This window comes from Ylistrum balloti, unplaced genomic scaffold (assembly GCF_031769215.1).
Source record: "Ylistrum balloti isolate Yb309-2 unplaced genomic scaffold, AGI_CSIRO_Ybal_v1 Utg371016, whole genome shotgun sequence".
Classification (NCBI taxonomy): domain Eukaryota; kingdom Metazoa; phylum Mollusca; class Bivalvia; order Pectinida; family Pectinidae; genus Ylistrum; species Ylistrum balloti.
In genome coordinates, this window is record NW_026782565.1 from 113,719 (window position 1) to 236,843 (window position 123,125).

The 123,125-nt window shown below is 35.8% G+C and overlaps 5 protein-coding genes across 5 annotated transcripts; 1 reads left to right on the top strand and 4 right to left on the bottom strand.

The window, feature by feature from the left end:
- Positions 1 to 27,081: 27,081 nt before the first annotated feature.
- LOC132560111 (probable endochitinase) lies at positions 27,082 to 48,424 on the bottom strand. The gene is made up of 16 exons (XM_060224755.1): positions 48,373 to 48,424; positions 47,888 to 48,082; positions 44,839 to 45,095; positions 44,574 to 44,698; positions 44,137 to 44,260; positions 40,518 to 40,703; positions 39,681 to 39,803; positions 38,361 to 38,862; positions 38,024 to 38,179; positions 31,860 to 32,054; positions 31,342 to 31,598; positions 30,062 to 30,186; positions 29,472 to 29,595; positions 28,415 to 28,606; positions 27,943 to 28,065; positions 27,082 to 27,474 (listed from the first exon to the last, which is right to left on the bottom strand). Exons 1-16 carry the CDS (start codon positions 48,422 to 48,424, stop codon positions 27,082 to 27,084), a joined length of 3,129 nt encoding a protein of 1,042 aa, XP_060080738.1.
- Positions 48,425 to 53,866: 5,442 nt separating this feature from the next.
- LOC132560112 (probable chitinase 10) lies at positions 53,867 to 66,065 on the top strand. Its single transcript, XM_060224756.1, has 19 exons — positions 53,867 to 53,912; positions 54,615 to 54,791; positions 55,001 to 55,257; positions 55,971 to 56,095; positions 56,526 to 56,649; positions 56,764 to 56,943; positions 57,227 to 57,346; positions 57,512 to 57,707; positions 57,947 to 58,117; positions 58,902 to 59,158; positions 60,476 to 60,600; positions 61,040 to 61,142; positions 61,425 to 61,610; positions 63,293 to 63,412; positions 64,046 to 64,349; positions 64,804 to 65,027; positions 65,232 to 65,375; positions 65,430 to 65,490; positions 65,905 to 66,065. Exons 1-19 carry the CDS (start codon positions 53,867 to 53,869, stop codon positions 66,063 to 66,065), a joined length of 3,081 nt encoding a protein of 1,026 aa, XP_060080739.1.
- Positions 66,066 to 67,070: 1,005 nt separating this feature from the next.
- On the bottom strand, positions 67,071 to 80,241 carry LOC132560113 (chitinase-3-like protein 1). Its single transcript, XM_060224758.1, has 10 exons — positions 80,115 to 80,241; positions 79,537 to 79,710; positions 79,093 to 79,343; positions 73,189 to 73,313; positions 72,558 to 72,681; positions 71,956 to 72,141; positions 70,321 to 70,431; positions 68,366 to 68,699; positions 67,421 to 67,748; positions 67,071 to 67,122 (listed from the first exon to the last, which is right to left on the bottom strand). The coding sequence occupies exons 1-10, from the start codon at positions 80,239 to 80,241 to the stop codon at positions 67,071 to 67,073; spliced, it is 1,812 nt and encodes a 603-aa protein (XP_060080741.1).
- A 95-nt stretch (positions 80,242 to 80,336) lies between these two features.
- LOC132560114 (chitotriosidase-1-like) lies at positions 80,337 to 87,576 on the bottom strand. Its single transcript, XM_060224759.1, has 8 exons — positions 87,525 to 87,576; positions 87,158 to 87,334; positions 85,277 to 85,533; positions 83,574 to 83,698; positions 83,055 to 83,172; positions 82,493 to 82,672; positions 81,864 to 81,983; positions 80,337 to 80,600 (listed from the first exon to the last, which is right to left on the bottom strand). The coding sequence occupies exons 1-8, from the start codon at positions 87,574 to 87,576 to the stop codon at positions 80,337 to 80,339; spliced, it is 1,293 nt and encodes a 430-aa protein (XP_060080742.1).
- A 9,880-nt stretch (positions 87,577 to 97,456) lies between these two features.
- Positions 97,457 to 105,576, bottom strand: LOC132560115 (uncharacterized). The gene is made up of 4 exons (XM_060224760.1): positions 105,147 to 105,576; positions 99,754 to 99,970; positions 98,504 to 98,662; positions 97,457 to 97,897 (listed from the first exon to the last, which is right to left on the bottom strand). The coding sequence occupies exons 1-4, from the start codon at positions 105,574 to 105,576 to the stop codon at positions 97,738 to 97,740; spliced, it is 966 nt and encodes a 321-aa protein (XP_060080743.1). The 3' UTR covers positions 97,457 to 97,737.
- Between the last annotated feature and the right edge of the window lie 17,549 nt (positions 105,577 to 123,125).

Genomic DNA, 123,125 nt, shown 5'->3' on the forward strand with positions numbered 1-123,125 from the left:
GTTTATCAATACCAGAACTCGGTTACATGAGAATGTATCAATACAAGAACTCGGTTACATGAGAATGTATCAATACAAGAACTCGGCTACATGAGAATGTATCAATACAGGAAATCTGCTTCATGAGAATGTATCGATACAGGGACTCGGCTTCATGAGAATGTATCGATACAAGAACTCGGCTTCATTAGAATGTATCAATTTAGGGACTCGGCTACATGAGAATGTATCAATTGATGAATTCTGCTTCTTAACAACTTATCTCATTACGGGGACTAAACCTCATATTTAATAATATATCAATACAGGGAGTCGGCTTCATGAGAATGTATCAATACAGGGACTCGGCTTCATTAGAATGTATCAATACAGGGATTCGGCTTCATGAGAATATATTAATACCAGATCTCGGCTATATCAAAATGTATCACTACAGTGACTCGGCTACATGAGAATGTATCAATACAAGAACTCGGCTACATGCGAATGTATCAATAAAGGGACTCGGCTTCATGAGAATGTATCAATTCAGGAACTCGAGTACATGAGAATGTATCAATAAAGGGACTCGGCTACATGAGAATGTATCAATACAGAGACTCTGCTTCATGAGAATGTATCGATACAGGACACGTCTTCATTAGAATGGAACAATTTAGGGACTCGGCTTTATAATGTATTAAAACAGGGACTCGGCTACATGAGAAGGTATCAATGCAGGGACTCGGCTACATGAGAATGTATCAATACAGGGACTCGGTCTCATGAGAATGTATCAATACAGGGACTCGGCTACATGAGAATGTATCATTACAGGGACTCGGCTTTATGAGAATGTATCAATACCGGAACTTGGCTACATGAGAATGTATCAATACCAGAACTCGGTTACATGAGAATGTATCAATACAGGGACTCGGCTACATGAAAATGTATCAATACAAGAACTCTGCTACATGAGAATGTATCAATACAGGGACTCGGCTACATGAGAGTGTATCAATACAAGAACTCGGCTACATGAGAATATATCAATACAGGGACTCGGCTACATGAGAATGTATCGATACAGGACTCGGCTTCATGAGAATGTATCAATTTAGGGACTCGGCTTCATGAGAATGTATCAATACTGGGACTCGACTACATGAGTATGTATCAATACAGGACTCGGCTTCATGAGAATGTATCAATTTAGGGACTCGGCATCATGAGTATGTATCAATACAGGACTCGGCTTTATGAGAATGTATCAATACAGGAAATCTGCTTCATGAGAATGTATCAATACAGGAACTCGGCTTGAGGAGAATGCATCAATACAGGGACTCGGCTTCATGAGAATGTATTGATACAGGGACTCGGCTACATGAGAATTTATCAATTGATGAATTCGGCTTCTTAAAAACTTATCTCATTACGGGGACTAAACCTCATATTTAATAATATATTAATACAGGGAGTCGGCTTTATGAGAATGTATCAATACAGGGACTCGGCTACATGAGAATTTATCAATTGATGAATTCGGCTTCTTAAAAACTTATCTCATTACGGGGACTAAACCTCATATTTAATAATATATTAATACAGGGACTCTGCTTTATGAGAATGTATCAATACCGGGACTCGGTTACATGAGAATGTATCAATACAGGGACTCGGCTTCATTAGAATGTATCAATACAGGGACTCGGCTACATGAGAATGTATCAATACAATGACTCGGCTACATGAGAATGTATCAATACAGGGACTCGGCTTCATGAGAATGTATCGATACAGGGACTCAGCTTCATTAGAATGTATCTATTTAGGGACTCGGCTTTATAATGTATTAATACAGGAACTCGGCTACATGAGAATGTTTCAATACAGGGACTCGGTCTCATGAGAATGTATCAATATCGGGACTCGGTCTCATGAGAATGTATCAATTTATGAATTCGGCCTCTTAAAAACTTATCTCAGTGCAGTCACTGAGAATATATATCATTACAGGGACTAAACCTCATATTTAATAATATATCAATACAGGGAGTCGGCTTCATGAGAATATATCAATACCAGAACTCGGCTACATGAGAATGTATCAATACAGGGACGCGGCTACACGAGAATGTATCAATACAGGGACTCGGCTACATGAGAGGGACTCGGCTACATGAGAATGTATCAATACAAGAACTCGGCTTCATAAGAATGTATCATTTTAGAGACTCAGTTTCGTACAGCCGAACAGAGACTCGCCCATAGAAAATGTATAAAAGACTCAATATTATGTATCAGTACAGTGACTCAGCTTATGGATATGTATATGCATAGGTACTATGCCTCATATTAATGTATATATAGACACGACATCATGATTATGTATCAGAAAAGAGACTAAACCTCATAAAAACGTATTTGTACGGATACTAAGCCTGATGAATATTCATTTGTATAGAAAGAATATGTCAATACAGAGATAGCTTAGCCTCACGAGAATGCATCATCACAGAAGCTGGAAGCAATACACAGTTAGTCCCCTTGTGCATACAAACGCATTGTGGTTCTGTATTTTCCTTACCCTAGAGAACAATCACCAAAATTGTCTGCGGTAGTGGTTTTTTCTTAATATCAACTCAGATGAATTAAGATTAAAACAGTTAATAATTCTGGCGACAGCAAATTAAATTTTGCAAAAGCTTTGTTTATCAATAAAGAATACCCATAGCTCATAATGATCATCGAGACTTTTTAAGCTGAAAAGCTGTTCTTGAAGTACATTATAGTGTGAGAAAAACAATACATTTCCTCAATGTGGTGTTTTAGTGTATTTCTGGATTCCCTGTTGAGAACATGAACTACAATTGATAAATTTCAATTGATCACACAACATTCAAATTAAAATGGCTAGTAGGTTCTGTTTTTGTCAATGAGAGCCACAGTGATTTGGGTTACTGCAATATTGACTACAACGAAGATATTATTTAACATTTACACACTATTGGTGTTTATCAATATGTAACATATTTTAGTTAAAGCAGAAAAATGTTTTCTTAAATGCCTTTGTCGTTTTTGTCAGAATTTAACTTACTTTTTTTAAATAAGGTACACGAGACGATTGTTTTCCTTTTTGATACATTGTTCTCGCCACTGTATTTAGCTTCGATGTTTTTGCTTTATGTTTCTCTTTTCATTTGCTTTCATAGCGAAAACAAGGCATTTACGAAAGAACGTCCAGTGCTAAAATGTGCCTCACATCATGATTCAATATTCTTTTTCTCAATGTTTATCGTACTCGTTAATGCCTTTTTTCAATATTGTTTGCTCCCTGAATACCCAATACTCCGTTAAAGCTTTATCAATTCACGCTAAAACTGAAACATGTACTGTGAAATCATTTTCAAGCTTTATTTCAAATTCCGTCGATTTTTCTTTTCATTAATATATGAGATAGCCTACAAAACAGTTGAAAATCTTACTCATGTGTTGAATCAGGAGAAAGTATTTTGACAATAATTTTGTGTCCCCCAAGGATGATTAATGACGCTTTTGACAGCTTCTTAGTGTGTGTAGTAGATTTTAGGCTTTGACTATGGAACGATAAAATGTCATTGGTTTTACCCTTTCAAATATACAAGTCAATAGATAGGTGTCAGGAACAGACTTTTTATTTGTGTTTTCACATACAATTGATATTCAGAGCTTTATGGAAATTCTATGACGTAGTAAGTGAAAAATGTAAAACTGTACATAACTTGCCTAACTGAATAAAAATATGTTGTAAAAACAATTTGCTGTAAGTAGTAATGACATTGCATGCTGACCTATATCAATACGTTGCCAATGATATCCATCTGCTGTAATGATTGGCTCATATTAACTCATTGGCAAGTTCTCTCCTCCAGATGTAGACTTGGATAATAGAGCATGTGTACATGTCGACATTTTGAATTGTCTAGCACGTCATTGATTACGTCGTTTTCCTTTTCATTGAATCAGTCGGTCAACAGATGCCACGTGCGATTAATTAAATAACTATTTAACCATTAATGAAAACGATACGTTCAAAAAGATTGTGGTAAACCTGGTCCATATAAAAGTTTTCATTTAAAAGACAATATTTTTTTTTTTTTATGTGAAATATTAAAGATTTTTTTAACAAGACAGATACCTACATACTAGTCGTCTCTGTTTTAAAGAAGTTAGATAATGTCAGCAGGCTATGTGAAAATGTGAATACTATGAATAATCACAGGTGCTCAAATATCTTTATGTTTCGTATTTTGTAAGAAGAGGCCTAAGTTCAAACCAATGTATGTAATGAATATCATAACATACTGTAGATGATGTTGAACAGAGAGAAACACGACTAGACCAGAAATATAAGCCATCACATAAAACTTGAATATTCGCATGTTAGAGACAATTACAATAACAGCATGATGCAATATCTTAATCAAACTCGAAAACTTGATGGGAAAAACGTGCTCCATTTATGATACACCTTTGTAATATAAAAGGACAACGTTATCGAGCCTTGTCAGAATGAGTGTTACCACTGCTAGTGTTTGTTGTTTGGTTGGAGGAACACCTGACTGTTTTTTATTGACTTTCCAAGAGACACAATGTCCCTGCTTTTTTCCATTCTTTTTATAAATTCCAATTCATGTTAGCAAACGTTGATGAACATGTGATTTAACTACCAGTACATATGTCCTAAGTTGATTTCGAACCATCAGGAACTTTAGGTAAAAGGATATGGTAGGTGAGACTGAGGGCATACTCGTGCTATTTTTGCAGTTATACGGTTGATCTTATAACAGTGTTCAAGTACACAGGAAAATAAACAACTGCTCGTGATCCGTTTGTATTAAGAGATTTCGACTTAAAAAACTTTCAACAGTTTTCTGTAGTCTGTAGTAATCGATAGACCCTCCAAAGCCAGGAGCTAACACATTCCCAATCAAGCAAACAGTCGGTGACAGGTGATTAATTATTGCTAGTCACAATGATAAAAGCATGTTTTGATTTAAATGATTCAATTCAAATATGTTTACTTTCCTGTACCTTTGATAAAACAAAATATTAAAGCCACCACAGAGCGTTAAGTTGGATTTATTGACGAAACCTTACCGCTGAATGAAAGGAGAACAAGTGTTTTGTAGTGTTGTACTGTAGGTGTGGAAGTCACGCCGGCGAGAACGTGTGAATTACAATCACATTATACGATACGACCTATTCTATAGGCTCACGTTGGTATAAAAAAAATACATCGGAAGTAAAAAGGTTGTGAAATATCTAATATCATTGTTTCTTACTATTTTTATGCTCATGGTGTTTATATCAACAATATTTATATATATTTCACCATATTTTGTGTCTTTTCTATACTGGATATACAATGTAATTCTTCATTGATAGCTTAATGAAATTATCATCATAGAATATGATATCGCTAACAGAAGGTAATCAACACTAAATAAACTAAGTGGTATGATTATCAGCAAAAGTAGGGTAATCAACATTGAAGTCACCTTCAAAAGAACATCAACAGCAATACCCTTAACAGTCATTATAGTTAGCATCATTAACGTTCGTGTCAAAACAGCAGTTTTCAAAAACGCTGTATAAGAAGTGTGATGATTTCCAGTGCCCTATTGTAAATTTTCTCTTCCTAGATAGTTATAGTCCTGCTTCCCCGACCTTACTATTGGAGAAGTGTTCTACTTGTTTCCATGATCTCGTTGGAAAATTCTATTTCCTTGTGTGAAATGAAATCAGATGTGTTCGACGTTCTGTACTAGCATGTCTTGACATGGCTGATTATAAAACCGTATTCTCATTCGATATTTCTTACATGTACCTAGATTGACCTCATGTTTACATGACTGGTGTCGTCAAGCAGATGACGATTACAGTTCCGGAACATCTCTATCCTTGTATTTTAAGGTTTATCTTTTGTTCGTGATAAAGGTGTTGTTAACTTGGGGTGATATTTCAGATTTTATTCCCTATTTTTCGACAGCAGTGGGCATGTATGACATAAAACTATTGCAATTTTGTTTCGAAATTCCATGTGTTGTATAATCATCGTATCAATACAAAGTTAGAAATAGGTACACTTTATCAAAATTGTGAACTAAACTGCATCATACAACTGTTTCGTTCTTAAAGCAACTCGTCAGTGGAGCAGCATTATACAACTGTTTCGTTCTTATACGTACTCGTCAGTGTTGCCACATCATACATCTGTTTCACTCTTATTGGAACTCGTCAGTGAAGCAACATCACACAGCTGTTTCGTCCTTATAAGACTCGTCAGTAATGCTACATCTTACAGCTGTTTTGTCCTTCTAGGACTCGTCAGTGAAGCAACATCACAAATCTGTTTCGTCCTTCTAGGACTCGTCAGTAATGCTACATCTTACAGCTGTTTCGTCCTTCTAGGACTCGTCAGTAATGCTACATCACACAGCTGTTTCGTCCTTCTAGGACTCGTCAGTAATGCTACATCTTATAGCTGTTTCTTTCTTATAGGAACGCTAAGACCTAAATTTTCAAAAGCAATCACGAACTGAAACCAAGAAGTAAGGATAATTATCTGTCACAATAAATTAAGTTTATTTTAGTATTGATACAACAGACTTTTCTCTACATCATCTATACTACGACAGTTTCAATATTGTGGTTTACACACTTGTTTCTGGCTTGTGTGTGCTAAATAAGAAAATTTAAATGCCAGCTGCAAAGATGCATCGCACGGTTGCGGAAGGTGTTAGGTTATTTTAAATATATACATAGATAAATATAACTATCAATTCATCTGCGTTGTATATATCATAAAGTACATTTTTTGATACTCTTGAATTCTTCAGATTATAGAAATAAAATCCAAAACGTGTTAAGCAGAAGATAAGTTATTTTTTATCCAAAGACCCGCTTGTCGATGTAAGCTTTACCGAACAGACACGTCTAGCCGACCATGTCAAGGATGGAGGTGTAGGGCTATGTGTTTACGGTGTATGATGGATGTCAGCTGGCCTCTGACACAGATGTCTTAAACAAGATTTGGAGCGTGGCCAGTGTACTCAACTCCTTACTGAATCATATAGTGCGAGAGACATCATCACAATCTTCTAGTAAATAATAAAATACGTTGCTACCTTTAAACGTGATAATAAAGGTCAACCACTACATTTTAACTTCTGTAACAGCCATGTACAGGCCCTACTCTAATCGTCTTCAACATTCAAACATGTTAATTCATGCCCACTATCTCATTATCAATGAAGAATATGAGTAAACATTTTAAGATGGGCATATTTATTTTTAATTGCTTTACAACCAGTATTATTTTCAATGGGCTTAAAATATGGGAATATATATTCTGGTTATTGCATCAGGATGAGCACGTGATTAACACATTTATAATGGAATATGTTTAAACAGAAGCGTTCAGGTTTCATGTTTGAAAAATAAACGGGACTTCACAAAATAACAGAAAATGTACCTCCTCCATCTTAAATAAAGCTTTGTATAATCTTTACGAAAACAATATGATTTTATCTTGACATGTACAACATTTCGTCAGTGGTTACCTTTCTTCAATGTAAACAGTCTATTAAATTTGTTTGAATTGGTTGTAACTTTTAAACAAGCAGGTCGATATAATACATGAAAAACAAGCAGGTCGATATAATACATGATAAAACAAGCAGGTCGATATAATACATAATAAAACAAGCAGGTCGATATAATACATGAAAAACAAGCAGGTCGATATAATACATGATAAAACAAGCAGGTCGATATAATACATGAAAAACAAGCAGGTCGATATAATACATAATAAAACAAGCAGGTCGATATAATACATAATAAAACAAGCAGGTCGATATAATACATAATAAAACAAGCAGGTCGATATAATACATAATAAAACAAGCAGGTCGATATAATACATAATAATACAAGCAGGTCGATATAATACATAACAAAACAAGCAGGTCAATATAATACATAATAAAACAAGCAGGTCGATATAATACATAATAAAACAAGCAGGTCGATATAATACATAATAAAACAAGCAGGTCGATATAATACATAATAAAACAAGCAGGTCGATATAATACATAATATAACAAGCAGGTCGATATAATACATAATAAAACAAGCAGGTCGATATAATACATAATAAAACAAGCAGGTCGATATAATACATAATAAAACAAGCAGGTCGATATAATACATGATAAAACAAGCAGGTCGATATAATACATGATAAAACAAGCAGGTCGATATAATACATAATATAACAAGCAGGTCGATATAATACATAATAAAACAAGCAGGTCGATATAATACATAATAAAACAAGCAGGTCGATATAATACATAATAAAACAAGCAGGTCGATATAATACATAATAAAACAAGCAGGTCGATATAATAAATAATATTACTTTCTGGTCTATTTATTACATAATAAAAAATGAAGTTGAATTTATTACATATAAAACAAGCAGGTCGATATAATACATAATAAAACAAGCAGTTCGATAATATACATAATAAAACAAGCAGGTCGATATAATACATAAAAAACAAGCAGGTCGATATAATACATAATAAAACAAGCAGGTCGATATAATACATAATAAAACAAGCAGGTCGATATAATACATAATAAAACAAGCAGGTCGATATAATACATAATAAAACAAGCAGGTCGATATAATACATAATAAAACAAGCAGGTCGATATAATACATAATAAAACAAGCAGGTCGATATAATACATAATATAACAATCAGGTCGATATAATACATAATAAAACAAGCAGGTCGATATAATACATAATAAAACAAGCAGGTCGATATAATACATAATAAAACAAGCAGGTCGATATAATACATAATAAAACAAGCAGGTCGATATAATACATAATAAAACAAGCAGGTCAATATAATACATAAAAAACAAGCAGGTCGATATAATACATAATAAAACAAGCAGGTCAATATAATACATAAAAAACAAGCAGGTCGATATAATACATAATAAAACAAGCAGGTCGATATAATACATAATAAAACAAGCAGGTCGATAATATACATAATAAAACAAGCAGGTCGATATAATACATAATAAAACAAGCAGGTCGATATAATACATAATAAAACAAGCAGGTCGATATAATACATGATAATACAAGCAGGTCGATATAATACATAATAAAACAAGCAGGTCGATATAATACATAATAAAACAAGCAGGTCGATATAATACATAATAAAACAAGCAGGTCGATATAATACATAATAAAACAAGCAGGTCGATATAATACATAATAAAACAAGCAGGTCGATATAATACATAATAAAACAAGCAGGTCGATATAATACATAATAAAACAAGCAGGTCGATATAATACATAATAAAACAAGCAGGTCGATATAATACATAATAAAACAAGCAGGTCGATATAATACATAATAAAACAAGCAGGTCGATATAATACATAATAAAACAAGCAGGTCGATATAATACATAATAAAACAAGCAGGTCGATAATATACATAATAAAACAAGCAGGTCGATATAATACATGATAAAACAAGCAGGTCGATATAATACATAATAAAACAAGCAGGTCGATATAATACATAATAAAACAAGCAGGTCGATATAATACATAATAAAACAAGCAGGTCGATATAATACATGATAAAACAAGCAGCAAACAAATAAAATGAAGCACAATGAAATCAGTCGACAAAATTACAGAAAAAAAAAACATTTTATCTAAATATATATGATGTTTGTGATATTAGTGATTAAAACCGTTTGTCAACAATAAAAGCATGTTGTTCATGATAAGCTATTATCGATTTAAAACGAAGTAATTGAGATCAGTGTCATGATACTATGTCGTTATTCGATTTTGACATGCACTCACTATATTTCTTGACGTGTTTAATTCATTTTCCACGCCTTAACTCTGTCTAGTACTTTTGTCATCATTGTCACGGTCTATACTTTCACAGTTACCTACCATTGCAGGCATATTGTCACAATGTCGGTATAAAACCTATATTATTCTTCTTGCTGAAAAGTTACGGTTGGTTATATAGCCAGAATTATTTTACTATGACCTTATCGTCCTGATGGACAGAAGTAATGTGATATATCATTGTTTCGGTAAGGGATGCAATTCATCGAATGTTTGAGACATACTTAACTGCTTCCATTTACCCGATATTTTTTTCACCCATTTTGATCAACACTATGGCAATTTTCATGTAGAATCATTAAAATGAAATGTTTTCTGATCTCACAAAACAATATTTCGAGTGATTCTTTTAAAACAATCACCAAAACCATGTTTAAATATTGAATTGTTTCAAAATCAAAATAATTTTCACTATACTATATCCTATATGAACTTTAAAGGTAGTTAGAAATGTGCACATTCTCTGCGGGGATCCTTGCATGCGTGTCCCCTTATTAAAGTAAACCCCCTTCTTAAAATAAAAATACCTTGGGATTTAAAAGGGTATAAATAATCGAAAGAGCACAGCACGTGAGAAGTGTGGGATTTAAACACAGGTTGTATATAAAGCGCTGTATGGGGTAGGTCTCCCTATCATTGCCGAGTTCAACGCTAGCCCTCGTAATACCTCATTGAGCACCCTACTTTGTATTGTTACTCTTAGACAAACGCGTGACATTAGTAAAATGATTCATTGTAAGTTCTTCTCTCATTTACACGGAATACGTCTCCACAATAAGCCATTTATTACTGATTATTAAACTGAGACCAATAATACGGCCCTGCCATAAAGCCAAGGGGAAGTTCCTTCGCAAGCGCGCCGACACGACTAGGGGGAATACATACTTTGGATCAATACACATCCCCCACTCATCGTAACACCCCACTGAAATTAATTCGTCTTTTACATTGGTACAAATTTAATAATAAGACGATATAGGGTTAAATCAAACAGGTGTTTTCCGTTAAGACTCCTCCCCTCGGAAATTAAACGCATTCAATGTATTTGATTCAGAGAAACATTTGTAATGTAGTATCGTTTGTCATCTCGTGTTTCTCAGTGGGAGATGTGTCCTGGCGTTGGTACGCTGACAGGAGTAGTCTATGTTGGCTGGGATTGGTACTTGTGTACTGTTTAGTACTTCAAACTACCTTCACTTGCTTTGCATTGTATTACTTAAGTCAATTACACACACAAAAGTAGCCGGAACTTATGAAAATGAACAGACAACCACAGTTAAGTGTTTTTGGCAATGTGGTTGAAAAAAGGGAACATCAGTCCTCTCCGTCACGGATACTAGGATGGTCCAGAAAATGGAAAATGCCCTGAGAAAATATGGCCTCAATCGTCATAGGGATGACTGATAATCAATTAACAACACAGTAACATAAACATATCATACAGGGAACGGATGACGGAGACTTGGGCAGATATTTGTATGAGAAAGTTAACGTATTTAGTAAATATGTGATCATATGATGACGTCATTTGTGGTATTTGGCAGTTCAATATCAATAATGGGCAAGGGAAACATGTCACCTCGTGTATTCAGATCATTATGACACGGGAAATATATCGAGGACGTCACTAAATGGAGAGTACACTAAGCAGAATAAAAAAAACAATAAAGATTTCTTTAGTGACTACAAACCAGTTTTAGGCTTTTGCACTGTCACCAAGAAGACAACACAGACGAACTATTTATACCCACGCATTTGTCTCGTCATCGTTTGAATAATGGATACAGCATTCAGATGAATATTTTTAACCAACAATACATTATTACCTAGATGATAAGTCGATAAACAGATTGTAGAAGATCTAGTTTGTATTTCCCATTTAAAATGACATCGTGATATTCTGTTTCTCCAACGTTGTCATGCTTAAAGTACAGTTATACGTTATAAAAATGTATTACCAACATGGCAACATTATCATAATTCAAACTCAAATTCAATCAAATTAGGACATAATATTACCAAAAGTAAGATTTACACAGAGACTCCTGAAAAAGCACAGGGAGAATAGGACCAGGTGTGTCGGAAGGGTAAGCGTCTGCTCCATCGACTACAACCGTCATGTAAGCCTTGGTCAACCCAAATAAGTAATGTCACGTTCTCAAATGAGAACAAAGTATACAACAACGGAACCAACAGTTAAACCAACGAGCACCAAACACACCCATCCCCATGTCGCACAAAGAAATATAATATTTCTCGATGAGATCACTATGGCGACCATAAAACTTCCCTATAATTTTCATCAACCTGCATCTTTTGAATCCTAACACCTATAATGTAGATAGTAAAAGTTTCTTTAGAATTCCGTACACTTCCTAACGTGTTTTCCATATGTAATGGTAAACTTCCTGACACGATTGTCGATTTCTAGACGATTGTTATTGTGTCTCTTTATCTTCTATGATGGCATTGAATTACTCGTCTTAACACTACATTTTATTCGCATATTAATGTTATTTCAATAAAATCCATTTTGAATAGATGACTCGATAAGGTATCAAAGAGGACATTATAACCACAAATTAGATCTTGTCATATTCTGTGGTATGATCGGAAGAAACGTTATCTACCTATTCCACCGAATGAGGTTCCCATTACATGTAGTGTGTTATATCGATTACCGCTTATGAAAGCTGTCCCTTATAAATCACAACATAACAGGTCACTTAAATGTTCCATAACCTTGAGTACGTATAATAACCAATTTGCAATGACCAGTGTGACCTGTGTCCTCGGGTGTACGACTGTTATCAACCTAGCCCTGTAATAGTCCTGTGATAGTGCTGGTTTCCCGTGTATGACGGTTGATCGATAGGATTAAGCTAATCTGTTTACTCTATAATGATGACCGCAGGAGATAGAAAAACATCACCGCGTGGATCAGTGAGATACAAAAACATCACGACTGTGATCCGGCCTCTTTAATGCTGAATCACATGTTTTATTTTCCAATCAACTAAATCAGAAATGCCATTACCAATTTTGATAAATTCTATAATTCTTCGCATTGCAGGAGATTTTGTCACTTGTGTAAATGTTATCTGATTTTTCAAGTGGAAAGGGAAAGGTTTGGATGTTGTGTGAACTACCACATGCTGACTTTGGTGACAAAGTTAACAATTCTATGGCATCCTCATGAGGAATGTATGTCATAATACAATATGCACCACGATATCAATATGACCAGCGAAAACAGAGGTCCTGCATAGAACACCAAGTGTTAATGTCAAAAAGTGTTAAATATATTGCAAAAAAAATATTTTATCTCTTTATATGACAAATATATATTTTACTATAACATATCATAAGGGATTTTTAAACACTACAAAACGCTTCAAGGAATTTGAAGAAACTTGAAAAGGTGCCGACTAATACTATGCTAATTGGCTGCTCTTCTGTGCAAAGCTAAGTTCATGTCAAAATCTTCCTACAAATGATATTGTTTCACAAATACACATTCGAAAGCAAGCAATATCAAGGATTTACCCAATCAAATTATTTACGGGGCTTTGTCAACTCTTCCTCGATGTCTTAACTTTTAATTGTGGGTTATAAACTGGGTTTGATTCCTTATTTATTCTAAATTTTATTAGCTCCATTGACTTGTGTAAGGCAGACGAAACAACAGTTTGATGTTGGACTCGTGGTTAAGATCAAATTCTCTCTATTTTTACATTCATTTTGAATGTGCTGTCACTTTGGTATGCTTTCTGGAACCTTTTAAATAAATGACATTTCTGCGTACTAGGAATATTAGGAGGATTTTCCGCGGTGTTAGTCCCTCCCGTTTGTGTCCATTGCTTTATATGAATGTCAAAATCGTCATCCTGTAGCGATGAAATCGGAAACTATTGTCAATGAACTATGCAACCACATGAGCTGACAAGTTTCGAAATAAAGCATCCATATTCAAAATCCTAAATGACAAAGAGTAGGCAAACTTAAGTGGTTCAGAACATAAACATTTTAAACAACAAAGGTATTATCATTGATGGTTTCTCTCGGCCATTCCGAAATGTTAAATATCTCATTGAGTTTTGTCTTTTCATGTTACCGTAAAGAAATTACACCAACCTCCCGATTCAATTATCAAATCTATTTTCATTGGTAAGCATTGACATCTGGAACATATCTTTGCTTTCGGTATCAAAGGGACAGTATGGCAGCTTAATAGTAACTTAAAACAACGTTTCTGTTTAAGAAAACCCCGTCTTTTATTTACAGGGTGGCACTTTTTGTTATGAGACACCTTCTACTCAATAAACCCGTTTTTATTCCATACAATTTCATTTCTGCACTTTTACCAACAACAAGAACGACTGGCATGAGGACCACAGCTTTTCGTGTTGCCATCATCATGGCAATATGTGTTTCAAGGGTTCTCACTTCCTTAGGCTACCGGCGTGTACACAAACTGTAAAAGACTATAATGCGAGTTGGAGCCGTGCGGACCACCACCAGACACCTGACGATACATACAGAACGTCTGCAACCGGACAGTTTATACAAGCATATATATAAATAAATACCAGTATTGTCGGTTAAATATTCACATTTATTATTATTTTTTAACGACGTTGAGATCAATTGTTAGTATTTAGACAGATGGGTTAGAAATCTGGGAGATTTTTAAACTAATATATATCAAACTTTGATAGATCTTATATAATGCTGATACCGGAGTATCACTCCAAATCTAATAAAAATGAACGTGTTTGTCAAATTTCAAAATATTGTTATATAATTTATCTTGATATTGCTCAGAAATTAAATAATTGTATTGAATAAGGCGATCAAGAAAATCTTAACTGGTCATATCAGGAAGAAAGTAAATTTATTTGTATTGGACTCAAAATTATTCTTTCGTTTTCCCATTATATATCTGGTAGGATCTGCATGGATGATGAATGCACTTTGTGAGCAGATCGGTAATTAAGATTCTTGTAACGCCATATGTATGAAACACGACAAAAATTAGGGCATGAATATGGTGAGGACACTGCCATCACGAGTAAAGACTCGGCGCTACTGAGTATAAAGAATCGCGGTAATATTAGATTTCAGTAGAACAGAGGTAACGCTGAGCAAATATATATCCTGTAATGTCAACAGTCTCATATATTTATCAATACAGATTTGAAAAAGTTACAATTACACCTGAATTTGATAATATCTTTTTATAATTACCTGTACAAATGAACTGAAATACCTTTAACACACCTGTAGATTTATACATTTATAACACACCTGTATGTTTACAAATAAGTAATGAAACTAAATTGTTTTTTGTTCTAAATATAACCAGGAATGTTTATTTAAAGGATAATACATTTTAGCGTCATTGCACTGAGTATTTACTTACTGTCAATATTGAAATATCGAAGCACACCAGACATCTGCGGAATGTCGCTAATCTGATATAGCTCGCGGTTATCCGACGTGATAATTAAGGTAGAAATGTTTATATTCATTAAATATGTTATATCAGGGAATATGTATTGTACATAATTACGTTAGTTAAGTTCTTTGTAGCGTTTTCTTCATTGTTACGTATAATTTATGTATCATAACGTTCATACAAATTAGATTTACTGAAGATTTTGTAATTTTATTTTTTAATGTTTTCCCTAGATATAGGTTGAATATTACAAGGGATTATTATCAACTTAATTTGAGCGCGTTGCATATATATTGTATAATAACACTTAATTTATCTTGTAAACAATACAGCAAATCTTACAAACAAACGTTTAAATTTGATATATAACTTTGATAGCACTTTGCTATTCTACAGGTGTAATATAACGTTAATGATTTGCTTAATTGAAAATAATATCGTCATATATCTCACAAACAAAATAACACTTATCAACTTCTGTGATATTAACACTTCAATTATCCTAAATAACAAACAAAAAGACAGCATTTTTGTAAAGAAACATTTGTAGTTTCACAATGGATTACAGGAATTTCTTACAATTGAAGTAAACTTTAAAAGATATGCAAGGTATAGTTTCCATGTAACTAACTATTGAACATTGTTACATTCTGGAAAAATGATTTCTGTTCACGATATCTCATTTGTGGTAAAAACCAATTCCAGATGTACCATGTTATGCGTGTGAGCTATGTATGATATGGTATTATATCATATATATTACAAACAGAACTCGACAAGTTCTACCTAGGTGATATACTGAACATCCTGTATACTGTATCTATAGGACGTCTGGTATGACGAGAATGTGCAGCATGGACACGGGTGTGAAAAGAAATCTCGTCAAGCGTACTTACGTCCCTTAGCGGGAGGGACAAGTGCCCCTTTAATATTGATTCTTACAATAAACATTCTTTGTGCAGAGGGTATGGTAATGACATAATGTGCTACCACAGGGGACGCCAAGGTGACTGACCCTGACCCCATCGTGTCAGCTACATACACACGCTAGCATTTGACAGGGCGCAAAATACAAATCACTTGCTATTCTATGATTTACTGGTAGCTGTGCTCCTGCTTGTCTGTCATATTATGTAATAGTCACAACGAACCACAGATACTGATATACCACCGATATAGATATTTATATCTCTCCTGGTAGATATAGTCTTATGACTACTCGGAATTTTAGCGACTACATCTGTGTTACTGTACACGATTTCAGTTATCATAAAGTCTAAATCTCACATGTCGTTTTTGTTATGGTTTGAACTGAAGACGATGAAAATACTGCGTAATTACTTAAAATAAAAACTGAAATATATCTGATGTAAATACAAACATAAAATTCACATAGAGAGTGCTAAGATCAAGCTGTTAATTGTAGTCTGTAGACTCTTGTAGTTTCAAATAAAATGTGTTAGGCAGTAATTTCCTCGTTAACTTTACTTATTTATTGCACTTTAACCAACAGGAGATCGAAGTCGCTGTCTATCTAGTGTGTAGTCCCTTTAACACACCTTTAGCACCAGGATGTAAAACTTGAAACCTAACCTGAAGTGTTAAGCGTCCATTGAGACAACAAACATCATTTGTGTAATATATTTCAGTAATTTAAATATATTTAAGACCTATGACACACATTATTGTGATAATGAACCCGGTAACCTAGATATTTTATTTGACCTAAATATTGCGAGTTACAAAAATATATTCATCATGACGGCAGCTTATATTTCTGTATAAAATATTTGTATGATTTGCGTGTAGTCGAAGGTTATGCAAATTAGATGGATAAATTACGACAGGTAGTAAAACCTCATACCAAAGCAAGGGTATATTGTTGCTTAACTGTAAATTTATGGGTAAAACGTATACCTCCAGATTTACACTATCCATCATATCGCTTCACTATTCCACTTTTCATAAAATTCGAAACAACATCGTCACTGGCAGTCATTCAGCTGACGTCTGACCATAGACTAAAACATTCTACACAAGTTTGCTCATCATAATGACACACTAGTTTTGCTCCAAATATTCGGGTCACACAAAAACTATGAATAGGATATACTGACGATTTGACATATATTCATATCAAGAAAAGGTTGTGACATTCAAGAGTTCTACTCACAGTTCTAGACCTCCATCAAACGGCACGCCGGACTCACCTCGTGTTAACCCAAACCTAAGCCGGCGAATTATAGGGAAATTCCTCCAGAAAGTCAACAAAGTGTCTCCAATACTATTGACAAATTTAGAGATTATATAAAATCTGGATGAAACTTGCTGGACAATGTTCTCCTTGTCGGATATGGATAATTAAATGGTTAAAAAGAGAAGGCAAAAATATAGAGTTAAATTCTAGATCCTTTTTAAGTCTTTAATGCTCCTTGGATAAATATGTTTTTATCCCATTTAAAAGTAAACAGTTTGTGAGGTAAAATATGTGTGGTATGCACTATGCACACACGATGTACTACCTAAGCGCACGCCAAACACGGCCACCCGACGTTGGGGTCAAACTACCCCTCTTCATATAACGACAGATTTCAGAGAGACTCTCGTGTTCTAAACCATTCTTGATAGAGGGTCATTCGCTGTGGAATTTAGTAGGACCAAAGACAAAAAGAATGTTCCAACCAAAGTACTCTGTTTAAATGAAGGATTTATTCATGACAAGTGTGTAAGTAAGGGGGTGAATATAGATTATGAGAATTGGATTTCGTCTACACTTCCTTGTGTCAAACAAATGCAATGTATTTCTTTTACAAAGTAATATAAGGGTGATGTGCATTTCACAAATAAAATCTATGAAATTACTTTTCATTGTCGGAAAAATTCGTGAGAAAGAAGTATATGGAAAATATGTCTTCCATCAGTAACTAAATATGTATGCAAATGAACAGATTTCCTTACATTGTGCATTGTACAGTCAATCAAGGAATTATGTAACTATCAGTCAAACATGTAACTATATCATCATTGTACAGTCTAACACGTAACTATGTCATCATTGTACAGTCAAACATGTAACTATATCCACATTGTACAGTCAAACATGTAACTATATCATCATTCTACAGTCAAACATGTAACTATGTCATCATTGTACAGTCAAACATGTAACTATGTCATCATTGTACAGTCAAACATGTAACTATGTCATCATTGTACAGTCAGGCACGTAACTATATCATTGTACAGTCAAACATGTAACTATGTCATCATTGTACAGTCAAACATGTAACTATATCATCATTGTACAGTCAAACATGTAACTATGTCATTGTACAGTCAAACACGTAACTATATCATTGTACAGTCAAACATGTAACTATATCATTGTACAGTCAAACATGTAACTATATCATTGTACAGTCAAACATGTAACTATATCATCATTGTACAGTCAAACATGTAACTATGTCATCATTGTACAGTCAAACATGTAACTATATCATCATTGTATAGTCAAACATGTAACTATATCATTGTACAGTCAAACACGTAACTATGTCATCATTGTACACTCAAGCATGTAACTATATCATCATTGTACAGTCAAACATGTAACTATATCATCATTGTATAGTCAAACATGTAACTATATCATCATTGTACAGTCAAACATGTAACTATATCATCATTGTACAGTCAAACATGTAACTATATCATCATTCTACAGACAAACATGTAACTATGTCATCATTCTACAGTCAAACATGTAACTATGTCATCATTGTACAGTCAAACATGTAACTATATCATCATTGTACAGTCAAACATGTAACTATATCATCATTGTACAGTCAAACATGTAACTATATCATCATTGTACAGTCAAACATGTAACTATGTCATCATTGTACAGTCAATCAAGGAATTATGTAACTATCAGTCAAACATGTAACTATATCATCATTGTACAGTCAAACATGTAACTATGTCATCATTGTACAGTCAAACATGTAACTATATCATCATTGTACAGTCAAACATGTAACTATATCATAATTGTACAGTCAAACATGTAACTATATCATCATTGTACAGTCAAACATGTAACTATATCATCATTGTACAGTCAAACACGTAACTATATCATTGTACTGTCAAACATGTAACTATATCCTCATTCTACAGTCAAACATGTAACTATATCATCATTGTACTGTCAAACATGTAACTATATCATCATTGTACAGTCAAACATGTAACTATGTCATCATTGTACAGTCAAACATGTAACTATATCATCATTGTACAGTCAAACATGTAACTATATCATCACTGTACAGTCAAACATGTAACTATATCATCATTGTACACTCAAGCATGTAACTATATCATCATTGTACAGTCAAACATGTAACTATATCATCATTGTACAGTCAAACACGTAACTATATCATTGTACAGTCAAACATGTAACTATATCATCATTTAACAGTCAACCAAGTATGTTACTATATCCTGATTGTATATTCAACCAGTAGCAGAGTGTTGGTTTTGTCCTGTGTACAAAGAGAAGAGAAGGGTTTGACCCTCGCTTGCTTACTGAAATCAGAGTTAGACCCGTTATGTCCTTCGTAAACAGAGAAGAATTTGATCCTGTCCTGCTTACAAAGAGTTTGGCCTTGTTCTGATTATGATAACAGATAGTAGAATTTGATCCCGCCCTGCTTAAAATGAGTAGAGTTTAGTCCCGTCCTGCCCTGAGAGTCTGCGAGAGAGAGAAAGAGAGAGAGTAGGAGTAGGGGTGTGAGAGAGAGAGAGAGAGAGAGAGAGAGAGAGAGAGAGAGAGAGAGTCTCTTTTGACGTCTAAATAGACATTTTGTTATTTTCACGATGTCATTCACTCCATTTGATAGATACTTATACAGTGTTCCTGCCAGTCTCACACATAATGGCTGACAATAGCTGAGTCTACTATGACAATGGCATTTTCGCGGTATTATTAAAGGCGACTTATAAACACTTTTATTTACGTTACTAAATATAAATACATATAATTGATAATTATGGAATATTAACCAATGAAACGAAAAAAACAGTTTTTTAAATCCCCAAAATGCTTTCAAGTAGTCAATGTAACGTATAATTACGCTTTAATTAGACTTAACCAAATTTCTATAGTTGTTCAAAATATCTTGAACTATGAACCCTTTGACCTGAAGCGAGCTGACGTGGTATTTACATGTAAGTTACCAGAGCAATCCGACACCCGTCACCAGCTACATTTTATATTTATTTAAAAAAAAAAGTTTCCTGTTTTAATTCATTTAAAGAATTATGTATTAGTATGTTCAATGTGGTTTATAGAAAGATACGAACGTATAATTAGAACACAAAACTGATGAAGATGAATAGAAAAACGCCTTGTATACATGTACCTGTGACGGATAAAGCTAACAATAAGATTAAACGACGAAGTTTACTTTAGGATGGGACCACTTTACATCCAATAACTCCAACCTCACTCTGTTCGTCGTGTAAACAGGTACAGTTAATTTAATTTCATAAACGATAAAGTTGATAAATTTGAACTCCGGTCTAAATAATAATTCAAAGGTGACATTCCTTGCTTGGGCGGTGCCAGGGTGTTGTTGATTTAAAAGAAAATGTCTTCTAATATATATTGGCTAACTTGGGTGTATTGTCTATGGTTAGGTATAGCAGTACTACTGCTCTCGGTACACTATTTTGACTCCAAAGCTGTCTAAATAAGCTTGAATTGGCTCTTTTCATGTCATCATGTTGACTTTTTACACAGCAAACAATACAGAACATGTGGACGTTCAATAACAAGGACAAATGTGTGTGTATAGTCATTCCAAGAGCTTGTATTTGGTAATTTGGCCGGGGCGTGCCTCCCATTGTATGGGTGTTTTTATTACTAGAAAACATTAGCATTTCCCAAATGATCAATTTGAGAATACGGTATCAACTGTCCCATTCAAAGACCAAATGTTATCAATACAAATCGATTAGAAGTATGCTTATAAACACATTGTCAAATCTCAGTGCATTTGATTTCATTAATTATAGAAAAAAAGAAAAATAAAGGAATTCCAGATTTGATATATTTTCAATATTAGATTAGGAAATTGCCTTTTTGAAGTTTAAACACCTAATCTAAACTGTATTGAATCTTCCAATATAATTATGATGAATATAATTACTATTGCGGATAACGAGGACCATAACAGGTGCACATGTCAAAGAGCTGGACGTGGGTGTGGCAAACTCTAGTCCACTTTTCTCATGTTCCTCCTGGCACTGACTTATTAAGAAGTCACTTAAATATATATTACTGGTGCAGCGTCATTAGTTTATTCAATGCATCTGTCAGAATTAATCAATATACTACTAGGTTTTCATCGTGTTTTTTACGAGAAAAAAACTATATAATTTAGTTTCCGAGCATTTATTTACATCTATTCTAAGACGGAAAATTTACAGTTAATTACGGGAAAATCATTTAATTTTATGTATATAATTCAACTAATTATATGACATTTATACTTTACGTAAGTCACTCCTAAGTCCTCCTGAGGCTATTACTGTCATCAACAAATAAATTCTTAAGGATACTTCAAGAAGGCATAATGACTATAAGATAACGTTATCCTTTTTTGCGAGCTAATATTGTGCTTATAGACAATGTAACTATTATTTTGGGTTTTTTTCAGAATGGAATCGACTTATCAATATCAGGTAAAGAAGATTATGGGTAGTTTCTGTGAGATCATATATTTTCGTGAGGCGGCTCAATTTTCGTTATTTAAAAAAGGGCAAAAAGTACTATTTCGTGGACATTTGATTTCGTGGATTAATATAGCTCAATATATCTACTTATACTAACTTCGGGTGTTTGTGTTCGTGATGTATTGTACAAGTTCCCGAAAAATCCTTTGATCTATGAGTTTGTCCATGCTTTCATTCAAGAATCCTCTACACCTACACTTGTTTGACAAGTTAATCGTTTCATTAAACAAATATTCTTACGAAACTGATGCAGTGCGTATTCATAGCCAGATCTGATGCAAGATTTTTGGCGGGATCCCTTGACGGAACATTATGCTAATTCAGAGTAATCCCGGGAACGCCTTTTGCAAAAATAACGTCATATTTGTTGGAAAAACGTTTCTATGAAGTACTATATTACCATATGAGGTGAACTTTTTGTGTTTTCTTTGTTTGTCTTTTTTTCTTCTCTCTTTTTGTTACAATTTCTTACTATAGTGTATGTTGGTTTATGTTCAAACAAGGCTGAGTTTCACGAAGGGCTTATCACAATACGTCAAAATGAACGGGCAAATCGTTAATTTCGCTTTCAGATATATTGATGACGTTCTGTCTTTATAAATAGCAAGATATTTCTTGACCACGTCCATGTTATATGCCCATCAGAGACAGAAATATTTTGTTTTTTCCTTCAACGAGACCAACATGGACAGTTTTCCACCAAGCTATATGATAAACGTGATTTCAAATGCCCTATTGTGAATATTCCATTTCTGGATAGCAACATAACTACATCCCCAACCTAATGTGATTACATGTCCTGTTATCACTATTTTTTTGTGTCGTCAACTGACAAACTCGTGACAAATGGTTTCAAAAACTGCAGGTTGGTGAAAATCATTTGAAAGGTGTAGTGATCTCATTGGGAAATATTCTGTTTCTTTGTGCAATATGAAGCTAGACGTGTTTAATGCTGATTAGTTTGCCTGTTGGTTCCGTTGTTGTATGCCTTGTTCTCAATTTAGAAAATGACATTACTAGGACTGACCAAGATTGATATGACTAGTGTCGTTGAAGGGGCAGGAGACGCTTAGTATTCCGGAATGCCTTGTCTTATTCTCCTTGTACCTTTTTATGAGTATCCGTGTTAATCTTTCTTTCGTTCATATCTTGCCCTACTGAATTGATTTTGACTTTGAGGTATGGTTATGTTAACATGTTTGTATTTTTCGGTTTTTTACACTAGTGGATATGTTGGTTATATAAAGGAATTCGTCTTTTAGCTTTTTTTTTTCCATACTTTTGGTACACAACTTTACTTTTGTTTTGTAGTATCCTTCTGTGTAACAGTTGAGTGTATCCTCCTTCTACATGTTTACATACCGATCAGAACACAAGTGACAACGCTATTGAAGCTGTAGGTGTTTAGTTTTAGATACCTGAATACTTAAAAGTACCTACAGTATTTGTTTCAATTAATTATACTTATAAAATAATCTTGGTAACCACATTCTCCTGTCCCTCTATCTTGTTTTATACTTTTTGTGCATGAGTTTTCTCTGATATTCATCAGGCTTGGTTGAATAGGTGATTCCTGGTAACATAGTCCTATATCTCGGGTCATACAGGATGATGAATATGAACAATTGATACCGCCTGAACATGCGCAGGAAAATCAAAGCAATTGCAGTGAAGCGTGTAATAGTTACAGAAAACACTTACTACTGTTGTTCATAGGAAACACTTTATCAATTTTTAAATGTTACCGTCCCTGACACTCATATCTCCCGCTAGGTGCCGCTAGCTGTATGAAGATCAGACCGGTCTTTTGTTATGATTGCCCATCACAGCCACGTCCCGCCGCTGCATGAGTTACACTGCCCATAACAGTCGTCTCTCCTGCCGCGAGGGGCGATACAAAAGTCATATCTCCCGCCGCGTGAGGAGATATATTTGAAGGACTGGCCATAACAGCGGTATCACAGGTGGCGTAATCCCTCTAATACACAACCTTTCAAAGTGTATAAGCGATATTAAAATCATCGACGCTATTAATCAAATAACAATCGGGTTTATTACATGTGTTTATGTCCTTGTGGTAATCCGCGTCTTGTGTTTTCGAGGTAGGAGGTACAAACAATCTTAGATATTCTAATATCGTACTTCGCCGATTATATGACACTTTTGAAAAGAAAACTCTAGAGCGTCAAGTATGTAGCTAGATTTCTAGCGGCGACACAGTCAATACCCCCATATAACGTAGTTTACTTTTAAAACAAACATTTTCAGTGATTCTATGAAGATCAAACAAATTAAAAATAATAAGTGCAAATTGTAAACAATACGAGCTCTTTACAAATATCCGTCTAGATACGGATTAATTTTCGAGATATTTGGGTGGTCGTTTTCGAGCAGAAGCCGGAATAAGGACATATAACTGCTAAAACGGTGGTTTGTTTTTGTTCCATAAACTAAAAAACAATCTCTGACTTTGTGACTATTCCAATAATACTATTGACAGCGGAAGTGTCTTTTGCACTCTGTACGAATAAATCAGATTTCCCAGTGGTAGAGGCTTGCTGGTATTTATGTCGATAACATAGTATATAAAGAATATTTATCTATATACCAATATTTTTACACATGTTGCTAAATTATGGGTGCATTCCTTACGTCTACTGAAAAACAAACTACATTCCGTTCTAAATGTATTTATAAACAGTTAACCACATTATTTATGTTGACCGTGGGTGCATAACCCCACCATTTGCTGCAGTTGAACACGGAGACTGCTTGGACGGAGATTGCTATATATATCAATGGGGTCCTGACTCCTTGCTACATGTTTTGATAAGGCAAACTTTCAAATCACTTAAACTGATTTCGGAGTCAATATATTAGAATTAGGATGAGTTTTACAAGTTCTTTATGAATTCATGTTAATAGCTATTAAATGGTCTTTGAAATTGACAAGTATTCAAATCCAAAAACACTCAAAGTCACAGCGGTGTTGGGTTCGGTTAGAAAACTTACAGGACAGTGTTATAGTAACAGTGAATAAAGGTGTAATGTAACAACACTCGACACAGTAGCGGTTTTATTGTTCAACAAAACAATTCTATTTTATATAGATACGTGTAACCAGACTCAGCACACGATAATGTGAAACTTCAACATCAGTATCAATCCAATCATTAATTACTTATCCGTATTCAGTTATCTAAACCTCGAAGTACACAACAAGATGAAGATATCTCCAATATAGATTTGATATCTATGTAATTAAATGGTGCTTACGAGAATTTCTTTTTTTTTTAACAGAATATTATATGAATTTTCATTTTCGAGGAGATTTATGAAACACCGACACCTCTTTTCTTTCCTCTGTTTGTTTGGTTTTTTTATCATACATCTCATATAGACTAGATATCCATGTACATGTATCTATGTACATTTGTATATAAGGATTTTTTTTGTTATGATTTCAAAAAAGCATAAGCGTATCTATTGAATTCTATTTAGTTTGTTAGTACTTTAACGAAACTAACTTAGCTGATTTCAAAACTCTCATATACAAGCATTTGGTTCCTTGTACTTTTTCAGGCATCTCCATGTAAATCTATCTTTTATGCTAATTTGACCTAGTTTTATTGAATTTGAGTTTGGATTATGATAGGTTGACATGTTCATATTTTATTGTTTTGTAGATAAACCAAAGACATACATACAGTTCGTCTACTTTTTATATGTCACGCTGGGAATCACTATATATTTCTTTGATAACTTATTATTTGTACATATACGATACTCAGTGTGTTATGCTGTTTATCGCATGTTTTAATGTACCTATACAACAGATAAAGACGTCAATCAAAATTTCATTTAAAAAAACAATAATTGATTGAATAATTTGCATGTGCACCTTATGATCACGCAATCGTATGATTTCTTAAAACCAGCAGACTGGTGAACGATGAGGGAAGGGAGATAACTCGAGTTTCAGCAGCGCACCTACACGGTTATCTTTCACATTCGGGTACATGCTGTACATTGTCAAAGACTACAATATATTAACTAAATGAGTTGAAGAAGATTTTCCAGGAAAAAGATATCTTATCAAATTCAATCACTGAAATAAAAGGTTCTCGAATTTGTCATTATATCTATTACAGTCAAAAGAAACAATAACCAAGCGAATGTTTTGTGTTTATATGATGTTTATATGGTTACAAAGGACGTAGTTTGGAGCCTGTCTTCTTCACATGCATATCTAATTAGAAGAGGGTTGTTTGAATTGATGATTGAAGTCGCTGGTTATTATTGTCTCTGCTCATTTTTAAGATTCGTTGTTGTTTCGCAAAATAGAAAAATCTTGATATGTATTGAATGTGTAGAGGGCTCGCCCCTGTATCAATTCAGGTAACATACATGTTTTTACTGAGAATTTAATGTTAATTCAGTTATTTGATACTAAGAAAACTTTCTTTACGGGATATTACACAGTCTTTTGATTCATGTTTTTATTGTCAAATTTATTATATCACCAATTCCGTCTTAAGTACAGAGGAAAGACAGCTATACTGGATATACACAGATTTTCCGGAACCTGTCGAAGTGAAGGCCTGTAACGCAACATCGGTGGTAAGCATTACCGTGCGCACAGTGGTAATAACATCCTTGGTGACATGGGTCTGGTAGGTAGCCTCCGTGTGGGCAGTGCTTGGGCACCTCTGTAGATGTGAAGAATAGTAGTGTCATGTGAACATCTTCTTTAATTACAATATGAACTATTGATAAACGTATGCATATAATCATTATTTTCAATTAATTACATACCACAAGATGAACCTGTTGGAGGAACGCTGGGAGCAGGTGTTGTCTTTGGTGTTCTCTTCGGAACAAGTGTTGGTTTCGGCGTTCCCTTCGGAACAAGTGTAGGCTTTGGTGTTCTCTTCGGAACAAGTGTTGGTTTCGGCGTTCCCTTCGGAACAGTTGTTGGCTTTAGTGTTATTTTAGGAGCAGATGTTAGATTTGATAGTGTGCTTTTGGAAGACGTTGCTGGTAGCGGTACCTTCGTTGTTGTTTGATCTGATCTTAAAACATCATTTATCTTCTGCAGGAGAGGATAGGGACCTTTGTTGCAAAATCGACCTTTAAAGTCATCTAGGTCAAGACACCAAACCATTGCCCCAGCAAGACCCTGCGCCTTTATATATTCACTCTGGTTTTGAGAAAATGTGGATTCAAGTGGTAGTTTTATCAATGGTATTTTGGAAACAGTGAGTTACGCATACATAAACATACAAAGACATAACACAGAACTTCCTAATGAATAGATAAAAAGTCATCCTTATACTGAAGCCATGACTGAATCAAACCACTACTTAGAACACTGTGCTATAAAAATGAGCACAGCTTACATATATTTATAACAGCAAGTAGTTAGAATGTTATTTGTTTTTTAGCTGGTTGACAATTAGGTATACGAAAATCATTCAGAAACAATCAGATTAACCTTTATATACCGATTTTGGTTTTTTGTTTTTTTGTTTTGTTTTTGTTTTTGTTTTGTTTTGTTTTTTTTTTTTTTGCAAATTCTTTTCACATCTACTATTACATTGATAGAACAATATCAACTAAACATACATTAACGATATACACAGAATTAGATAGTATTTAACTTTATTACCTTAATTCTAACGCTCTCTTCGTCGTCGTAGCCTACAAACTGGTCACTGCTGTAGGCATAGGGCACCTTGTGTTCGGAGTGACGCTCCTTCGTCCAGCCTTGATTCTTTATATTATCGCATACCTGTAATAATGGTAAAACAAGGATGTAATAATGTTATATTTCATTTATTTGAAAATTATCATAACTTTGAAACGCCTTAACTGGATGAGCTACTAAATGTAAAACTTCATTATCTATCAACTTAAGCAATTGATTGCATATTTTGATAAGAAATATAAATTCCGATTATTACCCTCAAAAGATTTAATATAACATCAGCTATAAAGATCGTCTTTATCGATATTTCAGTTAATTTTACATTAGCATTTCCCTTCGCCGTAATACGCTATTTAATAAAACATCAAATGATGGATTTATCAAGTGAAAACGAATGTGACCAAACTTGTGGTATCTTGTTATCAACTTTTACCTCGTAATAGGCGAGGATGCCCGTTTCGTTTGTGTATTGTCCAGGTGTCCCCCCACTTTTGCATCCCGTTCCCAGCTTCTTTGGTTGATCAGAGGGCCACCATGTGGTGAAGGACCGTCCATATAAACTGATTCCCATTACCAACTTGTCACGAGGGGCACCCAAAGAGATCCAGTTATGTACCGCCCAGTCCTATGAAGAAATCTTGGGCATTAGTGTTATTTCCAAACACATATATATTCTACTACTTTTTCAAGATATGATAAACAAAAATGAAGAAAATACCATCATAGCAACATCGTAATTCAAACTCATATTCCATAAAGCTATGGCAAAATATGAACAAAAGAAAGATTTATATAGACACTCATGAAAAAAGTTCAAGGAGAATAAGACCAAGTGTTCCGGAAGAGTAAACGTCTTCTGCTTCATCGACGATAACCGCCATGTCAACCTTGGTCAATCTAAGTAAGTAATGTCAAACGAGAACAAGGCATACAACAACGGAACCAACAGGCAAACTACCGAGCATCAAACATATCCAGCGTCATGTTACACAAAGAAACAGAATATTTCTCAATAAGATCTCAATGGCGACAATAAAACTTCCCAATAATTTTCATCAACTTGTATCTTTTGAAACGTTAGTGTTACGAGTGTGTCAGTCCGTTGACTTCTTCCACGAAAACTGTGATAATGGGATTAGGCCCTTGGACATAGAATCAACTGTGAGATGTAAATACCATAGATTGGAGATGCAGGAATAATGCTATCCAGAAATGGAAAATTCATGATAGGAATATTGAAATCATTATGTTTATCATACAGCTTGATGGTTTTACGAATTACGAATCAGATATGATGAACAAAATTTATAAAGAAAATAATTTTTGTTCAATGTTTTTGGTAATTTTTCTTCGAATTTGATAATTCAAAACCAAAAACAATATTTACATTATAATGAAAAACGAAGCAATAAAACATTCAAGCCTGTTCATCATGATGTGAACCTATAACATACGACATTAGTCCTGTAGGTGGTGTGTCTTTTACCTACCTGGTTAAGAAGACTATCAGGTGGCACCTCACCAGTTCGTTTGTATAAAGGACTATGGTGTCCAAGACGATGGTTCCAGTGTCCATGTAAGTCATAGGACATCAAAAATATGAAGTCCAAGTTTCTGCCAAGTCAGTCATGTAACGATACTGACACTGATAAAACGTTCCTGCCGGCATTAGATAGCTAGCACCATGGAACCAACATCGATTATAAAAAATAATGTAATGGAGTGTATCAGTATGTAAATTATTTACCGAAGCATATTTTATTTATACACGAATGTTTTTAAATTTTTATTATTGCCTTTTTAATGCCAAATGATATTTACACACATACATATATATTAGAAAATATCTATACGAAAGGAAAATAATGCTATAAATTGCCTGTATTAGATCGGTATATTTCAATACGATTCAGGGGACTGATGTGATAGTACAACCGGTATATGTTATGCATTAGCAACAATTGTATGGAGACTACGTTAATATTATTATCACATATAAGACGATGTATCAGTACAAAAAATACACACTATTTTGTCTAAATACAAAATCTGATTAAGGAGGTGTGATTCCTCTATATACCCGACTAGTTTGTCCACTTCATACGCAGACTGCGTTATCCATTGACTCGCCGCTACTGCAGCTGTCAATAACAGACATGGTTGACTCGTGCTGGCCGCTTCCGTGTTAAAGGTGTCTCGCAGAATCTACAGCATAATTCAATATTTTCATTATCATGTCAAATTCAACTTTGATGTATCCATGTACGATATAATGGATTTTACAAAAGTACCATTAAATAGATCTTAAAATATTTTTATACAAAACAGCAAATAGATAAATGAAACAGCACAATACATATGATTTGTACCTCTGGAGACTCTGCAGTATTTGGGACTTAATTGGTTGAAACCTAGGTGGTGACTAAGAAATATCAAAACATGGTCGAAATGAAGTCAAAAATAAAGACTAGAAGGTGCATTCGACCTATAATTCATTCCGTAATTTTCGATTAAATGTCATAACGTTTATTTTAATTGTGCACAAATGATAATTTGTTAAATCATCGATAACTACATGTTATGACTACAAGATATGACAAAACTGGTATTGTAGATAAGTGGACCACTAACCATATTGCTATTAGTGTTTATACCTCATGTTTAATGTCCCTGAATTACTTGTTATACTGTTAATCACTTAGAATCACGAATACTTCATTTCGCGAACATTTCTCTCTAGACATATTCGAGAATACATAATCATGAGCTAACAGAGAACTGGATTTTAAAGGACTTTGTTATCATAAACTGGATCAACATGGATGCCATCCATAGTTTATTTCGAACCAATAATTATGATAGATTTGATACGTGATCGACTTTCCTCGCGTAATAATCACGAAAATAAATCCCATGCGAAATATTTGCAGTAGAAGTTGAGTTCAAGATAAACGAATATTTCTTATCAAAGCCAGAATTTGAATTTCAAGTTTGGTCATGATTCAGAAGGAAATAAAGATGGTCAAATTTACATTATCATAACTGAATACTCTTGATAAAGCTATGTATCTAACCACAAGTAAATAGCAAATTTAGGTCCTAATTTGTAAAATGAATACGTTTTATGCCATATAATGATTAATTAATCATACAAACACTTAGACCTTCGAGGACTTTTAAATGTTAACAAGGACGAAAAATTTACAAAATTAGAAGAGAAATTGAAAATTGGTCAAATTCTAACATATAGATTAATGTGTAAGGTAAGTGTAAGGTTTACCGTCATATAAACCTTGGTCAACCCAAGTAAATGATATCAAGCTTCATACAAAAACAAACTTAAAATAGCAAAGGACAAACTTGTATCAGAGTGGTGAAACGTTGTTTATCCTCAGGCGGACTTCCGCGGTGACCAGGGTACTCCCAGTCTATGTCAAAGCCGTCGAACTTTCGCTCTCTTAGAAACGTGACAGCGTTGTTGGCAAATAAACGCATGTTAGACTCTTTTTCAACCAACTTGGCAAACGATTTGCTTCCTTGCAGCCATCCCCCGACAGCCAATAGGACCTTAAGATGTGGATTCTGCTTTTTTAGGGTAACAGTTCTTTCAAACATGCCTACAATCATCAAATAACTAAATTGAAAACAATTTGTATCGTTACAAGTTCGTCCAATGTTATCTTCTTTCTTATTTCTATTTGCTGTCTATTCTACTATTTTAAAATCTCCAAGTATAATGAGATAAAATAAAGTCTCAACAGCACATACTATCAAATCAACTGTACGTATAGGGTAAACCCATAAAAAGACAAATGCGTATCCAACATTATTCATCTCTGTTGATTATTAAACTTGATGGCATTATACCTTATACTCACCAGGGCCATCAGTCGTACTCTCGTCGTTCACGTGAGTTCCATTAAGTTCGTTGTTAGAAATCTGACCGAAGGCGTAAATGATGTGGGTACAGAGATGTGGGTTGATATCCTCAGGCAGGAACTGACCGGCAGACTGGCGGTCCTGTGACATTATGTTGTGGTAACACACACGGACGTATTCTCCAGTGGTTAAACCTGCATAGGAAGTAGACAGGTAATATATATATGTGTGTATATTTATTTATCTATTCACTCTTTCCTCTTTATTCTTAAGTCTATATACCGCATTTCATTCTCTTAAGTATAAAATATAACTAATAAAAAACCTCTAGACGATTTGTTGCATATTGAACAGATAAGAATGCTGCAAATCTGTTGGTTTATTTTTCCAAACATAACCAATGCACAGGGTTATAGTTTCATTAACTTTTTATCTTAGTATGCTTTTTCATCATTCTAATAATATTTTTTAGAATAAATGTGTTTATATTTATGTATATATACCTAACACAATTATCAATAAAATGGTATGTACTTTAAGCGCTACTGGTTACCGACTCATCAAATACCAATTCTCGCAAATGCCCGTGAATAGCAAGCACTGACGAGATAAGTTACTTGACAAGAACAGTTCGACGAACAGCGCTTGTTGCAACATAGATTTGATTCAGCTGCTCCGACAAGAGCCTATACAATAAGCACGATTTCATCAAATGAGAATAGAAAAATATACATACATACCCATAAGCCACACCAACACCGAAAGGTCAAGGGAGGTAATGGACATCTTGTAATGATGCGCCTAGTATAAATTATTTAAAGTAATAATTAAATTAATGTGAACGATAATATTACCCATATATTTTCAGAGAAACTACAAAGGAAAGCTCCATATCTATTATACTTCAGCCTGATTTGTTTTAACACTGATGTATACTTGATATAAAGGGCTATTGGGAGGAATATATCAAACTAAAATTATAAAGCAGAGAATATTCGTTAACCGTCAAACATTTAGTGGTAACCTTAGTTATCCGACCGCACATAAACTTAATATTCTGAATTTTAAGTATGCATATTCTGAATTTAACGAATGCAATATCGGCCCATATTCAAATGTTTTACTTACCGTCACCCGCCAGTTGATTTAGCAGTTAATATAAATAGCATCTAACCTACCCGTATAGAATCGTATTTACCTTTACATGGCCATTAACAATGTAGAAAATGTGGCCTTAGGTCATTATTGTCTGTAATAGAATGACAATATCAGCACAACGTATAGCTGAGATGTAAAGATAACCTGTGTGCAGTTTTGAATGAAGTGATACAAAATGTTTGAAGGAATACTATAGCAAAATGAAAGAAGATATGCCTCGGAGAGGAAGTCACTGTTAATGACTAGGACGGTCAACTGAAAGGCTTTTGAAATAAGGTTATCCAATGAAAGGTCATTAGGAAAGAATGTGTTAGATAAGAAGACATCTTCTAAAAGGGTTTAAGATATTGATTGGTATCGAGACTATAGGATATACTCAACAAATTAATGTAAGCGAAATGCAACTAATGTAAATGTATATCTGCCCAACGAAGTTGGGTATTTTTTAGCAGTTTATTACAATAATTTTTATTTTAAAGTCTCGTAGTTCTGGCAGATACGGTTTTTAACCAATTTGAGACCTTCCTAATATAACGCACTATGCCAAATACCATATAAATCTGACTGTTAAAGTTAGTTGTAATCATATTATTTTATTCCTTTACTCTGACAAATGTTCACATATTTTGACTAATTTCATTACTCACTAATTTTGACAGATTTAATTTCAGAACAAATCTAACTGTAAAAATTCAATTGTTTGACGGAAACAAATAAATTATCTAGTTAGTCCCTTAACTCGAGAATGGATTTTAACGAATGTCGAACTCACTTGACATCTGACTGATATACCAAATTTGGTCAAAATCCGACTTTTAATAATACCTTCATATTATCCAGTCTTCAAAAAAGGGTCTGCTGGCAAATCATGCTTCTGTATTACAATCAGTTAGATTGCCAATTTATGATTAGTATACAGACATTACAAGAATCCATATAAACAGCGTTTTATTGTAGGGTCGTCTAATTGTTCAACGAAATCCTGTACAAGCTTTTACTAACATTCTTAGTAATATCAAATCTAAGTTTACAGTCTTATTGTGATAATGTTTACCCAAAACGTGAGATTAATGGTTTGTGGGTGCAATAATTTCCAAGAAACATTTGACCAATATTCTAACAAGACTTTAATTTTTTCCATTCTGTATACTACACTACCCAAATTATAAACTGAAAGAAGACTTCGTTCTCTTTGCATGATATTTTTCTGTTTTAGAAGAGGTGACCAACTGAACAAATAGTTGGAAGTGAACAATACGTCCAAATCAACTTGGAAATATACGGAGGACAAAATTACAAAAAATAATCGAATTTCTCAATGACAATAGTTTTTTTTGAAGATATTGTCTTATCGACATGTATGGGAACAAAGTATGCCCCATTCCTGACTGGCTTGTTTTGTTTATAAACGACTCTGATTTTATCACTGAACTGATACAAAAAGGTCACAAAGACCTTGCATTCACTTTTTTTTTAACATAACCAGCAATTTATTGACAGGTCCGTAGCATGTGCCCACCAGAGCTGGAAATCAAGGACACAACAGACTCTTCTACATCTTCTACATCAGCTGCTTACCTCGCTTTACCAAGCTGTAAGATAAATGTAATGATTTTCCTTCTATGAGTTTCCCATTTCTGCATGGCAACAGAACCGTTTCTTCAACTCAAGGTAGAGATGCAGACTGATGAAGATTATGACATCCTTGTTTGACAAATGAAGTCGGACGTGTTTGATGCTCGTTAGTTTGCCTGGTTGCTCCGGTTTCGCTGTTGTTTACATTGTCTTCATCTGGGAGCGTTTGACATAACTTCCTTGCATAGACCAAGACGTGCATCGAGTGTCTTAGATAAACCACTTATATAATTTTATATGAGTCTTCATTTATTTATTTTTTTCTTTTGTTCATATTTTGGCCTATTTTCAACGAATTTGAATTAAGTTTCAATTAAGATTCTCTTTGGGGGACGTTATATTTACAATATTCATTATACTCCTAATTCGCTTCAGATTTGATGTTATTTGACCGAAATCCCTCAAAAACAGGCAAACAGACAGAAAACAACAATATGCCCCTTACTGATCTTCATTCCTCGAGGACATAGAATGACAAAATTTATGACTTTCACTGAAAACATTCGGCTCAAAGGTAAAATTTTCCAAAAATGTAATGATGATAAAATTCGAAAATTAATGAGAGTACTGTTTTACATAGCACTGAAAATAGTTTCCGTTACCGAGATTTCTTTATTGTATATACAGCAAAGTTAGATTTGTTTACCAATATCTACTTGTCTGAAATGCACAACACTAGAATTACAATTATCAGGAGTATCTTACACTGACGTATGTTTAGTGCATTGGTTGCAGTCCTTTAAGTGATTTATATTCAATTTCCAATTAGCATATGTCCAAATAAAATGTATTTAATTATAGAAACGATTTCTATTTCAAGAGAATTCAACATATCCTAACATCTGGATTTGTGATAAAAACCAACAAAAATGTTAACCTGCGTTCATTATCATGTCTTAGAACAAGTCCTTAAGGAAAGGTAGATTAACAAAAGACCAAGGGTAAGTGAGAATTGTTTTAACTATAAAATAAGGTCAGTATGCCTCATGCAAAATCTAAAAAAGGATGTAGGTCAGAACAGGTAACACGACTCAAAGATAATCATGAAGTATTGTAAAAGGAAGGATCAGAGGCCAGTCGATATTCAAGGGCATAGGCACATACACACAAATCGTTTTTCTTGTTACACTAACTATATTTATCAATCTATATGCACAACAAAGTCGTCAAATCTTAGATTGAACGTAATCCACACACTAAACATACAAGATAAACTTTAAGTTGATTTTCATATTATGTATTACTAATGATGTAAAAGATGGCGAGTAAAACAGAAGAGATGTAAAAAAAAAAAAAATACTCTAGAAAACTATTATATTTTTAAATACCTGTTCGTTGATAATTGAGATCATTTAAGAAACATATTGCAGTTTTGTTACCGAGAAAAGACCGAGCATATGAATCGATTCAATAACTTCTTATCTTATCCTTGATGATGATTTAATTTTCATTCCTTTATCATTGTTATGGTAACATGCTAGAACATTTCTTTACACGTTAACCTGCTTTGAACTATAAAGCATGTATCCTGTATCAAAGATATTATATTTGGCCGTAATGAAGAAAATGTTTTTAATATCGGGAAACCTGCTCATATTATATTTGTTCGTTAAAGAGTTATATTATTATTTCATCTTGCTTTATGCTTATTTGCAACTTTAGATTTCGAGTCTTACATTTGTTTATTTCTAAACGATCTTGTTATTTAGGAAGAATAAAAACCTTTGAAGTTTATCTTTGCAATTAGTTGATTTTATTAGCAGGTACTGTTCTGAAACGTTCTCTTTTATAAATTCCATAATTCAATTCTTTGCTTCATTTATAGTTTTACATATATTCCACTATTCAGACCACCATGACATAATACTGTTATTAGGGAAATCTTTTGAAATTATCCATTTAACTGTACCATTAACTATACTATCGTTCAGATTGTTTTGTACGGTCAAGTTGTATGAAATAAAGCAATCTTGTGAAAATGGCTACAACGCGCTGCTGATTTTGTTCCTACATTTCATCGATAACATCAAAGCCGTTACGGCATTTCTCTGCAATTGCTACTCTTGTTGTTTATGTTGTTATAATTTTTTCTGTGTTTAACCAAGAAGAAACAGACATACGTTTTGGTAATAACAGAACACCGAATTAGCAAATGTCTACGTCTTTTATTCCGATAAAATATGTGTTAATTGACCGGTATAATATCACGTATTCCAAAAAGTGATATACACCTTAATACGTACAGGCGTTGATGGTCGTGTCCCAACGAAGACCATGTTGACAACACTGTTGATATCCTCGGCTGAATACACATTGATAGTAACAACTCTGATCACATGGGTCTGCAATAAATTTCCCAGTCGGACAGACGGACGGTGCAGCTGTAGAGAAAGTGGGGATATTGTCAATAAAATGTATCTACACTGGTGTCAGTAAGGACGTTATATCGAAAACATTCTGGACAAATTCAAAACGACAATTAAAATCATACAAATCAGTCATCTATTATATTGTCAATAAAATGTATCTACACTGGTGTCAGTAAGGACGTTATATCGAAAACACTCTGGACAAATTCAAAACGACAATTAAAATCATACAAATCAGTCATCTAGCCGACTAACTCTTACCATAATTGCAGAGTTGAAATGTTTGGTCGGTTGCAAGAATTGTCGCCTACATCGGGCGACGACGATTGTGAGAGATTTTTGAAGTGAAACGAGTTATACCCATTGATATGTTTACATACTCAATTCACATCCATTTGACAACAGACAGTTTTTTTTATTCAATAGAAGTGTTCTTGGCTGCTTACACAGACACCCATGTTACTTGTTTCAACAATACCACTTTGCACATGGTTATGTTTATATTTTGTCGCGATAACTTCTGATTGGTCTAAACATATGTGTATACAATCAAAATTTATGAAAATGTCGTCATAACTATGTTATTCTGCTAAATTGCCATTGTCAGCTGACCACACATACCACAGATTTGGGTTCCGGGAATGGACGTCGGCATTGATGTGGGCGAAAACGTCGCCGCCGTCGGGGATGTTGACGAAGACGTTGGTGAGAATGTTGGGGCGTTGGTTGTTGCTACATGTTGATCCGGATCCAATACATTACCTCCACAAAAAAGAAGTAACAATATCTTTAAAAACCCATCTTACTCCTACTGACCTCTTTCTGGCTTATTTATTAGTTACAAATAAACTTGAGTTTGTGTTAACACAAGAAAAGTAAATTATGAATAATATTCTATGAAAATTTAGCGGTATCAAACTGGCATCCGTTTTTACCAACCGTAAATTGTTCTCTTTAATATTGATGGCAGAAAAGAACACTGTATACAACGAAGAACTTACTTAAATCAAGATAATTGCATGTCTTGATATCTGCGTCCCAGATGAGACCTGAGGGGCAGGACCTTTCTAGGGGTTCACCATGATCGCAAACGAAGTATTTGTTTGGATCACATTTGTTACCCATTAAATGTGCAGACGGACAACTAACATTTTCACCTATCATGAAAAAAAATCAAATAATTATAAAAACAAAAACAAAACAAAAAATGCAAAACAAGCTGGATATTTGTCCATAAAACACATATTTCGTTGCTTTTTCTCATTATAAAGCATTACCATTAGATTAATCACAGTGAAGATCAAGTTGCAAAATATAACATAGCAAAATAACAAATACCACAAGGTGCTGATGGTGCATCTGTAGGCGCTATGGTTTGTTCGGGCACATTTCCAGTCGTTGGCATTTGGGTAGCGGCTGACGTTTTTGGAGGGTCGACGGTGGGAGACGATGTTTGTGGAGGAGCCTCTGTAGGTACTGATGTTTGTGGAGGAGCCACGGTAGGTACTGATGTTTGTGGAGGAGCCACGGTTGGTGCTGATGTTTGTGGAGGAGCAACAGTAGGTGCTGATGTTTGTGGGGGAGCCACGGTAGGTTCTGATGTTTGTGGAGGGGGCTGAGTAGGCATTGGAGTTTGTGAGGGAACCTGTGTAGGTGCTTGTGAGGAAGACATATTTGGTACTTGTGTTGACATATCTGGTACCACATCTGATACCAGCTCATCTGTTATCGCTGTAAGCAATGGGTATTTTCCCTGGTTACATTTGGATCCTGTAAAATCATCCAAATCTATGGCCCAGACCATCGACCCACCAAGACCGTTGGCTTTTATATAATTCGTCTGAAAACAGTCCAGGTCATGTCGATCAGTGGTTAATCATTTTTTCCCTAAAAATACATTTTACACATTTAACATGCACAATCATCATACCATTCTCGTCCCCAATCGGCTGTCGAGATCATTTTGTTAAAGGAAGGGAAGTCACTCAAAGAAATAAAAAAAAAATATGTTAAAAGTAGAATAGAACGCGCCAGAACAGCATGATATATTGCATCTATACAGAGTGTTTATCGCACACTAGACAGTAGCATACAGAAATTGCTTCAATGAATAAATAACCGCCGTGATACCTAACGATGTATGTGAGGGCTAGATGACGATTGTCAAAAACGGAGTCACTCTATGAGACATTAATGAAACAAATCAAAAGAAAGAATTTTGACATTTCTATATCTTCGGTGTAAGAATTGCGATGTTAACGTAGTATTCATTACAATATAATGTGGCTTGTTATATATCTAAGACAAATGTAAGCTTTTCAGTTGCAGAAATTTCTAGACAATATGCGCCATGACTATCAAAAATGTAGGATTTTCATATATATTTTTTTCATTCTATTGTTGTTTTGTTGATGGGAACTCGGCTGACATTATTGTCCGTTTAATTAAAGACAGAAAATTTCATTGTCGGCGTTCCAAATCTATGGTTATGATGACGCCTGGTAGGCCCTCTTCTCGCTCAATATCATTGAAAATGTTTAAGAATAACGTTTATTAAATGAAACCTAATGCGTAATTCTATTATCGGGAATTGCATGAAAGTTTCAAGTGCTTTCACGAAACATGTAAAACAATAGTTGATGTGATATCAAATCTCACCTTGGATCTGACGCTCTCCACGTCGTCAAAACCTACCCATTGGTCACCGCTAAAGGCATACGGTACCAAATGTTCAGGGTGATTTCTCTTCGTCCAACCTTTATTCAAGATATTATCGCATATCTGTAACCAATATTGATCAATGATGCATTGGACAGGTCAGTGCTGTTAAGTTAAATAAAACAATGTGTGCTTATAAACAAAAGCAACTGAATCTTATTTACTTATTAACGATGCTCAGAAATGTCCACGATTTGGTAATATAGTCACTCTTTTCATGTCGTCATTGTTTACATGTCAAAAATAGAACTGTTTACTAACAGTAGGAACAAATAATGACTTTATGGCACCAACCATTTTGACATATGTCAACATGTCTTACGTGATCAGAAGAAAAATGGTCAAAAGAAGAAACGAAAACAATAGAGAACCGATGGTTATACTTAATAAGTCATTCCAAATCTCAGGATAGCAGCAGACTTTTGGGATAAATTATGAAGAAAGTTATAAATACTAAGGAAATTTAATCAAGCAAGAACAAAAACAAAAAACACCAAATTGGAGGCTTCGTGAAACTGTTCACAGTGTTGAGCAGGGTATTACACCAGTTGTGACAAAAGACAAACTTAAGTTACTGGCAAAGTCAACAAATGTCTTTCAGAATCAATATTTTCCTTAATCATTTGTGGGAGGATATGTTTTCTTCTGATATACCAGACGGATGGACGAAAAACACATGTAATGGATGGGGGGGGGGGGGTTTGGAAGCGTAAAAAATGAAGGTGCCAGTGCTGGATTTCGCTGATTCAAACTTTTCTGATGAGCTGTATACTTTACCTCGTAGTATGCAAGGAAGCCCGCTTCCCTGGTGAATGTACCAGCTGTACCTGGCCCTGTGGCTGGATCCCCCATGTTGTTTCCATCCGGGCTCAACATTTTAAATGATCGCCCGTATGTACCAATGCCCATTACAAGCTTGTGATTCGGGGTGCCTTGCGACAACCAGTTATTAACAGCCCAATCCTAAAAGGGATCAATTTAATGTTACGATTTGAGTCATAGTGAACAAGTAAAACGTATCAAAGGAAGTTTGGTTTGTTATTTATGTCCTTTATTTATGCACACATTTAGAACGATTTTGATAGTGATATAAAGTTAATTAGAGACTCATGCTAATTTCGAGAGCGAATCTACTATATCAAAAATACATAGTATAACAAGACGATATCGGATAATAATATGAAGGAATTGACAATTGCTTTCCTAGCCACTGACTCTTCGAGATGGAGGTTTGCTAAAACATATTCAAATAAATTCAAACCATAAACACCAAACATCTCGAGACGTGTTGTCAAAAATTCAAAAATGAATGAGGTAATATTATTCTAGATCAAATGGATTGGGTTTTGATGCTGCCTGTGATGCTTTATTCAACAGGAGCAACTCATGTCCAATTTATTTTCGCATCTTACGTGTAAAATCGTGAAAATTAATCACCGTGAAAAAAGAATTGGTTTACAGTATATCCGAAATATCTAACTGGGTCATTCTACAGAATCCTACTGATAAGATTATTGGTTGTAGTGGTTACAAGGGAGCGCAAGGTATAATTGATAAGGCTAGCCTACTTTCAACACTTTATCAAAGGAGGAAACATATAAGGGAACAGCACATATCTATGCAGTTGAAAAAATTACAGTGAAAAAAACTTCAGTCTGTTTTTTAATCAATTGACTCCTTTTTTGGCCATAAAAATTGTGAAGGAATTTTGAAAACATAAAGATTTCATTAGCCCTCAAACAGCTTTACTGAACTACTACCTTCATTCGCCTAAAATAGTTTATCGTTAATCAACTGTTAATTATTCATCAGTAATTTTTTGTGCCATGAAAACTAATTAAGATCATAAATTGTATGACGTTAATCTCACCATAGCTACCATTGTAGCATTAATACGAAGGCACAGCATAGGAATATCGCAGGTAACGTAAAAAATTGAAAAAAGAGAACATCAGCTTTGAACTGCTTTTAGTTGGTATTCATGGGCCATGAAAGCTTATTGAAATCAGTGTCATTATTAATTAAGGTGTTATTTTCATTTTTCATTTTAATGGCATTATGTATACAACCTGAAAAACCAAATGTATTTAATACTTATTTGCAATGATATTTCTAAATATCTGCGTTTGATAGGCAATTGACCTCAAAACATATGATCAAATATAAAAAAGTGAAATATTCCTTTTATGTCCTTGACTACTTTGTAATCGGTCAGTATATCCAGTGTGACTTTATCATTTATTTTCCTATTTTCGATTGATGTTAACACTTGGTGTTAACGTAAATAGTAAGAGGATTTCCCGTCGTTGTTGATTTCATTTGAATTGACATGAAAATCCAAGAATTGAAGTAATTATTTTTTATGACTTCATTGGTTCCCAGAACTTGAAGGTCGAATGTATATCACCGAATATTGCCGAACTTCTGATAAGCGTTCGAGACCATTTTTAACGGCGAGTCAATTAAGAGTCGTGTATGCCTTGAGTGTTAAGCGGAGATATGACCTGTAATGTCATAAACAGCATAGCACAGCCGAGAAAAAACAACTTCGAAAAAGTTCATTTAGAGAAAGGACTTTCCTACAGTCATTGTTTCAGACATTACTCTAACACTATGCACGTTTCGATGTAAAGGAGATATATATCAAATATGTCTTATTTACGATAAATGTTGAAGCATATTCCTAAACGCAGGATACATACCCCCTTGTAAAACGATACGAAATCACAGACATAGGGTGTGTATTGAAAGGTCTATAATTATGACACGCGAATAGGAAACAGTACTAACAAACTCTAAAGGACAAGGAATGATTGACTAACATCACGCAATGTTCAATCTAACAAAGACTATGCCAAGGCTATCCATTTCACTTCCTGTGTATACAAATATTGTTGTCTATTAAAACTGACACCAACTTCATAAATTTTTCCTTCAAACTTTATCATATTTACAATGTGGCCAACCCTGACAGCTTTCCGTTAACTAAATTAATTGAGCAATGATTTCAAAATCAGATTTTTATGGTTACAGTTACGGAATTGCACAACGTTACATGAAGTGCAACGTGCGCACGATGTATGCATGATGTATGAAAGATGTGCGCACGATAGGAAAATTAAGCTATCGCACATTTGTGCTCACGTTGTGCGGTTTTATCGCACAAATGTGCGATTCTATCGTGGTTGATATAAATTTAGAAATGACATATCAACAAGTGTGGAATAGGGTTTATTTGTTTTTATCTATTTTCTAGATATATAAGAAAACAAATAAGCGTATTTCCTAATTAAGTCATTGATATATAGGTTAGACACGTGCATATATATCAGATACACACTGAATTGATAGATACAATTGTTAGCATTTTAAGTATTTTGTTTACAAAGAACCACACGTGACCAGCCTTAGTGTACGAACACACATTTTTTTATAGATTCTATATGTTGATATTAAATTGACGGGCTTTTTTTATGATACAGCAATGAATCATTTAAAAACCCATACCGTCAGAAAGGAAATCTTACTTTCATTACTTCTGTATTACTTTTACTTTTCATTCATTTTGTTGTTTGTTACACGGGAACATGGATCCGGACCTGTCACATATATACCCGTATACAGGTAAAGTTATGTTGATCGAGGCACCACTATTCGACACTTGGTGTGAAACTATAAACGATAAGACTCATTAATGCAGATCCAGACTGTGATCGCTATTAAGAAATAACTTAAATTTTCAATCCATAATATTAGCAAACCATTTTTACCAAACCGCACAAAGTATGCGATCATATCGCACAGTTGTGCGCGCGATACTATATCGTGCGTGTCGTGCGCAGATTGAAGTTTATGATGCGTTGTGCGTTACCACAACCGTATTTCCATTTTCTGAAAGTAACATACCTGATTCTCCACCTGCGGTATTGACTCCTTCCGATTGATTTGTCTAAGGTTTGCATCACGATAGATGGCCATCTTATATTACTTCATATTTTGATGAAAACTTTAGAAATATTGAGGAATATTTACTATTCTCCATCATAATCTTATGTTTGTACGATAGGATGTTCGACCTCATATATTTTCAAATGAAAAAAAAATCTGTGATTTTATTTTCATCGTCACGGTTGCTACTTTCACGAGGGAGTGTTTATCTTAAACCTTGCTCATGAAACTAAGGATATCATATATAAAGAAAGATATCACCTTTTCGGATCACAATCTTGTACTTATTCATGAGCTTCTGTATAAACCGTTCTTTTTGTCACAAAGTTACCATGTACACATTGGTTTTCTTTATCGTTCTATGTGCGGTATGTTATGCCTTTGGTAAAGGTAAATCTCTTTTACAGTCCCAACTACCATTTAATACCATTTAATGCTGTAAATATACCTGATTAAGAAGTTTGTCTTCCTCCGTTTCTCCTGCTCTTGCATACAGAGGACTGTTATGTCCCAAGTAGTCATCCCATGCTCCATGGAGATCGTAAGCCATCAGGAAAATGTAATCAAGATCACTAGGATGAAACCGAAAGTAACACGTGTACATCGTGACAACAAACTGTATGCACCAACTTCAATACAAGAGTCACGACTTTGTATATGATTCATTTAGATGATTCTGATTTTTTCGAGATGCTTCTCTCGTAAAAAGAGAGATACAATACACGAACATTTTCTAAAATTATCTCCAAAATGTAAGAAATATTCATATTGATACTGATCGGTTAACAGATTATATCTTATATCAAAGTACAATAGTAGATCTAAGATTCTAGGACTCGTCAGTGATGCTATGTAAGCACAGTGCCATCATGAAAGGATACTTACACAGCAATTTTATCAATTTCATATCCTGATTCTGTGGTTTCATTGCCAGCAGCAACCGCGGCGGTCAACATCAGACGCTCCCTTCCGGAAGACACTGCCTCTTTCTCGAATTCGTCTTTCAAGATCTACCAATTTATGAAACATTAAGATAAAACAGTCATGAACTGATTTGTCAATGTTAGGGAAAGTGCAATATTCAAAAAATTATTTCAAAATGTTAACTTAGAGATATCTTCCTCTCCGTAACAATACGTAAGGTTCTTACCCTAACCAATTTTGTATATTGTTGTTTATCTTCGGGTGGACTGCCACGCGACCCCGGGTACTCCCAGTCAAGGTCAAGGCCATCAAAATCTCTTTGTCGCAGGAATGATATTGACTGATTTGCGAATTGTTGCATGTTGCTGTTCGTTCGAACAATTTCACTGAATTCTGCCGAGCCTTGGTTCCAGCCCCCTATAGCAAGCAGGATCTTGAGGCTGGGGTTCTGTTTCTTTAGAGCCATTGTTCTCTCATACATTCCTGAATTTAGAGAGCATTTTTTCAAAGCAAAGACGTGCACGCCATGGAATTATTTTCCACTATATACATACGTTACTACGTCAACATTTCAGTATCAGGAATAATTACCCGCCGGTCAGTTTGTTAAATCATCACTTCAGTATCAAGTATATTTACCTACTGACTGCGGTGTTACGTCATCACTCCAGTATCAGTAATATTTACCTACTGACTGCGGTGTTACGTCATCACTTCAGTATCAGTAATATATACCTACTGACTGCGGTGTTACGTCATCACTTCAGCATCAGGAATATTTACCTACTGACTGCGGTGTTACGTCATCACTTCAGTATCAGTAATATATACCTACTGACTTTGGTGTTACGTCATCACTTCAGCATCAGGAATATTTACCTACTGACTGCGGTGTTACGTCATCACTTCAGTATCAGTAATATATACCTACTGACTGCGGTGTTACGTCATCACTAGAGCATCAGGAATATTTACCTACTGACTGCGGTGTTACGTCATCACTCCAGTATCAGTAATACCTACTGACTGCGGTGTTACGTCATTACTTCAGTATCAGAAATATTTACCTACTGACTGCGGTGTTACGTCATTACTTCAGTATAAGTAATATACACCTACAGACCTGTACACGCATAGGTTTGCATTACGAGTCCTGCAACATATGATTCAGATCCATATGCAGAATTGTTTGTTTAAAGGTCAATGCATAGTTTTCAAGTAACAAGCTGTTATACCCGAGTAATTGTCCCGAGTGACGAAAAATTATGAAGTGACTGACTTACTTCCTAATTCTCATCTCGAACAGACTAAAACAGCGAGTGAAAAAAGACTCGTCTTGTCAGACCTCATACCCTGACTCTTAATTTCTTAGTCTGTACAATTTGCCTTTACATGTATGAGTGAGTACTTCCCACTATCAAGCAAAAATTTGATTGCGAAATATGTGAATATAAAGGATTTATAAACAACATTGTTACAAATCACATGTATTATATTGTTATCAAACTGGCCCTTTAATCTGTATTTTCCACTTAATCATTACTAAGTTCTTGACTATTACCCCTTTGCCTACGGGTTATTCCCACAGTTCCCTGCATACAGCCCAGAGACCACCGGGACTCATCAAAAAGCCAGACCTGCCTCCACACCCTAAATGGGAATATTCTGGGGGCATGTGCCGCCACCCAAGCCATACGGCGGTTGCGACGAGCAGCGATCAGGAACAGACATACAAACGGGTGACTATCCTCACTTTTCAGTAAACGTTCCAATAATTTTTGTATGGATATGACGGTTATGAGTACCTATGGTATGATGGACAGATTCAATGGCAGTAAGATACCGGTTGCGTGGACGACCTATGTTTGTCAGCAACCTGCCCAGTTTCCCTTCGACGTCTAACAAGACGTTCTATAGTGTAAATATGGACACCGAAATGTCTGTCAACCTGTATTTGCCTTTGACGCAAAACTCGTTAGTATACTATAAACTTCTTAGAATTTGGTACACCTGGTCTTCTTTTCTACCATGGAGGTTTAGATCTGGGGGGAACTAAGACAAACATATATAACATGTTCCATCAAAGAAGAGATTTTTACAGAGCTTGATCAAGTCGGTGTCTATAATCCTGGATTGGTCACCTTCATCAAGCTGTTAAAATTTTACTTTTTTCCCTCGCGTTTGATATCTAAATGGTTTTGAGTAGTTGCGGTAGTGCGTCGAAGGCAGAGCAACTTCTCACGGGTAGTTGTTTGGTGGTATTCTGAGTGTCGTTGTTCTAATTATAGGATCATAGCTTAGTCACTCTCCTTGTAGATTTCATGTATGGATTTCATCTCCTCCTCCCAGCAATTACAAATGGAGTCCATTATTTCCTTAGCCGGATCCCTTTGGGTGGTTGTAGGGAAAGCTGCCGTTTCGAGAAGGGATGATGATGGGATTACTCAGGGTATCGTGACAGTTGGGAATGGTACATCTCAAGTTACACTTTCACCTCAGTAGATGTCGCCGTTGTGGGTGATGTTCTACATACCAAACTTGTCGTAAAGAAATGTCACTTGAACTTGTGCATTTGCCATTCTTTTTATTAGACCGTATAGTAGTATCATTAAATACTGACTCTGTGGTCAGCAAGAATTTCCGATTACTTTTTTCCTTCAAAAGCGATCTTTAAATCCAAATATCAGAAGAATTGCGAATATACTCTACATGACAGTGTAATCCAGGCAATAAAGGAGAATACAGGTAAAAACAGGACCATGAGTATTGTCATAACATTTCATCATTTTTAAATGGGAGAAATGCAGTATTGAAATATAACTTCAGTGTAGGAAAACGGAAATATTTTTCGTTTCATACGAAGCACGATTTTCCACCGAACGTTTCTTGGTGGGAAGTCGTAAACGCAGAGCATGGTAGTACGGTAATGGGACCAAAACGCTACGGTTTTACCAGGGAAACGGTAAGGAAACGCTGCAGTTAAAATGAAACAGAGAACTTGTCTGGGTCGGTACCGACCAGTTTGTTACATCGTTACTTCAATATCAGCAGTATTTTCCTACCCACCAGATTGTTACTTCGTTTGTTAAGTATCAGAAATATTTGTCTCCTAACCAGGTTTTTAGGTCGTCACTTCAGTATCAGGAATGTTAACCTACCGAACAGTTTTTCACATCGTCACTTCCGCATTAAATACTAAATTATATCGTTATTTTATTTGCAGTAATAATTGTCTACCGAAAAGTTCCTATTTCATCGTACGAATATCTACCTACCGACGCTCCAATCAGTGCTATCGTCATTCCACTCAAAAGCTGTGATGCTGTTGTCTCGAAGGCCACCAAAGGCATAGATGATGTGGGTACATAAATCAGCTGGGATATCTTCGGGCATGAACTTGCCATACCCTGGCCGATACTGGGACCAGTTGGTATGGTAACATACTCGCACGTAGTCTCCGGTTACGCAATCTAAAACAGAAACCTGACGATGAGTGACACTAACGTGTATTTAATTTCGAAATGAATTCAACATAATTTATCAATAATTGTTTGTGCGATCTTATTGCGTTTCGTTACCAGATACCGACCGGTTGTTACGCCATTCCCTTAAGATGAAAGGGGAGCATAGTTATGCTGAATATATTTATCCTATATGGTAGAAGCCATCTATAGTTAACCCATTGGGATCACAGTCGTATCCCTCAGAATAAAAGTTCTAATCCCGTTTTTGACAACTTTTTTCTTTAATTTCAACTTACCGCCAAAACAGATAATGATCGACAGTACTGACACAAGGAGAAACGACGCCATCTTCACTCGTAGAGTTCTGAAAGAACAGAAATCGTGCTAACGATTGTACCTTTGTAGTTTCTTAACCGGATAAAATAGAGATCTAAATTCAGGTCCGTAACATGTTATTGTTTGAATTGTATTATTTTGTTTTAGTTTTATATGCCCATGACAGTCCTACAATACCCCAAAGTGAAAAGCACATTTTAATGCATTAGATGCAGGAGAGCCAAAAAAATTATTATAATGCATCATATAGCTATTTCGTCTTTCTAACTGTCGTCAGGGATGATAAGGGCCTAATTTATTAATCCTGGGAGGCAACTGAGTAAAATCCAAAGTGATCGAAAGAAAAGTCACAATCTATATGAGGAGGTGCACTAACCGCCCAATGATACAATAAATTTCGTAGTTTTCATATATCTCATAATTTCAGAGCATCCTCAATAACATATGATAGTCATGGTGGATGCATATGCTTCATATTCAATTATGACTTAACAGGCACTATTCCTCTTTATAATATTCGGTGCCAATGTGAGATATGGAAATGAATACTTTATCAACACATGGTATTGTCTGTTGTATGAATTTAGTACTTTGAGAAATCAGAAATTTGCGATGGAATAACATTGTCAATTTACACTGATCTTCTGATAGGGTTCTGTCATTTCCAAATTTACAGGATTGTACAATAGACACACAAGTGGATAACACCTTTCAATACAAGTTTAGAGTGAGATACAGTGAAACAAAAGATTTACCAAAGACATAACTTACCTTTGTGAGTAAATTTCAAGCACTCTTTTCTCCAACGACGCCAATAACCTTTCTAACCATCTGCATTAGCATACAATTACACGCAGGGTCTATAAGTCAGACTTTAGTTCTCGATTGAGGTCGGTTGTCTTATCTAGAAAGGTCACGTTTCAGATTGGATTTGAGAAATACGAACAGCCAATTGTATACGTTATCGAATCATTTCAAACACACTTTCTTACGTCACGACGTTAAGTCGCCAATAATCTGTCTAAAACCTCGGCATTAGAGGATTTTTTTCGTTTGTCTTATCTTGAACTGCTTGCAAGAAAGGTCAAGTTTTAAATTGGATTTGGGAAATATGACGAGTCAATGTTGAACATTATTGTCAAGAACAAATATGGAAAGATGTGCAAATCCGAAGTTTACAGTGTCAATTATGTTATGAAGTTCGACAAAAGAGCACTATATCAATAAAATGCATCACAAAACACAAATTGGCAATTACTTACCAGTCAAACCATATAATGCAATATGTTATTGAAGCTCCATACAATAGAGACAGGTCGTCTACTATTGACTCAAGTCATATCACCTACTTTCAAAACGAGAGTAACTTTGACTTTTTCCAATCAGGTTGAAAAGCGCAATTTGAGAGTGACGTGTCAGGGTATTAAACCTACAGGTACAATATAAGCACTGTCAGATTTCAGTAATTTTCACAAAAATAATGTCAATATGTCAAATGCAAAACCTGGTATAATATTTCATATAAAGAATGTCAGTAACAAAACTGTGTTTTTTTTAAACTGCCGTCAAAGTTTTATTTATTTCTATAACAACATGTGCATTTTCAAAAAATAGTATTTCTCTTCATCATTTGTTTAAACAAAGTGTTCATTTAAATTCACGTACATGAAATTAATACAAATTTTGGATAAAAGACCGCGCTTACTCTACAGATCTTTGGTATCAGCATACTTAGCATATTAGTAAAAATCAGTGTAGGCAGTCTTTGACTTATTTTCCTGATATTAGTAATAAGATTTTTCAACATCTTTATTTATTAATATAAATATTCCTACAGTCAATTAACTTCATGCGGAAATATTGTATATATTTGATATAATAAAATAATGCTGAAGGCATTTTTATCAAAATGATTGGAAAAATTCATCTTTTGACAGAAAATGGTGTAAACATAACCCGATTGTTACAAACAAGTTGAAAGACAATTCAATAGAAAACGCTGTTTATTTTTTTTTTATTTGTGTTTGTTTTAGAATTTGAAATGCCGTTCAGCGTTATGCATATTTACTTAACGATACGAGCCTTGAAGCCCAGTATGACGGCACGATCTACTGGTCTCCTTGATATGGTCACGGGGAGATTCAGCAATGAACATTAGCGATAGATTTCTACTAAAAGAACATAATTTTCATTGACTTTTTAAAACTGATTAGACACTGTTTTCATGATCATTGTAATTCTTCTATATCGTGAAAACACTGCATTGCGAAACGTTTGGCTGTAATAACAAACTTACAAAAGGATGCATTGATTCATGATATTTCGTTTTTCCAATGGAAGATGGACGGCTAGAAAGCGTAGATAGACCTATATTACAAAATCTCACTCTCAGTTACATAGTAAAAAGACTTCACGACTAACGAAGCAAATCTCGAAATGTTGCCGAATTGGAATACTCAAACGCTGTATAAAGCTAGACTGGAAACATGGTGTCGCACCTGTTGAACCACTCCGAGGTGACGGTCGCCATGACGAAAATACCCCACATGTGCCATGGACCTCAGAGGAAACTCCAAGACGAGGATATCTATATTTAAACGTCAGACGGCAGAGGCAAGAGTAATCGAATTTTTGTAATTCATATTTTTTTTCTTCAAAAAATTAAGATTGATTTATCAAAATATTCCAATACACGTATCATTAATGCGGTTTAATTAATGCAATCATAATCTTAACATAATAAATCACCGCCTGGTGCATTCCAATACAGGCTAAAAATACAAGTAACACGATGGCATACAAGGACAGTGTTTTGATGACCATGTTTAACTTTCCGACTGGTGGGGATGTTAGGTTCTTATCATCCCTAGCTATGTAACATGTTATCTAAGAAAGAGGGGAATTATAAGCAAAAAGGAACAAAAATGTACGCATTTACCTCTCACGAACAAATCAATTCATATTAAGCTTACGAATATTCAAACCGCACAGTAGTGGGAGACAATTTATTACGTTGTTGCCGACGTTGCTGGGATCGATGTGAGTCGAGGTAAAATTTAGGCAAACAGTCGGATAACACAGGGACATGAAGCAATAAAGATTCACATAGTTTCCCTGTTTTGTATGCTCCTGTGGGCAAATAAACATTCACGCGTGACACACTGAACCAAAGAACTAGAAATCAAGGTCCGACTAAACAACACGATTTACGGGTACTGTTGCCGTGACGATATCGTTCAAAATGTTTTTTAAAAAACCTGGGTGAACTGGATAAATAGTGTGCCGTACAGGTAACGCGCAGAAAATGAAGAGTGAAAAGATTAGTGTATATTTTAATGCATTGAACTTAAAACGTCTTTATTTGGCAGTACTGTGTTGAACATAAAACTGACCTTGGATACAAACGAAATTCTGTGAAACTAGTGAGAAGTATTCATTTTTGTTGGAATTCCAAACGTGTCCGTGGGGACCTGTAACACTACTGTACAAGATGGCTGCAAATACAGGTATGTCCACCCCTAAATAATTGTCTGAATGTAGAGAAATTTTATAGGAAGGCAATGACCAGAATGTTAAAGAAATGATGAAAACTAGGATAAGAATGATGTAAGAAGTAAATGAAAAAAAAAATAATGCAAATTTGGAAGAAATTGAAGAAAAAAATTAGACATGTTGACCGTTCGAGTGGATAAATCTTATACCGAAGTAGAGGATGGATATTAAAAGATACGGGATATAAAGCATTGTGTTGATAAAAGCCAGCTGCATTCAACAGCTTTGTAAACGTGTTGGTAATGGATATGGTATGAACTACATATGGAATGCTTAATACACTGCAGAATTTAATATGGAATTTCCAATAAAGAAAATATGTTTAGAAAAAGATGGTACGAACAATATTTGCTGAAATAGAAAACCAATGTATAGAATTTATTTAAAGCATTTTGAGTATTATTTAGATAACTTAAGTGATAAGAGTAGACTTGCATTGTGTTAATTTGGTATAACCAATCACAATTTTATTGTTGAAAATGGTAGATGGCATGATGTAAACAAAGGAAATGTCTACAATGAAAAACACAAGAAATCGGTGACAAATTGTATTATCTGCTTCAATGTGCTTAAATACCTAGCTACGGGTACGGAACTTGCTACACGTACAGAGATAAACTTTTTTTAGAGTCCTAGTGTAATTCACAAATTTAAGTAACTTTGTACTTTGATAAGAATTTTTATGAAAATAATATTTGTCCACCTTAATATGAGTTTGTTTGTGTACCTGAAATGAGATAATTGCACTGTGTCGGGGTCTGTTGCTAGTGCGACGTCACGTGATCATATGACAGGTAAATTCATTATCAATCGATTGCCACATTATAAGTTGCGACAATGTAGTAAAGAATATAGAGGTTTAAAATGTATTTTGCATTTTTCTCCGAAACTTTATATCAATAGATATTTTAGATATGTTTAATAAAAAAAATATATAGCAAAATATTGATAACAGCATTGATAATTATGTTTTTGCATGATCAAATGTCCTTTATAACACAGTGTAGCGTTGATTTAAAATTCAAACATGAATTATATTTATAAAGAGAGAGAGGGGAGAGAGAGAGAGCCCATCGTAACTGTTCATTCATCTACCACTTACTGATTCAATTATTCATGTGTTATATGCATTCATTACAGACGATTGTATGACGTAAAGTTAAAAAAAAACACTTGATATTATCATCTCGACGTATTTGTTTAGCCTCTGTTTGCTTACCAGAACATGTTTAATATGGAGTCATTTTTGTCTTACATTCTGCATGGTAAACTAATTTTAAAATCTCCGGTACGCTATTGTATAACAGATTTTTTAAAAATAGTTTGTTAGATAAAATGATCAGTTTTCTTAATTAAATGTTTGTAGAGAACTAGAGGAAAATTATAAAAGAAGTTTCGCTAGTTGTACCAGCTATACTATAGATTGTTAGCTAAGGTAGGATTGGTATATTTATGCTTGTAAAAGGTCAATGCACGTACGTTATTTCCCTTACTTTTGTGCCTGTTTTGTTGCATCGTCCTGAACAACCTATTCATTAAAAAAGACGACATATTCAGTACATGTCCTGATCACGAACAACACAGGTTTACTGGCATAGGCACATTTAATAACTTAGTGTACATCATGAAAACGGTGCGAGTCCCGAACACCGAACTGGACCAGGCCAGGTAATGGCCAATAACTAATTACTGTGACGAGGACACGTGAAAGGTTTTAGTGGTCAATGTTGTACCAACACCAGGTTAGTAATGGTCAGTGTTGTGGCGACACGGTGTATACGAAATGCTCAGTTTGGTCAGTGACACTCAGAACCTAAGGCGATTACACATACTGCCAATCTTTGCATGAACGCACTACTTGTCTCTCTATGATTTCAGGATATGGTCAATTTATTTTGACAGATGACGTCACCCTGGTCAGTCTTATGTCTTATTATCTTGCTTATCGGTAAGTAATACTTATAAATAGATGCGGTTTATTATCTAATATCAGCATTGTTTACTGAAATTAATCATTTGTATTCTTAGACTTTTGGAATTTATCTTGCTTTTGACGTATTTAATTGACACTGATACGATATTGACATAAGAATATTTTACATATGTTATGCCTGATGAAACATTTTCATTGCCTTTCAGTTATCACTCTTGTTTATTTTGAAATATTCATTGTTTGGAATGTGTATTGTTACATCATTTTACTTATCAAGAATTTATTTATCACTTGCAAGGCAAAGGAGTGTTTCACAATATATTTCGAAAATTTGTGTTTCCATATTTGATATTTTTTATCGTTCTCATATGTACGTTTTGTCGTTCTCCATTGTAATAAAAAAATAATATTACAGACATATTCTGTTATAAAATACTTTAATATATAGAGTATGATCGATTTGTCAATACATTGCATATAAATTGCCTATTGAATATCATCTTTATAGTTTTATCATTTTTCATAGCCATTAGTTATTCCATATCAAGCTGTTTCTTGTTATCGTTCAAAAATTAAATTAAACTTTTTTGTAATCGAATAACTTTTGTACATTTAACAACTACATCTTACCTATCTATCAATAATTACGTGACGTTTTTATTTTGACTACTGGAATAAAAAAAAAGTCATTAATTATTTTTTTTTATTTTTTCGTAGAGAGTGTTTACAGCGGCTACAACCGCGTGTGCTACTACACCAGCTGGTCAAAATATCGTAGAGGAGTAGGCCGATTTACACCAGAAAATATAGATCCTAATTTGTGTACCCATATCATCTACGCCTTTGCTTCGGTAGACGGCAATAACATAGGGCTGAACGACTTCACGGAGGAAGGTTAGTTAATTTAACATTTCTATAATATTAATGTTCTATATTATGTGCAGTGTATTAAATTATTTTTTTATGACTAACAGACTTTTATATTCGTGTGCTTTGCTTGTATTTGAATTTTTATGACTGTTCCAAGGATAGAGAATCGTTTTAATAATGTTTGGAAATGTTATTGATCGTTACTGTAAAATAACAAATGTTGGTATGTGCAGATACCTTGACACGAGTGGTGAATTTGAAAGAGTCCAACCGATATCTGAAAGTGATATTGGGAGTAGGAGGATGGGTACACGGTACGACAGCCTTCACCGCTCTGGTCAACTCTCGTGCCAGTATAGAAGCCTTTGCCAAAAATGCAATTGCCTTTCTCCGATCCTGGGACCTGGATGGACTAGATTTGGACTGGGAATATCCTGGTTCTCGGGACAGTCCACCTGCGGACAAACAGAGGTTCACACAGTTATTACGAGTGAGTTTGTAGACTTTTTGGTATTAATTGTTTTTGTACGTCAAGGAACTGTTACCTTTGTCCAATTGTAAAAATGTTTGAAACTTCACAATTCACTTTCGTAATCTTGTGTCACAATTAGATATTATTTTGTCTGCATATCAGCCCCATAACTACCTGTAATTGACAATTATCGATCATTCATAATTCAAATATCATTTCTTTGATATATCTTTGATATGATTTTAAGAATCGATTCCGGCTGTCAACCGGCAGAATATATTAATTGCGCAGATAGCTGTTCTTTCCATGTATTTCAGGGTTTATCCGTTCTTGAAAAGATTGGACGACATACGAATAACTTGCATATTATAATTCTATTGCATACCGTATTTTCTAATATCTATGTTTTAAAATGGTGACGGAATTGTCTAATAACATGTATTGGTTTTCTTTCCTTAATCTGTACAATCATTATCACTGCTTGTAGATATTATATGTGTGTATAATGCGTCGATTCCATTCAGTCACCAAATACAGTGAGTGTAAAATGCCTTAAGTATCAGATTACAGTGTACCGTGCGTTACCAAACGCATTTAACCGTGACAGTCATGCCGCGCCGATGCCAAATCACTCTTGGTCTCCATCGGTAGTCAATTTTATCGCTGCTGTGCTGATGTGACTTTAGTGATTTACTACTATCTTATCTGCATATGTGTCCTACTGTTTCCAGATTCTGAGAAGCGAGTTCGAGGCGGAAGGGGTACAGACGGGTCTACCTCGACTTCTGTTAACGGCTGCAGTATCCGTAGACGAAAAAATTGTCCAAAGCGGCTATGAAATTACAAAGATAGCTAAGTACGTGCATATGAAACACGCGTGTAACAGTTGTGTAATAACAGGTACTTGTACCAATATAAGTAAAGCATATGCAAGTAAAGCGTTAGAATCTTCATTGGTACGCTTACCCTTCTGAAACGCTTGGTCTTCTTGTCCTTATATTTTTCATGGGTCCCCATGTACATTATTCATTTGTTCACACTTTACAATAGTTACATAAGATTTTAAGGTTTCTACTGAGATTTCGATATTTTCTCTATTTTGTTTTTGTTAAAGGTAATAAACGACAAAAGAGAGACATGACTTATTTTTCTATTATACATAATTACATCTTTCCATCTTTTCATCACTCATTCATAATATATCTATCATCTGACCTGTTCAAGCAAAATACGCAGTATCATCAAATGCAAAACAGCCATACATGAAAGAAATATTTCCATTACAGAGATCTGGACTTAATCAACCTTATGACGTATGACCTGCATGGGTTCTGGGACAAGACCCTTGGCCATAACAGTCCGTTATATTCCCGGGACGGTGAGTCTCGGGTAATGGCTCAACTCAACCAGGTACATCACCATCATGCAATTTTGGCAAAATATGGTATAAGGATCGGATTGCATATGTTGGATATGGAAGAAATGGTTAGAAGTATAAAGTGTTTAATGACTCATTCATTTCAGGACTGGGGTGTGACTCATTGGCTGTCCAATGGTGCCCCTCCCGAGAAGTTAATGCTGGGCATTGCGACTTACGGTCGGACATTTCGGACGGACAACGGAAAAGAAATGGGCGATATTGCCATGGGACCAGGGCGTCCAGGAAAGTTCACTTCCGAGGCAGGGTTTCTTGCTTACTATGAGGTACACGTGTGTAATTGAATTGGTTGATTACATCAGATTATAAACACATATACCAAGTAAACACACGCAAGTATAAACGGCAGAGCATACGCATTGACATACGATAATCCATTGTTCCTATTAAGCATAGTGACCACTCACCAATTTCATTACTTCGTAAGATTTTTCATGCCTAACGTCCTTCTGTTGCCATAGACTGCATCCTTACGTCACATCATAAACCTGATAAGGTCTTTGATGATGTTCATAGGACAGTGTAATCATTATGATATGTCCATCATAGGTTTGCCAATACCTCCAAAATGGCTGGACGAAGAAGTGGCACCAACAGCACCAGGTGCCGTACGCTTACTCTGAAGACCAATGGGTTGGATACGATGACCTACAAAGTATTACTATTAAGGTAGCTCGCCATTTATATCCTCAGTCACATAGGTTGCGTTGAAAAATCTGTTTGTTTTGAATGAAAAAAAATTATTAATCGATAATTCTTTTAAATGGCGTGGGGTAAGGTCATATGCACCATTTTCATTTTTTTTTTTTTTTTTTCATTTTTTTTCTATTAAAGGCACAATACGTCAAATCACGTGGTCTAGGAGGAGTCATGGTATGGGCCATTGGCATGGATGATTTTAGGGGGAAATGTGGAGATGGTGTCAACCCCATACTTAGAAAACTTCAGGACACTCTACCAAGTGATAATACCGGATTGGTGCCGTCTGTTCAACGTGGAACTCCAGTTCAAACCAAAGATGAGGTCTCAGGTGATAAGCGGTTTATGCACTTTATTTGTCTTATCGTGTCATGATTTTGGAAACATTGTTTGAATCTAATGCTGAATATAGAAAGATTATTATATTTTCTAACATGAAAGAATACCATAGGCTTAACATAGCTTTGAAGCTTTTGCGTGTCCAGTATTCAAAACATTGTTAACCGGAAAACCCGTAATACTTCACGCATCGCCGAACTGTGAATAAGAGTTGAGAGAAATATTTTTCAGATGATCATGACTACAAACGTGTGTGTTACTATACCAACTGGTCACAACATCGTTCACAATCTTTGACCTTTCTCCCAGAGGATATTGATCCTGATCTTTGCACGCACGTCATCTTTGCTTTCGCCAAACTCAAGAACAACGACATCCAGATGGTGGAACCCAATGATCATGGTGAGTGTCTAATTCGAATGCTTAAACATTACTTTGGTAATTTCAGATTTAAAAAATGCGATGTAATGGTGTTCACATATGATAAAGTTCTTCTTACTTTGATAGAATGATGGAAATCTGACAACGAAACCATAACAAACTCATCTGCATCATCCGCTTTCCTCTATACTTTAGCTGTTGTATATGTTTCCCCAACTTTAATTATAGATAATTCCGAAAGACGACTAGGCTTGCGCAACAGTGCACAATCTTGCCATTACTTACACCAGTTTGAAACTTACTCTTTGATATATTTTGTAACTTTGCAAGTTGACAATGGTGCACATGTGGCGCCTCGTACTGATTCGCTGATTCTGGCGTAATTTAGCAGTTTAGTTGAATTTGTCGCTGTTGTGTATAAGATAATTTGTTTCTTTTTTAATGTGCGATGAGAATCTCTGGTTATCGCATGTAATATGAAGGAATTGGGATTTATCTAAATTTCTATACCTTCATCAAAGTGTATTTGGAATGGAGTAACTACTTGATGCGCGTAAATGTGGTTTGAGCTTTTGTCGTTACCTATTACGCTCTAATTTTGAAAGCGTTACATAATTTCGGCTGGCTTAGATTTCCGATTAAAGTCGATGAAATTTTATCTGCAAGAACACTTGGCCTAAGTAAAGATGTAGTGCTTTATGACCGCTAATATATGTATGGTTAGTTTTTTTCTTGTTTGAACTGTTACCAAACGGCGAAATGCCTTAGTAGAACTAAGCCATATGATTTTTCATTATCTTTATAGATCTCTATCGCCGTGTACTTGCCTTGAAAGCTGTCCAGCCTCGCCTAATTGTGCTGCTCGCCATCGGAGGCTGGACACACAGCACCGCCGCATTTTCAGACACGGTGGCAACCCCGAAAAGTATAGTAAGCTTTGCAAGTAACGCATTGAAGTATCTCCGGAAACACAAGTTTGATGGTTTAGACTTAGCCTGGGAGTTCCCAGGAACTCGTGGAAGCCCACCAATAGATAAATATCGATTTACTTCCCTTGTTAAGGTAAGTAGTGAAGACAAGAAGTTATGGTGACGGAAAAGAGTTCTTCTTAAGGAACTGCTATTTGAATTAATCTTCTATTCGTGTCTTTTAGAGACAATGTTAGGTGAAGTTTTGATTATTTTATTTCCTTTCAAAAGATGCAGGTTGATGAAAATTAAGAGAAATGTTTACGGTCAGGATAGTGATCTCATGGATAATCTTTCTATTGCTTTGTTTTGTTTGTGCACTATGAATCAGGATGTGTTTGACGTTCGTTAGTGTGGCTGTTGGTTCCGATTTTGTATGCCTTGGCCTCATTTGAGAGCGTGACATTATTTTCTTGAATTTAACAAGATTTATATGGCGGATGTCGTCGTTGAAGCAGAAGACACTTACTCTTCCGGAACACCTGATCCCATTTTTTTTTTTTTTTCAATTTACTGTCTTTGTCCAAATTTTTTTTATGTAAATAGAATTTAATTATTACGAATGCGACCTACAATGCCGCAAGTGTTTTGCTTCATTAATTGTGTCTATCTCAATTTCTACCCAGATCAGAATCAATGGAACTACTAAATGTGATCTGTTTCATTTACCAATGCATTTGACCAGATTAACATTGCCAGTGCGTATCTGAAATACCGTCTAACAGCCAGCTATCGCAACAAATCGTCTCATCGTTTCAAGCAACTGCTGGTTTCTTGTCCAATTCAACATTTAATAACTGTAACTTTACGTTTCAAAAGATGTGAAGCGACTGAAGCCTGATATTTCTTGCTCTCCGCTTCGGTGACTGTGAAAAAAATGGCCAACACCGCTTCGTTTGCGAACCGGCGCACCACGTCTAGACGTTATTCCTCCGCGGGGCAAATGCATACTGTCTTTGTTGCAAACTATTATTTAAATTTTTATTAAAGTTGTTGAAAGATATATAAAATTTTGTTCTTATTTATGTTTCATTGAATATTAAGTAACCACGCTGAAATATATTTCAACCAATCACAATAATTTGTCTTCAAATGACAGACTATTTGCTTGTATGACGTCAGACGATGCGATGACAAGAAACAAAAATGAAAGCAGAAGATTAATTACGTCAGTTACCATGCTATAGAAAAAAGAAGCGTGAATTGAAATATAAGGATTGAAACTTGCTTATGTCGATTTCATGGGATGATGGATTGAGTTGGTCTTGAGACAAATTCAGCATAAACTGCTTCGCAATTCATCATTCCATGAAGTCGACATCAGCAAAATCCAATCCTTAAATATATAATATCTATCGTTTCTAAAGATTGATTGTGTTTTCTCGTCATTATATTATATTTATTGCATTAGGGATTACGACAGGAGTTTGACCACTCTGCCGCCACCACTGGTTTACCTCGCCTAATTCTTACCGCTGCAGTATCAGCGATACGTTCTATCATTGACGGTGGATACGAAATCACTAAACTCTCCCGGTACGTGGTCTGTAATATATGCTACTTAATCGTTTAAATTTGGTATACTAATTGATTTGATATAACAGTGATCAGCAGTTTATATACTAGAAAATATGTGTATTCTGAAAAAGTGTTTGATGTTAGCAGATTATGGAAAACAATTAAACAAATTGAAACATTTCTATTGTTAAAATTTTCGTAAGTTAGGACTCTATTTGCATTTAATGATGCATTAGCATTGCGCCGATGTTATCTTTCTGGAGCAAGCGTCATATTCCAGCTTTGGTTTATTGATGTCAAGGTATAAACAGTGTTGATGATTTAACACAAATAAACAAATGACGTAACGCCTCTCATATTTGTATAATTTTGAGCTTTTTTCCATGATATTAAAAACTGCAAAACGTATTCTCATAATGATTTGTGTAATGTAACACCAGAATTATTTCTGCGTTAGGTACCTTGACTTTATCAACTTAATGGCGTATGATCTACATGGGAGCTGGGATTCCACCACAGGTCACAATAGTCCGCTCTATAGTACTAACAACAACAGTCAGGTTAGTGGGTACAGGCTAGAACTTAAAAATAATGGTTACGTCACAGGTCACCGTAATTCTATCTAAAGTACTAACAACAATTAGGTCAGTGTCTACATGCTAGAATTTAAATAAAAATTATTAAATAACATCCCGACCTTAACTGCATTATATTCTCTGAAACAAGTGGATACAACGGAGAAAACATGGCATTTGATATTGAGGAGCTTCTGTTGTATAAAGGCATTCTCGTGTAGAAGTATTTCTAGACACACGTATGTTTTGACCTAGTCTATGTTACAGGACTTCGCCGTGAAATACTGGATAGGACATGGAGCTCCCAAGGAGAAGATAATATTAGGTCTAGGGTTTTATGGACGATCCTTCACCCTTCGGTCTCAGGATGACCACGTCATTGGGGCAGACACATTAGGGCCTGGGTTGGCGCAACCTCACACCAAAACAGACGGTTTCATGGCGTATTTCGAGGTGATACATGCATACAAAATATGCTTTGTTGTTCTAGACACAATTTAATATTTTCATTTGATAATTTTTCTCAAAACATGTTTAAACTAACATGCTGTAATTGCATTGAAATTATTAATAATAATATGATGTTATATCATGATCATATTAACAAATATTACTAACTGTTGAGGGTATTTAAAGCACAGAAGTTATTTCAATTTCAATTTAACCGTTCAGATAAACATACAATTGTGGTAAAGCATAACGCACCAAAAAACCTCGTGCGCAGATTGTGCATGCACCGTGCGCACATCGTGCGATAGGATTACGCATTTTGTGCGGTTTGGTAAAAATGGTTGGTATATATTACTGATTGATAATTAAACGGAAAATTCGTGGAGTTATTACTAAATAGCGATCATATAAACATTAGAATTGATCGGTTATTTTAAAAGTCATTCTTCTTGCGACAGTTTTCGAAATAACAATGGACCTGCATTAATCAGTCTTATCGTACCTCAGAGAATGGTGAGTAGTGGTGCCTCGGGCAACAAAAGTTTACTGGTATACGGGTAAATACGTCGCAGGTCCGGATCCGTACCGGCTGCGTCAACCGTGTAACAAACACAAAACTTCAGATGTACAAATGTACTTGAGCAAATGTTTTTTTGTTTACAAATTGAATGAAAAATAAGAGCAATACAGAAGTAATGAAAATAAAAATTCATTTCTGACGGTATGAAATTTTAAATCATGCATTGCTGTGACATTAAGAAACGTCCATGTTTACGTATATAATGTATATATAATGTGTGTCCGTACACTAAGGCTGGTCACGTGTTGCTTTTTGTAAACAAAACCTTGAAAATTACGAGTGTATCTAACTATTCAGTGTATATCTGATATATCTAAACTATATGTTATTGGCTTAATTAGGAAATATACTTAGTTATATACTTAGAAAATAAATAAACCCTATCCCACACTTATTAATAAATCGTTTCTGAATTTATATCAACCACAATAGAATCGCACATTTGTGTGAGAGAACCGCACAATGTGTGCATAAACATGTGACAGCTCATTTCGTTCATTGTTTCTTACATGCACATATCGTACATACATCGTGCGCACAGCGTACATACATCGTGCAGACATCGTGCGCACATTGCACATCGCACATCATGTAATGTTCCCACAACTTTGAGTCATATCATTATGTTCTCATGCCATGAATGGTCACTAATTTCTAAAGGTATAATCAGGAACGGGAAAAGCGATTTAAGCGTATTTTATTGCACGCACTTAGCAATAGGGTTGGGCACAAGTTTTACAACTTTTATAAAGCCCTTTCCAAACACATTAATACCCGCACATTATATCTACAAGGTGGCAGTAGGATGTTTTATCAATGAAACAATTATAAACAAGTGGATATATTCCTGTGTATGCAAAAATATGGTTAGGTTTTCTTGTTCCGAAAGAGAAGTGTCACCGAATAGGTGTAAACCAGCAACAGTGTATTCATTCACAAAGTATCTACTGAAATTTTGTACTGATTTTAGAAGGTTTTATTACAACTGAATAACTGAATGTGAATCATAAATATTTGGTATATATAATGAGATGTATATTGACCTTGAAATTCTTACCTTTAGTCCAAACATTTTGAAAACTCAGCCGTATATACTATGTTGCAGATTTGTGTGCTGGTGGTGCGGGGTTGGATACGACAATGGAATGTCATCAATAAAGCTCCATACGCTTACTACAATACACAATGGGTCAGCTATGACGATATGGACAGCATTGCTATTAAGGTAGGTTCTGGTAATATTTTCAACCAAATAGATCTTTTTATTTTAACAGGAAGTCATGTACTGGTAATGTTTGACCACAAAATATGTTTCCTTGCGTTGCACGTGTACGTACAGAACAAATTTAACACAAAACACTTGGTTTGTCGGTTGATAAAAATGCTTCTACATGTTTCAGTACTTTATCAATGCGACGTTTGGGCTCACTGGTTCGTATCAGTTCAATATCCTTGATTTCGTTCAAAGTCAAATATTGCCCAATTATCTGCCGATTCGAGGAGTGTTCGACCACATTCTTTTTAACTTAAACATGGTTGGATGTATGATTACATTAAGGTCAGCTTCCTCAGGCTGGATCTAATGATTCTGCTTGATACGTTTGAATATGTTTATGCATTTTGATACATAAAAGTTTCTCACTGGAACTGCCATGAATTGTTTTGTCTCTTGTGTTACTTTTGCTCAATATCAGAAGTAAACCGTAAAAAAAATGTCCTTTTTTATTGTTTGAGTAGATGTATTTGTTCATATTTGTGGTTGTGTGAGTTTTGGATGAAAGGGAGACGAATGCATGTGATGTGTAATGTAGTCTATATAAAAGGAAAAAAAGTAAACCGTAACAACACTATTTTTCAGGCACGATATATTCGATCTAAAGGTCTTGGTGGAGCCATGGTTTGGTCACTAGACATGGACGACTACAGGAATATATGTGGAAACGGCAAATATCCTTTGATGAATAAACTGAATGAGGTTCTCACTGAGCCTTTTACAGCACCTCCCACAGAACCTCATATTAATGAAATAATCACTACTCTGACGTCCAGGAAAGCAATACCGTCAACGTTTCCAGTATTATCTTTAAGGAAAACAACAACAGCATTTACACGAAGACCTTCACATGACAAGGAACAAAAAAATGTTGATATGGTCACATGCGGTGAGAGAACGGAAATATGATGTTTGATAAGAAAACATACGTAAAACGATTTTTCAAGTATTTTCTTTCTAAATTATTCATATAATTACTTCAAGGTTTTATATGACACAGAAATATACATAACCTGACGACTTGAAAATAAGCTGGTCCTTCAGATAAGTCATATATTATTTTGCTGGAAGACGTACATTTTATCTTGACAATAACCAGGTCACAATTAGATCTAATGCGAATTACAAACTTAAAAACATAATAACATTCAAAATATGAACTGTTTTTTTATCAAAGAATATGAAGTTGGTTAGCATCAAGTAGGTTTTTTCCTCTGTTGATATATTTAAATGAAGACAAGTTCATTACCTATTTATTATTTCTATTAGCATCATATTCTCCTTTTCCAGTATGTTTCTGTTGCAACCAAATTAAGTCAGATTTTTTTCTCTGCGGTTTCTAGGTCCCCCGACTGTGTGCCCTCACGGCCGGTTCATCCCAGACGGCTGCAACGCATCTGTATATTATCAGTGCAGCTTTAGAGCCATCACTCGACTGTGTCCACCCAAGCTCGAATGGAACATGAGAAGACTGGCCTGCGACTGGCCAAGTGTAGATACTCGAGTCGAGTTGAACGAACAAACTATGGTAAAGAATGAGGAAATTCTGCCTACATTTCGGACAAGCGTTTTCATACCGAAGACAGATAAGAAGAATGACGAAATTCTGCCTACATTTCGGACAACCGTTTTCAAACCGAAGACAGATAAGAAGAATGACGAAATTCTGCCTACATTTCGGACAACCGTTTTCATACTGAAGACAGATAAGAAGAATGAAGAAATTCTGCCTACATTTCGGACAAACGTTTTCATACCGAAGACAGATAAGAAGAATGACGAAATTCTGCCTACATTTCGGACAACCGTTTTCATACCGAAGACAGATAAGAAGAATGACGAAATTCTGCCTACATTTCGGACAACCGTTTACATACCTGAAATCATGACATATACAACCACGCCCATACCATATGTAAAGAAGAATACTGATTTTATGTCGAAAATTACCACCACATCGATACCTCAGCAATCGTCATCTACGGCAAGCACACGAAAAATGAGGCCGACCATCACATACAAAGACTGTAGTAAGTGACTGTTAAACTTTCAAGAATGTGTCTATGTTGAAATTGATAAATTGTGTGAGTATAAACAAACATCCTAGGGTTTGGGGTGAATCGTTTGAACTTTCTACGATTAATTTACCTCTGAAATAAGCCTATCGTTTACATCTGCGTTACCAACCTTGACTTAAGTTAAATATGTTTGCGATTAAACAGAAATGATAGACCAAAAGACTCAAATGAATATCACCTTTCAATACATGGGGTTACAGAAATCCAAGATTTCAATAGATATCGTTGTTGTTAAGCAATTGCATCTTAAAAGAATGTCAACTTAATCTGTATATTTTGAACCGTTCATTTCTTCATGATAATAAAAATTTTCCAGTAAAGATTCTTAGTATTAAAATTGTGATACTTTTCTTCATTAATCCTTAGAGCCAATATCCTGCCCTGCCGGACTTCTGATTGCAGACCCGTGTGACCGGAAGTGTTATTTCTCGTGCGCAGAAAACAATAAATCATACCACTCATGTTGCCCAGGACCGACTGTTTGGGACGATCGGATATACAACTGTAACTGGAGCTGGTCCCATTAGCTTGCATCTGTGTCGTAGTTTATAATGGTATGAGCGGGCACCGACATAATCTAGTGAAGCTTATAAATTTATGATTTGTCAATACAACGCGTGTATTTAAGTAGCGTTGTCAGCATTTTGATGATACTTAAAGATGGATAACTCTAACATTTCTAGAAATTTTCCTTTTTTCTGCTGATGATTTTTAAGACTTTAGCTTTTTATCAGTAATTTACAAGCAACCAGATTCTTTTAAAAAGAAACTTTTTGATCAATTTTCATTTAATTTTGATGAGCAAAACCATTTCTTTAAAATGGATTATCTTTGACAATGGTCGTTTACTAATTTTTATTTTAAAAAAATGTGTTCTGCCTTGAAAGTGAAGTAGGTGATATTTTTCGTGATTTGAGACAGATATGGCTATATTTCTTCATTTATTTCTTCATTTATGTTTTATTTACTTATCATCATTTTTTAATGTTCGACAACAATACGTCTTGCGAAGATCTATAAATATTTCTTTTGATCTCTTAAAAATTCTATTGAAATATACCCAGACCTGTAAAGTTAGAATTATACTCAGAAAAAATACAGTAGCATATTCAAAGTTGATGTTATCAACCAAATGACGTCGCCAAGGGCATGTGAATGGTGACGACAAAATGTAGTCCACAAATGAAGTTCCAGTTAAATATATAATAAGCACTTTTAGTTCAGAATTATACATAACAAAGTAAAACACAGAAGTCCACGATATTTCGTCGGAATACTTTCTAACTTGAAATATGGCCTACTTCGGTCAAATGTGACTTTTATATGTAAAATCAGAATTCCGTTCACCTTGAAGCCATGTAATAGGAAAAAAAGAATATTTTATTTAGTTCATCTCTTTGTACATAAAAGAATACGTTTAGATATTATGTACAGTTACAATTACTGTATTAACTCATATATATATTCATTTACACTTCGGTTCGTTTCCATGGAGTTGTAACACATGTTATGATAAAAGGATGTTGTTATGCTCAATTCTCCTCATTACGGGGTTTCATCTCCGCCACCGTCTTCACCAGTTTCCTGTAAATAAAGCATTTGAAAGGTTAATAAAGGAGTGCTTTTCCCATTAAAATAATCACTGGCATGTCTTTTTCGTTTTAACATGATATATTGAACTGTTCATTAATCTTGAGAAATCTCAGAAAAGAGCAGATATTCGGATACAATAAAAGTTTGATAATATTCTGTCAGATATACGGATAAGAACATAATATGTTAATTCCAGCTTTCCTTTCTCATACATTCCTATCGTGTTTGTAATGGAATCTTTTTTTAAAAAAAATAGAGAATCTGCAAAATCTGAAAACATAACAATTACATGAGTTCACGCAGTTCGTTAATCCTCTTTTCTTGCCTCTCGTTTTCGTTGTAGGTCTCATCTGCCTGCAATATCGTGTTTGCTATCTCCTTGTTCTTTGTCTGTTTTTTCGTATATGGACCTCCCGTCTTTCTTTTGTCTTCTTTAGTCTTACTACCTTGTGCAAAGGTTCGTCGAGCTGGGGGCCTGACACAATTCCTCACGGCTTGATTCCAAACTAGATTAGTGTTACAGAACATGTGAAACTTTTGATTTCCGGCACCGCACTGGTAATAGCGACGAGAGTTACATGGATCCGCCATAAAAAATCCGACGCATTGAGTTGGGGCTGTATAACAAAGGAAGATGCGAAGTCATTACATCAAAGTTATCTCTCTAATTTTCACTGAAACTGTGCGTTATACATACGTATGCTACAGATATTTACCCCCTAGGTGGAACTGCGTACGCGTTTATTGAAAACTATATAAAAGACACAAACATGAATATCACAAGTTTAGAAGTAGTTACAGTGGACCCTAATAATGAATGAAAATGCATTATACAACTGAAATGCTGACAATGTGTGCACTTCCATTTTAAATTACCAACTATTCATATAGAGTCGTATCTTACATTGGTTTAACTTTTTTGGAGGGAAGTCACATTTTGAAGGAGGGTATCGACCCGCCAAACTATGTGAATAACCAAACAAATTAACAAAGGGCAATGTCACGTTGTTTCTAATCGGGTGTTGGAGGATGAAGATAAGATAGGGAACCTTGGAGATAGCGCTTGGATTATATCAAGTGTTACACACCACTATTTTCGTGCCCTAGGACATGGGTAGTTTATGTACTGCAATTGTGTACCACCTACACTTTATCGCATCAAGTAGTGAGCATGTTTGCAATGCGTTTGTCGTAAGTCACTTTGAATTAAAGATGATCATATTGGTTTTATTACCTGTACAACCATTACTTCCTGGTTGTTGTGTCGTTGGTGCCTGCGTAGTTGTCGTTGATCTCTGTGTGGTTGTCGTTGGTCTCTGTGTGGTTGTCGTTGGTCTATGTGTGGTTGTCGTTGGTCTATGTGTGGTTGTCGTTGGTCTTTGTGTGGTTGTCGTTGGTCTCTGTGTGGTTGATGTGCTACTAGTAGACAATGTTTCCGACCTTGATTTAAATACAGATTTCACTGAGTTGATAAGTGGGAAGAACCCTTGTCCACATACGTTATCATAATCATCGTAGTCTAACCAAAACATCGCTCCTGCCAGTCCACTGTTCACGATGTAGTTCGCCTACAACAAATAGCAACAGCAAATAATTTTGTCGGCATCCAGTCCAACTGTAAAAAGGGTATTATCATGTCACAGTCATCTTGTTCTTTTACGTTGTTTTATGTATGTTTATTGCATTTTTGTTCCTTTATCAAGGCTGTGTTGCAGCTTGGTAACTCAGCAATTTCTTAACTATATTATTAACTAGATTAATCTGGGTAATTTATTAACTAGAATGGGTCATACCTAGGCAATGTATTGTTTTATTTAGGGAATTTATTGACTTTATGGACTAGCTTGTACTATATATTGGCTATCTATTAACTATGCTGCGTTAAACCTAGGTAATTTATTAACTTGGTTGTGTTTTATGTATGTAATTTATTAACTTGGTTGTAATCTATCTTGATAATCAATTAAGCAGGCTATGTTATATCTTATATCTAAGTTATTGATTACCTAGACTAAAGAATTTATTAATTATTTTGTGTTATATCTAGGATGCGTTATACCTAGGTAATTTATCAACTAAGTTGTGCCAAATCTACGGTGCTATATCTACGTGATTTATCAACTAAATTGTGTCATGTCTATGTTGCTTTATCTAGGTATTTCATCAACGAAGTTGTGCCATATGCATGTAGCTATATCTAGGTACTTTATTTATTACGTTGTTTTACAATTAGGTTTGGTTATATCTGAGTAATATAATTACTAGATTGTGACATCTCTATGATTTGTCATATCTAGGTGATGCATCAACTCAGTGCTATATCTAGGTTATCTATTCACACAGTCATGCTACACAATTTAGGTTGTGTTTCATCTAATAATTTATTTACTAGGTTGTGCTATATTTAGGTTTTGTTATTTCTAAGTAATTTATCTACAAAGTTATGGCATGTTGTCTAGATTGTGTAATATTTACATCTTGGTAATTCATCAACTAGTTTCTATTTTATCTAGATAATTTATTAATTAGGTTGTGTTTTATCGAAGTTATCTATTATTGACCAGTTTGTGGTATAACTAGTAAGTGTTATATGTAGATAATTGATTAAATAGAAGGTGTCATATTAAGGTAATTTGTAGTTAATAGATTAACTAAGCTGAGTCAACTCTAAGTAATCTATCAACTGGACTGTGCTTTATCTAACTAACATATCAACTTTGAATCAGGTGATGTTATGTCTAGTTTGTGCTTTGCCTTAATAATGCTAGAACTATGGCGTGTTGATGTAGTTTTAATTATATTAGATCGTGTTGTTTAGGTCCGGTTATGGCAAGGCAGTGTTATTTCTTGACTGTGACTAACCAAGTAATTTACCATATGACAAATTCCATTTTTTCAATTATTTGTTTTTGTCAAAGTGAACGATAATGCTGATAACTTATTATTCCTTGTTTGGTATATTCACGATGGGTCACCTTCGCACACATACTTAAAAGCATGTCAACAAATAGAAAACATAGTAACACGAATCACTAATGGATATTGACAGTGAATATGAAGTTTACGTAAAAGTGACCTTTCTCACAATCATCACCATCTTCAAATTCGTCAACGAGGTAACAAAATGCTTATGTTAATTTGAAGGTGGTTTTTTAAACAGAATTTCTTCCTCTAATTCTCTTAACCTACCTTTATTGTCATACTTTCCACGTCGTCGTAACCGACCCATTGATTTCCATCCCAGGCAAATGGTACACTCTGCTCGGTATTCATCATCCAATTCCAACCATACATACATATCTAAAAGCGTATAAAAGGAAATTCATAGTGTAAAATAAGGGAATTAATTGGGTCGTAACCATAGATTTTAAGCTTCTTTACCGTAGTTCTGAACTGATATCAAATATCTGTACTATCTGAGAATTTCTAAAATTCTATACAAATTACATTTTGTGAACGATAAGTTCATACAGTAATCCATACTTATTACATCGTGTAAAGGTAGGTAGATACAACACCCCATACTAATTACATAGTGTAAAGGTAAGTTGATACACCACTCCATACTAATTACATAGTGAAAAGGTTAGTAGATACAACACCCCATACTAATTACATAGTGTAAAGGTAAGTTGATACACCACTCCATACTAATTACATAGTGAAAAGGTTAGTAGATACAACACCCCATATTAATTACATAGTGTAAAGGTAAGTTGATACACCACTCCAAACTAATTACATAGTGAAAAGGTTAGTAGATACAACACCCCATACTAATTACATAGTGTAAAGGTAAGTTGATACAACACCCTGTACTAATTACATAGTGTGAAGGTAAGTAGATACAACACCCCATACTAATTACATAGTGTAAAGGTAAGTTGATACACCACTCCATACTAATTACATAGTGAAAAGGTTAGTAGATACAACACCCCATACTAATTACAAAGTGAAAAGGTTAGTAGATACAACACTCCATACTAATTACATAGTGTAAAGGTAAGTAGATACATCACTCCATACTAATTACATAGTGTAAAGGTAAGTTGATACACCACTCCATACTAATTACATAGTGAAAAGGTTAGTAGATACAACACCCCATAATAATTACATAGTGAAAAGGTTAGTAGATACAACACCCCATACTAATTACATAGTGTAAAGGTAAGTAGATACAACACCCCATACTAATTACATAGTGTGCAGGTAAGTAGATACAACACCCCGTACTAATTACATAGTGTGAAGGTAAGTAGATACAACACCCCGTACTAATTACATAGTATAAAGGTAAGTAGATACATCACCTCATACTAATTACAAAGTGTAAAGGTAAGTAGATACAACACCCCATACTAATTACATAGTGTAAATGTAAGTAGATACACCACTCCATACTAATTACATAGTGAAAAGGTTAGTAGATACAACACCCCATACTAATTACATAGTGAAAAGGTTAGTAGATACAACACCCCGTACTAATTACATAGTGTAAAGGTAAGTAGATACATCACCCCATACTAATTACATAGTGTAAAGGTACGTTGATACAACACCCCATACTTATTACATAGTGTAAAGGTAAGTAGATACAACACCCCATGGTTGGTAAATCTGCTATTATTGACACCTCTCATACAAAGGCTATGGTTAGTAAGAGGATAGATAGGGTAGATATAAGACAAATGGTGTAAACAGCCAATAAGTGTATCGTACGTTGTCTGTAAAGCCAAAAAAACAATAAATAACAATCATATGTCACATATCAAAACTGCATCAATGAACATTAATATTAAAACACAATATACAAACCTCGTAAAAAGCGAGAAATCCATATTTCTGTGTGTACTGCCCCGGGAGACCAGGGCCAGTGACGGGGTCCCCGACTCGGTACATGTATTGATCTGCCAGGGTAAAGGTTCTTCCGAATGTAGCCAATCCTACAACAAGTTTACTTCCTGGGGCGCCTTTGTTCAACCAGTGTTGAATCGCATAGTGCTATAACAATGATACATCACATGAAACTTGAAGATACGTGTACAGGTGGATTTTGTGTCGAGCATTTAACTTCAGTCATGAGTTACAAATATTATTTAAATGCACTTCTTATAACACCACATTATAATGATCACATACTGGTAAAAGTGATGATAATACGATATCCCAATATATTTAGCAATCATGTTCGTTTCCATTGCAGATGTAAACTTGACTGCTATTAACCTCTCTGTGAGCAGTGTTGTCGCTTTGACAACATATGACATAATATCTATACTGTGTAAAACTTCTAGAAAGACAAACAGAAAAGGATGAACACGCATCTGTTATGAAATAAACACGCGGAAGAAATTAATTTGATGCGTTCATGTATGTATTTATCTGTCATGACGATGTAATAGAAATAAATATCTTACCTGATTACGATAAACGTCATTTCCGGTATCAGACGGAAGTCCGTAAAGAGGACTGTTGAATCTCGCCACATTGTGGGTGTTTTGTTGCATGTCATAAGCCATCAGATTTATCATATCAAGATACCTTCAAACAAATGAATATTTTAACATTCGACATTTATTAAAGAATTCTAAAGTACTAAGAGCAATACCAGTCAGTTTTATCGACAAGATAAGGTAACATGACGGAAAACATCTTGTAGTGTTCTGCATCGACTCTGTCTGTTTAAATTCCCTTTCCACACGTATTTGATAATTTGAAAGGCATTTGGAATTAAGAAAATATAAGTGAATTACTCTAAAAAAATATATGTGTTTTTAGGCAAAGAGAAGTGGGCACAACCAATTGTTCTTTATATGTCACTCGACATTAATTACACTTCACATGGCACTGCCATGCACAAAGTAAAGTAAAATTCCTTCGTTAGAGGCTGATGTGTACCTGTTATGTACCTGTTAAGGTGCCTGTTATGTTCTTTTATTAACTGATTTCCAAACTATGTTTGATGTCTTTCCTTTACCTTGTTTATACTATATATGGTTTATTTGAAAAAAATAGGTTGTGATGTGATACATTTGGATGACAACTTACTTTGAAATTTCAGCCACATCATAACTGCGGTCGACTACAGGAGCGTAGGCAGACACGCTGGCACTTAGTAGTAGTCGTTCCACGTTGTACGCATCGGATTCTACTTCAAAAGCTTTCATTAAACTCTAGAATAAACCATCATTACATATATATTCGTTTTATAATACAATGATAGTTATTTCCCTTTATGTTACCATTTTCATCGAGATGTTATCAGTTTTAACTCGTGACTATAAGAGTGAAGAATGATGCGATAATATCAATTAAAACATACTGTGACGACAACAGAGATTAGAGTATTATGCTATTACAAACTTGAGATAATTGAGCAAAGAGTATCGCGATATCGACAATAACGGGCCGCGATTTTATTAATTTCAACTATACACTACATGTATATATATGACGATGAAAGTTAATAGTGTCATATATTATCAGTGACTGAGTGTTGTGCAAATATCAGTGTTAGATGATAGTGACTATATCAGTGTTAGATGACCATGACTTTATCAGTGTTAGATGACCATGACTATATCAGTGTTAGATGACCGTGACTATATCAGTGTTATATGATAGTGACTATATCAGTGTTAGATGACCGAGAATATATCAGTGTTAGATGACCATGACTATATCAGTGTTAGATGACCGTGACTATATCAGTGTTATATGACCGTGAATATATCAGTGTTATATGATAGTGACTATATCAGTGTTAGATGATTGTGACTATATCAGTGTTAGATGGCCGTGATTATATCAGTGTTAGATGATAGTGATTATATCAGTGTTAGATGACCATGACTATATCAGTGTTAGATGACCATGACTATGTCAGTGTTAGATGACCATGACTATATCAGTGTTATATGACCGTGAGTATATCAGTGTTATATGATAGTGACTATATCAGTGTTAGATGATTGTGACTATATCAGTGTTAGATGGCCGTGATTATATCAGTGTTAGATGATAGTGACTATATCAGTGTTAGATGACCATGACTATATCAGTGTTAGATGACCATGACTATATCAGTGTTAGATGACCATGACTATATCAGTGTTATATGACCGTGACTATATCAGTGTTATATGACCGTGAGTATATCAGTGTTAGATGATTGTGACTATATCAGTGTTGATGATTGTGACTATATCAGTGTTAGATGATAGTGACTATATCAGTGTTAGATGACCATGACTATGTCAGTGTTAGATGACCATGACTATATCAGTGTTATATGACCGTGACTATATCAGTGTTATATGACCGTGAGTATATCAGTGTTAGATGATTGTGACTATATCAGTGTTAGATGGGCGTGACTATATCAGTGTTGATGATTGTGACTATATCATTGTTAGATGATTGTGACTATATCAGTGTTATATGACCGTGTATATATCAGTGTTAGATGGCTGTGATTATATCAGTGTTAGATTATTGTGACTATATCAGTGTTAGATGGGCGTGAATATATCAGTGTTAGATGATTGTGACTATATCAGTGTTATATGACCGTGAATATATTAGTGTTAGATGACCGTGACTGTATCAGTGTTATATGACCGTGACTATATCAGTGTTAGATGGGCGTGACTATATCAGTGTTAGATGATTGTGACTATATCAGTGTTATATGACCGTGAATATATTAGTGTTAGATGACGGTGACTGTATCAGTGTTATATGACCGTGATTATATCAGTGTTAGATGACCGTGAGTATATTAGTGTTAGATAATTGTGACTATATCAGTGTTAGATGGGCGTGACTATATCAGTGTTAGATGATTGTGACTATATCAGTGTTATATGACCGTGAATATATCAGTGTTATATGACCGTGACTATATCAGTGTTAGATGGGCGTGACTATATCAGTGTTAGATGATTGTGACTATATCAGTGTTATATGACCGTGAATATATCAGTGTTAGATGGCCGTGATTATATCAGTGTTAGATGATTGCGACTATATCAGTGTTAGATGATTATGACTATATCAGTGTTAGATGATTGTGACTATATCAGTGTTATATGACCGTGAATATATTAGTGTTAGATGACCGTGACTGTATCAGTGTTATATGACCGTGATTATATCAGTGTTAGATGACCGTGAGTATATTAGTGTTAGATGATTGTGACTATATCAGTGTTAGATGGGCGTGACTATATCAGTGTTGATGATTGTGACTATATCAGTGTTAGATGATTGTGACTATATCAGTGTTATATGACCGTGAATATATCAGTGTTAGATGGCCGTGATTATATCAGTGTTAGATGACCGTGAGTATATTAGTGTTAGATGATTGTGACTATATCAGTGTTATATGACCGTGAATATATTAGTGTTAGATGACCGTGACTGTATCAGTGTTATATGACCGTGACTATATCAGTGTTAGATGGGCGTGACTATATCAGTGTTAGATGATTGTGACTATATCAGTGTTATATGACCGTGAATATATCAGTGTTAGATGGCCGTGATTATATCAGTGTTAGATGACCGTGACTGTATCAGTTTTGTATGACCGTGACTATATCAGTGTAAGATGGGCGTGATTATATCAGTGTTAGATGATTGTGACTATATCAGTGTTATATGACCGTGAATATATCAGTGTTAGATGATTGTGACTATATCAGTGTTATATGACCGTGACTATATCAGTGTTAGATGATTGTGACTATATCAGTGTTATATGACCGTGAATATATCAGTGTTAGATGGCCGTGATTATATCAGTGTTAGATGACCGTGACTGTATCAGTTTTGTATGACCGTGACTATATCAGTGTTAGATGGCCGTGATTATATCAGTGTTAGATGATTGTGACTATATCAGTGTTAGATGGGCGTGACTGTATCAGTGTTATATGACCGTGAATATATTAGTGTTAGATGACCGTGACTGTATCAGTGTTAGATGATTATGACTATATCAGTGTTATATGACCGTGAATATATTAGTGTTAGATGACCGTGACTGTATCAGTGTTAGATGATTATGACTATATCAGTGTTATATGACCGTGAATATATCAGTGTTAGATGATTGTGACTATATCAGTGTTATATGACCGTGAATATATTAGTGTTAGATGACCGTGACTGTATCAGTGTTATATGACCGTGATTATATCAGTGTTAGATGACCGTGAGTATATTAGTGTTAGATGATTGTGACTATATTAGTGTTAGATGGGCGTGACTATATCAGTGTTAGATGATTGTGACTATATCAGTGTTATATGACCGTGAATATATTAGTGTTAGATGACCGTGACTGTATCAGTGTTATATGACCGTGACTGTATCAGTGTTAGATGGGCGTGACTATATCAGTGTTAGATGATTGTGACTATATCAGTGTTATATGACCGTGAATATATTAGTGTTAGATGATTGTGACTGTATCAGTGTTATATGACCGTGACTATATCAGTGTTAGATGGGCGTGACTATATCAGTGTTAGATGATTGTGACTATATCAGTGTTATATGACCGTGAATATATCAGTGTTAGATGGCCGTGATTATATCAGTGTTAGATGACCAGTGTTAGATGGCCGTGATTATATCAGTGTTAGATGATTGTGACTATATCAGTGTTAGATGGGCGTGACTATATCAGTGTTAGATGATTGTGACTATATCAGTGTTATATGACCGTGAATATATTAGTGTTAGATGACCGTGACTGTATCAGTGTTATATGACCGTGACTATATCAGTGTTAGATGACCGAGAATATATCAGTGTTAGATGACCGTGACTATATCAGTGTTAGATGATTATGACTATATCAGTGTTATATGACCGTGATTATATCAGTGTTATATGACCGTGAGTATATCAGTGTTAGATGATTGTGACTATATCAGTGTTAGATGGGCGTGACTATATCAGTGTTGATGATTGTGACTATATCAGTGTTAGATGATTGTGACTATATCAGTGTTAGATGACCGTGAGTATATTAGTGTTAGATGATTGTGACTATATCAGTGTTAGATGGGCGTGACTATATCAGTGTTAGATGATTGTGACTATATCAGTGTTATATGACCGTGAATATATTAGTGTTAGATGACCGTGACTGTATCAGTGTTATATGACCGTGACTATATCAGTGTTAGATGGGCGTGACTATATCAGTGTTAGATGATTGTGACTATATCAGTGTTATATGACCGTGAATATATCAGTGTTAGATGGCCGTGATTATATCAGTGTTAGATGATTGTGACTATATCAGTGTTAGATGGGCGTGACTATATCAGTGTTAGATGATTGTGACTATATCAGTGTTATATGACCGTGAATATATTAGTGTTAGATGACCGTGACTGTATCAGTGTTATATGACCGTGACTATATCAGTGTTAGATGACCGAGAATATATCAGTGTTAGATGACCGTGACTATATCAGTGTTATATGACCGTGACTATATCAGTGTTAGATGACCGTGACTGTATCAGTGTTATATGACCGTGACTATATCAGTGTTAGATGACCGAGAATATATCAGTGTTAGATGACCGTGACTATATCAGTGTTAGATGATTGTGACTATATCAGTGTTAGATGGCTGTGACTGTATCAGTGTTAGATGACCGTAACTATATCAGTGTTATATGACCGTGACTATATCAGTGTTAGATGACCGAGAATATATCAGTGTTAGATGACCGTGACTATATCAGTGTTAGATGATTGTGACTATATCAGTGTTAGATGATTGTGACTATATCAGTGTTAGATGACTGTGACTGTATCAGTGTTAGATGACCGTAACTATATCAGTGTTATATGACCGTGACTATATCAGTGTTAGATGACCGAGAATATATCAGTGTTAGATGACCGTATATATCAGTGTTAGATGACCGATGACCGTGACTATATCAGTGTTAGATGACCGTGACTATATCAGTGTTAGATGACCGAGAATATATCAGTGTTATATGACCGTGACTATATCAGTGTTAGATGACCGAGAATATATCAGTGTTAGATGACCGTGACTATATCAGTGTTAGATGATTGTGACTATATCAGTGTTAGATGATTGTGACTATATCAGTGTTAGATGACTGTGACTGTATCAGTGTTAGATGACCGTAACTATATCAGTGTTATATGACCGTGACTATATCAGTGTTAGATGACCGAGAATATATCAGTGTTAGATGACCGTGACTATATCAGTGTTAGATGACCGTGACTATATCAGTGTAAGATGACCGAGAATATATCAGTGTTATATGACCGTGACTATATCAGTGTTATATGATTGTGACTATATCAGTGTTAGATGATTGTGACTATATCAGTGTTAGATGACCGTGACTATATCAGTGTTAGATGACCGTGACTATATCAGTGTTAGATGACCGTGACTATATCAGTGTTAGATGATTATGACTATATCAGTGTTATATGACCGTGACTATATCAGTGTTAGATGACCGAGAATATATCAGTGTTAGATGACCGTGAATATATCAGTGTTAGATGGGCGTGACTATATCAGTGTTAGATGACTGTGACTGTATCAGTGTTAGATGACCGTAACTATATCAGTGTTATATGACCGTGACTATATCAGTGTTAGATGACCGAGAATATATCAGTGTTAGATGACCGAGAATATATCAGTGTTAGATGACCGTAACTATATCAGTGTTATATTACCGAGAATATATCAGTGTTAGATGACCGTGACTATATCAGTGTTAGATGACCGAGAATATATCAGTGGTAGATGACCGTGACTATATCAGTGTTATATGATCGTCACTAGTATTTAAACATTTTGTGAAAAAATCCTTCGCCTGCAAACAAACAAATTAGTTATTTTCAATCCAATCAATTTATTAGATACCTTGACCAGAGCGGTAAAATGATCCTTGTGTGAAATCCCTTGATCACCGGGAAATTCCCAGTCCAAGTCAAGTCCATCAAAGTGGTGCATATTGAGATGCAGCATAGCATTGAATGCAAACTCAGCGATGTTTTCTTCCGATGATACTGTTTTGATAAACTCTTCAGTGCCCTGGGCGTAGCCACCAACGGATAACAGGATTTTTAGGTCCGGATTAATGTTACGCATATCACGCAACATTTGTAATGTACCTGGGCGAAACGATTATAAAATAAATTTGATACAAAGAAATAACTCTCAGAGCAATTACACATGCTATACAGTTAGGCCTAAACTGGACGTTTAGAAAGTATAATCAGTAAAGATGTCATATTTGAAGACGTGTTGGTAAGCATTGGGTACTAATTAATTACTTGTTTCTTGCTTCTATATCATGACTCTTACCTTGATCGTCCTCGTACATATGGATGTCATTATCCTTTAGTTCAGCGTAGGCGTATATGATGTGAGTACACAGAGATGCGTTGATAATTTCCGGGGAGAAAGTAGACGGTGCGGGGCGGTACTTCGCCCAATTACTGTAGTAACACACACGCTTCAGGTCTGATGACTCTGTAGCTGTTAAAAAAAGTCCCTGCGTGAAATTCGAGCTAACTAGAAATTTGTATTATATGGCATGACGTATTAATTCTGGAAGACTTAATTTGGTTTCGGGAAAATGGAGTCTACATGTTATGCCGTCTGTTTGAATTTTCGGCAATAAGCAATTGTTTAAATAATAACTACAAAAAGGTACATTATATGCAGTAATTTGCATTTTCGGTCCTCATTCGTTGTCAAGAGGTGTCGTCTTTGGGCAAGTCCAAAAACAGTATCAAAACTAATCCAGAACAAGTTTTTGTTATTTCTTATAAGATTACGCCTTAGCATCTAAAATGAACCGACAATAAATATGGTGGAAAGACTGCAGCTTCGTGGGCAGTACCAGATGGTTGAAGAAACTTAACAATCTATAGGGATACCTTTACAGTTTTTTGTCCCAGTTGCATTTGCTTGTCTTTGAGACTTACTGGAAGGGAAAAAAGGTCTAAAATATAAGGATTCATTGAGCAGGTAGTGTCGAAATGGTCCAACAGTGAATTTCAGCATCAGTTTTTCAGACCAGCAGAACTGTCTAAATCCTGGAATGAAGTGAATACACAACCGAGAACGTGTTCTTTGGTCTTACCCTACGACATCAAAGCTTATCGCTGTAAGATCAGAATGTAATTTTTGTAATTGCTGGCAAGGGAATGTCCGTGCTTCTCGTACTCACAGGCGTACTGGTCATACATGTATCCCTGGTCCTCATCTTGGACGTTGTACACATCCGGGTCTTCAGCGAGAAGATCTGCCTTTATGGTTGACATAAGGGGATACTTTCCATCTCCGCACTTGTTGTCAAAGTCATCCATATCCATTGCCCACACCATAGCGCCACCTAGCTGTTTCTGTTTTATGTATTCAACCTATAACATGCCGATATAGAGATAAAGGGTAACGCCGACAGAGCTTGTCACACATTGTGCAGAACGTGGTGAGATGCAGTTGTTGCTCGAGAGCATGTCTGTTGAGAACATAAACTAACAATTATCTGGATGTAGTGGAGATGACAAGAACACTTACTCTTTCGAAATAAGCACCTTTTTAAAGTATTTCGATACGTTATCATATGAAAAGCTTGTACCAGAAATCAAACGATATCGAGATTATCTTTGTTTTAAGTAATCGTGGTAAATGGAAACATACAGTTTTTGGAACATGTTTTATTTCGAACGTGCATAATTTAATTTCTTTGATGAAAGGACATCACGTGATTTTTCAACATTGGAAAAAATGTATTCCTAACATTCAACATTAATTCACAGATCATATGTCAATCATTCTGAAGTAAGCGCAAATAATGAATTCTCAATAATCGAACTAGAGTTTTCGTCTTTGTAAGTGAGTGAGGGGTGTATATGTGATGAAGGAAAGTGTGTGCGAGGATGTGTGTATGTGAGGGTGAGGGTAAGAGCGAGGGTGTGTGTATGTGAGGGTGAGGGTAAGAGCGAGGGTGTGTGTATGTGAGGGTGAGGGTAAGAGCGAGGGTGTGTGTATGTGAGGGTGAGGGTAAGAGCGAGTGTGTGTGTATGTGAGGGTGAGGGTAAGAGCGAGGGTGTGTGTATGTGAGGGTGAGGGTAAGAGCGAGGGTGTGTGTATGTGAGGGTGAGGGTAAGAGCGAGGGTGTGTGTATGTGAGGGTGAGGGTAAGAGCGAGGGTGTGTGTATGTGAGGGTGAGGGTAAGAGCGAGAGTGTGTGTATGTGAGGGTGAGGGTAAGAGCGAGGGTGTGTGTATGTGAGGGTGAGGGTAAGAGCGAGTGTGTGTGTATGTGTGGGTGAAGACGAGAGCGAGGTGTGTGTATGTGAGGATGAGGACAAGAGCGAGGGTGTGTGTATGTGAGGATGAGGACGAGAGCGAGGGTGTCTGTATGTGAAGAAGGGGTGTGTATGCGAGGTTGACGGCGAGAGCGAGGGTGTTTGTATGTGAGAGTGACGTCGAGAGCGCGGGTGTCTATATGTGAGAGTGACGTCGAGAGCGCGGGTGTGTGTATGTGAGAGTGAGATCGAGACCAATACCTCTGACTAAGAAAAATGCACAAAAATATCACATTTTCTGTCGACATTTAGTAGTCATGTGTGACACCGAGAGATCGCAAGTTGATATTGGATTCTATAAATTCCCCACTGACCTTGTAGGCCACACTGTCCACATCGTCGTAACCGACCCATTCACTACCGGAGAAAGCGTAGGGAACCTTTTGGTCATCCATCCATTTCCTCGTCCACCCAGAGTTCAAATTCAGACACACCTAGTTCGGTGTAACATAAAAAAAAATCTTTGTCCAACATACTTCATTCTTCCATCAAACACGTACAAAATACAGCACATAAGTAACGTACAAACGGGTAAAATTAATACAAACTGCTGATTGGTAGACATTTTAGAAATTTTCCACTGAGCACCAAGCAATTATAGTTATAGTACGAGTTACTGGATACACGTGGTCCGGTCAGTAAACTGGTCCGCCGAAAACATGAAAAAAGAGTAATATCAAGACAACTACTAAAACGTTAATAAGGAATAAAAAAAATCGGAACAAAAAGGCAGTAGAATCTTCAGTTCAATCTGTTTTCATGACGTACAATTGTTATTAATGTTTGTTAAGGAAATACTATGGTAGGTACGATAAAAGTTGAATATCCTCAAATGAAATTGAAATCATTTTAACTTCGAAGAATATTTTAACATATTGGAAGAGTTTAACTTTCTTACAACCGATGGGTAAAATATGACAGATAAACCCTACCTCGAACTTACCTCGTAGTAAGCCAATGTGCCAGGTTCTGCTGTATATTGCCCTGCCCTACCAGCCCCGGAGGCGGGCGATCCTACGTCTGATGAGGAAGTGTATGTAAAGGATTTGCCGTACATGCCTATCCCGAGAATCAACTTTTCTTTTGGACAACTTCGACTTAGCCAGAGGTTCACTGCCCCATCCTAATTTTGTACAAAATTGATAAAAATTTGACTAATAAAAGATAATTGAAAAATATGGCAAACTATTAACGAAGGGAAAGTTAACAAGGAGACCTTTGGAAACGTGCTAGAAACAGAGTTCTTATCGGAGACATCCGCCATATAAATCCTGTCCAGGGGGTTTAACAAGCGAAGGACATATCTAAATTCGTATCACACAAAGACGTGGAATATTTTTCGTGATGATAATGACCATAAAAGAACACGAGTTCTGTGTCAAGTACACGACTGACAAAGTTTTTTTCGTACCAGTGAACATCAAGTCCGCGTATTGGGGACAGATATGTGAACTAGTAGCATATCACTCAACGGGAGGGGGACAACCACACTGAGTAAGTGGTACCTGTGTTAGTTGGTCCGCGGGGTTGTCCGACCGAGGGTACAGTGGACTATGATGGTTCAGAGTATCCTCCCAAGGCCCATGTAGGTCGTATGCCATCAGGTTGATAAAATCAAAATACCTGTCAATGACAATATTGTAGGTTCATATATGTTCTGTGTCGGTTGATGTCAACAGACATACACAGTGAAAAATCTAATATCTTAACCACCAAACATTATTGTTATTTGTTTGCCGAGAAAAGCCATCAAATAGCTGGTTGTTTCAGCACGTGAGAAGCTCGCCGCTTACTATTCAGACCATTTGATTAAAGGGGTAATCACGGCAGAAGAGAACGGTGTGTGATCTAAGCTTAACGAGAAAAATAACCGACCCAGGTAGGGGTCAAACCAGACGTAAGATTTTATCGGAGTCTGCAACGTGTGGAGCTTTATTACTGACTAGTTACTGCGTCTTATATACCGCCTCTTTTATTAAAACCACCTCTTATTTCCCAGACAAAGCTAAAAGCTTGTCACTTACTTTGATATGATATCAATTTCATATGCTTTATCAACATAATTTGCACCAGCAGCTACTGCGGCACTTAGTAACAGGCGATCACGTGAACTTCCATTTGCCTCTCGTTTAAATTCCTCACTGAATATCTGAAACAAAAGTTTTCGATAGTAAAATAATCATTCCATTACGTAATCGACCAAAGAACATGTTATCTGTGACGACCCAAATCACAGTTTTACAGTATTGTATACCATGACTTTAAAGACAGACAGTCCCCTACACCCCGTTACGACCAGGCAAATGTCACTATCAGAGGCAGGAAGTCCCCTACACCCCGTTACGACCAGGCAAATGTCACTATCAGAGGCAGGAAGTCCCCTACACCCCGTTACGACCAGGCAAATGTCACTATCAGAGGCAGGAAGTCCCCTACACCCCGTTACGACCAGGCAAATGTCACTATCAGAGGCAGGAAGTCCCCTACACCCCGTTACGACCAGGCAAATGTCACTATCAGAGGCAGGAAGTCCCCTACACCCCGTTACGACCAGGCAAATGTCACTATCAGAGACAGGAAGTCCCCTACACCCCGTTACGACCAGGCAAATGTCACTATCAGAGGCAGGAAGTCCCCTACACCCCGTTACGACCAGGCAAATATCACTATCAGAGGCAGGAAGTCACTCACACCCTATTATGACCTGGCTATTGTCACTTTCAGAGGCAGGAAGTCGCTCACACCATGTTATGACCAGGCTATTGTCACTATCAGAGACAGGAAGTCACTCACACCCTGTTATGACCTGGCTATTGTCACTTTCAGAGGCAGGAAGTCGCTCACACCATGTTATGACCAGGCAAATGTCACTATCAGAGACAGGAAGTCACTCACACCCTGTAATGACCAGGCTATTGTCACTATCAGAGACAGGAAGTCACTCACACCCTGTAATGGCCAGGCTATTGTCACTATCAGAGACAGGAAGTCACTCACACCCTGTTATGACCTGGCTATTGTCACTTTCAGAGGCAGGAAGTCGCTCACACCATGTTATGACCAGGCAAATGTCACTATCAGAGACAGGAAGTCACTCACACCCTGTAATGACCAGGCTATTGTCACTATCAGAGACAGGAAGTCACTCACACCCTGTAATGGCCAGGCTATTGTCACTATCAGAGGCAGGAAGTCACTCACACCCTGTAATGACCTGGCTATTGTCACTGTCAGAGGCAGGAAGTCACACCCTATAATGACCAGGCTATTGTCACTATCAGAGACAGGAAGTCACTCACACCCTGTTATGACCAGGCTATTGTCACTATCAGAGGTAGGAAGTCACCAACACCCCGTTATGCCATTAAAGGTTTTGCTATGACATTCATCCGATGCATTTGGTTCCACCTTTCTCAAATCATCCGGCAAGGATATACTTAAGAGTTCCGCCTCTACAACTGACTAAGACTAATGTCTAAGGTTCGTGTTGAATCTTCTAAGATAACTGTCTGTCTAACGTTCTTTTCATGACTTTTGCCTGAGTTTTTCTCCGATAATATCGAGATGAGGCCAAATCAAACAATGATGATGAGAACTTATGTAAAAGAGGTTAGTAAAAGAAAAGTTAATCACTTAATCACGTTACTGCTCCCAACTTGTAAATTTTCAATCTTTCATTTTTAATACAGACGTCTATCTCAATCAGAATTATTTGTAAATCACTTACCTGTACCATCTTGGTAAAGCGCTCCTTGTCCTCGGCGGGACTCCCTCTACCGCCAGGATACTCCCAGTCAATATCAAGGCCGTCAAAGTCATGCTTTCTGAGGAAGCTGATAGTATTTGTTGCAAATGCGCGTATTTTGTTGTCTGTTGATACAGCATTTGTGAAACGTTCAGTGCCGGCGGTCCATCCACCAATAGCTATCAGCAGTTTCAGGCCAGGATGCAACGTCCTCATGTTTACTAACTTTCCAAACATTGCTGTTAAATGTATGTAATAATGATAATATCAAAATTTCAATTTTCAATCAGGTACATAAATTAACAATTTCATTTCAGTAATAATTACCATAACTTTAGTGTGCAAATACAGTACCTGCTATCATCTTTGAGGCATAAAAACTAAAGATTCAAAAATCCCACCCTCCCTACAGTCTTGTGTGCCATAACGACAGAGATAGAGTGATCTCCCTTCCTCTATACTTTATGGAGCTCACTTATGGCTGATGTTTTCAGATGAGTTCTGTGCCATCTTTGTTTTCCAGCCTCTCAGATCGTTCCTTGGACTTATTCTTTTTTTAGTTGGCGTTGTTATTGCCCATCTGCCCTTTAGTTCCAATCATTTTGATTGCTTTATTGTTTTGCGGACGTTTTCGGACGTTTTCGTCCTCCAAGTGTCTGAGTGGCGTACCGCATGGTCCGCAATTACGATTTCAGAGTCGGCTCTTTGTTTTTGTTTATTTATTTTTTGCCCTTGCTTTTGGCCTTTTGGTAGTGCGATTTACGTTGTTTTGCTTGTTATTTTACTTTTATTCACAATTTTTTTTCTGTTTTGCGTACTTATTGATAAGTTTTGATTTTTCTGTTTTAAATATGTCTCGGGCGGGATTGCGACAGGGTTCGGCCCATGGGTGTTCCCATTTACTTGCGGAACGGAACCCTCATAATGCCTGTCCCCCTTGTCATCCATGTGATGAATCTGCTCCGTGTGAACTCTGTTCTCACGTAGGGCCTCAGGTCAAGACGTCCCAAGAGGATTTGAGGTTCTCAATCCCGTCTGTTTTTTCCCCATTAAACAGAGTCGTCAAGATATCTCTTCCCAGCCTGTGTCTATGTGAGTTTGTCGAATCATCAAGTATCTTTCGAACGTTCTCATGAGGTTAGGGCCGTCGCTGCATCTTTGACTTTCCTCAATGGGTCTTCCTTTCTGGTCATGCCCGCTGCCTTCTGGCCAGAATACTTTAACACTTTTTTTACCTGAGGTCCGATGGTTTGTACTCCCTTGGACCTTTTGGGGTGGCACAATCTGTGGCTGTGCCTCCTCATTAATCTGGTGAGTTTTTATCCTGTTGCAATTAGGTACCACCTTGGGGCACCTTCTCCTTCACGGGGAAGTACTTTCCAATTTTATCCTTATTCTGACACTATTTCCCACTTAACCTGGAGTTGCCTCTGGATTGTGCAGTTCTGCCATGGACTGCATGGCGCCGAAGTTTTCACTACGGTAAGCCAAATTCGCATACTGAAGTTATGGTAGTTATTACTGAAATGAAATTTAGGTTTTTCCAAGTAAAACCAAATTTCATGATATAATACTGACAAAAACTTTATGGAGTATTTTCCTCTCCTTTCGTTTTCTGCCTTGCTGCCCTTTTAGGGCTCCAGAAAGATTTTTAAGGAAGTAAGATTGCTCTATGTCTCTGTCGAAATAACTTACGGGACTGAGGGCGGGGATTTTGAATCTTCTGTATTTGGGGTTACAAAAATGGGTGCATGTATTCTGTATTTGCATACTTAAGTTGTGGTATTACATCATGAAATTTCTTTTATCTGAAAAAACTCAGTTTAACGCATAAGAATAATATGAAGAAAGAGAAATATTTACTTTCGTCATTCCATTCTACGACGTCCAGGTCCAGATCGGTGACTTTCGCAAATGCGTAGATGATGTGTGTACAGAGTTCTGGTGTGATATTATCAACAGTGAAACGTGCACCCGCTCGGTATTGGGCCCAGTTGGTATAGTAACACACGCGCTTGTACTCCGCACGTGTAAACCATCCTACAATCACAAGAAATTCAGAAATTATCCGTTATTTACGGTCGGAAATAAATTCAAAAGTTAGAATTAGATTTTTATATCAAAATAAAGAAACGCTTAAGTATGAATCATCTCATATATACAGGTAACTTAAAATTCTGTTGATATAGGTCATATGATCAGTACAATATATTCTAATTCAGTACTCTACCTTGGCCGAGCAGTACCATTCCCAAGACTGCCACTGTTGAAGCCTTCAACATGCTAAAACGACGAAAAAGAACATATTGTGATAAAGAAAACCGCACACAGTGTTTAACTATATAACAGGACTGTCTCTGTAAGAGTTACACAACTACAGTAGGAGTGATATTAATTCTCTTTTCATCTCAGATTTTATGGTTATGTGATAATCGTGTTTTAATTTTGAAGCAGCATAATGTTTCCACACGAATCCGTTTATAAAACAACATCAACTCCAACCAGGACGAAATCACATAACACTCTTTTTTGAAGACGAATGGCAATCTGATTTGATCTTGAATTTGTTTAAAATCCTTATTTTCACGCAAAAGGGAAATAACAGTCGAGGTTTAGCTGTGTTACATTGAAACTTGAACCAACACTCACGCACAGAAGCACAGTGGGTAAATACAAATATCGAAAGACGTCTAAAATAACATAAGGGTAATAGCATTCCTATTTTCCTCTTTACTTCTTCCTTGGAAAAGTGATAGATTGACAGGTGCGTGCTGTAGCCATATCACGCGATGTATCAAACTGGTATAACAACTAGAGACAATTCGTCCATGTTAGGATAAAAAAAACATGGGATACAATTATAAAGATATTAAAGAAAACTTACATGGCTACCTTACCCCAAAGAAATGAACTCCAGACACGCGAGTTTCAACGTGTAAGCACACAATTCATACCTTTTAAATTAACAGCCTCTCTTAGAATGCTATCAAAATAAATAGTTCAAACTATTAGCATTTTGAACGCCAAGGGGAAAATCTTAACTTTCGTAATTAACAATTTGATGAAGTATGGTTTAAAGGTATTCTATGTAGCTACAGAGTGTCTTTCACATTGGTTTCCTCTGACTTAAATTCTCTTCACCACTACCTTAATCCTTAAAAGAGTGAGCTGCGGTTTAGTTTTATCATCTTGGTTTGAAGTAGAGTGAACAATCGTTGGTGTGTTGCCTGGTTATTGCCAGGAAAAAGTTGCTGTGAATACGTTCACTTATATAAAATAGGAGTCCATTGGTTGGTCTATTTATTATCTGCTATTGTGCCGACTGACGCAAGTTCCCGGCCGGGTAAATCTGTGGGATGGTTGAGGAGATGGCGTCGATGCAGGTAACTGAACAGTTTGGTATGGTTCATCTACAGTAAACACGTTTACATCTGTTGCTCTTATCGATGTCTCCGTTGATGGGGGACATATGATAGACGTTAGCATTAAATTTCCTCATTGCAACACCAGTTTAATCATTACAGAATATATGTCAAATACAAACATAACTTATGATTATATATTAGGAGTAAACTAACAGATTTTGTTATCAATACTTGGAAGTAGTAAATAATATAACATAGTTTTTATTTGATTATTTACAGTCCATTTGTTGGTACATTTGACCCTATATTCTTGCTATAGTCATGTCCAATATGTAAATGAAAAAATGATAATAGATGGTTAGATCCAGTCTCTTCCTGATACCCTTAACTGATAGTAAAATGTTCTCCTTGAAGTAAACAATATATTGTGCTAATAGAATGATGATGAAAACAAAACTCCTGTCCATATGGTATTTTGTTATTGTTTTATAGATGGCCATGTTTTCATGTTGTGCCAAACTTCCTGGATAATGTTGATATACATCTTTCACTTTCTAGCCTCGCCGGATGAACACAGGTGTTTGTTACATGTTGAACATAGTTAATATAACATAACTATGGTAGTAAAACTATGACTTTTTGTAAGGTTAGAAGCTTAAAGCATGCATTATCATAATCTAAAACAAACATTGCCGCCAGAATGGAAAGAAATTTGCATCCTGTGACAAACTGGCAATATATTTTAGCTAGAATTGTCAAATAATTGTCAGTAGAGCTGAGATTAAAAAAAAACAATAATATGTTTTATAAGGTCGCACAGTATTATAGATAAATACTTAGAAGCTAAAGCCCGTTGGATCGACTGGTTATGTAAGGGAGCATCTTATCGGTAAAGTTGACATTGAGTTATTCACCATTAGGTGAGTACAAAGCTACAGACAAACAATTTAAGCATTGCAGTCGGTATTCAAACATTGATAATCATCATCTGATAACTTTATACCATGTGCATATCGAATAAGAAATCTGTAGATTTGCGTGTCCACACAACACGTGTTTTGTGTACCACCTCGAGCTTTCTTTATACTTGAAAACGATTTTTATTTAATTTTGCAGTCTCATCTCGTTTTGATTTTCCACAAAATACATTTGACATACGAGACTTCATCAAATTGGAAAGACCAGCGTATCAAATTACTGACATACTTTTTGTCATTACTAAATGAAAGTTAACGATATTCTTTAAATTGGAAAAGGGCGTATATTTAAAACAATATCCTTTCCATAAACGTTGAATACTAAATAAGAACAAATATGTATTGTTTTTGCCACGTATTGCCCTGTAATTATGGAGGGAGACGATTGGTTTTAGCACATGTTCTACTGGTTAGTCTGCTTTTCTAATCATTTTTTGGTCAGGCAATAACTTCTAAACCGTCAAAGACGTCTTAATGAAAATTGTTGCACACTTTATTAACTAAACGCAGATATGCAGTGCAGTGCTGGTAGGTCTGAATTTAACCTCAAAGGGTAAAGGTCAAATGAGCGTTTTTCAATAAATTTCCTTAGTCACTTATAGCCGATGTATACTACACTGCCGTTAGGTCACTGTAACCTTGACCTTAGGATCAAAGGCCTGAATATTTATTCAAAGCGTGACCAAACTTGGAAATTTGTTGAAATTCCAGCCCAAGTGTTCTAGTTTTCTCGCATTTTCAGTAACAAAGCAATGTTATTTAGATAAACGGTTATTGAAAGAGGATAAGACAAAACATCTGTTCATCAAAAGTGTACAACATGTGGTGGATATTAGATATTCTGCTTCCTCTTAATATCGTTTTTAATATTATTATTTATACTGTAATTATATGTGCAATACGTACTAATTTAGTATATATACTTGTTTATACCATAGCTTTCTAAACTTTCCAACATTGTTAAAAGTAAAACAATGTCAAATAAACTTGATAATTGACAGCAGTTGTTTGTTGGTTTTTTTTTTTTTTTTTTTTTTTTTTCCTTTCTTACAAACCCATCCTGCAAAAGCAGCAAATATGATTGAAAAAGGATAAATATATTTTTGTTCACCAAAATAAATCTTCATTCATATTTAATTTTGTACCCCAGAATTATTTGAAAGATATCAATGTTATCTGATCCAAGAATAGATGATAAAAATCTGTGCTAATTCGTGGTCACAAGTTAACATTGCGACCTTGCTTCCTGGTGATACCACGACATTCTGCCAGGACGTATAAAATGAATTATACAAGGGCATTAACCTCTGGTAGAAATCCTTATATAAGATCCTTTTGATTATAGATCTGAAAATGACTAATTTTGCATGAACTTATTACCCCCTATCCGTGTAAATTCTCCATTGCGATAGAGGCAATAGCTTTGTATATATCGTGTACATTTAACATCACTTCTGGCACTGAATACAATGGGTTGATTTGGATCTTAAAACAATTGAAAATTAAAAAGCATGCCTTCAAACCGGAATGTTCAATGCGCATAAATAAAGTCATTAGCAATACTATGTCAGTGGTAATTTGGAGTACTTACATTGTCTGTAGTCGTCCAGTATCTAGTTATTATACTGGCTTGCCTGGTTTGCAGCCCGCGGAATTTTGCGACAACTTTCCTTTTCAGTGTAAGCAAGGTTGATATAAGAACTTACTTTTGATTCTGTTCGACAGATTGACGTGTACAGGACCCCTTATTTGTCCAGAAACTGTGACTTTGGCTCTGTGTTTAGGGGAAAGTCATGATAGGCACCTCCTACACGTTGTAACCGTACCCGTGGTTAATTACAATCCGACACTAATACAATGTCGAAGTTTATGGTACCGTGAAGAGCGAGGTGACTATTTTTCCTGAAATCTGAGAAGGAATCAAAGTTTGATTAGGGTTTGTATTCACGCAAACTATAGCACGAACGTGATATCAACTTTTTTTCGTATATTGAAGTGCATATTTGTATACATTTCTGTCATGACATCGTGATGGTCGGAACCATACAGCTTGTAAAATTGCAAATAAAAACACTTTTTTTTCGTTCTTAGCCAGTGTGGAAAATATATCGAATTACCCAATTTGGCTTTTAATGGCCAGGTGAAGCCCGGCTACACTAGTGATATATCCGGACTAATATGAATTATGCAGAACCTATACAAATTTAGGATACATTCTACTAGGTTTTTAAATGTTGACCAATTCCTTACTTTTTTACTTGATTTTTTACTTGAACACATGTCAAACCAATTGTAGGTAATAAGCTCACACCTATATTTATACATTTTTAATTAGAAGGCATTTATAATGAAAGGCGGTAAGCACTGAAAGGTGGACTTACACAATAGGTACCAGACTCTGAAATCAGTTTGTTCAAAGGACGTCACTCTTCCTTAATGTGTTTATAAGGGTCTTACATGTAAAGAATTGTACCTGTTCTGTTTTATATCTATGTAAATCTGTTGGATCCTTACATGTAAAGAATTGTACCTGTTCTGTTTTATATCTATGTGAATTTGTCAGATCCTGTAGGAACTTGTGTTATTCTCATCGTAAGAGAAAAATGCATCGTAAGTGGTACCGATAAAACCTGTCTGTTGCATTATTTTACTTCCGAGTCCTTAAATGTATCTCTACAACACAATGTCCTGTTCACTTAATCGATACTGCCTTTGTCAGGACCTGGTCTCCCCTGTCCAGTAGTTTATTTTCCTCATCACATTTTGTTAAAGCAACGATGGAAATATTTTTCTTTCGCATAATCAACGAAGTGAAGCAATCAAGTTCCTACGAAAGACATAAAATGGGAGTTGAAGAAGAGCGAGTGAAAGGGTTTACACGATGGTATATGAACAAGCATTGAAAAAGTCGATTTTCATTTTGTATAATTAAACGGAACATTTCACTATTAGATCAGGGTAACGACCATCAAATGGCTCATAATCTTCGTCAACATGTACTTCTCGAAACTTGTGTAGAAAATTTATTGAAGTTATTGTACAAGTAAATCAAGGTAACTGTGATATTGAGAACAAGTCTCTAAGTATTGGAAACAAGTATGTAAACAGGTGGGGAAGCGGGTAGGGAAAATTGTACAAGTAAATTAGTGTAACTATGATGTTGGGAACAAGTCTCTAAGTATTGAAAACAAGTATGTAAACACGTGGGGAAGCGGGTAGGGAAAATTGTACAAGTAAATTAGTGTAACTATGATGTTGGGAACAAGTCTCTAAGTATTGGAAACAAGTATGTAAACACGCGGGGAAGCGGGTAGGGAAAATTGTACAAGTAAATTAGTGTAATTGTGATGTTGGGAACAAGTCTCTAAGTATTGAAAACAAGTATGTAAACACGTGGGGAAGCGGGTAAGGAAAATTCATTATTCATCTACAACAATCTTTGCAGATATATGACTGTAACAGAATATATGGAATCGTGTTATTATTATCACTGTTGAACATAAAAAATCATTTTCCATAAAGTTTATCTCACAAAAATCATGAAATTATTAATTGCTTTTAATCAATCTTGTTGGCGTATCTGTACGTGTAAAGGGTCATAAACATTTGTACATATTACATTACCCATTAATCTTAATCATAACTTTAAAATTTACATCTACTACTGATATGTTCGCAACTTGTTACCATCAGGCAAGTCTTAAAAGGTAAGCGTCTTACATTTAAACATGATATGAACACTAACTTCCCACTCTGTCGTTTCTGAATCTAAATACGTATTGTACTATACGTTGTAGTATACGAACTACCTACATTCTGTTGTCTAGTGAAACTATGTATTGTGCTGGTTACCTATACATAAGTATTAGCAAAATGGCCGAATTGCGTGTATTTATCCTATAAATTCCAGCGGTGTTATGGGAGTTTTCTTGTCATTTGATAGTCCAGTATAAGCCGAGTCGGCTTTTGCATTCCATCTCCTGATTTGACGTGACCCAGGGTTTTGTGAGTCAGAATGACAACGTAATTTTTAAAGGTGATCGGTTCTGGATGTAAAGGAAGTAATTGTTGCTCTCAACATTTTTTTTAATAAAGAGAAATAGATTAGAGGTCTGAAATATCTTTTCCATGTAATTCTAATTATAGGTGGTCATCTGTTAAACGGATTCGATAAATATTGAACTTTTGTGTTCATTCATCATCAGTTTAGGCAAGTAAACTGTTACATGGGTCATTCCATTTCATAAAAGTTGGTGATTCCATGAGAGTAAGTGTTTGTATGATCACTCCTGATAGAATATATCTGGACTCTTACCAACTACTTGTATGAAAATGTATCATGAACTTCGTGAGTATTATTTATCGACGACAACGTAGCCCCTGAAAATATTAATTTTACAATGATTACTAGCAGTGGGGATATGAAAATAATTAAGATGTAATTGGCATTATTTTTGATATCCTGGATAATATAGTTTACCTCTGTTGTATATTTCTATTATAAAAAAAACAAACATATATTTGTTTTGTTATTTGTGTGAGGGTTACATGCAATCGATAATATCAAGTGAGGACCACAGAAGGGCAGTTTGAAAAACTAGCAAAATGAAAAATGCATTCACTCTGGTCATATTACACCAACAATGGGCCAACCTATTCTTATATTCGTCTAGTTTAAAATTGAACATCAAGTAATTAAGGTCTAGAGAACCGATACCCCTGATAATCTCGCTTGGGTGGAAATCGACCAGGAAGAAACAGAATTACATAACACGTGATTACATTATATGAAAAAGTTTCATTTTTGTCGTTATCGTATCGTAAGCTTAGTTGAGAACTAAAACAGAAAGTTCTCAAATGCACACTTGTCGTGTCATGATCAGGGGCGTAGCTTCCATAGAAAGAAAAAGTGCATATGTTGGACAAAATTACAAAACTAAGGTTGAAAATAAATATCAGGGGTTGAAGTTTGTTGTTAAATAAAAAAAAAACTCTCTCAGAAAACGATTCAAAACATCTTTGAAATAATCAAATTCAGAACCCTCGCCTGGGCTTACACATTTCTGCTGGGCTAGTTCCGCCCCTGGTGATCATACACTAGGTAATAGCAGATTATAAACAAAGCTTTTTTCTATGGACTTCCTATTTATCATGAACATATTTTGTGTGTTATATATGCATGTGATTGATCATGTTAACGTTATTGACAATTATATTTCTACGTCAACTTTGAATATATCTACTAGTCTAGAAAGGGGAACAAATTTGGTGTATTTGTACATCGTAATGCCAATGATTTGTCATTTACATTTCAATATTAAACAATAAAAAATCACAAAATTGTTCAGTCAACCGTGATACTACCGAGTTTAATGCCCTTTTTAACACTGAGAATATCGGTCATCTCAGGACCTCTGCTTACCTGCTCTACGTCTGAATTGTTGTTAAAGTGATAACTCGGCTGATAGACTCAGTTATGATAGCTAGGTATGTATGATAAAGATAGAACCATACATTACATTCATCGTAAGTGTATAACTCTCATTGTTTGGTCATCTGTGTTGTTTGCCTCAGGTCCTATGTTGGATGTACATTTTGTGAATTTGTTTTTGCGATATATACGTTCCTAAAATGTATGTTACAATTTTCAATAACAAATGTATCTCACTTATATGCGATTTGTCTTTATCTGCTGTCATATAACGTACAAGGATGTAGTTTACTGTTTCAGTTATGTTCAATTGGATTCTTTTAAAATGTTTAAAATGTGGATGTTTTGTGTAACTTATTTATCTTATCGTTCCGGCCTGTTTATCACGGTTGAATAATGGTAATTTCTCGGGAGTTATTTTTTCTTGTTTCCATACGAGGCTGAATTTATTGAAGAGCTTATCAAAACAGGTCACAAAGACAAAGGTCGTTTAATTTCACTCTCAGAAGTACTAATGACGTCTTGTCTACATCAGCCATTTATCTCAATCCTTTCTTGCAACGAATTGTATGAAATAACAAGAAAATACTATCATGTGAATATGTCAATGAAAATCCCACAGAAGTTTTATGGTCGCCAAAATGATCTCATTGAGAAATATTTTATTTTATTTGCGCGAAATGAAGCTGGTTGTGTTGGTGCTCGTCAGTGTGCCTGTTGGTGCTGTCGTTGTATACCTTGTATTCACTTGAAAACGTGACATCACTTACGTAACTGAAGATTTACATGGCGGAATAGAGACGCTTACTCTTCCGGAACACCTGGTTTTTTTGCTTTCTCAGTACTTGTCAGGAGTCCCGGTTTAAATCTTTCTTTTGTTGATATTTTGCTTTGATTTTATTGAATTTGAGTTTGGACTCTGATTATGTTCACATATAAGTATTTTTTTTCTTCTTATTTCTTTACGAGTATGTCTCGTGCTGTACATAGAAGAGTTATCTTTCTTGTCTCATACAATAGTTGATGTTATTTGCTTTATTTAAGATTTTCTGTTGAATTAGAAATGAACGATTACCTACATCTGTTTATTACAGTAGTTGTCAGGATGAACCATTCCTTAATGCATATGCACGGTCATTTTACATCTTATCACATGTTTGATATAAAACATGAATGATATTATAAGTTGTGACATCTAACGTTCATGTCGTAACGAGTAGTTTCACGGTTGAATAGTTACAAAATGTGCAAAAAATGGTTGATCATTTTATATATATAAAGTGTCAATCAAATTTCAATTGCATAGTCACTTAATTATTTCATTAGATAAAAGTTGGTAACGTGAAAAAACTATAGTTTTGAGTCTTGATTTAGTTATAAACATTACTCGTAATGTACACCAATACTGTTTGTAAATTACTGATAAGATTTGTGACAAATTAAGAATAGCACTGCTTACTTTTTACAAACATTGTGATACTCTCTGATTTTACCTATCTTCATAGAGGTGATAGATATTGTATGATGCAGTTTAATCCATTTTTTGGCTCTTTTGTATCTGATGTTTTGTATTTAATGGTGCTATTCACTTATTTGTCTTTTGTACAATAGTCAAGCAAACATAATTGTATAGTCAGTGTCTCTTTATTATGCTTTATTATTTATCATTCATTATCCGACAAAACTCTGTCTTATTCTATATTACAGTATACTATTTACTTGTATGTCTATGCACGATGTTACAGGTGGTAGACACTGATGGTAGATTTTGTAGACCCAGAAGTTTGCTGCAAACCGCATGTCGCTTTTTAATTCATTCGAATGGTGACACATTTCAGAATACAGGCGCGTGCTCTCTTTCGAAATGATCTATATTGAAAGTTATGAGATTCATTTAACTTTGTGGGTCTATGTACCTCCCAAACAGGTATTTGACATAGAAGATAGAAACAGCTGTATGATTAATTATTTGGATTTAGTGAAATTCTTAATATGTGTTAAAAGGTACTACTCACTTGTGTGTACTTTGTGTAATCTTCATTATAACTAGTACTTACATAGATACGGTATAATTTAATTCTGTTACATTGTGTGTTATTTTCGTAGTTACAGCTAATGCATTTGTTGATTTCATCGTTATAATCATCACTTATGAATTTTTCGTTGTACGGAAACCTTGTGTAGTATAGTTTCTTTATTTAACTAGAAACTACTGTAAACGTGGTATGTTTTATTGTCATTATTGTTGTATGTACAATTGAATCATCATTTCATGTAAAAGCTTTAAATAAATAACAATAAAATATTTATACAAACTGTACATAGAAATACCGTAAACGTTGTAATTTCGAGTTCATTATTATCGATTTTGTCGAGAATGGAATGAAATATCGAAAATACGATACCTTGAAATTAAGTGAATTTTATAAGTATTTTAAGCCAGTTTCCGTTTCATGACTTTCGCGAAAATTAAAATGTTTCACAAACTGCGGAAATTTGGACCATCGAAATTAATAGCCTTAACAGTATAAGATAATATATGATCTATGTTTTGATTTTTATAATCAGTCAGTCATAAATATACTCAACAGTTCTGTCATTCGTCGCGCACTGATCCAGAAATACAGCACATAACAACGACTAATTCTTAAAATCACACTGGACATTGTTTTATAAGCCTGTAAAAGGGTTCACTTCCTGTCCGAAACATCCATCGGAACCTATCAAATCAAATGAATATTGACTTCCGCCCACTAATGGACTGCTCCGGAAACCTTCGCTTTCCGCCTTCATACAAGATATCCTGGAGGAGGTACTGTTTCCCACGCACCTGTAATATAAGAATAAGACGATAGCGGAGAAGGCATTAGGCTTCTAAGGAAACCAAGACTCCTTACGGGATTAAATGTTTTTGATAAGTCCTTCTCGCAATTTTTTCTAGTGTAATTCTTTGTTAAAGTTTCAAACTAACATATGTTTATAAAGGCTCATAAAACCTGTCCATTCCGTTGCTGCTTTGTAAACCGATTTCCTAGTATAGAATATGAAATAGTATATTTGTTTTTCAGGAATTGGAATTTATATTGAGTGCTTCTGTCCACATTATGATGACAGATACCTATCATATGGGATACAGGTAGTTAATGTCCTTTATCAATAAAACTGGTCTTACATACAAATAACAATCGATGGTTAAAACTTGAACATGACGTTTCTATGAAAGTGTGTGATCAGTTTCCAGATAGGTTCTTATAAGGATTTCTGGCGTGTTTAGAAATCGTAACTTCAGTAAACTTTACATATGGTGTTATTAAATTGTATTGAAAAACAGAGCGATAAATGTCTTTTAAAAAATACCATAACATTTTTACATCTACATCATAAAATATTGATATAACAGAACGTCGTATGATCACAATACTGTAATATATATTACCGGCAGTAATCATCCCTCCCATCATTGTCTGCGTCACGCATGTACCACGTGTCCTTTAGTCCAGCATCGAATCCCATCTTTGACACATACATGTGATCCTGTCCAATACTGCCAGCCAACGCACAAGACAAAAACTGTTTCTTCCGTTTGCCTATAACTCTGATCAACGGAAGAAATCAGACAATATCATGAGCAAGGCAGCTATGAGAAAAGATCCGTTCAAATTCAACATGTATTCTAGTACTGGTGCGATGAAGAAGAAATTTTATTTTACATAAGAATAAAATCGTATAAGCAGTGTTATTGTCTTTGTTTAAGTATTCAGCGCATGACATCATATAACTACTATGCTTTATTGCTAGTGTTATGTATCGAAACGAGTTGAAAAACGGCAACTGTCTCGGAAAATGTCAATCATTCAATACGTTGACTTGTAATGTTAAGAGATAGTCGCCGTAGTCAATCACTACATTAATTGATAACGTTAAGAGATAATCGCCGTAGTCAATCACTACATTAATTGATAACGTTAAGAGATAATCGCTGTAGTCAATCACTACATTAATTGATAACGTTAAGAGATAATCGCCGTAGTCAATCACTACATTAATTGATAACGTTAAGAGATAATCGCCGTAGTCAATCACTACATTAATTGATAACGTTAAGAGATAATCGCCGTAGTCAATCACTACATTAATTGATAACGTTAAGAGATAATCGCCGTAGTCAATCACTACATTAATTGATAACGTTAAGAGATAATCGCCGTAGTCAATCATTACATTAATTGATAACGTTAAGAGATAATCGCCGTAGTCAATCACTACATTAATTGATAACGTTAAGAGATAATCGCCGTAGTCAATCACTACATTAATTGATAACGTTAAGAGATAATCGCCGTAGTCAATCACTACATTAATTGATAACGTTAAGAGATAATCGCCGTAGTCAATCACTACATTAATTGATAACGTTAAGAGATAATCGCCGTAGTCAATCACTACATTAATTGATAACGTTAAATCGCCGTAATCACTACATTAATTGATAACGTTAAGAGATAATCGCCGTAGTCAATCACTACATTAATTGATAACGTTAAGAGATAATCGCCGTAGTCAATCACTACATTAATTGATAACGTTAAGAGATAATCGCCGTAGTCAATCACTACATTAATTGATAACGTTAAGAGATAATCGCCGTAGTCAATCACTACATTAATTGATAATATAAACAGATACCTGCAGTAATCATTCGCGGCACCAGTTCCTTGAATGTCGGCCCAACCCCGGAACAACTTGCTGTCACCTTGGTCTATAACGTCATACCGACGAGGATGAATGGTTTGGGATGTCGACCGTGGTGGTATGTCATCAATTTCATCATCGTCGTCCCTCAAAATCGGAATCACATTGTCGTTTTGGGAATGTTTGTGGACGTATCTCCATATGCCGTGATCTACAATAGTTAAATATACATGGAAGTTTCCATGGTAAAGGTCTGGTGATAAAGGCTTTCACGATGTACCTGAACCTAAAGTGGTTTGGCAACACATTATATACAAATTCAAGATAAGAAGTTACATTGGAGAGAAGATCAGGAATCATAACGATACAAATACTGTAGAAACTGTAAACGGCAGCGAACAGGCCAGAGGCAAAATACTGAAAACCTGCATACACCTGTGTGAGCATGATTGTAAACAAAGCGAACAAGTGTCATGGATGCAATTTAAATATGAGCACATGGGATCTGCATGTTGTAACTTAAACAACACAGAATACTGTATTATTGGTTCTGATGATTGAAACAGAAGCTATCTACCAACAATTACGATAAAAACGAGACCATACGAGACTATGCATAATCAGTTTCCCCAACAAAGTCTTTATTTCTCACCTAGTTATAAGATTGTTGGCTACGTATAAACTATTCTGTACAACTGGAGAAGGTATACAGGTACCATTGTCAGCATTTTAATGTCTATAGATTTCATAAACGAATGGTGCCAATTGCGAAGGAGTGACGCCAAAATCAAAATAATGTAAATCTTATCATATTTGATATTTCTTTAATTATTTTAATGTAATTTTCGTTATCATATTTTGCTTTCAGTTGTTGCTTTTGGGTCTGTATTAACATTGTGTTGATCTGTCAAAATTTCCATTTTCTCACAATGAAAGGTTTTACAAAAGACATACCAGTTAACAGTATCTTCAAATACATATTCAGAATTAGGTACAGTTGAGCTAATAATAAATATAAATGCATCATACAGCTGTTTCGTCTTTCTAGGACTCGTCATTGATATTACATCATACAGCTGTTTCGTCCTTCTATGACTCGTCATTGATGCTACATCATACAGTTGTCTCGTCCTTCTAGGACCTGTCTGTGATGCTACATCATACAGTTGTCTCGTCCTTCTAGGGCTCGTCATTGATGCTACATCATACAGTTGTCTCGTCCTTCTAGGACTCGTCATTGATGCTACATCATACAGTTGTCTCGTCCTTCTAGGACTCGTCATTGATGCTACATCATACAGTTGTCTCGTCCTTCTAGGGCTCGTCATTGATGCTACATCATACAGTTGTCTCGTCCTTCTAGGACTCGTCATTGATGCTACATCATACAGTTGTCTCGTCCTTCTAGGGCTCGTCATTGATGCTACATCATACAGTTGTCTCGTCCTTCTAGGACTCGTCATTGATGCTACATCATACAGTTGTCTCGTCCTTCTAGGACTCGTCATTGATGCTACATCATACAGTTGTCTCGTCCTTCTAGGACTCGTCATTGATGCTACATCATACAGTTGTCTCGTCCTTCTAGGGCTCGTCATTGATGCTACATCATACAGTTGTCTCGTCCTTCTAGGACTCGTCATTGATGCTACATCATACAGTTGTCTCGTCCTTCTAGGACCTGTCTGTGATGCTACATCATACAGTTGTCTCGTCCTTCTAGGACTCGTCATTGATGCTACACCATACAGCTGTCTCGTCCTTCTAGGACTCGTCATTGATGCTACATCATACAGTTGTCTCGTCCTTCTAGGACTCGTCATTGATATTACATCATACAGCTGTCTCGTCCTTCTAAGACTCGTCTTTGATGCTACATCATACAGCTGCTTCGTCCTTCAAGGACTCGTCTTTGATGCTTCATTATACAGCTGTCTCGTCCTTCTAGGACTCGTCACTGATGCTAAGGGCCTATATCTAGGAAGCAACCGTGGTAAGTTCAAAGTCATGAAAAGAAATGTTAAATTCTCCAGATGGAGGGGTGCTTCAGTGCTCTTCGATCGGCAAATCTAAAGCTAGGATACGTTGTCGGCCAGCAGTCACTAAATTTATCCCCTTTTTGAAGTGTTTAAACAACAAATTCACAATAATTTTTTTTATACCATTGACACAAGTGGCAGGCAATCTGACCATAACTTGAATCAAGGAATATTTTTAAATTCTTTTATCGTAAGTACTTCTTCGACGACATCCACCACGTAAATCTTTACCAATTTACATAAACATTACTCATTTCTTTCCCTAATATAAAAACAAAAAGCACCAGAAGAACAAAAGTGCATCGAAAACCTCCAATTTCATATCACGAGAAAAAAAGGAAAATAACTATTTTGATTGTTTGGAACAATGTGTAAATAGGGGTTTCCTGATGATAATGAAGAATATTGATCTTATCTGAGATAATGATAAACATTACTAATGCAATACAATGTCATCACTATATTATTATATGGTGAATAAGCAAAATCGCCGAAAATATTTCGTCCAAATCACAGAGTTAACAGTTAAGGTAAACGATAGTGTTTCCAACAGGTCAGAGGTCAAATAAGAACAGAGGCTAAATAAGAAGTATATTAATGATCTGTTTTAGGACTTCTCCTGGTAATCTGTGAATACGATCTCCAGACGGGAACGAAATACAGTTAATACTCCGGCGCGGATATTGTCACGGATATAGAAGTCCTATCAAAATCAGTAGACCGAAGGATGAAACCATTGACACTGCTGAAATTGGAGTAATGCAGATGTCAGGGAAAAAGAGAAGGAAATGCCGTGACCCCACTCAGTACTAAAAAACCTGGTGATCAGCTGGACGAGGAAGAATTCTTGACCAGTGAGATCGTGATTTTGATACACATGTGGAGACTTCAGGTACAAGGAAGATTTTATTTCTGAATCTTCCGTTAGCTCTTATTGGTATTTCTAGATATTATTTTATTGTAAAACTTGAGAGTTTAATGAGACGTAATAGACATTCCCAAAAAATCTATATCTTAGTGAACTGTAATTGTAATTTTTCAAGGTACTAAGTATATAGACATCCGCTTCCTGAGGGCGCAAATTTATATCAGCTGTTCATGTTGTCATAACCTGACATTTAAAGACATTTTTCACTATGGGCATGTCATATCGTATTTATTATCAATGGTTAGAGATCAGTGATAACTGTAATAAACAAATAGAAAAATCATTTCTGCAAATCCGAATTTTTTTTCTTTAAACCGACAACTTAATTTAATGTCATGCTAATGTCATGTTGTTCAAAACATCAAATTTTGTGTGGAATCAAAGGATATTCGGGGGACAATGCGTATGGACGTAAAATAAGTATAAAGTTGAAGTTCCAACAAGCTCAATATTAAACGTGATAGATGAGACCTCCTTGGCCTCCCCTCGTACATTATTTTACCCTGTTGGAACTTCGTGACAAGACCATCCCTGGTTCTAAAACGTCAGCATTTTGCCAGGTAAAGATTGCTCTATCTTTGCCGTAGTAATAGTTGTCGTCAAGGTTATCTCAAGGTTAGTCAATAGAAGGTTTTAGGTAATTTTAATTTTTTTGAAATGAAAGCAGAACAGAAATACATTGTGTGACTATGACCTGTGTATACTTTATCCCATTCTGACATTTTCCCGGTTATTTAACGTTTTAGTAGAGAATACAAAAACTATCATTTTCGCTTAAACATTGAACTTGTAAAAGCTTTTGAAAACAAAATGTTTATTATACGCCCCAGCACACCCCAAATTTTTGCCCCTTAATTGTCGAAGAGTCGAAATAAAATATGAAAAGCATACTGCAAAGCTGACCTTCCTGCAAAAGTAAGGTTTATCATAAATAAAGGAATACTGAAGATTAAGTCTCGTATTCGACTCAGTAAGAAAAATCAACATTGATACACTTGTATATTCAGTCTTGAGCAGTGAAAACATAATGACGAAATACGTGTTATTTTTACAGTCGTACATGATTTCAACATTATTTATTCTACGTCTTAAGGCTATCACAACAACTCTCTTGTCCCGTGGGGATCTAATGGACTCCATGGATTGTCTGTTTACAATACCAAAAGTACTGACTGACACTAGTACTTATCACAAACATAGAGTTTATTTAAGACACATCCGGGGCTTTCTTTCTGGCTATGTTATAAAGTGTGCACGCGCGGGTGTGTACTGGTCTCTCAACATCATAACTATGCTGAATAATGTTGATATCAAATGAACATTTTCTTGTGAATAAAAAGATTGTACAAAAGACACAAAAGCGAAAATCACTTTTCGATAGAATAAGATACGACAGACCCAAATAATCTTGCCCTTACCCCAATATTCAGATAATATAACGTACCTATTTTGATTTTTTGTAAATGAAATGGATACGTTTGAAAATCCAGTCACGACAACAATGATTTAATGTGGTTTTATTTTCATTCATTTTAACAGCACTATAACCAGTCAAAATTTTAATGTATCCTGACGTGCTTTAAATGACCATTTTTCGTCAGGATCTATCGTTCCCACGACACATTATCGTCAGTGTGAAAAATTAGATGATGCCCATTGCACCGCGATGGAAAATGGGGAATTAAGTCATGGAGGCGTGCCTTCTCTGTTTTCTGTATTGCCGAGCCCACGGGACACACGAAGTGAAACACATGTTCGGTAGTATTAAGGAACTTGATTAGTTATAAAGATGATATATTTGTGTGTGTTATACTAATCTTTCCAGTCGGCTATTGTTGACTGGCAGGCGGGGCCCAACCTCTGTGGTCAGATGGCCCCGATCAACCCTTATCTTTAACGCGCGTGCATTGCACGTGGAGTAAACAGGCATCGGTAATAATACATTTATAAAAGGTGCAAGGTGAAGCCTATCTACACAATAAGAAAGAAACAAATAAAACGATGAAAATAGGTCAGCCTACTACCATAATATTATATTCTAAAGTCAGCAGGCTCGTGAAAATTGTTATTTCCAGCTGGCATTTTATGTTGACAGTGAATGTAAGAGAAATCAGTTGACGAAATAAATTTATAAATCTAACATCAAATCCGTTCCTCCCACCAATTTACTACTGCTTAAACTTCTCTCAAGTTGGGTCATAAACATCTTTAATACTGATTCATACGTTTTATCTTATGTATAAACCTATTCATTTACATGTTCATTTATTAACATTTGTATTACAATAAAATATTTGTAAACTTAACAAATCTTTTGAAGACTTCGTTACCTAATGTTATGATATTTGTGTGTCAAGCTTTCAAAGCACCTAGTCAGTTGACATACGATTTTTTGCATATTTCGATCAAATCAAAAGTACCTGAACGCTTGATACAGTTTTTCCTCGGAAAGCTCTCGCACCTGAGTCCCCACGGCCAGATCGACCCTTTTGGAATCTTCTTCTTTATAAACATCCGACGCCACAGTTTCCAGGTGGCTGTACAGAATTCCTGACATGGCACCACATTTTGTTTTCTGACGTTTGGAAGCAGGTAGTCAACACTGGCACCACAAGGCGGATAAAACACAACACAGAAAAATGCATCGAAAAATTCTCGTTTGGAGTTTCGCAGTTTTGCAGTAACGTTGAAAATGTTACTTTGGTTTTTAGATATGCTACCTTCCTTATCGAAATGATAATAAAACTGTTGACATGTACTATTTTGGGCGATACGCACACAAGATGAACGACCATCCACATGAAGGATTAATAACCCTAAAATCGAGGCTAGAGGTATCAATATATCCATTATGAGTAGTATCGATGTAGTGGCGGTCCTACCCAGACACACACTGTAAGGGGTTAATGCTGGCGTGAAGTTGGCCAGCAGTTGTGTCTGGCCTCAGTACGTATACATGTATAATGTGGGCGGGTAAACACACAAATCAAACCCTAGCTCAACCAAAGATACTGGAGATCACAATTCTTTCCACATCCAGTCAGGTCAAAGGTCAATATTAGGGAGGGAGACTGTCCGACAGGCCTCGTTGAGTACGACATTTGACGGCCAATGACCATAGGCGTAAGCCATGTTACCAGCCACAGTAACCCACGCCCTTCACCTGGCACTCATTGTCCAGTAACCCAATACCACAGCTTACAAAGAATCAAAGTTAGACATGTTTTTAAAGCAAACAAAATCAATCGTCCTACTGTATATAATAACAAACAGGCATGGATAATATTTCTACAGAGTAAGTTGACGACTATTAACTTCACCAGTAATAAAGATCAACATGTACATTATTTTTTATAAAAGGCAATAAAAATAATTTCATTTACTTATTACTTTCCCGTAAACAAAGCGTCAAGTTGACATCGTCAACAAAGTTGGGATTTGTTGGCAGATAAGCCCGGTCATTTAGATCCCGTTACAGGCGGTCAAGGGTCGTGACAAGTGTAAGGAATTCGGGCGACGCAGTGGCTGAATCAAGTGTCCCACAATTGTTATCTCCAAGTAACGTGCTTAATCAGAAAACTATGTGAAATTAACAGGCGATTAATGGAAAATTCAAATACCTCGTGTTGTTGCCTGTATTCCTTCAGGAGTCGCTGATAAAAAAAATTTACAGCCGCGCTATCTTTTGAGAACAAGCCTGCTGCTTGAGAAGGGCGTTATTGGAATGACATAAGAAATTGGTGTAACTCATTGCCGTACTATTCTATGTATGAGAAAGTGGATTGGAATGGAAAGCTTTGAGAGCACTGGTTACTGAATAAGACTGACATGAAATATGTTTCTTGGTTTCGGACTTGTTACTTTCCATGCTGTCCCAAATTTGGTTTTGGTTTGTTTCACATTTAATGGAATTTCAGATTTTATGAAAAATAACTTTACATGTTACAAATTAGAAATGTGCTGCTTAGAAAATTAAAAATCCAAAAATTGAAATTGATATGAAGTTAGATTTGATCTGCAGATTGTAAGATTAACTAAGAAACCATGACGATGTATTGACAGAGAAACATCTATGATTAAGTACGTTGTGTAATACTTCAGTGACAGACTCGTATAAATTTTCATAAACAGAATGAAAGATTATTATGTTATTACGAAGCAACAGCGATTCATGTGATTAACGAAGTCGGGGTGGTGTGAGCTCATTTTTTAATGATATCACGCTTACAATTGTCGAGGTTAAAAGCACACGTTCGAGGTTCAAATTACAGACAAAGCTAATAGCATGTTCATTCCAGAATGAGACAAAGTAATAATATGACATCTGAATGAATTAATTCATCCTTAAATGTGTTTTGAAGACGTGAAGCACGAAATCCCATTGCTATTTTGTGCAGAGCAAGATCGTCATTCCATAACGATACAACACGATCATGTCAAAGATATGAATTTCAAAATCAATCAATATTTCACCATCGGCGAATGTTTAATAATTCAATCACGACAAACAAAGACGAAAAGATTTGGCAAACTACTAAATTTCAAAATTTTCAATATAATAGTTGTCAGATCGTAATCTCACAGCGCTAAGTTATGCCGTAATAGTTGTACGAATACAATAACAAGATCAACACCTTATATAAACTGTAGCGTCAAAATTTGTGTCTACTGTGTCAAATATTCAACAAACCAGATATACTAGTTGCAAATATATAAAAAAAAAACATGAAGAATAATATAGCTTATATACATATACCTTATGAAAATGCTTTGCATGTTAGTAAATGATAGTAAATAATTATTTGCATTATGTCATCAAAGGCAAGTTTCGCTTCTTTCCTTCCTTCCTTCCTTCCTTCCTTCCTTCCTTCCTTCCTTCATTCATTCATTCATTCGTCCATCCATCCATCCATCCATCCATCCATCCATCCATCCATCCATTCATTCATTCATTCATTCATTCATTCATTCATTCATTCATTCATTCATTCATTCATTCATTCATTCATTCAATCATTCATTCATTCGTCCATCCATCCATCCATCCATCCATCCATCCATCCATTCATTCATTCATTCATTCATTCATTCATTCATTCATTCCGTCTACATTGTATTTGTTTTCATAATTCACCTGATTTGTTTATTTAATTTCTGTATTAATTTCTTCGAAGAGAGACAATTTTATCATACTAATAGTAATAGGGAATGTTCTTGTACTAAGTGTAATAGGGAAGTTGATGTACTTAGTGTAATAGGGAAGTTGATGTACTTAGTGTAATAGGGAAGTTGGTGTACTTAGTGTAATAGGGAAGTTGGTGTACTTAGTGTAATAGGGAAGTTGATGTACTTAGTGTAATAGGGAAGTCAGTGTACTTAGTGTAATAGGGAAGTTGGTGTACTTAGTGTAATAGGGAAGTTGGTGTACTTAGTGTAATAGGGAAGTTGATGTACTTAGTGTAATAGGGAAGTTGGTGTACTTAGTGTAATAGGGAAGTTGATGTACTTAGTGTAATAGGGAAGTTGGTGTACTTAGTGTAATAGGGAAGTTGATGTACTTAGTGTAATAGGGAAGTTGGTGTACTTAGTGTAATAGGGAAGTTGATGTACTTAGTGTAATAGGGAAGTTGGTGTACTTAGTGTAATAGGGAAGTCAGTGTACTTAGTGTAATAGGGAAGTCAGTGTACTTAGTGTAATAGGGAAGTTGGTGTACTTAGTGTAATAGGGAAGTTGATGTACTTAGTGTAATAGGGAAGTTGGTGTACTTAGTGTAATAGGGAAGTTGATGAAGTTGAAGTTGGTGTACTTAGTGTAATAGGGAAGTTGATGTACTTAGTGTAATAGGGAAGTTGGTGTACTTAGTGTAATAGGGAAGTTGATGTACTTAGTAGTGTAATAGGGAAGTTGGTGTACTTAGTGTAATAGGGAAGTTGATGTACTTAGTGTAATAGGGAAGTTGATGTACTTAGTGTAATAGGGAAGTTGGTGTACTTAGTGTAATAGGGAAGTCAGTGTACTTAGTGTAATAGGGAAGTCAGTGTACTTAGTGTAATAGGGAAGTTGGTGTACTTAGTGTAATAGGGAAGTTGGTGTACTTAGTGTAATAGGGAAGTTGGTGTACTTAGTGTAATAGGGAATGTTCTTGTACTAAGTGTAATAGGGAAGTTGATGTACTTAGTGTAATAGGGAAGTTGGTGTACTTACACATACAGACTCGTGTCGTTGAAAAGGTTGATTGGTTATCCAGAAAGCCCTATAAAACAATAACAGCTGAATTATCGACTGTAGGTGTGTTAAAAGATATGCCTTTTATCTATGATAACGTCGATTCAGGATCAATTTACCTCACACTATTTTCCTTCTTTGCGTTTGCTTCCGTGTTATCGGTTTAGAAAAGGTCACTTCGAGTTACAACGGTTCGTGGAAAAAGTTGTCTATATCTGACTGTTCATTTCCCTTGTCCGTAGGCTGGACTTTAAGTGACCACTTAGCCATGCATCAAATACCTCAGTCATTGTAATTACTGCCACTAGACACTCGAGTCTAAAGCACCTTTTACTACTAAAGTAAATGGTTAGTACTTACTAACCCTTCTACTGTGAGAATGGCCGAGGATAGGTCAGCAGATTACTGACTTACAACCCTAAATCTACACGAGCTTATTTCCTTGAAACAGCGAGATTATATCTACACGTTCTTATTTTCTCGAGACAGCTATATAACAAATACACTGGCTTATTATCCCTTATACAGCGGTTTTACATCTACATGGGCTTATTGTCTTAAAAAAGAGATATTACATCTTTCATGGCTGATTTTGTTAAAACAGTGAAATACACTGAAATTGAGATAACAACTACACGGGGTTATTTTCACGATAGTGCAATATTACAGTTACGTGGGCTTATTTTCTGTGACATTTCCACCATAGAGCTACAGATAACAGCGAAGCGGACTCATTTCCACCATAGAGCTACAGATAACAGCGAAGCGGTCTCATTTCCACCATAGAGCTACAGATAACAGCGAAGAGGTCTCATTTCCACCATAGAGCTACAGATAACAGCGAAGCGGTCTCATTTCCACCATAGAGCTACAGATAACAGCGAAGAGGTCTCATTTCCACCATAGAGTTACATATAACAGCGAAGCGGACTCATTTCCACCATAGAGCTACAGATAACAGCGAAGCGGACTCATTTCCACCATAAAGCTACAGATAACAGCGAAGCGGACTCATTTCCACCATAGAGCTACAGATAACAGCGAAGCGGTCTCATTTCCACCATAGAGCTACAGATAACAGCGAAGAGGTCTCATTTCCACCATAGAGCTACAGATAACAGCGAAGCGGACTCATTTCCACCATAGAGCTACAGATAACAGCGAAGCGGTCTCATTTCCACCATAGAGCTACAGATAACAGCGAAGCGGTCTCATTCCCACCATAGAGCTACAGATAACAGCGAAACGGTCTCATTTCCATTAAAGAGTTACAGATAACAGCGAAGCTGAGTTATATTCGTGTATTTCCCCAATATGGATTTTGACATTCATATGAACCAATTTGGATTTTATTCAGTCGTCTCTGAGCTTTCAACAATTTAGACCCTCAATATCAGTTTAATCCGTCATCTGACTCCACTCTTTCTAATTTTGACAGGCACTATTAGTTTTAAAGAGCTAGATTACAGAAAAACAGGCACATTCACGGTAAACACGTGGTACTGATATAACAAATAGGAGATCACTAACACAACCACTATATAAAACGTATTTGGGTGGAACTAAACCGCCAGAAGAAGAGGCTCCATCTATTGAAAGGTCGTCTGCAAATGATCTTCACCAACAAGAGGATGGAAGACTCTGAAGCAAGAGAGATAGTTTCATCCTAATGACTTTGACCAGCAATGTTTGTTCGGTAGGCCATTATTTGGACAACAACACGTGTCGAACATATACCTAATGCTAACGATTACTTCGTCCGTGCCAGTCTAGAATCTCCAGAAGACGTCTCGATGTTTGTTTTGGCGGGCCATCCCAACCATCTGGCACGCCCACGGGAGTAGTGATCATTGTCCCTTCACACGTCCCAATTTAGAAAAAAGTGCACACTTTATCAATGTTTATGAAATGTTATTCAAGGAAAAAGACGTGCGAAATAAAGTGCGAGATTAAAATGTAATTTCCTCTAAAGTAATATGTCTCCTCCGAAACATTCTTCAGAAGTATTCAGGTTATCTCACTAATAGGAGGAGTCATGTCCGTGAGGAACACAGTCTAACAGAAATCTAACACCAGCCCAGTGATAAATAAACACAAACACGTACCCATTGCCTCGAGCAGTACTTCTACGTGCTTGTTAATTCTCATGTTCGATATCAAAAGCACGCGCATGTTTATTCTTACACATGTCAGCGCTTTACGTCAGCAAGAGAGGGGAATGGCTCCATAACTTCGTTACACTGGAGCACTAGTAATCTGTATAAAAGTATGGAAAGTGAAGTGAAGTTTAGTTCAGTTGGTGCAATGAAGAAGTTACCTCCGGTTCTTAATATATTTAACACAATCTTTTTTTTCTAAATATATGCATTTTTTAAAACATTTATCGAACAGTGTGTTTATACTTTTCAACTATAATCGTCGCATTGATAACATTATTATTAATTTGATTTTTTTCTCGTTATTACATAAAGAAATGAAAACTACTTGACAAAATAACCGTGTATTTAATTACCATTTCCCAATTAGATTCCCTTGTTTATTAATGCAGACTTCCCTCCATGATAATTTTATAATTATTTTTTGGAAGTATTGTCGACCAGAACGTTGGTCATTTTCATGTCTTCTGGATGTGAGTAAGCCTTGTATAGGTCACAACTATATAAATGTCTATGTGTCACTGTTCGCTGTTCTTTTAAAAAGAAAGATCTCTTAACACATTATTGTTTGGTACCAATGGCAGGTTAATGAATATAAATAAATACTTATTTCGTAAATAGGACTGACAATGGCCTCTTTCAGTGTCATCAATCACAAATATGGGTTAAGCATGACACAAAACACAAGAGAAAAACACCTTTCAATACAAATCTCGAATTAGAAAAGTATACCAAAGTACAAAGCTAAACTGCATCGTACAGATGTGGTGCTAGGGGGTGAAAGTGTCGAAACTGAACAGGCGTCTAATGTCTAATGATAACCAAACTTGATCGAAACGTCAAAATACAGATAGATGGAGAGGTGTAATGATGATGAACTTCAAGTTCATGAGTATATTCTAAATAATGCCACTAATTAAACAAATCAAAATATAGCATGCATGTACTCTTGTGGAAAGCATATTTTGAAAAGAACAATTATTTCAGTTTCCTTAAAGCAATTTTCCATTTTCTGGTAGTAATATTACTGCTTCTTTTCCGTACTGTAATTTTACATTTCTCATCGGAATCGATGTTAAAATCTGTTTGCTTTAGCATTGTTTCCGTGATAAGTGTCTGAATGATGCTTTTTATTTGTGTGTCTTGATTGATTGACAGCTTTTCCGTCTCCGTGGCTCCTCCCGTGTCCGGCTATCGTCTCGCCGTGTTTATGTGTCTTGTACTACGGACGCAATTGTAAGCACGAGATGATATTCACAGCACTGCTAGATCATACTATACATGTGATAACAAAATGATATAAATGGCATAATTACAATAAACAGAGACGCTATGTGTCAATACCCGATAATGATTTCATAGACTTAACACAAAACGGGATCCTTATTTATGTTATCTTGTAATTTTTAATAACAACACTATACAAAGAGTCCGATACATCAGCATTTACCAGGTGTAACATACACTTCACACGAATCAGTCATTCACAAAAGCCTTTCACTGATAGCTAAACGCCGCCCATTTTCTCCGTGACAACAAGAGCAAAAGGTTAATGCATTTCAATAACTGTAACCACATAGTTATTTGTCCATTATCTACTTTGAACAATATTTTCATTAGTAGGTAATAGAATAGATCATTCCATATATGTATGAAATTGAGGTATTGGGGGGAAATACTTAAGCGGACGTTTGAAAGTGATGCGCTGATTCAAAGAGATGGTGAACTGGATCACGTTTCACTCGGTGACATTGTAAATAAGTGGTGATAAACCCAGTTAACGTTGACACCAGATCTTTGATTATACTGATAGTAAAGAATATTCATATGTATATTTACAAATTATGAAATATTTTAATCACGTTATACTGAGAAATTCCTTTGACGTTTACGGGACATTAAACAATACTTTTTTACATACTGTGTCAATAGTACAAGTTAATTTGTTTTTTCCAATGTTCTTTTATCAACAGCGGTTAGATTTCAAGTCAGTTATAAAATGACTACAATGGAAGGTTTCCATGACATTCTTTCATCCGTGTAGCAAATCTGAAGGTCGTTTATACCATGCCAAAGATGTAATCCCATTTAAACAAAGATTTCTGTTTTGATAAACTATTGTTTCATACACCTTTTCGGTCATCCATTTTTTCTTGCACTCTCACCTTCTTTCTTTCAAAGTGACACTTGCGCCACATTGCCTTTTCACGGACATCCTTCCAAAGCCACGAGACTTTCTCCCTTTATGTTAAATGACCCATCCTTCTCCATGTTCAGGTCATCCGTCCGTTTATCTTCCACTCAGGATACTGTGGTGTTATTTTTATTGTGTGTCCCGTGCTGAACGTGTACAATCAGTCAACGGATTTGTCATTAGTCGTGAAATTGGCCTTCATTCATGCGAGTACTTCTGCTGTCCTCGTTTGTCAAACCACTCTGCAGTCGAGACATCGGTGAGAACCTAGCGACCTTCACCGTCAATTCTGCCCTGTTCAATCGTGGTTTTGTTGGTGCGGGTTAGAATTCTAGTCACTGATTTTTGAATACCGGCGACTGAAAGGAAAATATCAACACAGATGAATTGTTTGAAATTACATATCAATTATTTGAAGCTGGTGGGAAGCACATATTATCAATTGATTATATCACTTGTAAAGAATTCATGTTTCCCGAGGGGAAGACGGCAGCGTTACAGAATAGATAGCAGTTCCTCGTCGTACCTGTTATCAATACATAAACTGTATGAAACCCAATCTGTTATCTATGGCGTGAAGAAAACAAATCAGAAAACACCAATGGTTAGCTCACACAGCATATGTTTTATATCCACTTCACGTGCATTTACTATCAAACCCGTCTTACAGGCCACTTGTCTGTAGATGTATTTTTTGGGGGATCCTATGTCATACATTTCATTGTAATTAAACCTCTATATAAAAATCACCTGTGTATAAAGGTTATTTTCTCCGCTCCCTTGAGTGACCTTTATAGACAGGTCTGACATGTTTACTAACTGGATATGTAATACGTTTTCTATTTAATATTGTTTATCACATATTCAGCCTGTGATACAGTAAAATCGCCTATGTAATATTTTTGCATGTTTCGCTTGTGTCATATACACCCTGGAACGTTTTTATTGGCTGCACCAGTCAAAAATTGTGACGTCATAATATGGATAATGACGTTACGCACTTGTTTTAAGAAATCATTTTCATTTCATATGTTTGTGAAAATATTTTCTCTCGCTTGTTAAAATAGCACAAAATAGGTTCGTTCCATAACTTCTCATATGAAATTAAAATTCTATCTTGAAACAAGATTGAAAAGACTTCCAATGATATTTACAACCCACGTGCACACAAGTCTTTGGCGCCTTTATGGCTGTAGTGATGTTTGAGACAAACACTACAACTGTTCTAGAGTAGTATATAGGAACTAAGGTATGTATTCGCTTCGTGATATAACCTGTTTCTATCTTATTGTTATTATAAGACAAAGTGATAATAAGATATAATTGCAGACGTCGTTCCTGGTAGAATACCCGTTCTTATTCTCCGTGGTCTGTCTAGACTCTCCATATAAATATTGCTTAATATCATATACATTTTGCCTTAGATTTATCAGACTATAATATAGTATTTTTATTTACAAGTCGAATTGATCTCGGAACGTTTTCTTCGGGTTGATAGTGTACAATGAATAGATGTACTAATATCACAAAAATATGTGCAACATTTCGACGGCTACAGTGTCACCATTATCACCCACATCTTAACACATTTACTGGATTTTCTACTTAAAACACACGTTTTTTTTTTTCATTTTTCGCGATACAGTGAACCGTCTATCAGTAACGTTTTGGAACAGTCATGGCCAGCTTTGTGTCTTCAAACTCGTCCATGGAACATTTGGAGTAAGAAACTACATTGTATACAGTGTCTGTTCCCTTGAAGTACAAGCCTAGTATGTGGAAATGATATGTCGATATATAGAGGATAGTAAAGAAAGGGTTACAGAAAGCAGATACCATCAACAGCATTAAACTCACGTGCGAGGAAGAAATTATTGGAGCCATGACCTTCCTTAACAATCTCCTCATAAATACAACTAAAACGACTGTGGTGATGTTCGAAATTACCAATGTTTTAAGTAAAACCCTGATCAAAGGTTTTCCCGTCGAATACAGTTTATTTATCTTTCGCAATGAGAGAATAACGGAACATTTTCAAACATCAAATGTGAAACATTCTGACATACAGATTATATTCAGAAAGAAACCATCAAATGATCTTGCAGAAAAAGCGTAAGAATTGAGAAGGAATTCAAATACGATGTACCAAACTTTTGTCACGTAGCCATAGTTCACTAAAGTTAGTTATCAAAAGTCTTGACCAGATCTCTCACGATCAACAAGCCAGATATTAATGTACGTCGTTCTTGACCAGATCTCTCACGATCAACAAGACAAATATCAACGTACGTCGTTCTTGACCAGATCTCTCACGATCACCAAGCCAGATATTAACGTACATCGTTCTTGACCAGATCTCTCACGATCAACAAGCCAGATATTAACGTACATCGTATTTGACAGGATATCTCACGATGAACAAGCCAGATATTAACGTACATCGTTCTTGACCAGATCTCTCACGATCAACAAGCTAGCTATTTACGTACATCGTTCTTGACCAGATCTCTCACGATCAACAAGCCAGATATTAACGTACATCGTATTTGACAGGATATCTCACGATGAACAAGCCAGATATTAACGTACATCGTTCTTGACCAGATCTCTCACGATCAACAAGCCAGATATTAACGTACATCGTATTTGACAGGATATCTCACGATGAACAAGCCAGATATTAACGTACATCGTTCTTGACCAGATCTCTCACGATCAACAAGCTAGCTATTTACGTACATCATTCTTGACCAGATCTCTCACGATCAACAAGCCAGATATTTACGTATGTCGTTCTTGACCAGATCTCTCACGATCAACAAGCCAGATATTAACGTACATCGTTCTTGACCAGATCTCTCACGATCAACAAGCCAGATATTAACGTACATCGTATTTGACAGGATATCTCACGATGAACAAGCCAGATATTAACGTACATCGTTCTTGACCAGATCTCTCACGATCAACAAGCTAGCTATTTACGTACATCATTCTTGACCAGATCTCTCACGATCAACAAGCCAGATATTTACGTATGTCGTTCTTGACCAGATCTCTCACGATCAACAAGCCAGATATTAACGTACATCGTTCTTGACCAGATCTCTCACGATCAACAATCCAGATATTAACGTACATCGTTCTTGACCAGATCTCTCACGATCAACAAGCCAGATATTAACGTACATCGTATTTGACAGGATCTCTCACGATCAACAAGCCAGATATTTACGTACGTCGTTCTTGACTAGATCTCTCACGATCAACAAGCCAGATATTAACGTACATCGTTCTTGACCAGATCTCTCACGATGAACAAGCCATATATTTACGTACATCGTTCCTGACCAGATCTCTCATGATCAACATGCCAGATATTTACGTACGTCGTTCTTGACCAGATCTCTCTGGATCAACAAGCCAGATATTTACGTACGTCGTTCTTCACCAGATCTCTCACGATCAACAAGCCAGATATTTACGTACGTCGTTCTTCACCAGATCTCTCACGATCAACAAGACAAATATTAACGTACGTCGTTCTTCACCAGATCTCTCACGATCAACAAGCCAGATATTAATGTACATCGTTCTAGACAGGATCTCTCACGATCAACAAGCCAGATATTAACGTATTTCGTTCTTGACCAGATCTCTCACGAACAACAAGCCAGGTATTAACGTATGTCGTTCTTGACAGGATCTCTCACGATCAACAAGCCAGATATTAACGTACATCGTTAACATACAAACTTGTAGATCACAGTGTCGTTTCATTAACAAACTTGTAGATCACGGTGTCGTTTCATTAACTTGTAGATCGCAGGGTCGTATCAGAGACAAAACTTGTAGATCACAGGGCCTTATCAGAGACAAAACTTGTAGATCGCAGGGTCGAATCAGAGACAAAACTTGTAGATCACAGGGCCGTATCAGAAACAAACTGGTAGATCGAAGAGTCGTTTCATAAACAAACACTTGTAGATCACAGGGCCGTATCAGAGACAAAACTTGTAGATCACAGGGCCGTATCAGAGACAAACTGGTAGATCGAAGTGTCGTTTCATAAACAAACACTTGTAGATCACAGTGCCGTATCAGAGACAAACTGGTAGATCGAAGTGTCGTTTCATAAATAAACACTTGTAGATCACAGGGCAGTCCAAGAGAGAAAGTGTTGTACATTGATTGATCACAGTGCCGTTTCATAGATAAAGTTGTATTTCAGAGGACCGTTTCAGAGACAGACACTGGTAAATTACAGGCCGTTTCTTAAACAAACGTGTACATCACAGGTCGTTTCACAGACAAACTGGTACATTACAAAGCCGTTTCTTAAACAAATGTGTAAACATTTGGAAACAAACTTGTACATCGCAGTGACGTTTCAAAAATAAACTTGTAGAATACGTCAAAGTCCATTTTCTGACAAAAATACGTAAGAGTGAGAGAAATAGTGATAAATGGCTTAATTTAAAAGACTTTGAAGAACAGCAAAACGTAACATGTTTGATGTCATCGACGATCAAAATTATGGAAGACACGCAGTCAACGTCATTTACTGCTAGTTACATTGGTTTTAAAAGGAACACAATGTACAAATCAACTGTAGTTGACGCAGTGTTCCCTTAGGTAGATTCAAGATATATCCATTGATCGACTGTATATTTATATAAAGAAACTTGTTTACGCAAGCCTTATTGGCAAACCCACACTTAATAGTATGTTGATAGGATTTGTGAATACCACCGAAACCCAACTTTTCTGAACTAGCTACACCTTTCAGACATATATTGCCTCATTGCGTTTTCTCCGGGTTTGCACCAGCGCTTAGATGTGAACATTGCATAAATATTTACATTTTCAACGGTCTTGACTTAAAGCATTTCTCCCTTACTTCAACTCCAGATGACGGCATTGTATATATTTCAGTGTAACATTATTGCCCGCAGTGAAATAGCTCCGTTTACTGTTTTACCGAAACGTAAATCATACTTTTGTTAAAAGATACTAGGTCATTGTTCCAGATGTTACATTATTTCAACATAATTCATCTTATTGCTTATTAATCAGAGCACATACTTGAACATGGTTCTATATCTAAGTCCGTTTTCAGAAAGGTTCAATCTTTCTTGGTCTCACGACCATTTAAGTAAACAAACTCGCGGAACTCTTCGAACTAAGGTCGGATACAGTTTGGTCGTATAGCGATGGCCTACGCAAGTTCGAGCCTCCCTACCCGGAGACGTATATATCTGTGATATATACGTCTCTGCCCTACCCTTGGCGAATAGTTTCTGAGCTGAGAAACGTATTGGTCTGCTTTGCCGTAATGTCTTTTATGGGTGAGATATTTTGACACAATCACTTTGGATGGCACGCGACAGACTTCCTGTGAGGTAGCCGCTTAAAAATGACCCCGGCTGTTGACGGGTCGATAATCCCAAACACCAATCAGATGAAAGTGGCCTTATGAGAGAGTGTAATAGCACAATGTGCTATTTCGAGATTAATAAAATCTGATTCCTGTAAGTGAGCGAGATCAGAATACCTCAGTCAAGGGCTAAGATCCTGTAACATAATCCCAACAGAGGAGTTACAAGTAACAGTTTTTTTCTCGCACCTACTACTCTGATAATTAAACAATATTTCATCAGAGTTTGACGTATCCCGTGGGTGCCTCAAACTACCCACACAGCCTCTTCACTTTTAAACGGTTTGATAGGCCACGCTTACAAACAATGCAACACATTTAAGAATGAAGATCTTATTTCATCTACAACAGCAGGAATCTTAGCAACATTTAAACAACGATATAACCTATGTTTTTGTTGAAATGCACGCGTGTAGGTGCCATCTACTTCTACACGCGAAAGAATACGCCGATGTGTAAAACAATCTGTGAAAACGCACGGAAGGGTATTAGACGGATCGGGTGAGACAGAAAAATCTGGGATGGGTTATTACGTAGGATATACATGTCTGAGATGCGTGAAAATAAAGGTTGGGGAAAAACAGGAATCAACCTCAGATGTAGTAAACAGAGAATAGAGATTTGGGAGACGTGAGTGACATCCAGGTTATGTAGTTGACCAATAGAACAAGCCCTTGGGTAATTTACATGTTCGGTGATTCTAATTTTAGTAAAAGTGGGAAGGTCAGATCGACTAGAGAGTCAGAGAACGAATTCAAACAGATGTCTGTACTCCCGTGACAGAGTAAGATAACTTGTCTTTGGACCACAAGATGAAGACAGAAATGATACCTATAGGTTGTGTGCGTTCAAGGTGTGGAGATAGAAAAAGGTATAAATTGGTCTGCGCTGAAAGGAGGGAGACAGAGAAAGGATTCCAGTAGAGGGTTGTCTACTCTCATGGGATGTACCAGTAGGAGAAGGTTGTTTGTGCTCTAAGGGATGAAGATAGAGAAAGGATACCAGGAGAAGGTTGTCTGTGTTCTGAGGGATAGAGACAGAGAAAACATACCAGGAGAAGGTTTTCTGCACTCAAGGGAGGGAGACAGAGAAAGGATACCACTAAGAGAAGGTTGTCACTGCTCTGTGGTATGGAGACAAAGAATGGATACCAGTAGGAGAAGGTTGTCTGTGCTCTAAGGGATGGAGACAGAGAAAACATACCAGGAGAAGATTGTCTGTGCTCTAAGGGATGGAGACAGAGAAAAGATACCAGTAGGAGAAGGTTGTCTGTGCTCTGTGGTATGGAGACAAAGAAAGGATACCAGTAGGAGAAGGTTGTCTGTGCTCTAAGGGATGGAGACAGAGAAAACATACCAGGAGAAGGTTTTTCTGCACTCAAGGGAGGGAGACAGAGAAAGGATACCAGTAGGAGAAGGTTGTCTGCACTCCAGGGATGTAGACAAAGAAAGGATACCAGTAGGAGAAGGTTGTCTGTGCTCTGAGGGATGGAGACAGAGAAAACATACCAGGAGAAGGTTTTCTGCACTCAAGGGAGGGAGACAGAGAAAGGATACCAGTAGGAGAGGGTTGTCTGTGCTCTAAGGGATAGAGACAGTGAAAGGATACCAGTAGGAGAAGGTTGTCTGCACTCCAGGGATGTAGACAAAGAAAGGATACCAGTAGGAGAAGGTTGTCTGTGCTCTGAGGGATGGAGACAGAGAAAGGATACCAGTAGGAGAAAGTTGTCTTGAGCTCCAAGGGATGGAGACAGAGAAAGGATACCAGTAGGAGATGGTTGTCTGTACCCGAGGGATGGAGCCAGAGAAAGGATACCAGCAGGAGAAGATTGTCTGTACTCGAGGGATGGAGACAGAGAAAGGATACCAGTAGGAGAAGGTTGTCTGAGCTCTGTGGTATGTAGACAAAGAAAGGATACCAGTAGGAGAAGGTTGTCTGAGCTCCAAGGAATAGAAACAGAGAAAGGATAGTAGTAGGAGAAAGTTGTCTTGAGCTCCAAGGGATGGAGACAGAGAAAGAATACCAGTAGGAGAAGATTGTCTGTACCCGAGGGATGGAGCCAGAGAAAGGATACCAGCAGAAGATTGTCTGTACTCGAGGGATGGAGACAGAGAAAGGATACCAGTAGGAGAAGGATGTCTGAGCTCTGTGGTATGTAGACAAGGAAAGGATACCAGTAGGAGAAGGTTGTCTGAGCTCCAAGGAATAGAAACAGAGAAAGGATACCAGTAGGAGAAAGTTGTCTGCACTCCAGGGATGTAGACAACGAAAGGGTACCAGTAGGAGAAAGTTGTCTGCACTCCAGGGATGTAGACAAAGAAAGGATAACATCATGAGAAGGGTGTCTGTGCTCCAAGGGATGGAGTAGCGTTTTGAAACAAATTATTGTCTAAATTCCCCTTTTGGAATGAAATCCATCAAGGTGTTGAGCAGGGGTGTTTTAAAGGAAAAGTTTGTGCAAGAGGATGTACGATGCATGATAGAAATAGGTCATCTTGACCCTTTAGTCAGATGACCTAAAAAAGGCTTAGAGAGTGAAGACAGTTGACAAGGAAGAGAGATGGATTTTGCTCACAGATATAGACCATGGTGATCACCCATAATTACACATATTTAGTCTGGTTTAAAACTATAAGAAACACCAAATTTTATCTAATAGTTTTATTGAAATAAATCAATATACTGCATCCTTATATCTCCTAAGGAATACAATGACAAATTTGATTTTTGTTTATTTCTCTTCTATTTAAATATGCACCTACTGATAATAGTAAGACATTTTGAAAGGACAAGACAAAATAAAAGACAAATATGCATACAGTATGTATTCAAGAAATGTACAAAAATATATCACTAATCAAAAATGAAAGATAAAGTGGACCTATGTAGATATTGGTAGGATGGCTTCCATACGTTCTCATAACGCTGGCAACTATCACCACAAACCAGTGCTCTACACAAGCAATCTGTACCAGAGTCGTCATTCCTTTACGGTCACAATACACCAAAGTGTTATTAGGATACTGCAGTGCACTCTGGGAGATATTACCACACAAGGTGACTATAGCCTAACTCCCTCTTCTATATGCCCCTTCTCTCTTGCTCAACTGAGGCCTAATAATAGATGGTGGCAAGACATATGTATATAGCCCTCTTATCCTTTCATTTAAGACCCGTTGCAAATGTTAAATCATTTGCATATCTCTTCAACATCACTTCAATGCATTCATTTTTGATATAGTTTTAAAAAAAAACTGGTGGTTTTCATTGCAAAACAAAGCTTATGTTTCAAAGCTAATGAAATTGAACATGATCATAAGATCAGGACTTATAATCACCTGAAACACTATAGAATCTTTAATATCACTTAATGGAAGACCAGAGAGGCAAACTGAAAGCTGTATGTCATCCTAACAGTCAGCAAACCTTCATGTTTACATGGTATTTATTTTCCTTTCACTGCTTGGATGTTGTCACGGATTTTATTAATATTTTTACAAATATAAATCCGTTCTTCCTACTGTGTATTTTACATACTGATGAATCTGACAAACTGTAACATAAAGTACCTGAGTTGTAGAAACACAACATAGCATTTTTAACAGCACAACTCTTTGTCACATCAGAACTGTATGATGCAATATGATGTCACATTGGAGTTGTTAGTGCAACACACTTTCACAACACATGCATAACACAACACAGTGTCAGAATAGGTTAATATACCATTACTCCTTGTCACAACAGTGTTATACAACATCCTGCTGCCACATCAGTGTTGTTTCACAACAAAATGTCATGAAAACAATGCCACACCAGTGTTGTATTACACAATGTCGTGTTAGAAATGTATTACACAACAGAAGTGTCATATGTTCAAGATGTGTTACACAATATAATGTTACATCAAAGTTCATTACACAACACAGTGTCACATTAGAGACGTACTATGTAGCACAATGTCACATCAGAGTTGTATTTCACAACACTGTCACTTCGGAGTTTTATTACACAACAGAGACATTTGACAGGACAGAGAGGCACATCATTGTGACAAAACAAGGCAGGTCATTTGCTTAGTGTTTCATGAGTCGCTATTAATTTGATTTTTCAAAAAATTCATAATAAAATATTTACAAATAACATTAAAAAATTCCTATCAACAATGGACAACAAAATGTAATAATGGCATATAATGCATTAGATTCTGTAGACTATCACATCAGAATTTGTTATTTTCATTCATACAGTCTTATAATACAGAACAGAATTTTTAAAATAATAACCTGACAGATTTGATCAATTCAAAGAAGGGTTGAATGAAAAATTCCTCTTTACTTTCATAATTTATTTTTACCAAATGATGATTTTTGTAAATTTGGAAAT

Excerpts from the sequence above, each read along its gene's own strand:
- LOC132560115 (XM_060224760.1), bottom strand. The coding sequence starts at position 105,576 with ATGGATATATTGATACCTCTAGCCTCGATTTTAGGGTTATTAATCCTT. Across the intron at positions 99,971-105,146 it reads AAACTGTATCAAGCGTTCAG|ATCACGGCATATGGAGATAC; the intron begins GTACTTTTGATT and ends TAACTATTGTAG. Across the intron at positions 97,898-98,503 it reads GGGAGGGATGATTACTGCCG|GTGCGTGGGAAACAGTACCT; the intron begins GTAATATATATT and ends CTTATATTACAG.
- LOC132560112 (XM_060224756.1), top strand. The coding sequence starts at position 53,867 with ATGACGTCACCCTGGTCAGTCTTATGTCTTATTATCTTGCTTATCG. Across the intron at positions 54,792-55,000 it reads GAACGACTTCACGGAGGAAG|ATACCTTGACACGAGTGGTG; the intron begins GTTAGTTAATTT and ends TGGTATGTGCAG. Across the intron at positions 60,601-61,039 it reads GAAATCACTAAACTCTCCCG|GTACCTTGACTTTATCAACT; the intron begins GTACGTGGTCTG and ends TTTCTGCGTTAG.
- LOC132560113 (XM_060224758.1), bottom strand. The coding sequence starts at position 80,241 with ATGCTGAAATTCACTGTTGGACCATTTCGACACTACCTGCTCAATGAA. Across the intron at positions 73,314-79,092 it reads ATTTTACCGCTCTGGTCAAG|AGTTTAATGAAAGCTTTTGA; the intron begins GTATCTAATAAA and ends GGTTTATTCTAG. Across the intron at positions 67,749-68,365 it reads AGGAAGTAATGGTTGTACAG|CCCCAACTCAATGCGTCGGA; the intron begins GTAATAAAACCA and ends TTTGTTATACAG.
- LOC132560111 (XM_060224755.1), bottom strand. The coding sequence starts at position 48,424 with ATGGCGTCGTTTCTCCTTGTGTCAGTACTGTCGATCATTATCTGTTTT. Across the intron at positions 44,699-44,838 it reads AATATACAAAATTGGTTAGG|ATCTTGAAAGACGAATTCGA; the intron begins GTAAGAACCTTA and ends ATAAATTGGTAG. Across the intron at positions 27,475-27,942 it reads AAGAGAGCGTTAGAATTAAG|AGTGAATATATAAAGGCGCA; the intron begins GTAATAAAGTTA and ends TCTCAAAACCAG.
- LOC132560114 (XM_060224759.1), bottom strand. The coding sequence starts at position 87,576 with ATGTTGAAGGCTTCAACAGTGGCAGTCTTGGGAATGGTACTGCTCGGC. Across the intron at positions 87,335-87,524 it reads AATGGTACTGCTCGGCCAAG|GATGGTTTACACGTGCGGAG; the intron begins GTAGAGTACTGA and ends TTGTGATTGTAG. Across the intron at positions 85,534-87,157 it reads CGTAGAATGGAATGACGAAA|CAATGTTTGGAAAGTTAGTA; the intron begins GTAAATATTTCT and ends TACATTTAACAG.